Source organism: Elaeis guineensis, chromosome 1 (assembly GCF_000442705.2).
Source record: "Elaeis guineensis isolate ETL-2024a chromosome 1, EG11, whole genome shotgun sequence".
In the NCBI taxonomy this organism is placed as follows: domain Eukaryota; kingdom Viridiplantae; phylum Streptophyta; class Magnoliopsida; order Arecales; family Arecaceae; genus Elaeis; species Elaeis guineensis.
The window spans coordinates 172,825,394-172,969,572 of record NC_025993.2 but is presented as its reverse complement, the minus strand read 5'-3'; the positions used below and the strand labels follow the sequence as shown (position 1 = coordinate 172,969,572).

At 36.5% G+C, this 144,179-nt stretch overlaps 6 protein-coding genes and 1 non-coding gene across 11 annotated transcripts; 3 read left to right on the top strand and 4 right to left on the bottom strand.

Annotated features, from left to right (window-relative positions):
• Nucleotides 1-5,314: 5,314 nt before the first annotated feature.
• Nucleotides 5,315-6,177, bottom strand: LOC114913431 (uncharacterized). The gene has a single exon (XM_029262133.2). It carries the CDS (start codon nucleotides 6,038-6,040, stop codon nucleotides 5,603-5,605), a length of 438 nt encoding a protein of 145 aa, XP_029117966.1. The 5' UTR covers nucleotides 6,041-6,177; the 3' UTR covers nucleotides 5,315-5,602.
• Nucleotides 6,178-16,588: 10,411 nt separating this feature from the next.
• Nucleotides 16,589-23,391, top strand: LOC105039619 (4-coumarate-CoA ligase 1). The gene is made up of 5 exons (XM_010915829.4): nucleotides 16,589-18,122; nucleotides 19,532-19,730; nucleotides 21,127-21,340; nucleotides 21,450-21,552; nucleotides 22,994-23,391. Exons 1-5 carry the CDS (start codon nucleotides 17,139-17,141, stop codon nucleotides 23,114-23,116), a joined length of 1,623 nt encoding a protein of 540 aa, XP_010914131.1. The 5' UTR covers nucleotides 16,589-17,138; the 3' UTR covers nucleotides 23,117-23,391.
• Nucleotides 23,392-42,863: 19,472 nt separating this feature from the next.
• LOC105039618 (uncharacterized) lies at nucleotides 42,864-43,478 on the top strand. The gene is made up of 2 exons (XM_073256025.1): nucleotides 42,864-43,234; nucleotides 43,412-43,478. Exons 1-2 carry the CDS (start codon nucleotides 42,864-42,866, stop codon nucleotides 43,476-43,478), a joined length of 438 nt encoding a protein of 145 aa, XP_073112126.1.
• A 29,149-nt stretch (nucleotides 43,479-72,627) lies between these two features.
• On the bottom strand, nucleotides 72,628-74,278 carry LOC140854851 (serine/threonine-protein phosphatase 7 long form homolog). Its single transcript, XM_073250895.1, has 3 exons — nucleotides 73,502-74,278; nucleotides 73,307-73,425; nucleotides 72,628-73,050 (listed from the first exon to the last, which is right to left on the bottom strand). Exons 1-3 carry the CDS (start codon nucleotides 74,036-74,038, stop codon nucleotides 72,939-72,941), a joined length of 768 nt encoding a protein of 255 aa, XP_073106996.1. The 5' UTR covers nucleotides 74,039-74,278; the 3' UTR covers nucleotides 72,628-72,938.
• A 2,446-nt stretch (nucleotides 74,279-76,724) lies between these two features.
• LOC105039617 (pentatricopeptide repeat-containing protein At5g10690) lies at nucleotides 76,725-92,617 on the bottom strand. Of its 2 annotated transcripts, XM_029262872.2 has the most exons (12): nucleotides 92,285-92,611; nucleotides 92,011-92,193; nucleotides 90,040-90,172; nucleotides 88,484-88,578; nucleotides 88,151-88,312; nucleotides 87,974-88,042; nucleotides 85,555-85,690; nucleotides 83,975-84,207; nucleotides 82,215-82,292; nucleotides 81,351-81,419; nucleotides 81,093-81,269; nucleotides 76,725-77,126 (listed from the first exon to the last, which is right to left on the bottom strand). In XM_029262872.2, exons 1-12 carry the CDS (start codon nucleotides 92,594-92,596, stop codon nucleotides 76,890-76,892), a joined length of 1,884 nt encoding a protein of 627 aa, XP_029118705.1. In that variant the 5' UTR covers nucleotides 92,597-92,611; the 3' UTR covers nucleotides 76,725-76,889. The 2 variants fall into 2 exon arrangements, with proteins under 2 accessions (XP_029118705.1, XP_029118706.1); XM_029262873.2 differs by lacking the exons at nucleotides 88,484-88,578; nucleotides 90,040-90,172 and having other exon boundaries at nucleotides 92,285-92,617.
• On the bottom strand, nucleotides 92,516-109,389 carry LOC140850792 (uncharacterized). Of its 4 annotated transcripts, none has more exons than XM_073248702.1 (10): nucleotides 109,253-109,389; nucleotides 108,852-109,126; nucleotides 98,090-98,242; nucleotides 97,558-97,992; nucleotides 97,405-97,481; nucleotides 96,419-97,154; nucleotides 96,007-96,230; nucleotides 93,999-94,093; nucleotides 93,749-93,884; nucleotides 92,516-92,641 (listed from the first exon to the last, which is right to left on the bottom strand). In XM_073248702.1, the coding sequence occupies exons 2-8, from the start codon at nucleotides 109,102-109,104 to the stop codon at nucleotides 94,082-94,084; spliced, it is 1,890 nt and encodes a 629-aa protein (XP_073104803.1). In that variant the 5' UTR covers nucleotides 109,105-109,126; nucleotides 109,253-109,389; the 3' UTR covers nucleotides 92,516-92,641; nucleotides 93,749-93,884; nucleotides 93,999-94,081. The 4 variants fall into 4 exon arrangements, with proteins under 4 accessions (XP_073104803.1, XP_073104805.1, XP_073104807.1 ...); XM_073248704.1 differs by having other exon boundaries at nucleotides 92,516-92,630; XM_073248706.1 differs by lacking the exon at nucleotides 93,749-93,884 and having other exon boundaries at nucleotides 92,618-92,641.
• Nucleotides 109,390-114,723: 5,334 nt separating this feature from the next.
• Nucleotides 114,724-114,796, top strand: TRNAR-UCU (transfer RNA arginine (anticodon UCU)). Its single transcript has one exon. It is a non-coding gene; the product is annotated as a tRNA-Arg (tRNA).
• Nucleotides 114,797-144,179: the final 29,383 nt, after the last annotated feature.

The following is a 144,179-nucleotide window of genomic DNA, read 5'->3' as shown; positions in this document are numbered from 1 at the left end:
TAAATCTTGTGTTAAAGAGGTCTGCTGGTTTTTTAAAAGAATGGAATGCTCTACTACTTGTCCCATTAGTAGTTCCAATCAAGAGTCCTTTAGATATCATCTATTTCTCTGTCCTTTTTTTCTTTTTTTTTTTCTTCTTCATCTTCCATTTTTTCTTTCATTTTTCCTCCTTTCTTTCCTTATCTTTCTCTTTCATTTTTCTTTTTATTTTTTTTCTTATCACTTCATTCTTTTGAATTTCTTTCCTTTCTCTTTTTCTTTCTCTTTCTTGCTTTTTTCTTTTCTTTCATTCTCTCTTTTTTCTTCTTTTTTTCTTTCCCTTTTTTCTTATTTTCTTTCACTTTCACTTTCACTTTTCATTCTTTTTCATCTTTTCTTTCTTTCTTTTTTTTTTTTTTGCTCTTCTTTTTTTTCTCTATATAGATGGGTTATGAAGTTCCGACCTTATCCCAATCCTATTTTCTCACAAAAATGGAACAGCTAGGACTTAAAGCCTTAAATATTGGTACTCACTTTAATAAAGAAAATCAGCAAGTAAATCAACAATGCCCCATAAATCAAGCAACTCATATGGAGAATGATCCCCAAGAACTATAATAAAGATAAGAATGCTTTTTTTTTTTGGTTCGTATTTGTGGCAAGAGGAGATATGTTGCACTTAAATGCTTCAATTATTTTAACCATGCCTTTCAATGTGGTGACATTCCACGTTGACTGCCCTTAATATCTTAGAGAATCGTTGCGAGTGGTTTCTGGTATGGGAGCTATAGTCAACATTATTGGAAACTTGGCCAAATTGACAAATCTTAGACCATGTTGTGACAATGATATAATCATGGGTGGAAATAGATAGAACCTTGATATTACTCATGTTGTTGAAATCCAGATCAGTTATGGTTACTTCTCATTCCCATTAAAATATGTTCTCCTTGTTCCAGGGATCAAAAAGGATCTTTTCTCTGTAAGTCATCTTACACATGATCTGCCATACACTGTTCAATTTGATAAAGTTGGATTTGTGATCCAGACCGATGCACAAAAAGGAATGGTAGCCACTTGCAGTCTTAAAGGTGGATTGTATGTACTTGCTGCAGGACATGCAGCTCTCTTTTGATCCTGGATTAGGATAAAATATAAAGATGGTTGGCTTCAACAATTGGGTCACCGGCCCACAGTTCAGAATTTTATATTTCATGTAAAAAAGATGTCTGGTATTTGTGAAAGTTGTCAAAAGGAAAAATCATTCAGACTTCCATTCTTGAGAATGGATGATGATTGTGATGAACAATTTTCCAGAAGTTAATATATATGGGCCCCATACTAGTTAAGTCCATTAAAAAAATTTGTTATTTGTTGATGACTGTGGAAAGTTCACTTGGTTTTATCCAATGAAGGCAAAAAAATAAAAATAAAAATAAAAATAAACTGATTTCCTATCCATTTTTACAAATTTATTGAATGCCAATTCAACGAAAATTAAAAATTTTCAATTAATTTGATGAAGGAAGTGAATATGGAGGAGATGATTTCTTACTTGTTTTGGAGAATCTTGGGATTCACCATTAACCAACATATGCTAATTAATCGTCAAAGCAAGATGTGAGCGTGAAAAAAATGTGAACCTATCAACTTTAATTTTGGATAGAGGTGAACAATTTTTTGAGTATAACTCATATCTTTGATTCATCCATATTTATAAATATTCCATTTTGGAAGGTTACATGGTGATAATGATCCTTCACATAGTTGCAATTCTTTCTTTCTTTTTTTTTTTTTTTTTCGAAGGACATCCTCTAATGAAGGAATCCTTTCCATTTACATGAATATCTATAAATCCATAACGTACTCTCCTCTTCCTTCACCTGGAAAAAGAGTAATTTCTGGAAAAAAATTCTTTACATCTTTACTTTCGTCCAAGATATTTCTGTTCATGTAGATGAAACTAATTTGAGAGCTTTCCATATCATGGAAGGTGCGCAAACTGTAGGCAGCGTCTGCATCATATATATAGTTTCACGCTGTGCGCAATATTGATTGATGTAATTGGTGTTCTGGTGAACTTTCTCCAAATGAAAAGAATCCAAAACTTTGAAATGTCGGTTGCATAAGCTAATGGAGGGGGAGGGGCAGCAGAACCAATGAAAGATTATCCAGTACATCAAACTCAGCAAATCTAGGCATCCTACTAGAAAATGGCTCAAAAGATTTCTGGATTTGCCTCATTTGAGCACCATGTCAAGATGCCAATGCAGCTGATAGCGAAGGGGCATTAAGCTAGCTATGTCTCTTAGAACTAGATGTGCAGGATAGTGTAAACGAAGGCTCACAGAGCTACAGAAAAAATCGAGCAGCCTACTATTTTATCACATGGGCTTGCATATGGCTGTCATGATTGGAATGCCACAACATCTTTTGTGGTGCGATGGTCCCAACCCAATCATTCGTCGAATAGAGGATAGAGGGTTGATTAAAGGAGAGAAAGAAACAAAACGCTGGAAGAAGGAAAGCTGCCAGCCAACACCTAGCAAAGGTGATATACAGCTGAGATATGGTAGATGAATATATAGATTGATGGATGATGGATATCTCTGAGCGATAGGGTGCCAGAATCACTGCTAAAGTGGGACAAAAAAGTCCTTGCTACTCTCTGTCAGAGGTAGAGGAGATTCTTCTGTCCCACAGAGAGAGAGAGAGAGAGAGATGATAATGATGGGAGCAATCCTCTTCCTCCTCCCAGCTAAATAATGCTTGTAAAGTAGTGGTACTTTCAGCAGCCAAATTATTTTTCTGAGCAATAGCTTTGCTGCTCCTCTGAGCAACATAATCACCCACTACCTGTAAGAGGACAAGGTGATCTAATTGAAACCAATGCTGTATACTCTTGGTGGCCTGAATTCTGATTCAAAGGTTTAGGAGAAGCTTTGAAGGAGGATCAACTATTCCAGCCCATATCCAGCTAGGTTAAGGGAGAGTTGGCCCCATCACTCTGGCTGAAAGCAACCAAAACATTGGAATATTAATCATTCAAATCTTTTGGCCTTTTTAGCCGTATCCCTTGTTCATGAGCCCTTCTCATCATTCCCACTCGATTCTCATTTATCACACTTTTCAAGATGTGCATGGATTGCCCGAAAAGTATCCAAAGTTGGTTGGCCCTTCAGCGAGGTTATTATGTCTCTCTAAATCATAAGAACATCATACCATGACCACACTTCCAGTTGCACCCCAGTTTCCACCCAAAGAATCACCCACCCAACTTGCATGCAAAGCTGAGAATTTCAGCAGGGTGGTCTGGGCGGGTCTAGGGTTTTTATTTGCACAGAACTGAATCCTCTTGGGTTGGGGTGAGCGCATTTGGAGTTCATTTTTCTTTCCGCCCGATAATGCCGTCAAGCTTGGCCATCCCAAAATAAATCTGAAGAGCAACCTAACTAGTAAATTGAATAGCTATGCATTAGGGTTTAGTGAGCCCTCTCTTTTTTTTCTCTCTCTTTCATGAGAAATTATATCCGGCACCGCATGCATTATGTGACTGTGCATGCAACGAATCACTAAGATGCATCATTGTAAGTTTCCTTAATCATGAGCTCGTCTTGGTGATTGGTCCATAGGAATGTGCCTAGCTGATTGGTGGCATGCATGATCATGCGTAGCATTTGATATAATTTTTCCTTTCTCACTATAATGAGATTGCTCAATATTAATGTTAATTTCATAGATCATCACTTATAGTCAAAAGGCTCAATCGGCACCCTCCTCTCAGGTGCATGCACCTAGGCGGAGTTGTCATGTTTGAAACATTGAAAGACATGATGAGTAGAAATATTAAAAAAAAAAAAAAACATTAATACAACCAAGTCCATTTGGCACTCCTAGGAGTCCTATTAATTTGTCATAAGGAGATGCATTGATTCTCAAATTGGATCCTGGCGTCCTTGTCTGTACTCATTGAGCAGGTTCAACCTACGATGGGCCCAACCTGGAGTCACGACTTAGCCCAACATGAGCACTATCCTATACATAGTGACATATATCAAAGATTTGGTCTCAAGCATATCTCATTAATAAATGACTGCCTGACTGGAGTGAAGCCTGATGGCGAACCTCAACTGACAATATTAATAATTTATAACTTATGCAGAGTCATACTACTTCGGCTTCGGATAGGAACCTAGGAGAGAATGAGGACAATAATTCCAATGCCTGATCGTTGGATAAGGCTTGCCGTTCATGTACTAAAATATTTGAATATATTGTAGATGGTCCCGAATATGGGCAGCTATGCCATCACTGTATGTCGGGCTCTCTCATGATGTCAATGAGCAGAAAATAAGCAGTGGTACCATGTATTTGGTTCGGGCTAGGATCCCACTCATGTCGGTATAAGCTCTAGGCTGACCTCAAAAATTCCCCATTGTGACCTTGTTATGCTAGCTTCTCACCGGCCTTGGAGAGTCATTGGAGGTCTTAGCAAGCATCAACTAATCCTTTTGGTGTCCGGAGTTATATGCCATCTTGGCTTCAATCTTGGCCTCCGATCACCATTTAGTGCAACAAATCATGGGCAACTAGAAGTCGCTCGAATAGGGTAAGATGGCGATGTATTGCATCCGCGTGTTCTAAAATCAAGACCTTATTCGCATAATGAATATAGAGTGGGTTGAAGGGGGTAGCTGGTTCTTGGCCACACCCCTTGCTTCTAGGTACAGTATATCTAAACCCTAATGTAGGAAATTACATACCATTAGCTGATATACATATGGAAGCATGGATGTATAATATTGAATATCATCTAGGTGGAGGTGTAAAGTTGGCTTGAGCCGTGAAAACTTATGTTAAAATGATTTAGGAGCCAACCCCACAATGTTTTATGCCACTATCTTCAGGTGTTGAAAAACTCATAGATTTTCCAATGCCAAGTTACTAGTGGTATAGTTTCCAATCCCAGCCATGGCGCATGTGAACTTAGAAAAGTAGGACAAAGGCGATGGTTAGGCAGATGGGCCATTGTTCATGTTGTTGCGAAGAATCTGGTGGATCATTCTCAGGGAGGAGGCGTGGGGCATTAGAAAGAAAGTAGAGATTTGGTGTCACCTTGAGGGAAGCCCACCAAAGCTGGATTTTGGCCCCATCTTGGGCCTGCCTAGCTGATTATGGGCAAAGCCTCAATCCATCCAGCTAGCCCAAATCTTGTCCTCGTCCCTCTTGCTCCCAGTGTAGAAATTAAACAGCATCAAATCCTATGAGAAGCATCTTACATGAGACACGATACTCCATTTGTTTTTATAACTATCATATTATATTGAGAAATGTACAAAAAAACTGTTCTTTCGTTCAAAAGAATACAGGACTAAACAGAACACCAGCATACAGTCATAACCAAATTAAATCCAAAAAAATCCAAATGAGGAGGGGTATGCCAAAAAGAAGCAAGTGGGGTAAGCCATTATAATTCATGCCCTCGCCACCACCACCATCCTCGTATTTGTAAAAGAGCCCAGGACAAGAAATGTTCACACAATCACACGGAAACCAAAAAAAAAAAGAATGGAAAGAATTCTGCCACATGAAATAACCATTCACATGTCGGTCACCGTTCCATTCAATCTGACCTCGTGCTCTCCAAGGTTTTCTCATTACAGTAACGCAGCTCGAGCGAGACCTGCCTCTCCATCTGGATGTGCCGATAGAAGTTAGCGATAAAAATCTCCGCCCTCTTATCGATATCGTCGCCTGCCGATGCGTCACTGGTAGTCCTCGAGATCTCTGACTCCAAGCTAGTAGTCCTTGATACCCCTGAGGTCGAGCTTGTTGTCCTTGAGAGACCAAACTGAGAGCCCACTTCGTAGTAGTCCTCGGCGGCCCCGGTGGTGCAGTCGAGAAGCCCTTGCTGGACCTTAGAGCCTGGCCGGCGAGGCCCGGGAGACAATCCCACGACAGAAGACAGGAACCATCTGTTGGTGTTCAAGGATAACAAGAACCTTACCTTCTGGATTATCCTTCTTAGGCGACCAAGGAATCGAGAGTTTTTAACAGCCATGATTGTTGAATGCCCGAGGACAAGTAGGAGAGAGCTTTTAATTGAGTGATATGAGAGGAAGTAGAAGGTAGGTTTGTGGATTTTATGAGAAAGAGAGGTGGAAAGGTCTAGTTGGTGCAAACGAGAAGTTACTCGGAATGGAGAACTTGCCAGGAGGCTAAGGAAAGAGACGTGGGGGACAGGAGTTCTACGTTACATGGGAGAGAAGAATTAAGGAAAGGTGGCTGGAGTCAAATATTGCAGTCTAGGAGCTGAGAACATCAGTTAGCCTTGAGAGCAAGTTGATTTGGAGCTGCATGTGTTAGTTTAGTTTCTTAGCCGTCTGATGGATGGGATACATGGAAGGACCACTGAAAGGATGGCTATAGGTTGGAATTGGCGGTGGTCAGCGTTTGAATGAACGTACTAACGCGCCTATTTGATGTTGGACTTGGTCTCCAAATCATGGCCCGGTTTCAGCTTGATTGACCGAGCCCAACCCAATGGCCCAGTCTGCTTTGTCAGTTTGGGAAGTAGATATGGGACACACGGAAACAAAACTGGGGTTGGAAGTTAAGGAAAAGAATTTGCACGCTGCAAAAATAGCAGGAGGAATTTTTATTAGTGTGAAAGGATATAATGTTTAGACAAAGCAACCGGAAACAAGTAAGAAATTTAATAGAAATATCCATGATATTACAGGGAAGTTGGCTGTCCGTGGTGATGAAATTTCGTTTATTTCCTCCAGTACTCTGAGTATGAGATCATGTCACCATATTTAGGTGCTTCGACATGTGTAATGTGATCCAGCCGCACCTTCCAGTATGGCTACCTTGTTACGACTTCATCCTAGATTTTTCTCTCCGATAAACGAATCAATCCTTTCTGCTTGAACTTCATCATGTACTATTTGCTGACAACCTAACACAAATTAGGTTCCTAACAGAACAAAATATATTATTTTTTTTAAAAAAAAAAGAAATATGTTTCCTCAACAAGTTTCCTAGTGCAACATGAGTAGCAAAAATGCATGCCAAGTCGCTCGCTCACTAGGCATGTGTTAGTCACGATTGTAAACATATTTTTATTAAATGTTAAATGTTAAAATTATGTTTAAAAATCTAGGCATTTACATGGATAGGTCCAAGAGTATATAAGGATCAAAAGATTTTTTTTTGTTTTAGTATAAACGGACGATCACATCATTCTAGTGCAGGCACAACTCAAGTAATCAGAATACAAAATATCTTTTAAGAGTTAAAGGTAGGTACCGTCTTAGTGTCAGGTCCAATCTCCAGTATGCTCAGTAACAAAGGAAGTAACTCAGTTCGCAGGACTATTAAGCTTTCTAAAAATGTGTCGAACAGTTGTCTCGGTTAATGACGAACGGACCTTCAAATATCGCAGAGAAAAAGATGAACATGCAGATGCTTTGCCTCATCCCGAATTCAGTCGATGATTATGGCAGAGTCATTCTAAATAAAAATCCTCTCAGCCTGTAACTCTTATCTCGTACAAATGATGCCCATCCAAATGGTACGAAGCTCTGTATTGAAGACAGTCGGCTCAAAAAGTTATAAGCCCCTCGCAGCCAATAGCCTAGCATCCGAACCGTAGATGACATAGTCTGAACCATCTTTGCCATGTTTAATATTGTCATCAAAGTTGATTTTGACAAACTCCAAAAGAGGAGGCTCCCAAAAAATGAACAAAATCCTTCGAATCACTGTAGGCGCAACAAGGAGTCCTAGGAACTCGGACCGATAAGACTCAAGCCAACAGTATTAAAGTGGCAGTACTCCGCAATTAAGCAATAAGCTCTCTCAAGCACCATCACGTAGGCACAATCTCAGCATCAAACACAAGGCTATTTCTGGATAATCAAATCTGATAGGCGACATATGTCATCCTACTGTCCTCGAGCAAACCCTTGACCATGCTTTGATGGAGCGTATTTAGAAAGGGAGCCAAGGGCAACTAATCACCCCCCACAACTGGTCAATGATCATTCTCTAAATCAAACTCCCCTTTGGATAGTGAAGGAATGCATGCTCCATCGACCCTTCCTCCAACTTATAGATTGGGTAAGCAGTTGGTACCTCCATACTTCTATCTTTGAGAAGTGTCCGAGTCAGAAGCCGATCCGAAGCAATATTTTAGAGAAAGAGCTTGATCCGAGGATGGCCACTACTCTCCATATTTAAGCCATGTCGATCCTCCTGTCTGGCACTGCTTTGCTCATATCTATGAGGTCTCTAACAGGAACCTTAGGATAGTAGGATCGCCTCCACACTCTCAAGTCTTGGCTTCAATGGATAGAAATTAGGATGGTAAAAATCTTGTCAGCTAACAGCCCACCAAACAAGCGGGTGACTTCCTAGGCCCTCCAATCCCTGCCAGCTGCGGTAATCAAATTACAAATCCATAGATGATCGTCTACCTTTGTGCTAATGTAGGTCGGCCAAGGACCAAAAGAATTCTTAACTTATCTAATATAAGCCTATGATTTTTCAATGATGAAATCTGGAATTAAGGATGATACATGGATTAGTAAGGTACTATGGAGGTTTTAGTAGGCAAGAATGATAGTTGAACTCTAATACCATATTAAGATCATATTTAAAAATCCTAGTGTTTGGATGGATGGGTTCAAGAATATATAAGTATAATAAAAAATCTTAACCTATTTTATCGATATTAATAAACTGATGTAACAAGTGACAACCGACGATTCAAGGATCTTCACGCCACCCTCCCTTGGAAAAATAAAAAAAAAGCATGAATAGTTATTAGGATGCTTCTCAAATCTTGATGCAATTTATGCAAGTTAGCAACACTTGGTGCTTCCTTTGTCTTAACCAACCATGGAGCAGTATATGCTTTACTCATATAGGTCTTCGCTTTATTTACATGATCGAAGAGCACCTACCTTTCTCTCTCTCTCTGTTTTTTTTTTTTTTTTTGATGGAAACTTATCCTCCTCTATCTTAGAGAGTAAATAAGCTCAAATTCAATTTAGATTTTGATAATCATGATTGTGCTAATTGAGCAAAATATTTATTAAATAAAAAGATGATATATATGTAAAGTCTATGTCAATCATGCCTATCCAAGCAATCCAAACTCTTTGTTAGAACACAATCCAAAATCCAATTAATACTGTACTAGCTTCCAATGAGAGTTGGTTTTTTGGTAAAGGTTGACTAGTCATTTGCTTTCGGTGGCTGAAAAAAATTTTTTTTTTGGATAAATTCTGATTTATCATATCAATCTAGTATAAGTATATCCATGGAAATTAAAGAGTACGATATGTGAAGAATCAGAAGGAATATTTGTCGTAGCAATCTATAATGTAATCCTGTATGATTGGCCATTATCGCTATCCAATCTGTAATACTATTAACTTCTCTATATACATATATTACCTCATACGAACATAAAGAAACTATCATTCTCTAGGAATCATGTATCAAGGGATGAGAATTAGTGTATGTAATTGACAAATTTGATAGACACCTAACCATTGTCAAGGAATCTCCATTTTTTTTAAACCGTAGTCAAAGAATCCCTCTTAAGAATACTATGAGAAGCCATTGCTTCATAGCATATGTCAGCCCTTCTCCAGCAATCAGGGGATGAGAATTAGTGTCTGTAGTTGATAAATTTGATAGCCACATGGTTATTATCAAGGAATCCCTCTTAAGACTAATATGAGAAGCCTTAAGCTGTTTTGCAATATATATATATGTGTCAGTCCTTCCTATGTAGCTCGTAATTTTGCTATTGGAACTGCAATAGCAAACAGTCTAACACCATCAGCTGCCACCAGTGCACCATTATCACTTCTAGTAGCAAAACTAGCTCCACCAAACTCTCTTCTACTTTGAACATTGCCTCCAAAGTTGATTTTGAAGACTTTTTACTTGTAGCGAAGATTTTTTTGCTTGGCTAGTTTGGTGGGGCTGGTAATCTTCATCCAACAACCATTGGACTGCCTTTGGAGCTGGTCAGAGTCCTGCAGATACCCTAGACTGTGGGTTGTCTAAGTTAGGATAAGGTGCAAGGCATCTCGGATGTGGGAGCCAGACACCACAAACCGAAACGCTTCCAGGAAGTCAAGGCCAGGCATACAATTGCACTAGTGTTTGGCCAGGGTCGCCACAATAGAAATTTTCCTGCAGTGGTCCTCTCCCTAAAACAACATGGGATTTTTTTTTTTTTTTTAAAGTATACCACGTAATTTTCTCTCTCTCTGGCCCATCTACAATTAAGGGATCCTTATCTCCCACCAACGTACCCAATAGGGCCATAACGTGTATGAATTGTGGGAATGTGCATCGATTAGGACAATTTAAACTGTAATTAGATTGTTTCTGAAGTTACACCAACCATTCTGGGCCATCCCTTGACTAGTTCAAATTGGACAAACAACTTTAAAGACCTTTCTGGGCCATCTCTTTAGCAGTTCTAATTTGGATTAACAACTTTAAAGACTTGAAGGTAAACTCCAGCCTTTGGTTGTACCAGATAGAATATTTATGCCACCTCCAATCTAACATACCTTTTTTTTTTACCTTTACTCAGAAAAATTAAGATTAGATACATCAACCTTCATTTTATCAAGTAAATAAAATAAGAAGAGAGGTTGGACCCATCAATTTACTATGTATGATTTTTTGCATAAGGAGAAACGTCATCCTCCATGTGTACCAAAAGGAACACGATCTTCAATTATGAGAGTCACGTCAAAGAAAAATAATACTTTTTGCATGATGAATGAATTGGACAATCATAGTTTAAAGGAGTCGAACCTACTTATACCTAACAGCTAGCTTCCTTTTTATTATTTTCGATAGCTTAATATCACATGATAGTTGTCTACACAGCTGATCCTCCATTGAAGCACTCCTAACTAAATTACGACGGTATCCAGCTCCAAGTGTGTGCACCGGAACTGGTCCAAGCCACTGAACCACACCAATAGGACAAGAGTGATAACAAATTGTGTCGAACCACTAAGCCTTGAACTATCAGAAGCCATCTCAAATTTGGTCCTTCAACACCACAAACGGCCCCGGCCCAACCGAACCCTCTAAACCAAGCTGTTTGAGATCCCGGGACAAGCTTTGTGTTTGGTGATCTACGAAATTAAATAGAGCCATTTTTTGGGGGTGGGGGGGAAATCTCGTGGACGCAAGAGAATTTGGAGTGTTTCTACATTCTCATTTTTGGTTTGTAGCCATGCATTGATTGCTTTGGAATATATCTTTCCGGGAAGAATGATTTATTTTTTTCGTGATATGCACCATTGGATCACGTAAGAATCACTGCGAGATCTGTACAGATAGACCAGAAAAGAATTGAAAATACGTTGAGATCTATATAAAATATGACCCAATGGTTAATATTGTGAAAAAGGTCAACCATTCTCCCACGAAGAAGATGAAATCCGAACTCTTAGCCAACACCAGCGTCCTACTCAAGCCAGCTGGTTTGAGCTGTTTTTTCCCTTGTACCGACGTGAATATATATAAGAAATCCAAATGCAATTGTGACAACGCCATGTCCCGAACGCGTGTTAGAACGTGGACCCCGGAAAAAAATAATTTATTTTGGTCTTGGTTGGTGGGATACTTTTTGGGTCGTCCATCCTTGTGTATTCCCATTGAGGCTTGGCAACCCTACCACCCCACGTCCGGTAAGCCGTCACAATCCGACAACCGAGACAAAACAAACAAAACAAAGTATTATGCATTGTGGGTTGGGTCAGGGCTCTTTTGCTGGTCTAATTATTTTTTATTAGATGGATCAGGTCTTCTGGATCAGTCCGATAGTCACCAGCGAGAGATGCGGGTTATCCGCAGTCCGTAGGCCTTGGCCTTTGGACCGGTCCTATTAGCGCATGTAATAATTTCCTCTTTCGCTGAGGTTCGGCCAGTTTCCACCACGCCATTAGTGCATGTATTTTATAAGTTCAAAAAAGCTGGGGAAGAGACTGATGTAGACATGGGATGGAAGTAGTGTGGTATTCATGTATGGTTCTAGGAATTGATCCCATGACTACATATTTGGACACATGGGCCCCAATTATGGTAGGATTATTTCATGCACGGCGTGCAACATGTGGTTGTGAGCGTCACCAATCAAGGCCGCATATTTCTGCTGATTTTATCGAACAAATATTTATCTCGATGAATCACTACAGAAGTAGACCACATGCCGTGTACAATATAACTTCTTCAACGTTAGTACTCTTCCCAGCACGCGTGAGGATTGGACGGGAATCTGGAAGACCAATTCGTGTGTTGGGCTTCGGTAGGTGGCTCTTGCGGAGGCCACTCTAGCCTCTACTGCCAAAACGAAATGCACCGCACGGTGGCTTTCCGCTGAATTCCAGTGATTTTTTTTTGTTTTTTATGAATAGCAATAATTTGAAGTCCAACATTGTGACACGTTTTTTTGAACGGAGGACATGACTAAGTTGCATTAAAAATGGGAATGCGGCCAAAGAACAATATGTTTATTAGGCCATGACTTTGGATTCACGACAGCCGGCGATCTGGTGGATGCATATGAAGAAATCCTGGAATTCATATTACAACGATGCCGTATTATTTTGAACTACCATCCCCTGTTCGCAACAGCTGCGATCATGGATGACACTCATGCACATTAAATCGGCGCGGCGAACCCGAGACATGTTTGGTTAACGGAAATTAAATTTTAAAATAAAAATATAAATTTGTTACTCCCATTTCAATTATTTCATCGTGAAAATTTTATTTTTATTTTTATTCTACTAAACAAATGAGAGTATCTCAATCTCCAAAATTCAATTCCAACTACCCTTTAATATTCAATTTTCTTTAATATTAATTTTTATTTTTATTATGAACCTATTATTGCACCTACCTGACTAAGTGATGTGGCGAGAGCGACTGGACCGAACCGTCTTGGCTCTTATTGAGCTGAAGTAGCCGGTTTATGATCGGAGCATTGTGGACTTACAAAAAAAATCCCAAAACATCAAAAAAGATGGTGGGGTTTTTTCGATGGAGGATCCTTCACTGATTAAATGAGTCCCAATCAGAAAAAGAGAATAATAGAGAAAGATGAAGTTAGAAAAGTAGCTAGAGTCCAGAATCGTCACCGTCTCCAGAGGGGGAGAGCGTGTCTCCTCCTTTTTTTCCTCCCTTTGTCCCTTTGGCTTTCTTTCTTTTTGTTCAAAGAGGTGTGTCGGATGGTTGGCATCAGTCGAAGTTGAAGCAGCGACTATCAGAGCTAGAATAGTGGGCGTCAAAGAAAGTTGTATAGCCTGTTGTCCAAATTCGATGAAGTAGTAGATATTGGCTGGCTATTGCAAAGTCTGTCACCTACGAGACTCATGTGTCGAAAGTTTCAAAGAGTGTCCGATATGACGAACGACTTGCAGAAAGCTGAAGTGGGAGAGAATGGGATCGATCAGGTATTATCGAACAATCCTAGGCAAGTTGTCGACCTGTCGCAAGTGGTTGGTTAGATGCCGACATCTATGGTGCTGTTTGGATCGTATGATGTGGCTCTGATCACATGTCTTGGTTGCCCATGTTATGATGCCCAGTATCTGCCACGTCCGTGGGAGTGGACGTATCATTAGATAGATGAATTATAGTCTAATAAAATCAAATAGCTATTTTGATTTCTATTCTAATTTATTTCAATTTTAATTCGATCATAAATCAAATGCATTTTTAATGTAGATGGAACACATCCTCCTGCTTGTAATATGTAACATATTAATATCTTGAATAAGTTAGGAATAATGCTTAAATAAGTAAATAATAGTTGGGCATGTTTGATTGTGGGGAGCATGAGCTTGAAATAGGAATGAGAATAACTTTCATGTCAACTATTTAATTGAAAAAAATCTTATTTCTATTCTAATTTTTAAGAAAATGAGAATACCTTAATCTTTCAAAACACAGTCACTATTTTTGTCTAGTATTTAAATTTAATTTTAATTTTAATTTTAATTTCACTTATGAATCAAACACACCAAGAGATATGGTCATTTTATTCTCATTTCAATATATTCTAATTTTGATTTTAATTTGAATTCTGATTGCAAATCCAACCCTTTTGGTATTTAAATCTTATTCTAATTCCAAATTCAATCGTGAACAAAATGCATAGGAAAATATGATAATTTCAATTTTCATTTTGATTTCGATCGTGAACCAAATACCTCCTTACTTCATCTTCATCCTTATCTTATACCATCAATCTAGCCTAAGATCACAGTTTTCGAACTAAACTTGGCAAGATCCCAAACTTGACCCCTTGATGAATGTGTAGTGAATGGGTCTTGAATCTTAGCCATCGAAAATTCTAGGCTAGGACTCGATTTGAGTCTTTGAAACTTGATCCAACATAGTCCATCATAAATATCTAGGTCATTTATATTATGATATCAAATTTATTTATATTTTCAATTTCTAAATTTTTGATGTACAACATTTTTCCATAACTTAATGAGATACAATGAATCAAGCCTATTAGGACATGTTTGAATGCTTATACGTGATTTTAAGCTAAGCAAATCTTTTTAATTTTTTATCAATTATTATTATATAGTAAATTGTCAAGCATTTGTTGGTTGTTGTTTAAATTTTTGGAACATATAATAGATATTTTAGGGATACTCTTTTTTAAGCATGTTATTTTTAGCTTGGTTAATTGTATAAAATATATAATTTGGTATTTCATAGAGTGTAAATATGGTGTTCTTGAATCCAACCTAGAGATTTAATGGGTTTTACAATTGTTTTATCATCAAAATGTGGATCTGATCTTATGCTTCAGTGGACTGGATATGGAACAATGTTTAGACCTGAAACTCCAATGGTTCTGGGTCTAGGTCTACTAAAACATATACTCAACCCAACAAGATAGCACACTAGCCTATAACTGTGAACAATGTAAAAATTGGATGTATTAACCCTCGTTTACCAATATTGCTCATGGAAGTCTGGCTGCTAATAATTGAAGGTCACAAAATGCCAGGCCATTATCTTTCGTGTATAAAGAAAATTTTTAGGATATGTTTGGTTTATGATCAGAATTAAAATTGATCAGAACGAAAATTAGAATAGCTATATCTTTTGATGCATTTGATTCACGATTATAATTAGAATGAGATTTTGATATTAGAAGAGAATAAGAATTGATTTATTAAGGATTGGGATATTTTTATGTTTTTTTGGATATTGAAATAGAAATGGATTTCCCCCAACTAAATGGTTAGAATAAAATTACGCATTCTCATTGTCATTCCAAAATCCAATACTTCCCAATCAAACATGCCGTTGGAGTTGGTCATGCAAAGTCTATTGCAGTAGAAAAATTCTACGATCATAAACTAGATAATAATTATGGAGAGACGAGAAAAAAATTACCCGCCCACGTTGTCACGAGAAGTCCCACAATGATTACACTTTTATTCCCTTCTCCAGAACACTAGTTTAATTAGATTGGCATGTGCTCGAACCTGGGTAGTAGCTTACGAGAGTTGACCAAATGCAAGCCCAACTTGAGCCACCAATTAATGATTTCCTAATTCCCATGGTGTGACCACGGAACAAAAATTAGTAAAGGTGATTTCTAAGGCTTTGTTGGGGTCCTATGGCTTCAACTAATCTTGGTAAAATTTTCTTTGTTCTATCCCTTTCTGCAATCTTTGAATCAGAACCAATGTATCAAACATTGTGCAATTCTGTTCCACGTTCGAAGTGCGAGCTCTATAACATACAAGTAGTTGTAAAATCTAAATAGTCTCGTGGGAGCTAGCGTGGTGCCCATTTCACTAATTTCCAATTAGAAATCCAGAAAGGAAAAAGGAAAAAAAAAAAAAAACACACCTAGAAGAGTACAAATCCAAATGGCAAATAAGTATTTCAAAGGGGAAGTGTAGTGTTATTATTTATATAATAACATATTTTAATTGAGAAAAGTGCCATCAGCCATAAAGTTTTTATAGAAAGAATAGAAAAGAGGATAGCCAGAGAGTAGGGTTGAACATCTTTCAGCTTTTTCTTTTTCCTTTTTTTCGGGTAACCAAGCCCTGAAAGGCAGATACGTGATGGCTTTAACCATAGGATTACCCAATTCCTAAAGACGAGATACATGCAACCTGCATATTTTCCTTTAATCTAGTAGTTGTCTCTATTTTCATACAAGAATTGGCTATTTCTAAAGGACGAATTAGCTAGTAGCTGTTTGGATCTCATCCACTCTCAAGTCTTGCTTTCTGTGAATTTTGGATCCTCTTCCATTCGCGTTTAAACCGGAAATGTTTTGATAAGTGGAGGTGAGCTGGACTGCATGTCCATCTCAGGTTCCACCACCAAATGGAAGAATCCGACTCCAAAACCTTATGAGAGAGAGAAAGAGGACAAAACAGAGAGAACCGACATGGAGGACAAAACCGGCCTACTCGGGGCATCTACATGCAGCTGTAGCTTAAACTGGGGGTGGCCCCCATCTCACTCGTTCTTTCCCTTATTTAATCCTTCTTCCGCGCTTTTCGGTCTACGTTTTTTCTCGTGGTTCTGGCAGCCAGCTTCTCACGGCCCTCCGACCGTCGGTAGGTGCGATGGCCCGGACAACTTTGTCCATCCGATCACGCCAGCCGCACGATCCAGACAACCAACTCAGTTAACGGCTCAGATCCCCCATCAATCACCAACCAAGACGCCGAGAACCCCACCAGGACTCCCTTAGTCTGACAGACCACCAACGGCTATGATCTCATTTCCGCGTAAAGATTTTATGCGTCGGAATGGAAGAAAGGACCACCACCTCCCTCCCCATTGTTTGCGGGTGCGGCAGGTGGTAGAGCCATCGTGGCCGCCGGTCGCGGGTCCACTCCAGTCCATGGTCAATCCATGCTACCAACCCTCTCCACACTTTATTTTATACCCATTCCTCTCCGCGTCCATTTAATAATCCCCATTTCATAACCCCACCACCTTCCCCTCCGCTTCCCCTCCCATCGCTATATTACCACCGCCCTCTTCTCACTGAAGTAGAGACAAGAGAATTGAACCAAATCTTTTCCTTTCTCTCTAAACGATTGATTGCGATGGGCCCCTATCCGCCTACGGAGGCGACCATCTTCCGGTCGAAGCTTCCCGACATCGAGATCCCCGACCACCTCCCCCTCCACGCCTACTGCTTCCAGCACCTCGCCGCCCACCGTGACCGCCCCTGCCTCATCGACTCCGCCAGCGGCAAGACTCTGACATACGCCGATGTCGACCTCCTCTCCCGCCGCGCCGCCGCAGGCCTCCACGGCCTCGGCCTCCGCCGCGGGGAAGTCCTCATGCTCCTCCTACCCAACTGCCAGGCTTTCGCCCTCGCCTTCCTCGCCGCCTCCCGCCTCGGCGCCATCGTCACCACCGCCAACCCCTTCCACACCAAGGCCGAGGTCGCCAAGCAGGCGGCCGCATCCGCCTCCCGCGTCGTCCTCACCGAGTCCTGCCACGTCCCCAAGGTCGTCGACCTCAATATTCCCATCATCTGCGTCGACGGCCCCCTCCCCGATGGCTGCATCCCCTTCTCCGACGTTCTCTCCGCCGACGAGGCGGGGGCGCCGGAGGTGGAGATCGACCCCGACGCCGTGGTGGCCCTCCCCTACTCCTCCGGCACCACCGGGCTCCCCAAAGGAGTCATGCTCACACACCGAGGTCTGGTGACCAGCGTGGCCCAGCAGGTGGACGGCGACAACCCCAATCTCTACTTCCATGAAGAAGACGTCGTTCTCTGCGTGCTGCCGCTCTTCCACATATACTCCTTGAACTCCATACTGCTGTGCGGGCTGAGGGCGGGGGCGGCGCTGCTGATAATGAGGAGGTTCGACGTGGCGGTGATGATGGAGCTGGTGGAGAGGTACAAGGTGACGATTGCGCCGTTCGTGCCACCGATAGTGGTGGAAATGGTGAAGAGCCCGGCGGTGGACCGCTACGATCTGTCCTCGATCCGGACGGTGATGTCCGGGGCGGCGCCCATGGGGAAGGAGCTGCAGGACAAGCTCATGGCCAAGATACCGAACGCCAAGCTCGGGCAGGTATGGAGCCTTGGTGTCGTTCTCCTTTAAATTTACAGTTGACGATTTAGTTTGACCATGGGTTAATTTCATCCTGCGTTTAATTAAACAATTAGTGGTTCCTAATTTTTAAAATATAATTGGTGCGGTGCTTCGTAGATCGATCGTGACTTAGATCGAATCGTTCCCTGTGAACTCAGACATTAAACCGGGGTCGACATTTTAAACCAATCAGTAATTTAATTATGTCTTACAAATCACGATATTGCTGATTATGTTAATATAAGTATGATTAAATCATGCCCACGATCTCGGATCCACTGGAGGACCACCCCCAGCTATTTTTGTCTAATTTAATCACGCAGTAATTTGGTGGGTCCCACCAATCAATAATCGGCCGTTCGGAGCATGGTGGAATCTAGCTGAACAGCACATCTTCCATCATGTCATGCTAGCGAGCAATACTAGTGGGACCATTAAAACATATAATTTTTAGTTGAACTATGCCCACCGCTGAGCTGGTGACAGGTCCAACCGTAAAGTAACATGTACAGACGCGCATCTATTGCGTGGCGTGCATGTTACTTTGAATTTGGACGGATCTATGAGCCCAACGATGGATCTGATCCAATCAATAACTATTTTAATAAAATAATAATAATAAAATAAAATTTGATAAAAAAATTATAAAGAAATAAAAATCCTAAGACATACCTACATTTTAAATTTCGAAAAATGTATTTTAGTGAAATAGTAATATTATTTTATTATAATTTGATTGTCCTGGTTCAAATACAGGCATAAATTTCAAATATAAAAATGATCTTTCACATGATAAGACTATGCACTGAGACAACATATATCCCCAAAAGTATCATCTCAAAAAAAAAAAAACACATAATTCAATCACACCTTTACCACTCATTCACATTGCTACGCATCCATTTTATCTTTACTAATTTCATTATATGCCAAGACGACGCATTCCCCACATCTGCATATACGTACATGAAAGGATATTTTGATGTCTTTTCTTGAGGGTAAGGACAGGTGGGGGTCCAGCAGTGTGTCAAATTTAAGAAGCATGTCTTGAAAGAGATTTTTTCTTTTTTCCTTTTCTTTTCACCGAAATGATGGGATTATGGCCACTTAGATCTATTAATTTTTAAATACTTGAACTAGGTCAAACATCGATATGGTAGATCTTTTATGAGTAAAATATTGTTCAAAACACTTGCTCTTTCAATTCCAAGCTCGAATGCTTATCAATCTCTATCGTCTCGTTGCTTTCATTTGTCCCTCTGGTCATCTACTTATTACGACAAATTTGTCTCGGAAAGCTACAGGACAGGGCAGACACTTAAAACATTCATTTAATGCGAAAATGGTTGGTAACTAAACATGGAGTATTTGACTAAAAAATCTCCCAGGGCTATGGAATGACCGAAGCTGGGCCAGTTCTCTCCATGTGTCTAGCATTCGCAAGGGAGCCGTTTGATGTGAAATCAGGATCATGTGGCACCGTTGTGAGGAACGCTGAGCTCAAGATAGTGGACCCTGAGACTGGACTATCACTGCCTCGGAACCAGCCTGGTGAGATCTGCATCAGGGGAAAGCAAATTATGAAAGGTAACTCTTGGATCCTTTGCCAATTTTTGGATTAGGCAAGGTTGTTTTTAGATTAATTTGTAGAAGCTTTGGGGTTAATTATAGGAATTAAAGGAAGTTGTTGACGAACGCCAGATTAATCGTAAAACATTTTAGGTAAATCTTTTCTTTTGTTTTCGAAAACCAAGGAATTTTGTTTTAGAAAAGTTTTTCTTTTCTTCAACGATGCCATGGTCCGACTACTTTAACTCGGAAGGTTGGTGCTTTCCATTATTAACTTTTGATGGATCACATCAATCTGTTGCCATGTGACATGCCAACGGTGCAAGAAAAAGTATTGATAAATAATAGAATTGGACAGACCTTGCGGCACTACAATAAAAACTAAATACAACTAAATGGTGCACTACGAACACTCCTCCAGCAAAGGGAATAGCCACAACATGAGCCGTAGCATAATATATACTGTACAGTTTTTTATGGTTGCCAATAAAAAATGGATAGTTATCAAATAAGATAATCCATAAATACATATTATTTCGTATATTATTTGATAGTCCTTTACTTTCTAGTAATCGCCATGGAGAGCTGCACAGCATTCTGCTGTGCCGCCCGCACGCTGTAAAGGATTCTACTTGACCATGAAGGTGTGTTTAGAAAATATATAATGCATACATGTCACCATTCCACATCTCAAAATATGGCACCGTAAGAAAAAAAAAAAAAAGTCAATTAGTGGGATATATAATGCATACACGTCACATTCTACATCTCAAAATGAGGAACTCCACAGAAAAAAGAAAAAAAGACAAAAAAAAAACCTCATTATTCAGAGATACCAGACAACGTTCTTGAGAAAAGAAAAAAGAGCCCCGGGATAATATTTTAAAACAATTTTTAAATATCGCTGGTTACAACAAGCTTGCTCTCCTGAATATTAGATTCTTATTTGCTTGGAAGTTTTCCCTATAAAATTTCTTGGAATGTACGTATGGGGTCACAAGCCCTGTATTATCTGCAGACTGGAACCTCTTTCTCAAAGATAGATATAGATATATGTATATATATTTTATCATCTATCATGACTTGCACGGTATCGTCTATACTTTCTTAAAACATGTCTTATGTTTGGTGTACTGAGGCAAAATGTGCGCAACGATGGATTTGTTTAGATCCCTCCGTCTTAATCTGCATCACTTTCGCTGGCCGCTTTGCGGCCTTACCATTATTATTTTTTTCTGTAAAAGATTCTCTGTTTTGATTGCAATTGTACAGCTTCTTCTAAAAGATCTCATTATCCTATTGTATCATTAATATCAACGAAGCTTGATGGGCTTGACTGCGGGCTTAGGGGGAAAAAAAGAAAAAAAGGGAAGAAGAGAGGTCATACTAACTCTATCTTATTGCAATTATTCAGGTTATCTGAATGATCCAGAGGCAACGGAACGGACCATAGACAGAGAATGTTGGCTCCATACTGGAGATATTGGCTACGTGGATGATGACGACGAGATCTTCATAGTGGATAGGCTGAAAGAGCTCATCAAATACAAAGGGTTCCAAGTGGCCCCTGCTGAGCTCGAAGCCATGCTCATCGCCCACCCCAACATAGCCGATGCTGCCGTTGTCTCGTAAGTGGTGCACCTTAATCATGGTCCAATTTTTCTCCTAGCGTCTCGTTATTTAACAGCAGCCATCGTTACTTATGTATAACTCCAATATCATTTTGATCATTTCCAGGATGAAGGATGATCTTTGTGGGGAGCTCCCGGTGGCATTTGTCGTGCGATCAAGTGGCTCAGAAATCACAGAAGACGAGATCAAACAATACATCTCGAAACAGGTGAGATGCTCTAACTAATTACACAATTTAAGAGCTCAGCTGTAAGGACATGATATAATCCAACGTAACGTAGCTAGCCAGTCCTATGAGCCGGGCCATGGGCCACGTTTATGCTGTTGGGTCAGCTCTTAGGCTGCATTTCGTTGTTGAATACGGAAAAAGAAAAATGGTCCGGGTACCATGGAAGGGATTGGCTTATTTCATAGGATAAGTGTCCTCTGGCATTTGATTGGAGAAATAAGTGGGAGGGGATAAGGAAAGGAAGTAGAGTTTAAACATACTTTGGAATTCTTGACGATTTTTTTTTTTTTTAAATCACAAAGGTAAAATTACCCTTCTATTTTTTGTGTACTTAAGAGTTAAGAGTAGATAGAAGAGAGAGAGAGAGAGAGAGAGATGATTTTTTGGTATCTGATGTGGAAGGGAATGAGCCTATTCCACCTCTCTCCACAAATAAGCTTATCCATCAAGTAAGAGGGATAAACCCTCATGCAGTATTAGGAGGGAATTATACTATTTCATTGGTCAAATAGATTATTTGGGGCTTGTTTGAATAATCCCATATAATCCAATAGGATTCGCAAGAACATAGGCAGGCAAGGCCTATTTCACACTGTTCAAAGGAATTTTTTTAGAGTAGGACGGCCCAAATCCTATAGGCAGAAAGAAAGACCTCACCAGGTCTTTTGTTTCCATCCTACAAGGATGGACTGTTAGAGGCCGGTAATATTAGAAATAATCTGTGCACATTATTGGATGGCCCAGGTCTGATTTCTGCAGGATTTTAGCCCAATCCTGCAGAAATATCCAAATAGGCCCTTAGCATGATAAAGGAATGAATAGGGAGTCCGCTTACTTACCCATCCAAAAGTGGCTTGGGCCGATTCTATCAAGAGCCTTGATAGAATACAGATTTAGTTTAGAATTAGTTAAGTTAGGAGCTTTTTAATAAAATTTGAGTAGGATCAAAATGATGCCAATATTTCCCTTCCGAAACCATATTTTATCCAGATTATTATGGATTATCTTAGATCATCTTATATGCACCAGGCCCATGCCAGCCCAAAAGATGCCCACAAAAGAGCATATTGTTTGGGAGAAATGCTTTGTGCACCGGAAGAAAAAGATTTTTTCCCGTGCAGGGCCAATCACCGCGGGCATTTCTCATTGTTTGGTACGTTAATGGGCCGATGTTCAGCTTTTACATCATTTGAATAGTCCGGCCTGATTAGTCGACCCAAGACAATAGAAATCGACCCAAGACGAGGCCTTATTGCAAAAGATACAATGGCTAGATGTATAGCAGCGAAAACTGTTCATCACTCGGTATGCAGTAATCTGGAGTAATATGTCGTCCAGATGCTCAATTTCCGCGTCAAGTGTGAAGCTGTTACTATTTTATAGCCTTTTAACGAAACGCTCGTCTTGTCGTCGGTCTCAGGTGGTGTTCTACAAGAGGATACACAGGGTATTCTTCGTCGAGGCCATTCCCAAGGCGGCATCTGGCAAGATATTGAGGAAGGACCTCCGAGCCAAGCTAGCAGCCGGGGATCCCCATCCATGATCCCTCTCCGTTCGTATACGTCTATATTACTTTAGCGGGCCCCACCGTGAATGTGCATCCATACATGTTATGACTTGCCTTTGCCTATGTGTTGTGCCACAGCTGTTTATACAACCATTTGTTTGTTGTGTCCGGCGTTCATAATTTGATGTAACAGTGCAATAATTTGTGAAACGGAGATTTTTTTTTTATTATTTTTTTATTTTTAGAGAAAGTGGATGAGACCATCCAAATTTTATTAAATATGAGAAATAAATATATTCCTATATTATTTATTTTTAGTGTAAAATATGAATTTGAGGTCAGAATACGGCGACGTATAGCATTATCTCACCAGCAAAACACTTCTATTTGATTATCTCGCATACGTACATAAGTTATATGTGATCATCCATCATATGATAGATATGATAGATGATATGCCGTGCATTTCATCATGTGATATACAACAGAGAATTCGTGTTCGATCTTATACGTATCTTTAATTGGATCCTGTTTCAGTGACATTGTCGTGTGCGAAACCCTGACGACAATTCGACACAGCAGACATGGCCCTGGTATCTATACCTGATTTGAAGGCTGACGCCTAGATACCTCTCAAACTCCAACAGCTGTTCATTTCCGTGGCTTCAAACGTGTCAGAGAAATTTTACCCGAAAAAAAGAAAAATAGTTTTTATTAAAAAAAAGAAAATGGTCAGAGAAAAAGATCCACGGTTTTGCGACATGTGATATCCTGACAGAGGATGAAGTCAGGAAGTGTCATTGTTTCTGGGTACGGTTGCCAAGATAAGCCTCGAGAGCTTCTGGCCGGCAAAGTAGCGGGCACATCCTTTTGTAATAGTGGTTGCCAGTGTTTCAGTTCGACCTCTGCTGGTCACCTGTCACCCATGTAGGGTTTGAGACCGACCTCGTAACGAGAAAATAGTGCGCGGGTCGGAATCACCAACTTAGCAATGGACAAATTCAACCACCGAAAAAAAAACAAAAAAGTATATTTATAAAAATATAAATAAAAAATAAAAAAATAATGTAATAGTGTCTCTTTGTCATTGGAGTGGTCCGTGATCGAGCTAATGAATTTAATCTAACTAATAATTTCATCCTGATAACCCCAATTATCCTTGCATCCGAAAGCTCTGATCAAAGTAGCTGGCTGCCCATCGGCGAGTTGTTTCTTTAGAAAAACATGGCGTTTATTGTGGGTAGAATTTTGGTGTCCTAACTAAAGGTACGGCTAGATTTCGATCACGATCGATCATGAGTTAATATTTCTACATCGATCATCAATTCATACATGAATTTTCAAATTCATCGTCACTGTTTCCATACATAAATCATCAATCCATGCTTAGACCTCCAATCCTCACATCAACGACCAACACCCATCTCGTGTATATCAAATTGCTGATTTATACATCGTTGTTAACTCTCATCAACAAAGCAACCTTCAGATATTGGATATCGATCCAGATGTCATGTGCTGACCTCTATGTTGGTCTGACTCATGCATCTGTTGCCGATCTCTATCTTCAATAGTACGCATAGCTAGTCACCGACTCACATTCCCTTAGATTCCTACTTTGATTACTATATTCGAAAAGATTGATAGAACAATTCCTTCAAATCACGCAATCACTGAGAGCAGCTAGCAGCAGATCGGATAAGATAAATACAACAGCCCAACTCTGAAAAATCAGATCGAAAATCACGAAGCGATACATTCAAAAGAGTTGGAGCAGCCTATAATTCTTTTCTCTCATGGCTCTCACTTCGATCTATAATTAGAGGTAATCAGAAAATCTCAAGGTATATAATTTTTCTCTCTCATACGCTCCTTCTCTTCTATTCTATTGATTCCTGATTTAAGCAGTGAAGGGTCCTGACGAAGTCAACTTCGATCAAAAAATTATTTTATAGGTCCGATCGTTATCACCCCGCTTGTCGTCGTCTCTCTCCAGCCAGTTCAATCTGGGTAAGAAATCTGCAGCAACAGTTTTATTTGATGATCTTAGCTACATTAGTTGTTATTGTTTACCTGTAAATTGAAACAAGAAAACCCAAGCTGGATGTATGATACACACTGTTGCAATACTGTTATCCTTCTCGTACAAGATATAGTGCTCTGATGCTCTCAAGATATAATTGATCTCCGATTCATCCTGGCACTTTTACAGCATAGCATGAGCATGCGAAGGCCTTCATCAACTTTTCCATCGTCCAAAATCAATAATTTAGAAGTGTATGAGGTATAAAAAAAATCGTAACAGTAGTAAAAAATAATCTGGCGAAGAATAGAAAGAAGGGGAGTAGTCGGTGGTTATTGCAGGAAGAGAGCTGGATGATCTGTAGTACTGAGATCATTTTGGAACAAATTGAAACCATTAAACGTGAAGGACGGAGTTCCACTGGTGCGTATCGAGTTTGGCCCACAGCAAGTACTCGTGCTCGTGACATAAAGTAGGCATGAAGCGCTCGCCAAGCTAAGCTGAGTGTTCATGCATCTTTCTATGGTCAGCAGCCTAGAAGTTTACATACCCAACCCAAGTCCGCTGGTTCAAGAAGTAAAGAATACAATTATACTTGTATTATTATTATTATTATTATTATTATTATTATTATTATTATTATTTTATTATTATTATTATTTATTATTATTATTATTATTATTTATTATTATTATTATTATTATTATTATTATTATTATTATTATTATTATTATATTATTATTATATTATTATTATATTATTATTATTATTATTATTATTATTATTATTATTATTATTATTATTATTATTATTATTATTATTATTATTATTATTATTATTATTATTATTATTATTATTATTATTATTATTATTATTATTATTATTATTATTATTATTATTATTATTATTATTATTATTATTATTATTATTATTATTTTATTATTATTATTATATTATTATTATTATTATTATTATATTATTATATTATTATTATATTATATTATTATTATTATTATTATTATTATTATTATTTTTATTATTATTATTATTATTATTATTATTATTATTATTATTATTATTATTATTATTATTATTATTATTATTATTATTATTATTATTATTTTATTTTATTATTATTATATTATTATTATATTATTATTATTATTATTATTATTATTATTATTATTATATTATTATTATATTATTTTATTATATTATTATTATTATTATTATTATATTTATTATTATTATTATTATTATTATTATTATTATTATTATTATTATTATTATTATTATTATATTATTATTATTATTATATTATTATTATTATTATTATTATTATATTATATTATTATTTATTATTATTATTATTATTATTATTATTATTATTATTATTATTATTATTATTATTATTATTATTATTATTATTATTTTATTATATTATTATATTATTATTATTATTATTATTATATTATTATTATTATTATTATTATTATTATTATTATATATTATTATTATTATTATTATTATTATTATTATTATTATTATTATTATTTATTATATTATTATATTATTATTATTATTATTATTATTATTATTATTATTATTATTATTATATTATTATTATTATTATTATTATTATATTATTATTATTATTATTATATTATTATTATTATTATTATTATTATTATTTATTATTATTATTATTATTATTATTATTATTATTATTATTATTATTATTATTATTATTATTATTATTATTATTATTATTATTATTATTATTATTATTATTATTATTATTATTATTATTATTATTATTATTATTATTATTATTATTATTATTATTATTATTATTATTATTATTATTATTATTATTATTTATTATTATTATTATTATTATTATTATTATTATTATTTATTATTATTATTATTATTATTATTATTATTATTATTATTATTTTTTTTTTTTTTTTTTTTATTATTATTATTATTATTATTATTATTATTATTATTATTATTATTATTATTATTATTATTATTATTATTTATTATTATTATTATTATTATTATTATTATTATTATTATTATTATTATTATTATTATTATTATTATTATTATTTATTATTATTATTATTATTATTATTATTATTATTATTATTATTATTATTATTATTATTATTATTATTATTATATCATGGGGCTAAAGCCTATTGAACTGGTTAAGCAGTAAATACTTGTTGGTCGAACTTTTCAAAAATCAGAAAAATGATTAAATAAATATATCTATCTAACTTCTCAATGAAAGTTCAGGCATTAAACTACACAAATATCATCTTGTCTAGAAAACTTATACTTTATGGTGGGCCAGATGTTACTTTGATATGAATCTTACTTGCTACTTCCTTAATTTATCCAATGATGTAGAAGCTGATGATTAGACAATACACGAGGTTCAATGGATATCACTAATTCTTGTGTCTGCCACACCAGTCTTTGATTGCCACATCCAACATGGATAGTTGATATTCATGTGTTATCGGAAGATAAATATATCTCGGAGAATAGCAGATAAAATATAATTGCTAGAGATCACTTGCTACTAATCACAATTCACAGCTTTGTTTATCTGGAGATTTAGAAGCCCATGATTGGTTGAGCAAACAGTAAAACTGCTCAAGATCACTTCCTACTAATCATTACTTAAATTATCTGAAGACGTAGAAGTTGATGATTAGTTGAATAATATATAGGGCTCAATAAAAATCACTAATGGATAAACATAGGATTTTGCCGCACTCCAAAACCTCTTCTGATTATTATTGATTTTTTTCTAACTATTTATTTTAAGATGGACGGCATTGAACTATTGATCAGCAATCAGTTTTAACTGATCATGTGCATGATTGGTGTGGTAAATAACTTAAAATTCAAATAAAATTCTGAAACCAAAAAACTGGTGGGATATTTTGGAAGTCATGTCCTTTCCTCCCATCACCTCCACCCCTTCATCCCTTCATTCTTCCTCTCTGCCTCCCCTCACCTTTCCTCCTCCTTCCTCCCCGATAGTGCACTATTCCTTTTTGTTAGTGGTTAGCGTATAGCCACAAATCCGAGCCATGGAGGTGGAAGAAGGGGACGGCATGTGGCTGCAAAGAAAAACAAGCAATGGAGGAGGAAGGAGGTGATGGATCCAAGTGGTGGAAGGAAAAGAGGGTGTGGAGGTAAGCAACGGGCCCAATCGATGGAGAGAGAGACGGAGGAGTAGAAGGAAAGGGGGTGACTACAGTGACGGGCTCAAGCGGTAGATAGATGGCCAGAGGAAGAAGAGGAGGGGGTGGCGTGCGGTAATGGGCTTGAGCGTCGGAAAGGTGGACGGAGAATGAGGATCAAAGGGGTGGCTACGGTCGAAGAGGAGGGCGGTGGAGATAGATAAAGAAGGAAGATGGAGGATGGCATGTGGCAGCAGAGAGGCGGACAGTGGCAAAGAAAAACTATGAAGAAGGAGGATTAAAAAATAATAAAATATTATTTTTTTAAAAAAATAATAAAATATAAAAATAGTAGAATAATATCTTAAATATTTTTTTATAATAAAATATTTATTAAAAGAGTATGCTAGAAATATATCTTAAAGAATGAGTATCCAAATGGTTGTATCAGATGGTCCATATACCCCATGAAATTGAAGGACTTCTTGTTCGATGAGTTTCTTATATTCATGAAACAAACTTATTTAGTAACTACATGATTCTTATTTTTATTAATTTTAGGTTAATATTTTTTAGTGATTGATGTGTTTCTATAACATTTACAGGATAGTTATAAATTTGCTCATGGCCTTACTAAAGTGTATTGAAAAAGATGTTCATAAAGATTACAGGAAAACGATTTAGTCAAAAACTAAACTATTTAAGAAAATGGGTAATATAGAATAATAATACAGAAGATTTGAGTGAAACAATTAGTAAAAGGCTCCGTTTTATAACTGCTGAGAAATGGGCTAGCTTCGTGGCAGAGTGGATAAAGGAAGAATGGCAAAAAAGGTTGAAGACTGCATCAAAGAATCTTCAACAATCTAACATGAGCATCCACACAGATGGGCAGCTATCATGTATGCTTGTGGTAGGCACATGGTATGTACTTTTATGCATTCTTAACAGAGTTCTTTCACCTTAATAAAGGAGAATTCTTTTAAGATACACAAGTGGAAGATATAGCTATTTTTTGTTGATAATTAGTTAGATTCTTCTGATTGTGGTTAAAGAACTTGAACCACTTTTTGATCATCAAATTTATATTTTTTATGATTTAACTTCAGCTATTTACTTTTGCTATCGCTTATACACTTATATTTGACTTGGTCGGTCAATATATGATGAAATCATGTCACAATTTTAATCAATTTTAACTCTTAGCTTGCTATTTGGCCATTTATATGTATGATCTGAAAAATAAAATATATTTATGTCATTTTTAGATTTTTTTTTTGCCCTTTTCAAATGGATTGCCTTTGTCACTAGGCAGTCCACTTAGGCACCTAGGCAGTTAGGGCCTTTGCTGACTAGAGACCGCCTAGTCACCTTGACAACCTTGACTTATTGTAGTTCTCCCTTGCCTCCAGGATATTTGACACCAAACAAAGCTCTTGTTTGCAAAGGCACACTCAAATTAGCAATGCTGTAAGAGTAGGAAAACATTTATTTTTATATATCAGTATCATTTTAAGCAATAGAAAACCTCATGACAATAAAGTATCTAGCTAATGATTTTAAAAAGAAAAGTTGCAGTGAAATTGTATGCAACTGTCATTTGGAATGATCAGTAAATAACAAATTGACATGACAAAATCTTTTACTCACTTATGTTTCCAAGTACTCCATTAAATTATCATCTCGCAGCAGGTCATCAATGTCAAAAATTGGACTGTTAATCCCAATGTAATCCGATGGCAGTCCATCAAAAGAATTGTCAACAAACTTATCAGGCTCACTGTAGAAGGGTTCATCTACAAATGTATGCATTCCTCCAGCAGCTGCATCTGAATTTTTGTTTGGTGCCGGACCATCGACGTTATTGTTAATAGGAACAGCATTACATGCCTCCATTAACTTCAACATGTACTTAAGTATCCCATCTCGTGCTCTGGACATCTTTTTCCCACGAGCCTGCTCAGAAGCCTGCTTGGGCATAGGCTTTTCAGAAGCCTGTTGGCAGCAAGCTTTTGCCGCTCCTTGATTCTCTTGAGCTTGGCTGTGTCCTTTCACATCCGCTTTGCCAAGTCACCTGGTTCAATTTCTTCATCACTAACATCTTTCTCTGTAAGATTTTCACATCTTACATCATCAACTTCGAAATCTGAACCATCATTCAACTCCTGTGCAAGCGCTGCAAGGTGATCCATCTTTGATTTTTCTGTACTTCAGTCAGAAAACTTTCACCTCAGCGATTATCCCAGATGGTTTCAAGTCCTACCCAAAGTTGCAGGATATAACAAAAAAACAAAGTTAGTTCACACAAACCTATCTGATCCAGTACACATATTACCTAAGTATCCAAGATCATCTATGTCTGAGCAAGTTATCATAATTATTTGAGATCGCTTAATCAACCTGCTTAGTGCCAAATCATAAACAATTCAGCTTCAACTTGATTGACAATAAGATCTACCATTCAATACACTTTTCTTCTAAACAACTATTGTACTATCCTATCTCATTAAATTTTATATTTCTCAATTTATTAGAGTTAGATTTCATTAGTTTCATGCTGATATCCTAATTTAAAGTAATTGTTGTTGCCTCTATGATATTTTTTTTAAAGTAATTATTGTTGCCTTTATGATACTTTTTTATAAGTATTGAGCATTAATTTACAGTTTTTAAATTATTACAAAAAATGATGCTTGACAGACCGATCTATCACAAAATGTTATTTGAACACACTCACAAGAGAAAAGATGGTACCTTTATATCTGAGAAAGCAAAGATAGTGAGTGTAAGTATTTTTCTTCTCTTGTTCTTTTTCATTTTGCATATTTACTGTCGTAAGGCATGTTGTCATGTTAGTTGTTTATATATTGATTTTTTTTTTTTGGTTTTACATTGCAGGAGAAATATTATACTATCATGCGACAGAAGTATGGTAAGGACCTATTTTTCCATCCTTCTTTAGATGAGGAGGCTTGATTGATTGCTATGGGACCACCCAAAAAAGATAGAATATTTGGGTTAGGTTATAGCTTAGTTGCTCCTCCATCTAAATCCAACAATATATCATCTCAAAATAACACCATTGGATGTGGTGCACACCACATTCGAACGATGAGGTGATGAGGGAGATGTATCTTATGTGAAAAAATATGGATAAGTTAAATTAGAATATTCAGACATAACAAAATTCAATAGGTCAGGTTCTTCTTGTACAACAGCAATCTAGATTGGATTCTTCATGACTTGTCTCAATTGATACATCCATAACCACCAACGACATCACGTGGATCGACAATTGAGCATTCTTCTAGATCTTCGGATATGACTCCGACTACAGCTCCATGACGTTGGTCATCTGCTTGGTAGACTGCTCTTCCTGGATGCACAGATGCCACCACACCCATACACTCCATCGACATTTTCTCAAACTCCAACTCGACTTCAAGTACTTGAAGAAATACAATATTTATATCTTTCTTTATTTTTTGGGCTATATCATACTTATACGTGGATGTATGATGTTTAAGACTCTACTTCGGAGCAGCATGTATTGGAGAAAGATAGAAGTAGACATAGCTGTGGTGGAAGGGATACACATCTAGGCACTTCATAGTTTGTTGTGTGCTTTATTATGTGCCACTTGTATTGTTTTATATATTTTATTATTTATGTATTTTATGTATTTTGAATATATATGATTGACATTATATGTATTCTATATGTATTTGTACATACTTATGGTATTATAAAAATTATAATTTATTGATTTTGGATAAAAAATCATAGATTCCATGATTGAGTGTATTTTGCTAAAATGGAGGAATTGATGTTGCTTGAGGTAAAAAATAGGAGATTGGATATTGCTCCAATGGATATTATGAGTTATGCAAGTATTAATTTTAGATATTAAAAAAAATAAAAAAAATAAAAATTTTAGTGACAAAATAGAGATGGACTGTTGACGGAATCTAATTTCAAAAATAAAATTAGCGACGGAATCGTGATAGATTAAAAACTAACAAAGATATCGGATAAATAGTGTAGTGATAGAATAATGACAGACTAGCAACAATATATATTTATATTTAACGGCATACTAGCAATAAATAAGTGACTAATGAGATACTATATTAATGACCACATACTGACAACATAGCAATGAAAAATATTTAGTTTTAATGATAGACTAGTCACAAAGTAGCGATGAACAGCACATTATATTAGCAACTGAATACTACCAGAATAGCGACAGCGATAAGTTTTTGTTATTATATTAAAGATCGCATAGCAATGGATTAATGATAGTTTTATTTTTTTAAATTTTTTTTAGTGATGAAATTGTGACATTAGAAATAAATTATTGTATCTTATTAGGATTGTGTCATGACTTTAGCGATGGTCGAAATGATATTGTTAATCCATCACTAAATAAATTTAGCGATGGATGAGCAACAACAAAGATATCCATCGCTAATTTAGCAATAAATTTTTTTACTACAGTCTTGATTCTATAACTTATCAGTCATTTAACAGTCCCTATCTAGTTTAACGATGGAATAAGAACGGAATAGAGATGAATCTTATCCATCGATAATTAATATTTTTTAATAATATTTTTTTAAATATATGTTTTATTATAAAAATAAAAATTAATTTTTTTTGTTGCCAGAAATATTAAAAAAATAATAAAAAAATAGATTTTAAAGTTTGTTTAAAAAAAATGACAGCGACGTCAAAAGCATTTTGCCCTCCTCGTCTGGAAAGGACGGTGGTCAGACGTCAGAATGGAGATATACATGCCTCGATTGTTGCGAGCTCCACTAGGTGTCAAATTGCATGAATGGGTGGGCCAAACTGTCCCCCACGTGCTGAAATAAGGTGGGGCCCTACGTGTGGTCCGGCCTCCAAGGTGGTCCACATTGGGCTCGCCGTTGGTGAAAAGCGGGGAACAAAAGAAAGCGACCACCCAATGGAATTGGCGGCCCCTCCACAGCCAAAGCTGCCGTGGTGCGGTCCCCACTCATAGCTTGGGGCTTGGCGCGAAAGAACGATCCATCATCATCTTCTTTGTGTGTGATAAGATCCAGTAGTTGATGTCGCGAAAGAAGACCAATCATTCCTTCGCGCGAAAGATACAACCCAAACCGGGGGCGCTCGGGGCGCCAAAACGAGTCACAGAACTGGTCCCGCCCTTCAAACTGCCAGCTCTTAGCTCCTCAATCAGTTCCGCATTGTCACAATTAACGATGTATGACGGTTTAAGGTACACTTGAATATTTCTATAAATTGTGACATTTTGTCTGTTTAAAAATTACAAAATATCATATTAAAATTTTGTAACACACTGTACCTAAAACTTTATAAAATGCATGGAATCAGGAAATTTGGAATTTTTATTTTCTCCTCATAAGAATAAAAGAAAGTTTTCATGAGCACGTTGCTTCAGTTTTCTTTTTCATTTATTTTGCATGAAAACCATACACCCTCGCAAAAAATCAGGACTTGTCATACTTCTTGATATACTTTTTGAAAAGTAAATATTGAACTGGTTTTAGCTTTTTTTTTTTTTGATAAAAGGACTGGATTTAGCTTGAGAGTTGACTTGATTCATGTGTTGCAAGATAAACTCCAACAGTTAACTCCATGTGTTTGGCTAGAGCCAAGCAAAGTGAGCCATACCAATTACATCCTTCAGACCCAACCCCACAAGTACTGGCCACCATTTTAGCGTCCATCTGCATAACTAGCTGGAAGTCCATGCTCAGTCACGAGCGAGCAAACTGTGAGGGTGCAGATTGGTTATTTGATTGCATTCTCTTAAGATGTGCGAGACGTTGACTTCTCAGCAACCCCCCAGCATAAAGATAATGTCGAAGAGGGAAGGATAAGGACGAGATTTGGAGACCATAATGCAAATTTCCAATCTGATAAAATTTAACTATTTATTCACCAGAGCTTTTGAGAATAAGGTCGGACTGAGGTTTATTATCTCGGATGTTACGAAGCAAAAGTATATTTTTGAGCCATCCTTTTATATTGCAATCTCCTTAACTTGCTCACCCATTGGTCCCCAAAATAAACATGCACCACAACTAATCAAACATGCTCTCTTTTTATACAGATAAAGGAAAAGTCATCAAGCAGTTAAGCATTTCTATAGCAAAATATAGAAAAACACCTTTGTACTTGTAGAAACAAAGTGGTTCAAATGTTCTAAGAGTTCTATTTTTCTTGATTTTTTATGCAAGATAAATGGTCTAAGAGTTTTTTCCCCTAACATTAAAGGTGGATTCTTTAGTCCATTACTTTCGGCGGATGCATAAAAAAGATAGCTTTATTTCAAACCACCATTAACACATGCAAGGGATAGACCGACCATGGTATGTTGTGAGAGATGCAAAACCATTTTTTTTGTGTGAGAGAGAGAGAGAGAGAGAGAGAGATTTTGTGCGGCGATATGTAAGTAGCTAATTTCTTCAAATAGCTATAATAAATATGATCTAGGCAGCTGGTTTTTGTAGAGTGAATCATGGCAGTTGGTTTTCTTCCCTCTTGGCTCATCAAAAAGATTGATTGCATATGTCGGTCTTTTTATGGAAAAGAAATAAAATTACCAATAGCTTATCTTGCAAAATCAGGTAGTCTAAAGTTTGTATTAGAAAAAATGAAGGTGGCTTGGGTGTCAAAGATCTAAAATCCTTCAATCAGGCCTTATTTGCAAAATGAGAGTAGAGGTCACTTAATCATAATCTTAGCTCCTAGAAGAAAATTAGTCAGTCTTCCTGTCTCAAAATAGTAAAACTTTATACAGTCTGGAAGCTTAAGCAATGAAGCTCTAGTATTTTGAAGGAGGTTATTAAAAGCCTCCCATCTTTCTAGAATCGAATTAGATTTATGGTTGTCAATCGACTAGATATACTATCTTGGAAGGACACCTGGATCCTTGATGCTCCTCTTTGTGAAGTCCTTCCAAACCTCTTTCATGCTTGCCATTTGAAATCTAGGTGTGGTAGCCAATATTTTCTCTTTCAGAACTATGTCCTAAAACTTTAGGCTCCACTCTAATTTTCTTAGGCTCCATAGGCTGAGTTATTCGTTCTTTTGAATAAATTTGGAAACTTACAGTCATGTTCCAAACCTGATAGAATATAGTGGCAACTCTCATCTTTAGGGGTCATTTCTACCGTATCTTTTTATTATTTTATAACTTCTAGAGGAATTAAATGGGAGGTAGCATGTTCTCTTTAAAAAATTAGCACCCCATCTAAAGCCAAATGCTATCTCTAGCTTGACTTGCCCAATAAGCCAAACATTATAGAGATTTTGGGAAAGAACATGGGTTTCTTCTTGGGTGGTTGTCCTTTCTGTGATCATTCGATTGAATCCATTTCTCATCTTTTTATCTCTTATCTCTTTGTTGCCTCTACTTGAGCCATAATCTATAATAAATTCTTGGTTATTCCTCCAAATGAAAGCTTTTGGGATTTCAGTATTAAATAGAGATGTTGCTCTTTTACCAAAAGTGTACTGCAAGCTGGCTTCATATTAATAGCAGCTATAATCTAGTGTTGTTAGAGGAAAAGGAATAACAGAATATTCCTTCATCAATTATCTAATCCTCATTCAGGAATCTTTAAAATACTTCTTCTTTTTAATGAACATGGTGCTTTACTTAGTTTTTGCTTGCTATGGGACAAACTTAAACCTCTTGTGGCCACTGTTGATGGCATGGTTACCACGATTCTTACTTTTGATGTGCCATCATGGTGAATTTTGGACTGTCTTATTTATTTTGTAGTTTTGTGCCATGTTAAAGGTTTTTTTTTTTTTTCTATTTATTCTCCTTGTGTTTTAACTTTTGTTTTAATGGCATTTGATCATTTCTCTATAAATTCTTCTTCGGTTATGTAGATAAAATTCATATGAGCAGTTATGTCAACCACTACTTTTCTTTTACTCCAAAAAAAAGAAAGTAAATGTTGTGGTCACAATGGTAGCTCTTGTTTGTGATAGGACACGGTCAATACGCGGCACCATATCCCTTAGGAGAGTCTAATTTCTTTCAAATAGCTATAATGCATGATTCGTTTGGGGCACCAACATTTGTTTATGAAGCGAATCTAAGGCTACGGATCTTGCCGTCAGCAATGACAACTCTTGTATATGATGGGTGAGATCTTGCCGTCAGCAATGACAACTCTTGTATATGATAGGTGAGACATACTTAACCATAAAAATAACTGCATGAGCAATACACCCCCCCAAGTGGCATCGTTTGATATGACTACAAGGCATCCACTTTGGTAGCTTAGAAAAGAGTGGATGCAATTAATATGCATAGTCAGCAGATGGAGAAAAGAGTGGATGTAATTAATATACATAGACAGCAGAAGGAGGCAAAAGAGATCGGTGGAGCCCTCGACCACTGCTAGGTGAGGAAATATTTGAATGTGATGCGCAAATAATATTGGAATCATCTTTAATCCTGGGTGTAGGAATGTCTTAGGTAGGGTAACCAAAAGCAGATCAGCATTATCCTACATGCATGGCTGCTGCAAGAGGAAACAAGATGCCCATCAGAAAGTTTGAATCCTCTACCGCCGTGGCTTTGGGAACACGAGTATGATCTAACTGTAGGTAGGATGTTTATTTGATGGGTCCTTGGTTTAATTCTGCTGTCATCGGATGCAATTGGAGGCAGGTGATTTTAACCGAATGACATTCCTTCAGTGCATCAAAAGCACATCAAAAGGAAAAATAAAAAAAAACCGATGTTACGGTATATTGTGACTACAATATGTTTCTCTGCAGCTGATGAGGGACTTGGTTTCAAATCCCATTCCCTCCATGAACGCACCACTCTTCTGGTGTGGTTCGGAAAGAATGCGATATATTCCAATCCGACCTATTTATATATATACAAAAGAGAGTATTATTTTCCTGCTAGCAGGAACTTTTCTTGTGCCAGAACAAGCCATGTATTTGCCGCAGAGACTTGATTGGCACCATTTTTCCGTAGCTTTTAGTGCTGAAATTAGGAAGAGTCCAAGAAACCCTCATTGTGATTCTCGATACTTGCATTCCATCAAGTTTCTGAAACAAGCCATACAGGAATTCCAAACTCTTTTTTTTTTTTTTTAAGGAGAATAGGGAGGAAGTGAATCACTTCCTCGAATGAATATATATATCTATATATATATATATATATATATATATATATATATATATATATATATATCAAATCAGAGAAAGTATGCACAAGATGAGGAAAGAAGTGAAAGCAATACACATTGGTGCTTCCCCAAGGAAAAATTTCAATCTTTGAGTCAATGGGAAAAGATAGCTCCAAATTTTCTGGGGTCCTTCAATCACCTTTGTTGATCCAAGGTGTTCCCGTAGTCAGCGGTAAGTAATGTTTTTTGAAGAACAAAATAAATGGAACTTCGTCTTCCAAGGAATATTCTTCCATTTCTTTTAATCGAAACATACCAAGCCCATCAAAAGTTGATCCCGTAAATTTCTATTAGATCCTGAAATTTTCTCCTCCACGAGGTCCACAGTGCATGCATATTTGTCAGCCAGCCTTGGATATTAAGGCAAGCTTTTAAGAGTGGCCTAAATTCTTTTAGCAAACGGGCATATGAGAAAGGGGCGCGACACTGATTCCACATTACAATCATATAGTGGGCACCCACCCCACATGTAGTCTATTCTTCAAGACTAGTGAAATAAAGACTTCGATTAGATGCTTTCCATACCATTTTGTAGTATGGGCGAAGAAGGCCACAATTATTAATGAATTTATAATAGAAATCCATAGTGAATGATCCATTGCTGGTGAACTTCCAAATAGGAATGTCAGTAATTCTTGATGGTTTAATAGGGAAAGGGGATCATTCAAACTCTTTAGCTGTTCCAGTTCATCTTGAGAAAGCGGACCATGCAATCTAACTTTCCAACAATGATTCCTCCCATTCAATATGGATGCCATAAAAATATTTTCTTTAATTGTAGAGGAGTATAACTCACTAAATAAAAGGGCAAGAGGGGCTGCACCGATCCGTGAAACCTTCCAAAATATAATATTTTGATTGATACCGAGTTTGAAGGCCGTATAGTTCCAAAATACATTGAGATCCTTGTTTCTATGTGCTTCCAAATGGATGAGAGAATTCCAACCTTCAACCGCAAAAAAGAAAGAGAAAATAAAAGCCATACTAATAGGAAATTCTCAGTATTTGTTTTGCTAAAATAAAACTCTACCATACATGGCGGTTAGATTCCACATGGGGCAAAGGCCAAGTAGTATGCTCGTCTTTTGTTGAGAGCTAGATCCCATACTAGTATCTTGAAAGGTGTGTAATTCTTTCCACAGTCCTATCTTTCGTCACAGGCAAGTTTATTAGAACGACCATGGCCTCGTATCAGTCAGTTTCATTTCCCCAAAACCAAACAAACCTTGAGACTATTAAAATGAGCACCAGCTGTGGTACCATTAGCCCCATTCGGCTTGCCCGACCACTTCAACTTCTTGATGGTACAAGGTTATTAATTCCTTATTGTCTTAACTTCACAAGTTCTTCAAACACTTGACTGCGTGCTGCTACCTGTGTCGGATGAGTTCTGTGCAACTGGATTCAAAGCTTAGAATAGCCACACACACACACACCCCACTGTTAAAATAAGGGAAGAAAGAGAAGATGAAATTTCTATAATCCTGATTTATATATGAATTACGTGACCACAGGGTGCATGCATGAGTCTAAGTATAATAGGTTTTGAGTAAGATAACAACTTTATAATAGACTTTGAGTTTGATAATAACTCTATTAAGATTACAAATCGGTTACATCAACACACACCATGAACACTGCCTTCTCCTTTGTGATGGGTTTAGCTCATCAGCCTTCATTCAACATTCGTATTAGACTTTCTACCAACAAAAAAAAAAAAAAATCATATTAGACATTGGCTTTGCTGCTGCACCTAATTGCACTTAATTAATTGTCTGGGTCGTGCGGCACTAACTTTTTTCTCTTGTTTAGCAACGATCAGACAAACAGCAAATAAACAAGTAAATAGGCCTCTTGCATAGACTTTCTTAGGTTGTCCTAATGTTTGCTGCTAGCCTATTATTTCATTTTGTAAGGATGAAATTATCTTGCATTGACACTCAACTTTCTAGGCCTATCTTGCTTGTACATTCTTTCCACTTTGTGGGGGATGGTACCTTCATGATACAACTTGCTTATTATTGTTAACAATAGCCTTGCATGTAATCAAGAAACAAACTTTCTCCTCTTTTAGCAATAATAGAAATAGCCACAATTGACCGTCATGGTTAAAAAAGATGTGAAGACCTTTTGAAAAATTAACATTAGGTCCCTTGGAATGTAATCTATTAGATCACATGAAGGTAGTATTTGATGATCCAAATAGGATTATCATAATGATTTAAAATTATCGATGATTCGAATTCAAGGATAATTTGATCATCAGTGATCTAAAATCACTATATTTGGTAGACCATGGTCTAGTGATAAAAGATCCATAGATATCCATGAGTAATTTATTTTAGTATTTCATAGGAATCTAATATCATCAATTATATAATACCAAAACTACCCATAATATATTCCATAAAATATATTTATTAGTCATATATAATATATTATAAATAAATTATTAATATATTCATTAAAATATTAATAGTTTATATATTTTATAAAAATATGTTTATCAGTCCTATAAATTATTAATCTTACAAAATATATTAATTATTATTATAAAATTAATATTTTTATTAAACATATATATAATATGTTATTTATTAATATGAATATTTATTTTGATTAAAAATAAAGTAAATAGAAGTAATATATTAAATATTTTTATTATATAAATATAAAAAACAATAAGATATGTTTATTCTAATTTAAAATTATCATTGAATCATAATATAACAATAATATAATTAATAATATATTATAATATAATATATATTATAAATATAATATATGATATTAAATATAGTATAATATCAGATATATAATATTGATATAATATATTAATGATAATTAATATATCAATTTTTTTCTCGAGAATGAAAGATATTTTTGTCTTTATATTTTAGTCAAAGATTACTGTCTGCGTTAAGATCACTATCATGTAGGATCATCATCGTGCAATCAAATACAATGATCTCATTATCTCTACCCACATCATCCTTAATCTTAAATGGATCATCTTATACCATCCACCACCTAAATATTTTGCTTTCACTTTTAATCCCCTCATCCCAAATTATTTTTCCTTGTGTTGTATGAGATGGTTAACATGTCCCCTTAATTTAAGATCAATGAGCTGCTAGTTTTATATAGAAAGTTTAGATATTCATGCATACTATTGCTGTTGGAGAGTCGATTTGGCTTAGGCTAATGAGCTGGAGTCGAGAGAGGGAAAGATAGTCGCAAGATGGCTGGTCAAGACCTCTGAATTGGATGCTGGCTCTGAATCCATAATCGATCCTTCGAACCAGATCTTATAACATCAAAAATAAAAAAGTCCTCGTGCTGGAGGGTTTCTCGATGCTAGACTCTCCAATACCTAAGTCAGTCTTCCATGGAAGCAAATAGAAGAAATCTGAGCTTTTCTAGAGGATTTTCTGACTGTATCGAGTATGAGATGGAACAAGTTTTATCGTGAAAGAGTAGAGTGGTAGGTTAGAGAGGAGTCCATGTGGAAGGTGGAGTTTAAAGGTGAAGTCAGAATTACTTAGAGTTTTACGGAGGAGCTAGATTTTAGTTTGTATAGGATCTATCTCAAAAAAAAGATAAGCGGACTATGGTGCACCTTCCGCAACCTTGTCCAGAGTTCTTCTTGACTGGAGGCTATATTGTGGTATAAGACAGAGGGCATCATTAGATGTCCCACATTGGTTGTGAGTCAAGATAGACTCTGACTTATATGAGATGAGACCTTTTCTCCTCCGTAAGATATTTTTTGAAGGACAAAATCGTGAGGTCTTGTGCCATAGCAGCCAAAGATAACAATAGATGCTATCTTACATGTACAAGAGTGGAGACTAACTTACCCAAGCCACGAGTCTTTAACTGCAACATATACAATTTGAGTTAACATGAGGATAGCTCCTCCACTAAAACATGTCCTACGTAATCAGAGTCAGTTTTCCAAGCCAAGCAAATGTTTTAGTAATATATCTCATGGTGGTCTTTGCATCGACCTCTAGTCACTCTCTTTTGTAGTCTTCTTGAACGCCAAACTATAAACATGATAACAATGCAAATAAAGTTTTAATTTCTGTGCCTTTGCTATGCTTGGCTCTAGCATCTTTTGGTCCATGCTTTTGAATGGCTTTGATGTCTGATCTTAACCCTTTCTACCTGATATACATCTAACACATGTTCTATGCTAGTGATCTGCATCAAAACATCATGAAAACCTATACTATTAATTTGATCTATTTTCCTTTCTCCAAACCAAAATTTATTCACATTTAAAGATCCTTCTAATGTGAGAAATAATCATGCCACATATCCAAGAGGTTGCGATGGCACTATAGCAAACATATGTGATTAACTGCTTTGAGTTTAAAAAAGTGTCGCACCTTCATTTTGGTAGTCATCCATAATGCTACCGTAGTTGCACCACACCTTGGTCCCCCCCTCCTATGTATTACATTTTTAAGTAACTATGATCTACCTTCTAGCTGGGGATGAAAATAGATCAGATAATATTTATCTAGATCTGACTAATATCCGTAGCTATATTCATATCTATAAAAAAAAAATAGATATAAGTATAAATAGATAATTATCTTATCTATATCTAAATATTTAATTTATTTATATTATTTATAAATTTTAAAAAAATATATATAACTATATTAAAATTCTATAGATTGATTTTTCATCTATAGACCGTATAATTTAATTATCTGACTAATATCAACATTTATATCCATACTTGTAGTATTCAATTTGTATCTATATCTCTTTCAAACAAATATAAAGATAAATTTTTGTATCTAATTAATATTTATATTGATATTTATATTCATCAAAATAAATATAAATATAGATAAAAATATACTGATTTCTGATCCGATTCCAGCGTACTGCATTCTGAAGCTCTTGCTCCCCTCCATGGCATCTTTTTGACCTGTAGAAGATAATGACCCATAGAAAGAAAAGAAAAGAAAAAAAAAAAAAAACAGCGAGGAGAGAAGCAGCGCGCCTGTTACTACCGCAATGATGAAGGCAATTTGCCCACGTAGGGACCGACCGACCGCGAATGCTGCCATAAATTGGAGCGACAACCCTTCGATCCTCCAACCACCGATATTTGCTCCAGACCCCGTCCTGGTCCCGTCTTCCCCCCCTATTGTGTCCCAGAGGAGCAGTAGACCGTTACCTCACATTCTAATTTTACATTGCATCAAAGTTAACCAACCACACCTTCTCTTGATATAATACCACACACTCACAATCCCATCTACTACATCTCTTCTGCTTCCTCCAAGTCCTTGGACATGGAACCGGAGAACCACGAGCTAAACCTTGACTTAGGCCTCCAGCCATCATCCCAGCTGGCCGCGCCGGCTGGGGTATTCCCGTGTAACTACTGCCAGAAAAAGTTCTATAGCTCGCAAGCTCTCGGGGGTCACCAGAATGCGCACAAGCTCGAGAGGAGCCTTGCCAAGAGGAGTCGGGAGCTGGCCACGGTCCTCCACCAGCATGCAAGCTCGACAGGAGCCGTGTCAGAGAGACAGAAGGAGGAGAGCAAGTATAATGTAGGGAAGTTTGTGAGCCCCGAGGAGACGAGGGTCTCGACATGGCCTGGGAGTTATAAGGTATCAGACGACAAAGGAGAGCTGGTTGATGAAATCGACCTGTCCCTAAGGTTATGACTTGTGCTTTCCTTTGCTTCTCCCTCTCTCTCTCTCTCTCTCTCTCTCTCTCTCGCCCCCCTTCTCTTTTTTTTATATTTCTTAATTCGAAGCGCACCATATTAACAAAGCTTCAGGACGTGTTTGCTTCAAGTTATTAAACGTTGTTTTCTTTTTCCCCATATCGCTAGTTCTTACTATCTACTAGATGAAATGGCCTGGGAGAATGAAAGAGAAGAGGAGACTCTACGATGGTGATTTGGAGCCTTTTCCATAAAAATGCACTGGATTGCACAAATTCCGAGTGTAACAAGGGTGTGGGTTAGCTCAAAGATATAGATCAAATGTTACAGGAGCTTCTAATGTTCTGCCCAAACAGAAGAAGATTCTCATTTTTCCCAGTGGGGATGTGATCGGATGTCCGAGGGCAGAACATTAGAAGTTCCTGTAGCATCCGATCTATATCTTTGCTTCTTTGATGCATGTCTTGATGCAGTTCCATCTTTTCTGCTCTCCCACAGCTTACACTGATGCCGCAAGTCTGCGATATTTCTATGAATTAAGGATTTGGAAGAGGGATTCCTGGTGGGAATCCAATTTACACAGGCAATGATTGGGTTCTCACTTCTAGTGGTGACATCCGGCTGTGAAAAGAGAAGGCAACGTAACGTTTAAGATTATATATATATTGGCCACCTTTCTATCATCATTGACCCCGAAGCCCAAATTAAATAAGTAGTTTTAGGGCCTTTCGGAAGTGAAAAGGATAAAATTTTAGGTATTAGGATTTTCTTCATCTTGAATGTCCAATGAAATGATATTTAGTTTTCTTATCTGGAAGGATTTGAATAAAGATTCTGTGATTTTAGGAGCTGGGAATTCGACGCTGCTGATATTTAATGATAGGGCAAGAAGGATTTATGTAATTATATTATATAGAGATGTGGAAGATGGAGCTCTAGGTCTAATATATATATATATATATATATATATATATAGAGAGAGAGAGAGAGAGAGAGAGAGATATGGAGCTCTAACAGTTAAAAACAGGTATGAAAGCAGATAACATTTTATATTATATATCTAGGAGCAAGAGAGAAGGTAAAAGAAAAGAAAGAAGGCAGAGTCAATGTGAAATAGTTCTAGTAGTCTTGAACATTGTTCTGGAAATACCACTACGCAATTCCACCTACCTTTCTACCACCCATCTCGCAAGTTTGCGAGTTCTCTAAGTCAGTTGTTTCAAAAAGAGTTGATGTAATTTTTCCTAGGCTGCTACTATACAGTCACTGCACCCTATCTAGACTAGAGACTAGGCTCTTCAAACCGAGTCACTACTCACAAAACTATGCAATTCCACCTACCTTTCTACCACCCATCTCGCAAGTTTGCGAGTTCTCTAAGTCAATTGTTTCCAAAGGAGTTGATGTAATTTTTCCTAGGCTGCCACTATACAGCCCTCTTGCTTAGAGGGAAAGAGGATATAACCTCCGAACTACAGCTTGGTGGTGTTCTAGTTGTCATTTTGAGTTTGGTCCTCATTTTTTTTATTTGCATTAGTTTGGTTATTGGTCTTCTCAATGTTAACCAAAAATTAAGAGCTAGAGCCTACACCTTGTAGGGGAGGAAGGTGTAGGCTAAAATTTCAATGTGGGAGCAAATTGTTTGAATAGATGTCTCTCAATTAAGAACTTTGATAACAATAATATTTCATAACAATTATATGCATATATATGTATATATGACAATTCAGTAGTTCCCCCTAGTTTATTTTCAGTTCGGTTTACTTTTCTTTCATGGTTTCAATTCATTTAAGTCTTCACTCTTCAGCAGTCAGCCCACAACCGATCTCAAATCCCAAATCCTTCAATCTTTATGGATTAATTGTGCTCTCGCCTCTTCTATTCTACCCATCCACTACTTCGATCATTCTTCGACTTCAAGGCTTCGCCCACTCTCCTCGTTGAAGAAGTTTAGATCCGCCACTCTGCCTTGCTTCCCTCTTACTCCAAGACTCCAACTCCTTTGCTCTAGTGAAATCTTCTCTATTTCTTTTAATTTGAAACCATAGTTTCTGGCTTTCTACTTGTAGATCACCATGGATCTATAGAACCATTGCCCCACACATTGATCTCTAGCTACTAGCCTTTTTCTCACGATCTCCTCCACCCCGAGCCCCTATATAAAGGCCCTTCTCCTCTGTTCGTCTCCTTGCATTCTCCTCATTATAGAGAGGAGTATCTGTGTGGATTTATCTTCTACTCTTCAAACATTGCTCTTTATTTCTTCTTCTTTTTCTTTTTAGTCTTCTCCTTCCCCTTTTCTTTGTCTAGCATGCATAAATTGAGTCAATCAGGCAATTATTTTGGGCGACTCATTGAGGGTTCATCTTCTCCTCTTCATTGGCATGCATGCATTTTTTTCTAGCAAAAGGCTAGGCGGCTCTAGAAGGTCTATTATTCCACAAATAACTAACTTGTAGCCATTGTTAGCTAGGCTGATCATTAGAGAAGGAGCAAAGAAGAGAAGGGACAATCTTTTCATCTCATCAAATCAAGAATCCCCTTTGAGCCTTTATAGCCTAGGTATCTGGCTGGTTTTTCTTTCTCATGGTTGGCTTGTGATCTTCTTCTACTTCTTGTTGGCATGTAATGGCTGTGAAGCTGTGTTGCTTTCTCTCTTTGTTCTTCTCATTCTTCCCATTGGATTTTGTTTTTCTTCTTGGTATTTTGTCTTATATGGGGAGGTGGTGAAGATTCTTGAATAATGATTCTTGGTATTTGGTCTACTATCATTTTTGTGAAGGAAATCATCTGCAACCGTTTTGATTTAGTTGAAAAGATTGGTCAATCTAAGCCTCCTATTTTTATTTCTCTTCTTTGCTTTTCTAGTTCCTTTTATTTCAAGATTTTTTTCTGGACCTTGTTAGATGGAAACTGGATAAGGTCTTCCTTCTCCCCCAATTAGGAGCTCCCTTTTAGCCCATATTCAAGGAAACAACATAAGGCAAGACTCTCATTTACCCTTCCCACTTAGTCTAATCCCATTTGATAGAAGCTCATTCACCTCAGTCCAGCCGATAAATCAAATTAAACCGATTGAATTTTTGGACCGGTTTGAATCAATTTTCTAAGATAGTCGGTCTAGTTTCGAACAATTTTAATTTTATAAAACTATTTAAATCGATTTGGTTTCAAAAATAATCTTAAATCAATTCAACCCGAACCGCATACACGCCTACCTCTATCAACAAAGTGTAATAGTTGCTCGGTGTACAACCATGACCATGTTATTTGTGCTGATAAATCTTATCCATCTAACCGATAAATCTATATATTGCATCTTTCCACAAACCATAGATATTTAGCCGACACAATTCATCTAAAACACAACGAGGCTTAAACTTAGGATCTCCTTTAAAGAGCAAGGTATTGGTCCCAAGCTAGTACCGAAGCATATTTGATTGGGTCAATAATGAGTGATGCAAGGAATATTTCTTGAGGTGGATAAGCTCAGCATCACTGACATTGGCACCTCGAACATAGACAACTTGAAAGCATGATCGCACCAGCCTGAGAGTACTGGTGGTAGTAATGTCAGTAACCATTATCATATGATTAAAGCATCATAACTATCGGAGGATGTGGCTAGCTGTTGCAGTCTACTTAAGCTATGAACTAGCCATTGCATACAGTTACTGTAAATACTGCTTGCCATGGAAATGGCTACCAACCTCTTTCTATAAATAGAGAAAGGCAGGAGACCTATAAGGAAGTCTCTAAAGTCCCTTATTCATCACTTTGATCTCTATTCATCGTTCTTATGTTCTCTTACTCACTCTTCTTTCTCTATTCTACTATTTTTGGATTTCGATTGATTTGAGCGTTAGAAGATCTCTTGTCAGAAAAACTCTGGCAAGAGGATTTCTTTTCAAGTTCAACAGTCAATCGAGGAGCTTCAGCTATCGTATCGACCGCAACTCATTTCAATCCTATCGATCTTAGCTCGAGGGTGTAAATGGATTGAATTGAATTGGATTATACCTGAATCCAACTCAAATTCGAAATATTTTGGACTTAGAAATTTGATTCTAAAATCGAACCAAATACTCTACTAGTCCAATCCAATCCTGTATGAAAAGTTTGGATTAGAATGGATTGGATTTTTGGATTTTTACATACATTAGACTATACTTTGGATCATAATTCCAAAGCAAATTATATGAATTCGAAACATAAACTACTGATAGGTACTCTACAAAATCGCCCTACATTTAACAATTAATATTATAATAGAATAGATAAGAAATAAAAAATATAAATTTCAATACCAAAGATCTCAACAAATTGTGCTACAATAGCATCATGTCAAAAATATAAGTTCTAGATTTTTAAGAAAAACTATATTATCAAAATATAATAAGTTTCATAATATTTAAAAGAAACTAAACTTGAAACACACACATATATATGTAAAATCTAAAAGTCCAAACTAGAAAAATGGATTGGATTTGGTTTGGACTCATAGTTTGAACTTTGGATTGGATTTGGATTTCATAACATTAAATCCAAATCTAAGTCCAACGTCCAAAATTTTTAAATTCAAAATCAAAATCCAAAAATCCGATCAAATCTTCTAGTTCAGTTTGAATTAATTTGGATTTTAGATTTTCTTTAATCCACTTACACCTCTAAGCCCGATCTTGAAATTTAGCAGCAACAACAAGAAAGTTGAGTATATATAGTGCAGATTAGTTTTAGTTTTTCCTTTCAAGTTTACCAATTGTATTGAGTCGATGTCATAGAAGAGGGATCTAAGTCAGAAGAGGCTTGGAGCTAGAAAATTCCAAATATCAAGGAGATTTTTATGACGTATAGTCTACGAATTTGATCTCTCCTTCAGAGTCGCAAGCTCAATTTTTTCCAACTCAAAGCTCAAGTCTTCAAATTTATCATGGGCGACATATCCATGGGGAAATCCAACATGAAAGGAGATTGTCCAAGCTTTGATAATCTAAATGTGTTGACAAACAGAAGTATAAACAGAAGAAGAATAGAAAAGAGGGTGAAGACGAAAATTTCAGAGGAAGAAGGATACATCTCTAGGACCAAATGGGCCCTTTTTATTAATTTTCATGGGCTCAATTTAGGAATTATACAAATATATTTTTCTCTAATTAGACGATTGTATTCCTAATCAGAGGGATTCAATTTAAGAATTATACAAATATATTTCCCTCTAATTAGACGATTGCATTCCTAATCAGAGGGATTCAATTTAGGAATTATACAAATATATTTTCCTCTAATTAGATGATTGCATTCCTAATCAGAGGGATTTACAGCTCATTTCAACACTCTCCCTCAAGATGGGTTATAGATATCATAAAGACCCATCTTGTCATGAATAAATGAAAAAGAAGGCACACTAAGACCTTTGGTCAAAATATCTGCTAGTTGACTAGCAGATCGCACATAAGGCATACAAATGATTCTGGCATCAAGCTGTTCCTTGATAAAATGTCGATCGATCTCGATGTGCTTCGTCCGATCATGCTGTACTGGATTATTAGCAATATTGATTGCTGCCTTATTGTCACAATATAACATAAGGGGCGATGACTGATAAAGGCCTAGATCCAATAACAAGATCCGCAACCATAAAATTTCGCACACGCCATGTGCCATAGCTCGATACTCTGCTTCAGCAGTAGATCGAGCAACTACATTCTGTTTCTTGCTTCGCCAAGTGACTAGATTACCTCCAACAAAAGTACAGTAACCTGAAGTAGAGCGACGGTCATCAAGTGATCCAGCCCAATCAGCATCTGTATAACACTCCACCCGTAGGTTGCCATGAATAGAATAAAGTAAACCACGACCAGGACAGCTTTTGAGGTAACGAAGTATCCGTGTCACAGCATCCATATGAACTGAACGTGGATCATGCATAAACTGACTTACCACACTAACGGCGAATGCAATATCAGGCCGTGTATGAGATAGATAAATCAAACGTCCTACCAATCGTTGATAACGTTCTCGATCAATAGGAACACCGGTATCAGCTACTAGTCGATGATTTTGTTCAATAGGAGTAGCAATAGGTCGACATCCCAACATACCAACTTCTGTAAGAAGATCTAGAATATATTTTTTTTGGGAGAGAAAATTTTTTTTTGAAGAACGAGCAACTTCTATCCCAAAAAATATCGAAGATATCCAAGATCCTTCACCTCAAATGCCTGTGCTAGCTGAGCCTTCAAATGAGTTATCTCCTCAGAATCATCTCCTGTGACCACAATATCATCAATATAGACAATCAAAATAGCAATCTTACCCTTGTTGTACCGAAAGAAGAGTGTGTGATCTGCATTGCTTTGTTTATACCCTATCTGAATAATTGCTTGTCGGAAGCGATCGAACCAAGCACGAGGTGACTGCTTTAAATCATAAAGAGATCGTCGTAACTGGCATACTTTGTCCACTGTTTGAGCAGTAGCAAATCCTGGAGGAACATCCATATATACTTCCTCCTGAAGTTCTCCATGAAGAAAAGCATTCTTTACATCGAGCTGGAACAGATCCCATCAGAAATTAGCAGCACATGATATAAGGGTTCTAACAGAGTTCATTTTTGCAACAGGTGCAAAAGTTTCATCATAGTCGATGCCATAAGTCTGTGTATATCCTTTTGCTACCAAGTGAGCTTTGTACCGTTCAACAGTACCCTCAGGTATCTGTTTAACTGTAAAAATCCATTTGCATCCCACAGTTTGTTTACCAACTGGCAAAGGTACAAGTTTCCATGTATTATTTTTTTCTAGTGCTTGCATTTCTTCAAGCATGGCGGCTTTCCACTTGGGATTTTTCTTAGCAACCTTTCAGTTCTCGGGTATGGAGACAGAGGACAAAGAAGCTATAAAACTCTGATAAGATGGAGAGAGAGACTCATAGGATACAAAGTTAGTAATGTCATATTTGTACCCTACTCCATCCTTAAGTCGAGTAGGAATACCAGCATGACGAGTAGGCTTCTGTAAAGCAATAGGAACATTTAGATCATCATTATCTAATGTAAACTGGATGGGAGGTACAGGAGAATTACCATTAGTCGTAGAAGATGAAACCGTTGGACAGGAGAGGAAGACCTGGAGACTGGAGAATGCGTAATAGACTCTGAGAGAGGAGATGAATCAGATAAAACAAGCTATGGGAGAGTCTCAGATGCAGTTTCAGATGCTTCTCCTTGGGTGTCAGATGCTTCTCCTTGAGTGTCAGATGCACCATTTGTACCAACATCCACAGTAACATCCACAGTAATAGGACTCCCTCCAGAAGACTCCCCCTCTCGACCAGTTTCAGAGATAACGGGAGAGGAAGAGGACACAGAAGATATATAGAATAGTTCAGACTCCCGAAATATTACATCAATGCTGATAAACATCTTTCGCTCAGTCGGACACCAACATTTGTATCCTTTTTGAGTAGCTGAATATCCTACAAAAATGCACTTGAGGGCACGAGCGTCAAGCTTGCCAACCGAAAGTCGATGATCCCGAACAAAACAAACACAACCAAATACCTTGGGGGGAATTATAAAAGAATTAGTTCCTTGCAGGCATTCAAGAGGAGTCTTGTAGTCCAAAGTTCGAAGTGGCATTCGGTTAATCAGATATGCTGCAGTTAATACTGCTTCTCCCCATAAGAATTTAGGAACATTCATAGAAAACATCAAACATCTTGTCACTTCAAGAAGGTGTCTATTCTTTCTTTCAGCAACTCCATTTTGAGCCGGTGTGTCAACACACGTCGTTTGATGTATAATTCTATTATTATGTATATACTCCTCAAATTCTTTATTAAGATATTCTGTCCCATTGTCAGAGCGAAAAATCTTAAGAGTTGCTCCATATTGAGTATCAATCATTTTATGAAAATCTCTAAATGACTGAAATACTTCATTCTTATTTTTCAATAGATAAACCCAAGTGCAACGACTAAAACAATCAATAAAAGTGACGAACCACCGATGACCAGAAATAGCGGTGGTCCCACAGGGTCCCCATACATCAGAATGAACTACCTCAAACATTGCTTTACTACGTCGGCCTGAGTTTGGATAAGTACTTCTAGTGTGTTTAGCTAGTTCACAGGCATCACATACAAGCTTCTCTTTATATGTTTCAAAAATAGATGGAAATATACGAGCTAAGAGAGTAAATGAAAGATAACCAAGCCTGCGGTGTTGGAGCAACAGATCCTCCTTTTGTGAAGATGAAATAGTCAAACTGGTTTCTGAGTAGCCTTCAGACACTCCTCCCTCCAAATAGTAGAGCCCATTACGCATTATGCCAGTCCCAAGTTTTCTCCCTGTCTTTGGTTCCTGAAAGACACAATGTGTTTTGAAAAAAGTTACGGCACAATCAAGATCATTTGTAATAGCACTAATGGATAGGAGATTTATAGAAAATCTTGGGACATGTAGAACAGATGATAAGGGTAATTCGGAAGTACATTTGATAGATCTTTTTTCAGAAATAGGGGTAAAGGAGCCATCAGCAAGACGAACTTTATCACGACCGGAACAGGGAATATAAGACACAAAATCTCTAAAAGATCCAGTCATATGATTGGATGCTCCAGAATCAACAACCCATGGAGAAAAATTACTACAGTTAAGAGCATGAATTTGATCACTGATACCTATTTGGGCAAAATTATCCTGAGAACTAGCTGGTTGATTTGAAGAATCTTCTGTGGAAGTACTGCTTTCAGAAATATTTACACCAGATTTGAATTTTTTCAAAAGTTGCATTTCTTCAACTGATAAATCTCCCATAGAAGAAAAATGAGCCTGATTATACTGACCTCGGCCTCTACCAAAACGACCACCTCCACGACCACGGCCTCTATTTGGACGACCATGTAGCTCATAGCAGTAAGCTTTGATGTGGCCCGGCTTATGACAGTGGTCACAAATTTTAACCCCACGAGGTCGAGGCTGAGTTTCTTAAGCAGAATTAGGAGTAGAGCTTCCAAGAGTATTAGGCTGTACCACAAGTGCAGATCGTATAGCTGTGTTCATAGAAGAAGACATAGTAGTTAATCGAGTTTCTTCACTAAGAACCAAAGAAATAGTTTCATCAAGAGTTGGCCACTTCTGTGTACTAAGAATAGAAGAGCGTCGATACTCAAACTCTGGGTTTAGTCCATCCAAAAAATCCACAAGTCGCTGTCTCTCTATCCATTTGCGAAACTCATCAACATCACCAGGATGAGTAGGGGTAAAGGGATTATAAAAATCAAAATCGTTCCACAACTTTTTTAATTCTCCAACATACTCTGTTACAGATCGGAAACCCTGATTAAGTCCTCGAAGCTCTCGTTGGATCTTATGGGCATGCATATTATTGCCTTTATAAGAATAAGTTGTGGCTACAGCCTGCCATAACTCATAAGCATTCGTTAGTGCCTTAACCGTATGAGCAACACTTGGTACCATAGAGGCAAGGAGCCATGCTACCACCCGAGAGTTATTAGAATTTCACTGTCTAACAGCTATCCCATCTCCTTCTAGCCTTTTTGCAGTACCACTTATAAACCCCTCAAGATTGTGAGAATCCAAAATTAGACGAACATGTCGCGTCCAACTTAAGTAGGTACCCGGCCCATCCAATTTGATCGGGTTAGTTTCTAGGGTGATCTTTGAAAACTCACTACCCGAGATACGAGATTCCATCATCCTAACCATTAACTTTTCTAAATCCTCCATGGTTAAAGGAGTTTTATCACCCATAAGAAAAAAAACTTAAATGATCAAGTAAACAAGAACAATCTTGAGGGAGAAAATTGAAGTTTTCTCACCAACGATCTGAGATAAACTCAGATGACGAAAAATATCGAATCTCTGCTTCCATGAAAGGTGCCTTGATAATATTCAGAAACTCCAAAACTGAACGCTCCATTGTTGTTCCAGAAAAAACAGCATCTACGATTGGAGACACATATGACAGCAGTAGAGGTTCTCCCTTTTTTTTTTTTAATTTAAAAAATACCTAATAAGGGATGAGAACCGTTTTCAACCCCGTAGTTCTTGAGTGGAAACGGTGGTGGCGTCGATGGCAGCGGCGGTAGCAGCGACAGCGGTGGCGATTGCAGTGGCGATGGCAGAAGCAGCGACAGCAGTGGCGGCGGCGACGATGGCTGCGGCAGCGGAGGCGGCGATCATAGTGGAGAAGGCTCAGGCAGCGGCGGCGGCGACGATGGCCGCGGCAGTGGAGGCGGCGATCATAGCAGAGGCGGTGATGAAGATGAAGGGATGCGAGAGAGAGAGAGTGAGAGATTTAACGGAAACGGAGAATGGCTTTCAAGGTTTGCAGGGATCCACAGAGAGAGCAGCGGCGATGGTTTGAAGGGAGAACAGATCCCACTCTGTTTGAGAGGAGAGATTTGAGTTATAGACGATCGGCGGTTGAAGAGGCAGAACAGAGCACTCTGTTCCCTAAATAGGCTCTGATACCATGTTGACAAACAGAAGTATAAACAGAAGAAGAATAGAAAAGAGGGTGAAGACGAAAATTTCAGAGGAAGAAGGATACATCTCTATGACCAAATGGGCCCTTTTTATTAATTTTCATGGGCTCAATTTAGGAATTATATAAATATATTTTCCTCTAATTAGACGATTGTATTCCTAATCAGAGGGATTCAATTTAAGAATTATACAAATATATTTTTCTCTAATTAGACGATTGCATTCCTAATCAGAGGGATTCAATTTAGGAATTATACAAATATATTTTTCTCTAATTAGATGATTGCATTCCTAATCAGAGGGATTTACAGCTCATTTCAACAAAATGACTATCTTCCTATCTAATAATCTCTAATATGATCAATCTTGTAGATGCATGTGGTAATGACTTCTATGGTTTCATCCAATCAAGATTTGACGGCATAAATAGCTTTGCTAGCTCCGGTGGAGAATGCCATGAAAGGGTTTTTGATACCTACGGTCCATAGGAGGAAGTGGGGATAGGCGAGGCAAAAACGGGATAGACATGATCCGATCTCTCTCCGAGAAGGACTTGATGGTTCCATGACTCTCATTACTGGAGAAAATTCATGTCAGCTGGAGGGGTCTAATCCTGTAAGCAAGCTAATAGAAGACCCAACAAGATTAGCATCCTAGTTGTGTGTCCTATCTGCATTGCCTAACGTGAATTTGGGAGCAACTCGATCGAGTCGTCTCATTAGAAATAGAAATGGCCCTACTCTTGACGTGACCCTAAAGCAAGGAAAGTCTTCTGAACTTTTCGATGGCCTCGTGTTATACACGAGTATTGATACGACACGTACTCCTGTTTCGATTTCTATTCAGATCCTCGTGCCAATGATGGAGTGGAAGAGCTATCTCATATATGGTGAGGGATCGCGTTGCATCATGGGTCATCACGAGATACTGGGGAGACGTGATAGTACTTCAAGAACAATCTGAATCGCAGAGGATTTCGTCTGTTGGTGGTTGGGGGAGTGGAGGCTCTAAATTCTTGCCAAACATCACAACAACCCAAAAAAAAAAAAGAAAGAAGAAGAAGAAGAAGAAAGAAAGAAAAAATGGAGCTCAGGGAGATATCCCCTGTTACCTGATATAATCTCATTCCATCGGAATGGTGTAATAAACTTATACTGTGGAATAGAGTTGTCTCAATTACCATTCTGCACTTATCCACTCCATACACCCCAAAAATAAGAAGATAATTTGATCCTTATGATAAAATTCAAATTATCATGAAATTTAATACGCTTTAAATAAAGCCCCCATCTTTTCCCCAAGCACGCCTATACCATGGAATATGCCTACTCCTCCAACAATGCAAGGAATATTCCTCCTCTCATTTAATCTCACAAACCTGTATGACATCCCTTTATCAGCTGAACTGAAATTATAACAATCTCACACATCCAATCTTGCTATGCCCTTATCACGGATTCGCTTGTCCTGAAAAAGAGGGCCCACCTATGGTCCAGATCCTACGAGACCCCAAAATCCCCAGTGATGGACTCATGTGGCTGATAAAACTATAGTCATATCGCAATATTATTTGTTAATTTACCTAGAAGGATAGATTAAAAATGGGGCACTCGTCAATAGGTTAGCGATGTGTTTAAAGCTCGTGTGGACTATAATAAATAGAAATTATAAGTTTTTTCATCAGAAAAATTAGAAATCAACATTCGATCAGTTTGCAACTTTATCCTAGCTCAGGTCGGATTTGGACGATTCCCTGAGCCTTTTGCGCCTGCATGCCATGCGATGGAGCATGTAGGGTTAATACTTGGGCTTCGGTTTGTCTTTAGCGTCACAATGTCTTCGTTGGATCCAGGGATGGGGTTGGCGGACATACTATGATTTTGTCCAAGCAAGCTTCTTCAAATATTAAATCGACCTCGCTCTTTTGGTGAAAAGGGATCCGAAGTACCAATTTCTATCGACAGTTGTGTTTGATTCACACTTTCCGTATCTTGGCCCAAGTACGTAACACTGTGTGGAGGCGTCTTCGGACACGTCCTTCCTTTGGATCCTGTCGGTTGAATGGATCAAGATGAAATATAAAGGGCCGCTTAAACCTGCGTACTTCGAAAATTGCTTGCGAGTTTAAAAAGCCCCAAACCTGTTTACCAAATAAAAAAAAGCCCCAAACCTAGCCCACGTGTCCAACAAAATGCCGTGACCCCTTATCATAGTTCTACTGCACACCAGTCAAATCATACTCAAACCTAAATAGACCGATCATAACCCACCCGGCTTTAATTGAACCTCAATATAATTCTCTCAGTCTCTTAGGCAGAACAACCTCAGCTGAGTAGGGCTAGAAACGGCCCTGGCACCCAAATCATCCAATCTCAAGTGAACATCAACATAATTCTCTTGGTCTCTTCCCATGTAGAAACTTGGTTGAGTAGGGTTTGAAAGGGGATAGGCTGGATTAGGCAACCAAGAGCCTGACTCGAAACTTTTTCACTTTTAGGATCAAGCTTGAGCTTTAAAAGATTATGCAAGGAGACTAGGTAGCACGATGGTGCAGGAGGAAATGGGAGGTGACTGTTAGCATTTCAATTGTGAGAGAGAGAGAGAGAGAGAAAGAGAGAGAGAGAGTAGATGAGGAAGGATAAGAGAAAAAGTGAGAAGGGGTTGGAATGGATGAAAGCATGAAGGAAGTTGTTGTGGACCATCACTTCAGTCTCGACCGACTTGATCCTCAGTCAATGCCAAGACCTAGATGAGCCCGACCCTTGGTGGAAGTCGAGGAGGTTAAAAGCTGAACTACGGCCAATCTAGAGAAGTTGAATATAATAGCCCAAATAAAGTAGGCTGACCCAATCTAATAAGGAGCCCATCTTCCTTACGGTCTTGGAAAAGCTAGACCTAAACCTCAAGCGCGGCCAAGGTAGATGAAGGTCAACTACAGCTGATCTGGGAGAGTTGATTCAGATAAGATGATGATCCTATATTAGGTAGGTCATCCCGATCTGATAAGAGGATCATTTTGAGAAGGTGATCCACCCATAATCGCAAAAATAACAGATAAGGATGCTGTAACCATCAAGATCGGATCGTGCCCATAAATGGCAACACCAATAGGCCCCGCATCGCAAATACGGAAATAATAACTTTCAGCCTAATTTCTCTCTCTTTTTTCTTCTTTTATTATATAAAGATCATCTCGATATTTATCGAGCAAGTTTTGTAGTCAGTTATGCCGATCTTTTGTCTGAATCAATGAAATATATCTCTTGTGCATCAAACTATCCTACTAACTTGAGAGATATGCCTCAAAATCTGGCTCCTCAGAATGGTTTGTTGGCTTAAGTGGTTCCTCAATAGATTTTAGCCAAAGCGGACTCTGAGTCAAGCATCCAATCCATGGAAATTATGGCATCACTTTATGTAGATCGTGTTTGTAAAACCGACTTAATCTTTCTTTGGTTGGATAGGATAGGCCAAGGTATTCAAGCACTTTTCTCTTCGAGGCAGTCTCTTGAAGGTGGCATGCAAGTCCTTTAGCTCGACTCATCCTTGATTTACTTTGAACACTTTTAGGGCATCCTTGTGCGATTATTTTCCTTAGTTTACCAAGGACCCTGGTTCACTTCATTTAGATCTTGGGTCAAGTTGGTGTCACCAATGCACCAAGTTTTCGAGGGTCCCCTTACGGGGCTCCCTTTCACCACACTATCAAGTTTTGTAAATCAGCTCATCTTAGGATGAGGTGTTACTTTGGATCAGGTCAGCTTTGTTGATATTTTGAGCTTGCGAGGATTCTCTTATAAAGTTATACCTCACTTTTCGAATGGCTAAGATTTTTAGCTCAGTTTATTTTATGGACAAGAGGCCATCTGAGAGTCTTCTTATGGGGGTTATCTCTCACTTCTTGGTCATCCGAGATCTTCGGTTCGAATTATTGAAGATGAAGATTTGGAGCTTCCGACAATTCTTTTATTGGATTATCCCTCGCTTTTCGAATGGTTAAGATTTTTAACTTAGCTCGTCTTATATATGAGGAGCTATCCGATGATCCTCTTATAGGGACTATCCCTCACTTCTTGATCTTTTGAGATCTTTGGCTCAAAGTATCATGAATAAAATTTTGGAGCTTCTGATGGTCCTCTTATGGGGTTACTTTTCACTTCTCGAACGGCTAAGATTTTCAATTTAACTCGTCTTATGAATGAGGGGCTATCTAAGGATCCTCTTATGGAGTTATCCCTCACTTTTTGGTCATTCAAGATCTTCGACCTAGATCGTCGTGATTGAGGTTTGGTCCATGAATTTATTCTACAAAGCTCAATAAAAGAAATTTACTTTTTATTGAAGGAAATGGCCATTATATTACTGATAACACATGCATAGGTTCTCTGAATTCTATGGTCGAGATAATGAGATTCCATCGAGCTACTTCAACTGATAAGATTCGGGTCTGATAACCCCATCCGTCTAATATGTCCTTCTCAATTTCGATGAGTTTTTCTTAGTCATCTGATTGAGATACTTCAACTCTTCTCAACACCAGATCGTGGACCTCGAATGTTTTTCCTTTAACTCGAGCATTATGGAATTGGGCTACTTTGCATTGATAGGCCGCCATCCTTATCCAAGCTTACTCTTGGATCTCTTCGAGTAAATCCAAGTTTGTCCAAAGCTGCTTTGAATTACTTTGCTCATCAAAGATTTCTATCTGAGGTGATGGGATACTGATTTTGAGAGGAATCACAACTTCCATCCCGAAGGTGAGGTTAAATGGAGTTTGACCAATAAGAATTCGTTGGATAATCTGATGGGTCCACAGCATGTGATGAAGCTCGTCTACCTAAGATCCTCTAGCCCAATCCAACCTTGCCTTCAGATCTGATAAAAAAGTTCAATTAGTTACCTCGACCTCCTCATTAGCTTGAGCATGACCTATCGAGGTGAGATGATGGATAATGTTCAGCTCTCGACAAAATTTGGTGAGCCAAGCATTACTGAATCATCGACCGTTGTCTATGATCAGTACTCAAGGAAGGTTGAACCAGCATATAATGGACTTCCAAATGAAGTCCCTTACTCTGACTTCAGTAATGTGGGCTAATGGTTCAGTTTCAACCCATTTGGTGAAGTAGTCGATGGCAGCCAGCAAAAATTTTCGCTGACTTGATACTAGTGGAAAATGATTAAGGATGTCCATTTCCTACTAACAAAGAATCAAGGGGCATTGATATTGGTCAGTGGCGTAGCAGGTCAGCATTGTATACTGGCAATGCTGTTGACATCGGTCATATTTTCTTACTAGTTCGACAATATCCTATTGTAAGGTCGGTCAACAATATCCTTGCTGAAGTGTCTTGTAAGCCAAGGATCTGCCTCCCAAATATTTTTATGTATCCCTTCATGCACTTTCCATAATACGTAGTTGGCCTCAGACTAATACAGGCACTTGAGAAGAGGCACGAAAAATGACCTCTTATACAACTTGTCCTTATAGAGGACATAATGTGGTGCCTGATGCCTTATCTTCTGAGCTTTCTTGAGGTTAGTCAGGAGTATTTGATCTCTGAGGTAGCGGATTAGGGGGTCAATCCAGCTTGGTTCGACGTTAGCTTGCAGCTTCAAAGTGGGTTCCATGGTGCTAGGCTTCTCCAAAACTTTAAAGAAAGACTCCTTATGTAGATCAGCCAATGCTGAAGTTGTGAGTTTGGAAAGCAAGTTGGTCTAAGAGTTTTCAAATCTCGAAACCTATTGAATGTTGAAGCCATCAAATGCCAAAGATGAATCCTTCACTTTCTATACGTACTTCATCATATTCTTTTCTCAAGCTTCATATTCACCTCAGAGCTAACCAACGATAAGCTGTGAATCATTGCAGACCTTTAAGTGTCGAGCTCCATCTCTTTCGCTATTTTGAGCCCAATGGCCAAAGCTTCATATTTTGTCTCATTATTTATGGTCGGAAACTTGAAGTGCAAGGCGTATTTGGTGAGATCTCCCTTTGGACTAATGAAGATCAATTCTGCTCCTAATCCAGTCAAGCTCGATGACCCATCCACATGCATGGTCCAAAGCTTTTTAGATTCTTCCTTCTTCAGATCGGCTTCCACCAATTCTTTCTTGAGAACAATAACTCCAGGATGAAGTCTGCGAGCACCTGTGCCTTGATAGAAGGTCGGGATTGAAACTTCACATTGAATTTTAAGAGCTCAATCACCCACTTGGCTATTTGATCCGAAGTGTCTGGTCGGTGAAGTATGGTCTTCAGAGGCTGATCGGTGAGAAGCACCATAGTGTGGGCTTGAAAATAGGGGTGGAGCCTCCTTGCTGAGCATGAAGATCAATTTTTTGAGTCCTAAATACCTTGTCTTCACATTGCAAAGGATCTTAATGATGCAGTAGATCGACTTTTGGATCCTTCCCTCCTTGTGAACGAGGATCAAGCTTATTGCTATAAGTGAGACTGCTAGATAGAGGTACAACTCCTCATCTGGCTCAAGCTTGCTAAGAAGTGGGGGTGAGCTGAGGTAACTCTTCAGCTTGTTGAATGCTTTTTGGCGCTCCTTGATCCACCAAAAGCCTTTAGGTTATTTGAGGGTCTTGAAGAAAGGGAGATACCGTTCGATCAATCGGAAGACAAATTGATTAAAGACAGCTACCTTACCAGTGAGGCATTGGACCTCCTTTATCGATTTTGATGGGTTCATCTCTTGTACAGCTCAAATCTTCTTGGAGTTAGCCTTGATGCCTTATCGTGAGATCAAAAATCTGAAGAATTTCTCTTAGGTGATTCTGAAAGCACACTTGATTGGATTCAATTTTATTCAAAAATTTTGAAGGGTGGCAAAGGTCTCCTTAGCATCGCTGATGTGATCGCTCTTTTGGCTCTTAACCAGCATATCATCCACTTATACTTTCATATTTCTGTCAATCTGATCTTTGAATATCTTGTTCACCAATCATTGGTAGGTCACACCTGCATTCTTTAGATTGAAGAGAATGATCCTGTAACAAACAGATATCAGTCAGTGGTAAAAGCAATCTTCTGTTTGTCCTCAGGTGTCATTTGGATTTAATTATAGCTGAAGAAGGTGTCCATGAATGTTAGAAGCTTGTGGCCTGATATGGCATCTACCAACTGATCGATCCAAGGTAATAGGTAGCTATCCTTTGGACATACTTTGTTTAGGTCGGTGAAGTCTACGTAGATTCACTACTTTTCGATCACCTTCAAAAGAACCATATTCGTAAGCCAATTCGGATAAGCCACTTCCCTAATAAACCCGATATTGATAAGCTTGTTCACTTCTTTGGCGATTGCTTTCTGCTGCTTTGGGGCAAAACGCTTCTTCTATTAGATGGTCAGTATCCTAGATCTACATTCAATCGATGCTCCATCATTTTGAGATCTATCCCGGGCATATCGTCAATCGATCAAGCAAAAATATTGTTGTTTTTCTGGAAAAAGGTAACAAGATAATGTTTGGTTACCTCATCTTGGTGCGATCTGATCTGAACTGTTCACCTCTTGTTTTCATGCTCAACGAAAAAGTCCTCTGGTAGCCTTGCTCCTTGGAGAGCTATCATGTAACATTGTCATACTAAGACTTGATCTCCTCGGGTCTCACCAGCCCCATGCTTTGTTGGAAATCTCACCAACACATGGTATGTTGAAACCACAACTTGGAGTGCATTTAATCCTAGCCACTCGAGGATAGCATTGTATGCTGATGAGACCTTGATGACTAGAAAGTCAAGTTGCACCATAGACTATCAGGGTGCCCGACTTGATAACTTGCCATGATCGACAGAGTGATGACCCTTTCGACGGGCATGACGTCCTTGGAAAACCCGATGAGTGAAAAGTCAAGCCTTTCCAATCAATCCGAGGTTTGACCCATCTTAGAGAATGCATCATAAAACACAATGTACATCATAATTTATAATATTGAGGGCTATAACTATCATATCATTATGTAGAGATTGAACTCGTTGAGCATCTTCCTCAAAGAATGTGATAACTTCTCCATTCTCTGTCTCTTGGCCAAGCTGTCGAGTTTCCCATTATGCCGTCAAACTACCCTCTAGTGATGGTGTTTATCACCTTGATGGTAGGTCAGTTTTTCATAGATTTTTCTTGTCGAGATGGTTCAGGTAGACAAGGTGATTCAGGTGGAGCTTCATGCTACTCCCTCTGATGCCTCAGAAATTTGTCTAGTTGCCCCAATCGAATGAACTCCTCTATGCCATCTTGCAGCTGAATATATTTCTTGGTATCATGGCCATGGTTGCAATGGAATAGAGAGTATTTATTTGTGTCATATTGGATTGACGGGACCTATATCCTCCCTGCTCTTGGCAATTGCTCCTTTGTCTTCATTAGTATCTGCACCCTAGGGGCATTCAAAAGGGCATAACTAGTGAATCTTCTTGGTGGCGACATATGTCACCAATCTCTAAGAGGAGTCCTCTATCATCGGCTCCGATGTGGGGTTCTGAAATGTCAGTTCCGAGGTGGAGTCCTAATCATCATAGACCCCACTGGTGATCTTCTTGCCTTAGTGAGCTCCTCCTGTCTTCATCCTCCTCTCTTTTTTTCTTGGCTCTTGTCTCGATCAGGGTACCATGTAGCTCATAGGCTTCCTCAGTATTGACATATTTTTTTTTATTTAAGCTAGCATTTCGGCAAAGTCCTTTGCATACCTTTTTTTTCTAGCGAGAAGAGGAATTAACACTTCTGGAGCCCGCCTTTTAGGGCAGACGTTGTAACTGATTGATTAAAATCGCCCACCTCAAGCATGGCTGCATTAAGATGGCTCACATAAGCTTGGAGGGACTCCCCTTCCCTCTGCTTGATATTTACTAGGGAGCCCAATCTTTGGCACTATCTTTTGCTGCTGATGAGGTACACTATGAATTATCAACTAAGTTGCTCAAAGGAATGGATGGAGTTCAGCTTTAAGCTAGAGTATCAGTACTGAGCTACCTTTTACAAGGTAGAAGAAAAATCTCAGCATGCAGAAAAATCAAAGCCTCGAAACTTTCTAGATAGTCTATACGATTGGTCAAGCCATCATAGGTCTCTAACTGTAGCATCTTGAAATGGTTTGGGATTGGCTTATGCACAATCTTCATGTTAATGGGTGGGTCAACATTGAAGCCAAACTCACCATCTTGAGCTGGAGCTTAATTGTGCAGCACCTCGATTCGTTGGCTCATCTCTTGAAGCTTCCGAATCCACGTCACCATCCCGAGCAGTGTAGCCTTCTAAGTGCCGAGGTAGAGATTGGCTCAGGGTGGAGTCCTCAGATTGTGGAGTAAAAGATTGCCTCCAACTCTGTCTCTCCTGCTCATAACTGCATGGGAGAGATCAAGGTGGTGCTGGCCAAAGTGCCTTTCGAGATACTGTGTTAGCCTGCTGTATTGCTTGAATTGCCATAGCAAGCATCTGCACATACTGAATGAGTGGATTAAACTGATTGGAGGCCACCCCCACAGTCAGTTGGGAGGGTGGAGGCGATGCTTTCGATTATTGAACCGATGCCTCGATGTTGGTAGGGACCTCGATGGTTAGACACTGCATCTTGACTGGCCTTGAGATGGTGGCATTAGAATGACGTGATGAGGTTCTTTTGCATGGTGTCATGCTGATAGAATGTTTGCTCCTTCCCCTAAATAGGCTTGGGCAACCCTTAGTACAAATCCGTTGCCGTTGGTCTTTTGATTGAGGTTGATTTGGTTGGAGAAAAGATGCGACTGGGACTGGGCAGTGATGGCTTGACCTATAAAACAAATCCATAGTTGGAATTGGCTTAGACGAGGATCCTCCGATGCTCAAATCAGAAAACTAAGAAATAGGAGGGAAGGAGCAAGTAGAGAGAGGTAAGAGTATATCCAAGGGTTTTCTTTGACCCTCTAATTTTTGTTAGATAGAGATAGAGGTGTATAAGGAGGAAAGAAAATTAGATTATTACTCTTATCTCATCGGATGAAATATGTCGGTTATTTTTTACCTTATCCAGCAGTGACAAGCTGTTATCGTGAATTTCAGGATTTTTTCAATCACGCATAGTTTGGGCAATAAATCAAATATAATTCTTTTTTAGAATGCCGGTTAGCTCGATTATAAAAGTACCTCAGTCGGTCAGGACAAGGGGTTAGACTTGTCCAAGGTATCTAGTATATCGACTCATCCGAAGTAATATTTTCTTTCCCATACCATTTCTTATTTCAGAAATTGATTAAGGGTGTGTCAACTCAAGAAGGGAAAGCGGCCCAGTGGTCAAAAGAGATAGATTATAAATCTATAAAAGATTTTTTACGTAGTTCCAAATCCTATCTCTCATGCTGGTTATAGACTTAAGGACTTGTTTGGTTGACGGGAAGTGGAGGGAGAAAGAGATAATTTCTGAAAAATAGAGGGAGGCCTTTTGTTTGATTAAAATTTTAAAGGAGAGGAGTGCAAAAAGCTCTTCCTGTGAGAAGTCTCTTCTCACATTTTATGAGAAGTAGAAACACATGAGAAATGTGGATTTTGACACTTCTCATGGAATGGAAAGTGATGGTACTTTTTTCTTTTCTAAAATATCCTTTTAAGATTTACAACTAAACTTTTATAAAATATCAATAGATGGTTAGGAAAAAGTACTGAATGGTGATATAATATTTATTAATATTATTCTAATATTTATATAAATATAATATTAATATTAATATTATAATATTTATTATATTTTAATATTTTTATTAATATAATATTTTTATTAATATTAATATATTAATATTTATATTAATATAATATTAATATATATTTATATTATATTAATATAATAAATTATTATGATCTAATATTATATTATAATATATTAATATTATATTTATATTAATATAAATATAATATTTATATTTATATGAAGTTTTAGTAGCAAAAAGATATGCTTTTATATCTACCAAGAGTATAATAGGATCTTATATAGTTTTTTCAGAAAAATAGATATTCAACCAAATATAAGCTAAACTACAATAAATCATTTCTCATGATCAATCAAACATGTCAAAATTTTATTTTTAATAAATAACTTTTCAAAAAATTAATTTTTGAAAAGAAAAATTCTTTCCGCAAATCAAACAAATCCTAAGAGAAGAGAGACCGAAGGAGGAGGTGTCACCGTAGGAGGAGAAATTATTACATGCACTAGGTGCAAGTGAACCTGGGTAAATCTCGAAGCATATTCACGGTGGAAAGCGTGCAACCAGGAATCGGTGAAATGCAAACAGTAGCATGGCATGCTATCCACCATGGGATTTGCACGGTCCAATTGCACCTGGTGCATGCAATACGGAGACCCATAGGAGGCCCAAACGAGCAAAGCCTTTCCTTATTTATTTATTTATTAGCTAGATCACTTATCTGAATTTTTATCTGAATTTTTATCATTCGACTGAGAAATTTTTTGTGCACCGCACGCACCACCTGCGGTGATTGATTCACATGCAGGGCTGGGTGCGACACATGAAAAATAATTTTTTTTTTTCACCAACTTTGTATGAAAATCAATCACCGCAGGCGATGCATGCGGTTCTGCACCACCTGCGATGCACAAAGAATTTTTTTATTGGTCTTGGATTTCGGGCCGAGCCAATTTCTAGCTCTATAACTGTGCGCGCACTGCCACAGGTGCACAAAGAATTTCTACATTAGTCTTGGATTTCAAGGGCCGAGCCAATTTCTAGCTCTACAACTGAGACAGCCCTAATCATGCTCGAGACTTTAAGGCCGTAAATCCACAAACTACAAACTACAGAATAGGGTTGAGCCCTTTTTTTTTTTTTTTCTTATTGCATCCATTTACCTTCGCCCGACATGATATGCAAATTAGCCGCCTGACACAGTCCCCCCGGAATTGGACTTACCCCATGCCCAATATTAATAGCTACAGGTTGGGACATCGGGCCCAAATTAGAAACTAACTCGAAAGAACTTCATCTGACGTGCAACAATTATATCGATCCAAATATTACTATAACAAACCTGAGCCCACCGTTCAATGAACCTTTTCTCTCGATGATCTCTAGTCCAGCCACCCACCCACCAGGTTTTATGTTCGGCCTCCAATTGAACTAATCTTAGTCACTAGAGGGTACAGGAAATCCCTCTAACCACCATCATCTGTAAGCCTAAAAGAGCCAAAATTCGGCTCTATTGAGGCAGTATTTGATGACCCAACTGAGATTATCACGGTAATCTAAGATCACTGATGATCGAAATCTTGGAATGATCTAATCTCTAGTGATCTAAGATCACTATATTTCATTGGCCATAGTACAGTAATTAAAGATCCCCATGTATGCACCAGTAATTTATTTGGTATGCTATGATAATCCAAGATCACTGGCCATATAATACCAAAAATACCTTTGATAGATCTCAAAAAATGATAGAGAAGAGACGGAAGGAGAGAAAAGCTTCAGATTATCGTAATTGAATTGAGAAAATAAAATTACCGTTCAAGCCACCCTCTCGACAAAGTTTTGGGAGTTGGGATTGAGGATTAAAATTTTAAAAAAATATCTAATAAATTTTTTCTTTTCACCCTAGTGCACTAAATTTCTTTCTCTTCTATGGAGATGATGCCCCAACTATCACCCTAGTGCATATAAAGAATATCACGTACTCGCATAAAAAAATATCACAATAAAAAAATATACATTTTCTCTTTCAGAAGGTCTTTGGATTATAAGGATATTTTGATTAACGTATTTTAATATAAGATCATCGGATGAAGTGATGTTGGATATTCATTCTAAAAAATGGATTTTCTATCACCACGTTGTGGTGATTTGAAGAGTAAAGGTGATTTGAAATTACTGTATATACACCCCCTAAATGTTTGAAGCTATGCGCTCACCACACTCATGTTTTTGCCACCAATACCCCTCCCTTCTCATCAAGGGGGTGTTCGATTTGCGATGGGAAATGGAAATTGGAGTCAAAATGACTATACCCCCCAAAATGTTTGATTTGTAAATGGGATCAGAATATGAACCTAGATAAAGATTTGAATCGTCATGGGAGAGTTGAGATTAAAATTTTGAACCCATTGTTTAGTAGATAAATATCATGAAAAAATTAGTCAACTTTTTCATAGACTAACTTATCTATATTCTCACATTTCTCTAAATAGATAAGTTATTTTTTCATGAACAGCATTTATCCATGAAATAGGAGAAATATCCTATACATCTAAGAGGTAAGTTATTTTCTCATCAATTGAAAAAATATTTTTTTTATTTCATTCTTAATATACCCCTAACCCGATAATAATAATATAATAATATATAATATTTTTTATATATAATATAATATAATTATTAGATAATAATATTTTATTATTTTAATATAATATATTATTATAATATAATATTATAGTATAATATTTTATTTTACTATTATAATATAACATTAATATATTATATTATTATTATAAAATATAATATAATGTAATAACATATTATTTAAATATATATTAATATTATATACTATATTATAACATATTTTTATTTTAGTAAATATATTTTTATATTATAATATTTATACTATAATAAAATATAATAGCAAATTATATTATATATATAACATATATTATCTACATTCATGGACATATATTATATAAAATTATATATTATAACATATAAAATATAATATATTATAATATAATATATTATACTATATTATTATATATAAAGATTTTGCTATAATGCTCTTTTATAATATTTTATTATTAATTTTTTCTTTCTTTCCTCTTACTCTCCCTTGCGGCTCTTCGATCTCCCTCCATCGTGGCTTCTCCATGACTCCTTTGCCCTCGATCCTCTCTCAATCGGCACACCCACGATCCCTCTGGTGCCCATTACTCCTTTGCCCTTGGTCCCACCCCCATCTCCTGGTACCCACGCCTCTTCTGCCTTTGATGACCCACAAAGAAGATTTTTTGAAAAAATTTGAAATTTAATTTAATTACGAAACTTACCAATAATTTTAATATTGAAATAATCTTAATCTTTAAAATATTTACTGTACCAATAATGTACGTCAATACTTCAATCAGTTAAAATCTGAATGGTTCATGTTTAATCCGATGGTTAGAAATAGATAAACAGTAAAAAAACTAAAAATATCTTTTAAAATACCATAATAAAATTTTTATATATAATAATATTTATATAATAAAAATATTATAAAAAAATAAATAGATCTTAATTATTTATCTAAAAATTAGTAATATAGAAAAACATGAATAATGAATTTTCTAATCATTTTTCAATGCATAAAATAATAGAGATAAATTATTTTCTTATTTAAATACCATTTGAAAATTATTTATCCAAAAAAATATAAATTTTAAAAATAAGTTTTCTACCTTCAAAAGATTTCGGCTATTTCATCCCGGAATTAGACCATCTCAATTCCATCCCAAAATTGAAATTAGAAAAGAACTGTCATAGTCACCCATTAGCATTCCTAGCCCCAGTTCCCCCCAACAAAACAATCCCTAAATTCCATTGCTGCAACCCAAATAAATCCCCCATCAATACCCACCACCCCTGGTTACCGCCATCATCTACTTGTTCTCTGCCCTAAGCTTTTGACGTCAGCGTTGACATCAATTTCATGCGAGCGGATATGCCAAGGAGCTCTTTTCCAAAATAATACAAAAAAAAATTTTAAATATCAAAATAATTCAAAACCAAATTTTTTTATCAAAGTAATATAAAAAAAAAAAAACATCATTTTGAATGACGTTTTTTTTCCCTCCACGTCATCCTATTTTCCACGATGGCATCGTCCCAAAAAAAAAAGAAACGCCAATTGAAATGGCGTCTTTAAAAATGCCATTTTGAATGGCGTTTTAAAAAAAAACGCCATTTAAAATGGCGTTTTCAATTTTTCCCACCAAAAAAAAAGAAAAAAATCGAGAATTAATAGAAATTTTTTTTTTAAAATTTGAAATTAATAAATAAATTAAAATTTTAATTTTGATTGAAATTTAGAATATAAATATTTGAATTTGTAATTCAAAAAAAAATAAATTTAGATATTTTTTTTCAAATTGTTTTTAAAAAATGTGAAAAAAAATCTTAAGAAATTTAAAAATAAAAAATATCATAGAAAATAAAAAAAAGAAAGAAATATGAAAGAAATAAAAATTTGAAATTTAATTGAAAAACATCATTTCAAATGCTTGTCAAAAAAATTAAAAAAAGAATTTAAAAAATAAAATGTAGCATTAAAAAATAAAAATTTTTAAAAAATAAAAAAAATAAGAATTATAAATTAAAATTTAAAAAAAAATAAAATTTTAAAGATTAATTGAAATAAAAATATTTTTTCAAATTATTTTCTCAAATTAAAATTAATTTATTTAAAAAAGAATCAAAAAAAAATTTAAAAATAGCCTAAAAAAATTTCATAAAAACATAAAGAAATGAAAAAAATAGAAATTATAATTGTAATTGAAGAAAAAAGTTTATAATTTTTAAATTTAAAAAATAAGAATTATAATTATAATTAAAATTAAAAAAAATATTTTAAATTACTAAATTGTTGCTCCTTGGATTGATTTTGATGATTACAAAGCATTTGAAAGGGTACTAATGATTTTCGCTTGAAAAAGACTTATTGCTTTTCAGGGACAAAATCGTAATTTTATCGAATCCTGATTTGAAAGTATCAAATGATAGAACAAAAGATTTATGATCTATTGGTAAAAATTTTATTATTTTTGGACTTATATTTTAAAAGATATGCATGTTTGAAAAATATGAGTCGACCCATGAGTCGACTCATGGCACATGAGTCGACCCCCAAGGCATGAGTCGACCCATGAGTCGACCTCTACGGATTTTGAGCCAATTTTACAGAACCTTGCTTCCCTTTTGGTTTTCTGGTGTTTTTCCACAGAGGTCGACCCATGAGTCGACCCCCAGGCATGAGTCGACCCATGAGTCGACCCCTGTGACGGGATTGTTCCGCAACGACGAGTTTTTAACCCATTTTAAGTGCTTTTAATGCTCATTTAATGTGGTCTAACGGCTCTATTTTAGTCCAGAGTATTTTTCACTATTTCTTGAAGCTATAAAAGGGACAAAAAGGTGGGAATCATCAAGAAGAATCAACAAGAGAGATTTTGAAAAAGAAATTTCAAGCAAACTTTTCAGCCCTAGCAAAAGCTCACTCAAAGCATTCAAGAAGCCTTTAATCCAAGCTCACCAACTCCTCAAGTGCACATTCAAGTCTCCAACCACCTTGAGAAAATCAAAAAGGGTCTTCTTCTTCTTGAGTAAAGTGTATTTAAAGTCTCATACGCTCATTAAAGGAGCTTTCTCTGTACTTTTTGTGCTATTCATTGTTATACTCTGTTTGAGTTAGTGTTTTTGCTTTGGAAGTGTTCCAAAACAAGAAAAGGTTGATCCGAACCTTGAATCGAAGTGTATTGGGTTGGCTTGTACCCGAAAAATAAGTGGACTAGCTTGGGATAGCTAGAGTCGAAGTTTCCGACATTTGTATTCTGGTTGAATACAAGATTAGTGGATTGAAATTCCCAAGTAGGAGCTTGGGGAGTGGATGTAGGTGCAAGGTTGACACCGAACCACTATAAATCCTTTTGTTTGTGTTGTGCCTAATTGCTCTTCTTTGACTCTCCATTATTCTCTTACATTCTTGCATTTAGCTATTAGTCTTGAATTAACTTTACTCTCCCAAGTTATTTAGCTATTGTCAAATATTTTTTCATAAGACATAAGTTAAGCATAAAATTTTTAGAAACCCAATTCACCCCCCCTCTCTTGGGTTGCATAGCTGGGCAACATAAATTAATTTAAATATAATTTTTTTAAAAAATATTTTAAATAAAGGAACAAAATACGTAATATAATGTCAAAAAGATAAAAATGGAAGAAAACTAAAATTAAAATATAAAAATATAAAAATTATAAATTAAATTAAAAGAAATATATCATAAAATAATAAAATTAAATTAATTATAATTTCTTTTTTAGGGTATTTTATAAATGTGACTTAAAAAAATTTAATTTGAATTAAATTTTGATCAAAAAATAAATACATTAAAAAGTTAAAAAATGAGGAAAAATATGGAAAAAAATTTGTAAATTGAACTTTAAAAAAAATAATTTTTTTTTTAAATTATTGTAAAAAAATTATCTGAAGAAAAGAAAAAAATATTGTAAAAAAATAAAAAATACCCTAAAAAAGAAAGAATTTCATAAAAATAGAAAGAAATGAAAGAAATTAAAAAATAATATAATTGTAAATTTGAATAAAAAAATTAAATATTTAATATGAAGTAATAGAATGTCAAAAAGATAAAAATGGAAGAAAACTAAAATTATAATTTTAAATTATAAAAATTATAAATTAAATTAAAAAATATATCATAAAAGAAGTAAATAAAAGAGAAAAAATGGTAATAAAATAGAAATTATAATTATAAATAAAAAAAATTAACTTTAATTTAAATTAAAAATTATCATTCAAATTACTATCCTCATTAAAAAATTTAATAAATCGGAAAAAAATCAGAAAAAAATAATTATCATTCAAATTACTATCCTCATTAAATTAAAATTTTTAAAAAAAATATAAAAAAATAAATTTAAAAAATAAAATTTATCAGAAAGAAAGCCAAGGGATCGACTCACAGAGTGTGGCAGTCAAAAATTTTGCGTGCCGTTAAGCCCTTTTAGCCATGAGTCGATTCATGGGGTCGACTCAAAAATATAAACCTGTTTTTCTTACAAAATACGCTTCCAAAAATGTTGAAATTACCTCCAATAGATAACACATCTTTTGTTCTTGCTTTTGAGACTTCCGAATCAGATCTGATAAATGCTTTGTAACCATTAAAATCAATTCAAAGAGCAACATTCGATATATTATTATTTACGTTATAATTTTTATAATCCTTTCGGCATAACTTTTTCTCTCCTAATATTCTGAGACACGTTTGAGTATGTGTATCCATATGCACAAATCATAATATCCGATTATTTGAAATTAAATAATATAAAATGAAATCAATATTTAATATTATTAAATAAAATAAAAATGTCAAACGTACAAAAGAATAGTACAATAAAAATGTAAAAAATACTAAATACAAATATAACAAAGACTAAGTCCCACAAGGACGTCGCGGCGCCCGTGGTCGCTTGGACCTTCTCAAGAAGGTCCTCGCCGGCTGCTCCTGCTGTGATGGCTCCTCCCCTATATCAGTAAAGGAGATCTGCTGATCATGCTGCTCAGGAATAACTGATGCTGTCGGATCATCTACGGACTGAGAGACCCGTTCAACTCTCTCATCTGGATACACGGATGGACCTGAAAAGAAAGTATCATACTCATGTGGCCAACTGGTACCCGGTGATATCATCTGGGGGATGTAGGAAGAAGAAGACGCTGCCATCTGTGGATGAAAAGGCGGTGGCATATGTGCAGTATCGAATGATGACATATGCGGAATATGCGGTGATGGCATATGTGAAACATATGGTGACGGCGTATAACTCATATCTGGCGCCCGAACTGCTCCATACCAAGACGCACAGATATATGGATCAACACCAATCGCCATCAATGTTTCGGAACTTGTTCTCTCTATCTCTCGCAATATCTGAATCCGCTCGTCCTCATCAGTCGTAGATAAAGCACGACGAGCGTCCAACACGAGATCCGACATAGAATCAGTCTATAAAATAAAAATAGAACAGTTAGTATAAAACAGTCAGTATAGTGTAAAATATAAAACAAAAATATAACACAAATAACATGAAGTAATTTTCATAATCTTACCAAAAGACGCACAGTAGAACTCTCGCCCTCGTATCCAAAAACTGCATACTGAGATTGTCCAATGACTCGCACAGTAATGCTAAAAAATCAAGCCATGTAGTCATCAGTATATGAACGGTCTCTCAAAATAGGATCACCATGAACAATGTGATCTCGACGTGCATCCCAAATATCGATATACTGTGCATGTCTGATACGCCAGTCAATACGAGCTCTCCCTCATCGATCAATACGATGAAGTCCCTGGCTGGTATCAAACTGCTCTGGGATGCCCTGAGTCTGACCAAACTGCCGCAGGACACGATCGGGAAGATGTCACTCTACCACATCAAAACAAATAAGTGGCACCCTAGCAGTCCATATGTCGTGTCCAACTGTACACATCTGCGGCAGTATAGCCAATATCCCATCTGTATATGGCTCCCACAAAAACTGATATAGTTAAAATAAAAAAAATTAGTAAGCTAAAATTTTAATAGATTATGAATACTGTAAAATGATATTTGTAAAAAATTCAAAATTTATCCGTCTAGATGTATCAATTAATGTATCCAATTGGCACCTATAAACCCGTGCCACTCTTGTCGATACGTGATGAACGTTGAATGCAACGTTCCATCTGTTTCACAATATACTAATATTAAATAAATTTGAAATAATAAATTTCAAAAAAAAAATATTTCGATACCTGTATCCCAATGGTCCGTCTAGTCTGAATGGAACATCAGGATCCTGCTGCTCTGATGGCATCTCGAGCAACTGTCGTCGTAATGGACTGATAGTCGGCATACGCTCCCATACCCAAATCTGTAAATTTTGAAAATTAAATAAATGATATATCCAATGTAAAATATATCCAATGTAAAATTTTTAATTCACATACCTGTAATAATACAAGATAACCGCCAATCTCGCTCTGATCAGCATAAGAACCCCGACACATAGCTCGGTATAGGCAAGCTAGTACTGCACTGCCCCAACTGAGTCGACGAGTGAAGTCTAGATCCTCTAATAATGACAAAAACATCAACTTCATCTTATTCGATGAAGTATCAGGTAACAGGACACCACCTAACAACCGCAGCACCTGACCCCTAACATACTGTTGCACCATCTCCTCTGGTGCATCATCTGCAATATGAAAATGTCGATAACGATCATCCAAACACTCAATCCTGAGTCGTGAATGATCGAAAAAATGTGCGTCAGGCTCAAACCCTAACAATCGCAAGCACAAAGCCTGCCACTCTGGAATGGTAAGTGTGGGATCAACTCCGGTAACTGGATCTCCATCAACTGGTAGTCCAGTAAGGATGCTGACATCCTGTAAAGTGATGGTCGCCTCACCAAATGGAAGATGAAATGTGTGTGTCTCTGGACGCCATCTCTCAAGCAAAGCAGTAATAAGACCAACGTCCATCTGTATACGACCAATCCGATATACTCCATAAAATCCTACATATCGTAAATAATCTAACACTCTATGTGGGATGTCCTCTGTCCTCCAAAAATCAGCATCGGATCATCATAGACGAAGGTGTCTGGGCTCCTGCAATAAAATATAATAATTAGATAACGTATATAATAATTAGATAACGAAGGTGTCTGGGCCCGCCGCCGGCCGTCTGTGGCAGGCGGCCAAGGGAGAGAGAGAGGAAGAGAGAGAGGAGGGGGCCGGGACCCACCGCCGGGATGCGGGGCCTGATGCCGGGGCGCGCGGCCCGCTGCCGGCCGTCTGTGGCCGGCGGCCAAGGAGAAGGGAGAGAGAGAGGAAGAGAGAGAGAGAGGAAGAGAGAGAGGAGGGGGCCGGGGCCCACCGTCGGGATGCGGGGCCCGCCGCCGGTCGTCTGTGGCCGGCGGCCAAGGAGAAGAGAGAGAGAGGAAGAGAGAGAGGAGGGGGCCGCGGCCCACCGCCGGGATGCGGGGCCCGCCGCCGAGGCCCGCGGCTCGCCGCCGGCCGTCTGTGGCCGGCGGCCAAGGAGAAGGGAGAGAGAGAGGAAGAGAGAGAGAGCGGAAGAGGGAGAGGATGGGGCCGGGCGCGCGGCCCGCCGCCGGCCGTCTGTGGCCGGCGGCCAAGGAAAAGGGAGAGAGAGAGGAAGAGAGAGAGAGGAAGAGGGAAAGGAGGGGGCCGCGGCCCGCCGCCGGGGCGCGCGGCCCGCCGTCGGGACGCACGGCCCGCCACCGGGATGAGAGAAATAGAAAAAGAGAGAGAGGGGAAGAGGGAGAGAGAAAGAAGAAGAGGGAGAGAGAGGCGGGAAAAGCTCACCGCCGCCGAGAGCTCGCCGCCGTGCCGCCGAAGAGATGCTGGAGAAGATCGAGAAGGGACAAGGGAGAAGGGAGAAGGAGAAGAGGGAGCAGGAAGAAGGAGGGAAAAAGGGGTTTGGGGAGGGAAAAACGCCATTCTCTTTGACGTTTTCTCTTTTTTTTTTAAATTTTTTTAAATTTTTTTAATTTCTTTAATTATCTATTTGTAATCTTTTAATAAATAAATTTAATTAAATAATGAAAATAATAATTTAAATGATAATTTTTAATTTAAATTAAAATTAAATTTCTTTCAAATTTATAATTATAATTTCTATTTTATTACTATTTTTTATTTATTTCTTTTATGATATTTTTTTTAAATTTATTTTAAAATTTTTATCATTTAAAATTATAATTTCAGTTTTCTTCCATTTTTATCTTTTTAGCATTCTACTACGTATTCTTTTCCTTTACTTAAAATATTTTTTAAACAATTATGTTTAAATTAATTTAATTATTTAAAATGATATTTTTTATTTCAATTATAATTATCAATTTTATTTTTTAAAATTAAAAATTAAAAATTTTATTTTTCAATTAGAATTACAATTTCTATTTTTTTCAAATCTATTTTTTTCCTTTCTTTCTTTTTTAGGGTATTTTTTATTTTTTTACAATATTTTTTTCTTTTCTTCAGATAATTTAAAAAAAAATTATTTCTTTTAAAGTTCAATTTACAAAATTTTTTTTTCACATTTTTTCTCATTTTTTAACTTTTTAATGTATTTATTTTTTGATCAAAATTTAATTCAAATTAAATTTTTTTAAGTTACATTTATAAAACACCCTAAAAAAGAAATTGTAATTAATTTCATTTAATTTTATTCTTTTATGATATATTTTTTTAATTTAATTTATAATTTTTATAATTTTAAATTTTAATTTTAGTTTTCTTCCATTTTTATCTTTTTGACATTCTATTACGTATTTTTTTTTATTTAAAATATTTTTTAAAAAATTATATTTAAATTAATTTAATAATTTAAAATATTTTTTTAATTTCAATTACAATTTTAATTCTTATTTCTTAAAATTAAAAATTATAAACTTTGTTCTTTTAAAAATTTCAATTACAATTTTAAAAATTTTTATTTTTTAATGCTACATTTTATTTTTAAAATTTTTTTTTAATTTTTTTGACAAACATTTGAAATGATATTTTTCAATTAAATTTCAAATTTTTATTTCTTTCATATTTCTTTCTCTTTTTTTTATTTTTTATGATATTTTTAATTTTTAAATTTCTTAATATTTTTTTTCACATTTTTTAAAAAAAATTTGAAAAAAAATATCTAAATTTATTTTTTTTTGAATTACAAATTCAAATTTTTATATTCTAAATTTCAATCAAAATTAAAATTTTAATTTATTTATTAATTTTAAATTTTAAAAAAAAATTCTATTAATTTTTGATTTTTTTTTTAATGAAAAAAATTGAAAACGCCATTTTGAATGACGTTTTTAAAAATGCCATTCAAAATGACATTTTTAAAGACGCCATTTCAATTGATGTTTTTTTTTTTTTTTTTTGGACGATACGATCGTGAAAAATAGGATGACGTGGAGGGGGAAAAAAATGCCATTCAAAATGACATTTTTTCCTTTTACATTAATTTGGTAAAAATATTTAGTTTTGAATTATTTTGATATTTAATTTTTTTTTTTGTATTATTCTGGAAAAGACCTCCAACTTTTAATGTTTGCACCGATAATGCAAAAATAGTGGAAAACCTGTTACCCCAAAATTCTAAAATTGGTTTAGTTGTATGATCAGGATACCTCTCGGGTCATTACAATCATCAGTAGAACTCTGCGTACATTCTCCCATAACTCCAAACACCGTATGCTATTCATCTCGCGTTTTTATACATGCCAAAATATAGAAACTCCTGAACACATCTGAAAGAACTCAAGGTCAACATACTTGGAATTACATATTAAGGCCTATGTGCTCCAAAAATATTCTACATGGAAAAGGTTCCTGATGCAACCATTGCCATATTGAATAATTTTTCAAGCGTAAAAACTCCTACAGGCCTTGAACTTGAGCTGTAGCTGGTTTCATATACATTGCTATTTCTTACAACTACTACCATTTTGTACTTTTTATCTAGGAGTAGTTCGATGACCCGGCCAATGGATGTGGAGGTGGTCACGCAAGGTGGAGGTCCCCTCATCATTGTCCAAAGAGGTGCATCCAACTGTTAAAATGTCTCAAAATTTTCAACACTCGCAAAAAACTATAGGAATCAGCAGCAATTTATAACAAAACTCAGCAAAACTGATTTCATATCAATTGGAATAGCTTCAAATATGACGATCGGGTAGATTAGTCATAACATTACAATATCAAGAAAAATAGCAGTTCCTAATGTAATCTTAATTATGGTAGCACGCATTCCAGATTCATGGCAAGCTGGTTGGACGTCTTCAAAATGTTGTGAAAATTGCATGACAGATATTCTTTGAAATTAAAACATTGAGTCTGTAAATTGAAGGAACACAAGGCCAAAATAATTTAACCGAACCATGTTTTAATCATTTTAAATATTGTGCAACTAAAAAATAATAAATGATATCATTCCGTGGGGTATCTGGTGCACGAGTTTCTTATCTAAACTCTGAAATTAACTCAAGGATACAACACATGACATTTCACAAAAATTATTGAATCAAGTTGTAAGAATAATAAAAGTTCACTTCCAACATCATTATGGTGAATCAAATGCATTGTTCGGAGGCAACTCTCCATCAATTTCCAAAGAATGTGACAGAAGCATTTGATAAGTATCTAAAGAGTCTGATGCATATCCAACTTATGGATTCATGTCTGACATTGGTTCTTTAGGGTGGGTGCAAGTGCTCAGGTAATACAAATTAAGACCAAAGATTTTTCCACAGGTTGCCATGTGGTGACCCACTTTATGCACCTAACAAATCTGTAACCATGTTAGATTAGCAGCAGCAATAAACACGCGTCTGCCATGATATCTTGCATACTACAAGGTCTTGACCATGCCTGCTTGGAACATAGATATGGCTTGGTACAAAGTCAAAAGGTCCGTTCTGTTTCATTGACACAACTGTCAAACATCTGTTCTTTGCCAGCCAGTGCCCGGAACACCTTGTGCCTGTGGCACTCAAACCCGTGTCTCTAACATATTGCAAAATCATGAACACGACTTCGAGAACATAATTGCTTTCCTACAACAAGAAAATGAGCTAGTTCCCTTATAAATGTGTGAAGACCAATATCAACGCTAGGGTGTTGTACTAAACTTTCAATTTTATTGCATCCTAAAAACAACTTTAAATTTCATTGATGGCATAAAGTTCTATTGTTCTATGTCCAACTTGTTTGAAGTTGTTTAAAACTTGATCAAGTTGTGCTTGTGCTATAAATTTTCCTGTTGGGTATAAAATAACCCCAGCCAAAGTTCGTAAGAGGCCAACCCTCCCAGGACTCTTCCGGCTTCCGACCTTGTGCGGCGTCCATCCGGACTCCCCCAGCAGTCGACCTTCCACAGTGTCTTTCAGATTTCTCCAACGGACGAACTCCTATCGTACCCTCCGGACTTCTCCGATAATGAGCTCCTTCAGTCGTCTACCGGACTGCTCCAAATGCTTTCTGAGCTTCATTATCAGTCGATTTTCTACAGCGATCGACTACTCTCCGAATCTCTTCCAGACTTCCTCCTGTCACGATCGACTTCACTCCGAGCTTCTTCCGGACTTCGTCAATGTCCGAGTTTCTCCAGCAGCAGGACTTCTACGGTAACCAGACTCCATCCAAGTTTCTACGGTTGCCGATCGCCTTCCGAATTTCATCCGAGCTCCTACAAGAGCCGGACTCCGTCCGAACTTCTACAACGGATAGATTCCAGACGAACTTCTACAGCGGACGGACTCCAGTAGCCGGATTTCTACTCCGAACTTCTATTGCAAGCAGACTTCATCCGAGCTTCTACAATAAGCGGTCTCCATCCGAGCTTCCACGGCAACCAGTCTCCATCCGAGTTTCTACGGTAAGCGGCATCCTTCCGGACTCCTACAAGAACCGGACTCCGTCCGAACCTCTACAACAGAATTTGGCCGACTATCTCCGGTGTCTTCCGTACCTCTCCAAGCCGTCCACCTTCAACAGTGCCAATCGAACTTCCACAATGCCTTCCGAATTCCGCTGTCAAGTCGACCTTTTGCTGGATTCCTCACGCAACTAGACCTCTCCAATGGATAGCCCTCAGATAAGCTTCTACATCAGACAAATTTCAGATGGACTTCTCCAGCAATCGGACTCCTGTCGGACTTCTCCAACAGGCAGTTCCCGTCCGAGCTTCTACAGCAGATGACTTCCGTCTGCAGCATCAACAGCACCCAACCACAGTTAACCCGTCAACAACCTCAGAAACATCCGAGCTTCTCTTAGATTGTTGAGACAGAAAGCTATTCCGCTCCACCAGACGTCCCAGCCGAGCTTCAGCCGTCCGGCCCGAACCTCCTAGCAAGTCGCGACAACGGACACCATTCCACTTTCTGTAACAAACTCCACGTGGCCCTATCACTCTCTGGCAAGTCGCGACAATGTACACCACTACTCTCCGTAACAAACTCCACGTGGCCCTGAACGGCCCACTACCAGGCAGTTACGGACGTCGCTGTCAATCGATTACGCTCTCCCGTCTATAAAAGAGACCCCCCAGATACGTTCTCCTCTAAGCTCAAAACTCTATCTCGAAACTCTGCTAAGATCCCATTCGAGTGCTTCATTTCTGTTGAAGCAGAGTACTGACTTGAGCGTCGGAGGGTCTTGCTGGAGCACCCCCAACTCCGATTTAGACTTCCCTTGCAGGTCCCGGCAGCGGCCGCGATCCCTTCGACTCCAGCTCCTCCGGCATCGACGGAATTCTGTACCAACATTTCCTATATAAGAGAAAATAAGAAGGAAAAGTATTTATGCAATTTCTAATTGTCGGCATGGTTAGCAATGAAAATATTATCATTTCACCAAGAAAATCATACAATAAACACTTTCCAATATTGGATGATTTCAATATGAAGTACCTAATCATTGACAGCCGTACCACCCCTAACCACCTGGTTTGGGGTTCTACCGAACCAAACAAATAAGGAGCTGGGATTGTTTTTGCACTGTCAGCTCAGCAAACAGGCTGAGCCCATTTAAAAAGTCCCCTAGGTCATGATTGTCGGCCTCCCTTCCCACCCCCAACATCCTCCGAAATCCTTCGAAACTCCCTCCTTTCGCAAATCCCCCTCCTCTGTCCTCTCTCTCTCTCTCTCTTCCCCTCTCTCCCTCCCTTTCGATAAGATATCCAGGGTTTTTGTACCAATAATCTAAGGTTTCTGCCCCCTTTTTCTTCCTAAAACCCAAGTTGAGAACATGAAGTCAAGGACCAAGGAGAGAAGCTAATTGCGGGAGTACAAGGAAAGACGGAGGAGGAAGCAAGGAGGCAGGACAGAAGCCTCAAGATTAGGGAATGCCCACAACATAGCTTGAAATGTGGAGAAGCAAAAGACATGATGTGTCGAGGGAGGAAGCGATGCCAATCACTAGGCATGTGAGGAAGAGAGGCCATGGATAGGTTCATGCTGCGGCCTTCGAAACCCTCACCTCTCTCTCTCCTCCACTCACCGGTATTGACACCCTCCTTCCGGCCTTTCTCCCGCTCCCCATCCTTCCCCGACTGTGACTACCGGATGTGGGAGACCGACTAGTGCTGGTAGGCCAATGGACTCATGCCGTCAGACATCTCTCCAGCCTCTCAATTGATCAATCCATGACTCCAAGTGAGTCCTCCCCTTGCTCTCCTTCCTCGTTGGTTCTCTCCCTCTCCCTCCCCATGGTTCTGGTACATCACACTTCAGTATGGTATAGACCAGTACCATACTGCACTAATCGCCAGCCAACATGCCTATCGGATACCAGTTTTACCATCCTTGTGCTCAGCCATCAATTAAGAGGTATTTTCCACCCTCAAATAATGCCTTGACTAGTAAGAAGGATAAGCAAAGAAATTAGAGAAGATAAAGATTTGCCAGATGCAAATTAGTGAAGTTCACAGATACATGACACAGAAAATGATACGTGAACCTAAATTACCATGATGATGTGTAACAGTAGGCTCTGAAACTAGAATGGGGATACATACCTTTTTACAATCATCACGGTGAACAATTCCAACACAGCTTCCCCAATCATCTATAGCAGGAATAGCAGAATCCTTTAAGAAACGCATAATAACTTTGTCCAAATTCAAGCTAGCAGGTAACGGATCAGTTTCTTCAAATGCTATCATATATTTCTCAATAGGATCATTCAGTGAAACCTGAAGTACAGATCATAAAATTACAAGCTAAATCTGCAGCAATGGAAAGAATGTAATGCCGTTTATGTAGAAGAGTAAAACCTGTGGAAGGACATAAGGGCTGAGCGTAGAATTAGCAAACCCTGACAAAGCTTCTACACGAATAGCAACCTGCAACAACATCAGATATTTCCTAATGTACGAAAGTGCTCACATGAATGAGTGCAGGTAAGCTGGGTTCCCATGACCAAAGCTCTACATATTTATACACATGGCAGTGCTCACCCAGAACATTTCTTCCTGCTACATATTTAGCTTTCCCTCAATTGCCGAGTCCTTGGTTGCAAGATTAGTCCACAGGGGTTGTGAGCAATTATGTTTGACAAGAAATAGACGCCATCATCTGTTGTCTAGGGACTCTTTGGCTATAATTTAAAAGAAATGATCTAATGCAAATGCTTGTTTGGTTCATTTTCATAAAATTTATTTTGGAAAGCCTGATAGCTCATAAACCTAAAAATGAGTTTTATGAAAAAAAAGGTCTCCCCTGTTTTTCATTAAATCTGCATTACATAAAACCATTATTAATACAAGCTGTTATTATCTTACAGATAATCATCTAGTCCATCTAGAGATGAAATTTTAAGATGGCATACAAACTTTTGGGTCCACATAATAGTGAGCCATAGCTAAGAGAGTTATCTGCAACTAACAAACCTAAGATGAATAGGTTGGGCTCCGACCAATCTTTCCCTCAGAAAATATAAATTATAAAAACACAATAACCATTCTTATGATATGCCATTTCATATAATTGATGGGTCAAAGGGAAATATACATGTTAAAGTATAGACCTGATTATTCCTTTATACATAGTTAAAATATAGTTGCTGGGTCATAGGAACTTCAATAACTACCTTCCTCATTTCTCAAAAGCTTGATGAAAACGATGAATTAGATGCATACCATGCCTCCTCTAGTTGTCCAAGAGAACCCTTCCCTTTTGGTAACAATTCTATGTAGGATTCTTCTAGCAACATCAAGCTGTAGAAAAACTTATCTTGTAAGTAACCTCTAAGAGAAAGAAAAGGGAAAAATGACGGAATAAGATATTCCAAACAATTTCCTTTTTTGGCACAAAGTATGTACAAAGACTAATAGCCTCTAGAGAATGGAGTAATGATATAGGATACACAAGCATCACATGTAGGAAATAGGTTAAACATATAAAACACAATAGTTGACTTAAATAAAAAAGTAGCAAAAGCAATGTTGGATTTTTTTCCCCTAATTGACAAAATGAAGATCTTAGCAGTCCAGATATTTTTTGTATTATGGTGGAAAATTTATCCTTCAAAGCAAAAGGTAATTGGAATATGACAGAAGGAAAATAGAAATCATTAAGAAGATAAATTCACAAGGGAAATCCAAAAACATAAATGAACAAACAGAAAGATCAGTGAGGAAAAGAAATACACAATACAAGGAGGTTACACCATGTATTAGTAGCTCCAGGAGTGCACCTCAACACTATATGGCAGAACTTTTGGTCCAAAATATGGACAACAGCAAGTCTGTTTCATGCAAAGGACACAAAGATGGCCAAGAAAAGTAGTGTAAATGAGTGCACATAGAATATCCTAAGTTGAGAAGGTATGCATGTGAACTCAAGAACTATTGTGTATGACTAAAAGTGTTGATGTTGGTCATAGATACCCAAGTCCAACCAGAGCAAGTCCCTATGTAGACACTGTATCATGCACATAATTTACTTGTTTTGGCATAACCATTGAACCAACATGTTCCCTATGTATATATACAACTCAAACCAAGGAATATATGATTGATGCCTGCACATACAAACACACGAACATATGTATAGGCATAAACACACGCACAAAAAGGGAAAGATAGGAAGAAACAAAGGTGGAACCATATTTGATGCAGGAATAACATTGATTGCATTTTTGGATTTAAGGCTAAGGTTAATGTACATGGAAAATGGTTTGACCAAGGTGATTCAATGGATCCATAAGGCTGACGTTACATTTTTCCATTTTTGGTTTTTTCTGATAGACCCAATATTCTGTTAGAAGATCAAAGGAACAGGCAAGAGAGCCACTGGTAAAGTGGCAATACAGTCATCGCATTGACACATTGAACATTTGCCATATAGATTTTCATCAAAAAGTTGTTAACAGAGAGTCTAGAAAGCAGCAGGACTTAACTATGGAGTCTTTACCATAGAGGAAAGTGGTTTAATTCTTTTTGCTTTTTTCCTTTTTTTTCATTTTCCAAATAGAGGACAAGTTTTACACTTATGGCTAACTTGATCCACACATAATTTTATTTCTAAGAGCCTAAAACTGCATTGCTCCTAAATATGTAACATACCAAAGCAAATCTAGAAGTTTCTAGAGACCTCCTTAATAGTTCAATCAGCTGTATCAGTAGCAAGAACCAAATTGTGTGCTATTAACAATATAGCATAGCAGAATCTGTTTAATAATGTGCATATTATCTTTTATAGTTTCTGAAAATTATGCTTTTTCAAAATGTTTTCCTGACAAGACAAACTACCACATTCCTCATCCAAAAAACCACTAATCATCAAGCTTGCCAATTAAATCTGAAGAGTAGTTTATGTAGGTAAGACACATCTTCAACTACCAAGAACATTAAATGAAAATACATAATTTTGGTATCGAATTGAGTGAAGCTGCTACCTGGTCATCATTTATTGCTGCCTCCATAAGAAGCTCATCAGCTTCTATTTGCACTGAAGGAGAAATTGATCCAACAGAATCTGACCACATGCGGATATGTAGCCTTTTGACCATGTCAAAATCTCCTCTCATCGCAAACACCCGCATCATTGAAAGATATAGATGAGGCTTAGGTCTCAAATTATTTTTTTTGCCATTCTGCTTTATCATCTCTCCAAATATACAAAGGGCATCTACATGAAAAAGAAAGAGAAGCACCACTCACCAAATTGAACATTATAATATCTAAAAAAATTTGACACTTCACCAAAGAAAAAGAGGGGAGAAATGGAGGAGGAGGGGGTGGGGGGAAGGCCATTTTTCAATCAAATGGTTATAGGATTACTCTCAAGTCTTAACTGTCTTAAGCATTAAGAATGAACGCATGTCATTACAGGCTTTTGCTTTCAGAACATGGTTCCAAAACACTCAAATGGTTAATAAGATCTCTCAATTTTAAAAGCAATTATGTATAGAATTTAAAAAGTTACATAGTTTCTATAAGAAACAGTTATAAGTTTATAAAATGTCAAATTAATGAAGGGAGAAATAAGAGAAGAACTATACAACATATTTTATGTTATGCGCATTGCATTGTATTAGATTTAATCTAACATATCTAACTATGCACTTTGTTTCTATTCCAGTGCTAAATCAACAACAAAAGAATCAAACAAATTAAACAGCAATTTAGATGTTTGAGAGAATATTTGTACAGCTAAGCATATTATGGCTTCCAAATGTTTAAATCCCAATATTTCATTTAAGTATCTTCTTTCTATGCTATGATTTCGTGGATCCTGCCCCAGATATGGATACACATCCATTTCTTTTCCCCAAAATTCGATCTTAGATTCACCAGATTTTTGTCGAGGTTCAATACACTTTTTCTTTTGCTTTCCTTCCTATCATCCTCACATTCATGCCTACACAGCCAAGTTCTGCTTTGCTGTTTGAGTGGCTATTGTTGACAAATTTGGTTTAGGAAATGATTAAGTTGCAGTGACATGTTAATATTTCATGTCAGTCATTCCTGAGATAAATGATCACTTTTTTATCTGTTGGCCTCTATAAGCCAATATTTCCTTTTGTCGATGAATTCATCTCATGAATAGTCATCAGTCAATGGAACTGTAAAAGTTGAAGTAATATTTGAAGATCTTTCCAACTCTTGTATTCATATTTATAGGAATAGATTCATTTCTCTGCATAAACAAGTAATGTATATTGTAACCAAATTGACAGTCTTACTCTTCTATATAAACTCTAACAATTTCAGAGTCCATTCATAATCACAGACAAGTGGCTACATGTAAGAGATACTGCATCACTTTTGTCAAGAGAATGGTTTAAAAGTAAAAAATTCATGAAAATATATCTTACACAATTAACTAATAATATCTTGGACCATCAATAATTCATGTAGTGCTTAAGAAGCTTAACAAGCTGAACTTATGTATGCAATGTCAAGTTAAAAACTTGATCAAATATCATTATAAAAGAGAGGCCAGCACAAACAGTTCAGATGTTACACATATTACCCTTGGTCGACCCACAAGCCAGCAATGCATCAACCATTGCAGTATATGCAATTCTATCAATAACAAGATCAGGCAATGATTTCATCTCCACCACAATCTTCAGAACTGAAACGAGGTCTTTGTTGCTTCCTAAACCCTACAACACATCCATAACCTATCACTGGAGCAACTAGAACATGAAGAAGATGCTATTGCTACAAATAGTTGTTGTTATTTAAATAAAGTAAAAAAGCAGCAGAGGATAAAGTCATAAAGAAAAAAAATGGCACGATGTCATGTTATGCCAATTATGATGATGAACCTAATTTACGTAATTTAGGCCCCAGTCTATGACCTAACAATCAATGTAACAGTCCTATAATTAGGGGTGTAAACAAGCTTGACATAAGCAAGCCATGCTCAGCTCACACTCGGCTCGGAATTCAACCACACTAACTCGAGCTTGTGTCAAGCTGGAAGGGCCCAAACTCAAGCTCACCTTCTTTAATTCCAAGCCAGCTCAAACTTGGTTCATTTCGCTCGAAAGCCCATTATTCCTTCAGATGAAGGGGGAACAAATCACTAGAAAACCCTAGATTATGAGCCACTACAGGAGGGGGAGGATGAAAGGGTGGGGGGGGGGGGAGAGAGAGAGAGAGAGAGGGATCCTGAATAAAAAGAGCACTTCTGTCCTCAACAAAAAATTACTACCATTGGAGTCACCACCAGCCATGACTCTCGATAAACACCACCATCAAACTTAACCCTTCACCATTTCCATCAACGAAGGCAGAGGAAGGTGGGGAAAGGAACAAGTAAACTAAAATTGAAGGATTTGAGAGATTGAGGCCATGGAGTAGTTGCGTGCGAGGCCTTTAGGATTACAAGAGGAGAATATGAAAATGTTGGGAATTGGGGAGATTTGAAGAAATGGAAAAGGTCATGGAAATGATTGATCATGCCATCTCAAATGGAAAGAGGAAAAATGAGACTGGTCCATCATAAGCCCCAATCAATTTAAGCCCTTGGATTGAGATCCAAGGATCATAATGGTGAGTCTTAATAGCTGATCTTTGAGTCCAGTAAATTACACTCCAACTGTTTATATTTATTTGTTTATATAAAAATATTTTAATCCTTATAAAAAATTAAAAATTTGCTTACATTGTAATAATTTAATAAATAGTATTTTATTAATTTAGGTTTCGAGCTATATTGACCCAAACACGACTCAGCTAGACTTAACTTGTGTTCAGATTGTTTACATCTTGAGCTCAAACATTCAGCTCATATACCACTCATTTACTAGTCAAGTGAGTGAAAATCAAGCTGAATATCAAGCTTAACATGAGCTGCTCATGAACAACTTATTCATTTAGACACTAAGCAAAAGGGAAACCTTGTCATATGTTAAGCACGATACATGGTTACCTTATATCTTGAATAAATGAGATTGATGGAATCCATGTTTGAATCGCTGCATGGTTCTCTCATGATCCATTTCCATATTTCACTCTTAATTCTCCTCCCTCCTCCTCTTCACCCTTGTTTTTTTTTTTTTTTTTTCAATTTTCATTTCTTTCTTGTCACAGCTACATTGTACTAAAAGATTATAATTTATTAACAGTTTGTCTCATGAAGCTCTTAAATAAAAAAACCTGAGAAAGACAGCAGGACAAGGATGGACACTAAATATTTTCGGTTCATAATCAACTACGACCAGGATGTATATTTTTGAGCCACCGGAACTGAGATTGTAATTATTTGACAATCATGTTTCATCAGGAAAGCAACAATAAGCATAGAATGTTTTAATCAATTAAGTTTACTTTTCCTTCCTACGAAACTAGTCATTTACACATTCACCTGTCAAATATTCATAAGCAGAGCCCAAGAGCAGCTGGCAGCCTGGTACCCTTAAAGTCAGTAGAATCCTCAAGGTTTGCTCACTTGACGATTCTGCATAATTTTACCATGTTTTCACATGCCATTCTCAACCCTAATGCTTGAATGTAATAAAAATTATGCAGGCCAACCAGTAATGCAAATGTCTAAGACTCTAAATCCTTATTATTGGGAGGGATTTTAGACATCTAGAGTTTAAGGTTTAGACATGGAGATCCTTCACTCTGCACTATTGAAAAACAAACATGAAGGATAGTCGGTTAACTAATAAACTCCATGCAAGGGTTTCTTTTTTTCTCTTCCGAAAGTTGTTGAAACACAAGCTATATGATGATAAGACTGTCTTAAGATGTATGTCAATAGACTTTATACGCAACAAACAGTATGTTTGTGTGTGTAAAAGAATGTTATACATGCAAAAGATTCCAAATAAACAAGGATAATAAATATGGTTATTTGGTTACTATTATTCATGCAGTATTTAAAAAATAACCAAAGGAATATGCAAACTGCACTAAATTAATGCTTTTCATACCTTGAGTAAAGTAGTGTAAGTGACAGTATCTGGAAGGAGTCCATAGCAGCTAGCCTTCTCAGCTTCTTCCTGCAATAAGGATTGACAAGTTATTCATGTAAACTGTATGTATTTTTGGGACATTGGAAAACTGATTTGAACAGCTTTAAACTGGCCTCTTTTATACTTTCTTAAGACCTTCATTTCTGCAAGCAACTGAATTGCAATATCTGCTCTTCCATGTCTTATGCATGCAAAAATCAATGTATTGTAAGTCAGCTTATCAGGCTTCAGCCCTTGGCGCAACATTTCATCTCGAATGGTTAAAGCACCAAGAGGGAAGTCAGTTTTTGTATACCCCTGAAAGGGAGATCAGAATGTGTCATCAATTATCAAATACATATGATTGCACAGTAGAAGTATAAAAGCATATCCAAATAAAAGATCAAAAAGCACATAATACTACTTTCACTCTGGATATCTAAGTTCAAGGATATTGGCAATACATCAATATCAACATAACAAGTCAACCTTCATCAGTAAGTTGTACAGTAAAACAGAGTGACCATCTTCATGAAGCACGCGACGAAAACGTGCAACAAGACCATTGGCACGCCGCATATCTCCTGTACTTAAGCAAATTAGAAACCCATTTATACAGCATGGAAGCAAACATATCAGCAGAGACTAAGTTACTGATGGAATTGCAATGTTCAAAAAGACAACATTTTTATGTTCATGCTCAAAGATGAAAACGGAAAGCATTATTATAACTAAACAAGTTATTTCCATATTTAAGTTCTTTTGTTAAGCACGTATTGCAAATGCTGTGTGCTCACTTCTAGATAGGAAACAAGCACCCATGTTTATACATATGAAAAATATATGCTGCTAGTAAATGCACTTATTTTTCTAATGTCAACATTATTAAATCTTTCTTTAAGTTTTTTTGGCCATATCCTCACATCAAATTTGCTACATATTTACTTTATACCAGGTTTTTGACTTCAAATTGGGATCTACATGCACCCAAAGTCGCAAAAGATCATAATTATCTTCTTGGATTGAAGGCTGAATCACAACTCTATCCAGTCAAAAGATTTTAGTGTGTCTCCAAACCATATAACTTAAATTTATCTCTTTAAAAGCATAAGATAAATATGGAAACATTGACTAGCGGTATGATTGATATTTCAATGCACCATTTGCTTAATTTGCTTAAGAGCACTCTTTTCCCTTCTGCCTACTATTTGTTTTCTGGCTCATTATATATGGTTCCCCAGCTTTTACCAATTAACCAAATCAAACAAAACCGTAGGCATGCACCTCCATTCAATCAACCTGCTTGAAGGATCCCCATGAATTCTAGATAAAAGAATGTGCTGTAATGTGCAGTGAATTTGTTTGCATGCGAAAGTCAAAGTGTTTTAGGGTGAGAGCACCCATTAGACCAACAGCACGGATCTTGGAGTTTACATCTGTGTTTATATACATCAAAGAAAGCAAAACTATAATCCGATTCACCTTTGCAGTTTGGTTCTCATGTTGGCATATCAAACAGAGAATATTCTCACATGACATCATCATAAAGTTTTAGTATAGTTATCATCCTTAATAGCAGACAAATGCATGTGAGTATTGAAAATTAGTTTTCATTATCCCCTAAACCCCCCACGCCCCAAAACCAAAAAAAAAAAGCTCCCTTCCCACAAACCTATATAAACACGGTGTCTTTATATCACATGGGGTGTAAAGATAGTACTTTACACAAACCACCAAATTTAATGTTTGTTGTTGAAAAATGGAAATTTGAACTGTTGAATGTGATCTAAGTCCTCAAATGTCTATCTATGAAAGATCTGAACTTACAACTTCGAGCATGCCAAAACAGCACTCTAACCATCCTCTTTCATCACCACTGTCAATTCAACATTTATATACATACATATATACACAAAATGAAATTGTTATATTGCCTCATTGGGGAACTCCATGTTGTTACAAAATTAAAATGTAAAAGCACTTCTTTTTAGCAAAGAGATCCTGAATATCATGGTAGTAAACAATGATCATGTCCTATAACCAACCTGCCTCAAGCAGTGCATTCAACAGACCAAAAATGAGTTTTGGCGACAATTTTGGGCTCCCCTTAGCAGAGCCTTGCTCTAAACATTCAAGTATTTGAAATGCTTCATCAACTCTTCGTGCCTCCCCCAAACCCTTCAAAGATCAATAAACACTTCATAACAGTAATGTGAAAAACTTCCAAGCCATGCTAATGACAACCACCAATGTCAATGATCATCAGTAATAACAGAATCGTAAGAGAACTCTGAAGTATATATAATAAATTTATGCACAAGAAATTATGCATTTCATATTGTGGGAGGCATGAACATGGACATGATTGAGAACGGAACAGAATATAGGAAAAATGGTCCATTCCAAAAGGATCTTAATCATTACTTGTGGATATCAAATCTTGGCCAAAAAGAGAATAAGCTGAACATATCACATTCATCTGTTCAATTAATCATATAATAAAGAAGTCAAAAAGACTCATGATCCCAAATAAGTAGATAAAGCTTCAACCTATTTTTGCTAGATTAACCACTTGTAGATTGCTTTTAGGGTACCACTGAACATAACTACCATCTCCCCTAAGGGCCAGCAGATTGGAAATCCATCTCTTTAGAACTCTTTCAATTTGTTCCTTGCAAATCCATCTTATTATTAGAACTGTGATCGTCAACGCACCCAAAATTTTCGCTCACCAACATAGCAGGATGTTTAAGGCTTTTACAAAACTATAAATATATAGAAAACCAGAAACTATTTGCAAGAGACCTCAAAATCAAGCACAATTACAAGAATGGGATTATCAAAGAAACACTTTCAAGGAAAAATCATAAAGTAAATATGAGGATCAGTGCGGACATGTATTTAGTCCCACATCAGTTATTCGCTGAGAAGATCTTGGATACTTATATAGAGCCAAAGAATCCAAATAATATCTTCCGACTAGTCTTTTTGGATAAGATCCTGGATTATTACAAATGGCATCAGAGCTAACTCATCCATAACCTATATAGGTTGGGGGATACTGATTGCAACACGGATTCATTAGGACTGACCACAAGCCTATCATGATTAAGATTTTAAATCTCGTAGGATGGAACTTTCTCAATTTTTTTATGGAACGGGACACGCCACCATCCCGTCCCCCATTCTGAAACTTAGGACTGAGGATGTTCCAAGATATCTCGATCGGGATGCTAGTGGGATGGTTCTATCCCCAAATATGAGATGATATCCCATCCCGATATCCCGTAGAATGTCTTGTCGGGACTTGAATTCTTGATCATAATGTTTATGAATGGATGCATGAATTTAGACCCTTAGTCTGGCAGGGATGCCAAGGATTAAATGAGAGGAGTATGTAAGGACCCGTATGCACGTGTATTTAATCCCATATTGATCATTCACTGACAAGATCTTAGATAGTTATACAAGGCCAAGGAACCCAAATAATACCTCCTGGCTAATCTTTTTAGATGAGATCTTGGGTTGTTATGGTAAATAACAATAGAAACTAAAGACCTGAACATATGTCTTTAATTACTTAATGATATAACCACCTGTCATGGAAGGTGAAATAAGAATATAATTTTTTCAAGAATTGAGCACCCGCAGAGGAATGAAGCATGATCACAGAAATAACACAAACAATCATGACAGATACCAAAAACCAATAATCCCATGGAAGACCCAAAAAAAGTTTCTTAAAAAAAATGAAATCGAGTCAATTTGTAACAGGACAAATACGTATGCCTACAAGAATCTCATCAAAGTGACTTCCAAATTATTTGAGAAGTTAGGGATTTTTTTCGTCTCCGCTCAAACTCAGTTTTTTTTCTTTTTCTTGGTTCAATATCAACTTCCGAATCATAAAACCTAAATATAACAATCTATCACAACCATAAAATTTCTCATATAAGTCAATCTAGTAATCAAAGAACTTAGAAAAGGAATAAAGAAACCTGCAATTCTTGACTTACCTTCAACAAGATACCGTAGGAGACGCTGTCAACACCGCAGCTTTCCGGCTTGGCCATCTCCTCAAAGATCCGTTGAGCCGAATCAACGTCCCCACAATGAACGCACGCTTCCAGGACCGCATTCATCACGATGGTGTTCAGCTTCCTGTAACGCTTCCTCGCGACCTCCACTTCCTCAAAGATCTACACCAAAACCCTCGGCACTCAACACCCCGCAACCAAGAATCAAGAAAACCCAAGAAACCAACGATTTCTCATCAAGAAAACACCAAACCTGATGCAGCTGCCTCCTTCTCGTGAGCTTGACGATCCGCGACGTCAACCGTCGGAGACTGGGAGCGGAGGAGGTTCTCACGAGGCGGCGACAGGGAGAAGGTGTGGGGGGAGACGAGGAGCGGGGGGAAGAAGGGATTCGGAACGGGAGATTTCGAGGGAAGAGGGCTTCTTGGAGAGGGGAATATCGCAGGCGAAACGCTAGTTGCGGCATTGCCGATGGCTTTCCGATCGCGGCTTCCAAAGCCCTTCCAAAGCCCAGCGGCCGAGAAGAAAAAGAGTGCGCGCAGCAACGGATAAATAGAGGTGCCATGATGAGGGGCAACGGAATGCGAAGAATATAACAGCTGGCGACAAACTATTGCTTCACTTTTAGTGTATTTATCAACAAGGTAAGTCACAATAAATCTAAACATATCTTAAGAAACGAGTAAATATTCATTGCAACGGTGATACCACGTCAAACGTGTAGCAAATATTTACCCCTGTTTTGGACCCAAACATCTTATCCATCAGTTTCTTTTCTTCTTTTTTTTCTTTTCTTTTCTTTTCTTTTCTTTTCTTTTCTTTTTTTTTTTTTTTTTTTTTTAATATGATGGGCATTCACCGTCATTCAGGTTTAAATTCAAGACCTATAATTGGCAGGATGGTACCAACCAGCCGAGATCCCAGCTGTTTGGTTTATTCATGAGAAATCTCAAGAGGTGGTGCAAGCTGCAAATAGAGAGGGACAGCTTTGCATTCTTCTAGTCTCGAGTTTCAAGGCATATAGAAAGGTAACTTTCCTTTCTTAAAAATCTTGTCATCCGTTCTCGCTTTCCTTGCAACCTCCCGCTAGCTTGGAAGATAACACATGAATAAACTGGTTGGCCATCCGAAAGGGCTCTCAACATACCATGAATTATGTGCAAGATGTCGATAGCAAGACTATCCTCCCACTCTCACGCTACAATGGATGACCGAGAAAAGGAAAGGTCATAAGACCTATTCAAACAAACAAGATAGGCTTCAGTTCACCACCAACAAATGCTGTCTTAGAACTGGCATAATGTCATGTGGTCTAATCTTGCAGCATCCAAAGGTTTATCCATCAAAATCTGGAAATAGTGTAAGATCCATATGTATTTGACCTATGGATATATAGTTTCACGGGCAATTTGCCACATAATAGTCTAAAAATTCATTCCAGGTGTAGCTTGATCCACAATCAACTTAGTCAATTTACTAGAGATGAAATTGTTAGCCACTTCTCTGCTTTTGATGAGTATGTTATCTGCTAACAAATAAGTTGGATCATGGGTCTAACTTACCTGATTTTCAGCATTCCCATAAATTAAAGACATATATAAAGAAGAAATTAAAAATGCAAGTTTCAGTATTTTACATTATAGTTTTAGGGATCTGAACCTAATGAACAGCAAATTAAAATGGATTGAGTTTCAAAATTAAACAGAGGGGCAGCTACCAGATTGGAAGCAATGGGGTGACTCTCTCTCAAAAGAATAAAAAATGGGAAACTGAAATATTGAGGACCTCTGCCATCCACTAGATGTGCATGACGTCCAATCAATTCACTAATCGGCAAACTTTCTGAGCTATACCTGCAAGGTGAATATGTGCAAGGGATGATCACAAGCCCTAGGAAACAGATTTTCCAAATCCGAGGTGAAAATATAAGAGAATGACTTTGTTATAAAAGCTAGAATGTTACTTACAAAGGCAATCAGAAATATGTCTTGTTCTAAGCTGACGTGAAAAGTGAGACCAGAAACGTCCAGCAACTGCCCCGAGAACCTTGCTACTGCTGAAACTGAAACATATGCAAAGCGGCAAAGCTTGTAAAAAATACTGAGATACAAAATTTATAACAAAACTCAGGCAAAACCTTTCAGAACAGCAAGAAAAAGTGAAAGCATAATTAACAGACTCTCCCCAAATATTATGCCTTGTACTTCACTGACAATTGGCCTTTATCCATTCTAAATTTCATTTGCCAACAAATAAGTTGAGGATTCTATAGCAAGATGAAAAGCCGATGACCAACTCTATTACAATGCAGTTAAAGCTTTGATCCAGTGCTAAAGATTCAATGGGCAGTAGTTGCATTCTGTTGCGATTGGATTTTCTATTATCCAGTAGCCTTGTGACCTCTTGACTTGATTACTATTGTAAAACCAAATTAGATGGTCCATCTCTTCTGTGAGTAGCAATCTGGTCTAGCTATCTACAGTTCACACTCTCCAAAGACATTATATCACGACAATCAAAGTAAGATCAACCTTCATATATCCTACAATTCTTCTATATGGAAGGGATATATGGTAGTTTATTAAGCTTAGGGTTAAGGTTTTCTGAACCTGTTGACCAAGAACCCTTGCAACCTCAAATACTCCAATAACGAGTAATATGGTTCTCAACCAATGTGATTTAAGCATGATCACATGCAGAAAGAGTAAGAACCGTCAAATCTATCAGTCCAGCAAATGCAAATATTTTGTTGATAGATGTGGTTATCAAAATAATGTCACAAAAAATAATCATCTAGATGAAAAAGAAATTTTTATATAAGAAAAGTTGTGAAGAGAAAATAAACAGATGAGTTCTCTTAACATTTGGTTCCAAACAAAAATAAACAAAGAAAAAGTAATGCATGCATTTGATATATCTACTTGTTCCTGGGGCTTACAGGATTTTTACTTAAATCATTAAAGCAACTATCATGCACTACAATTATTGTTCAGTAGTACCATGAAGTTATCATATACTTAGTAATTAGAGACATGCTTGTCTTGATATTTTTCCAAATTCAAGTCATCGCATGGCTCAACTTTAAGCCCAACAGCAACCACAAGCCCCATCACTGACGAAGTTGGCCTTAAGGAGCAAGCATATGCAAGTTATTATATGCCTAAGATGATTTTAAGTATTAGAAACAGATAAATGACACAAACAAGTCCTTTATTTTTCACTAAAAAAGCAAGTATTGTGGCCAAAATTTGGGACACGCAATAATTATGGACAATTAAGTGCAGATGATTAATGTAACATATATTTGAACTATTTATAGTCAAATAGTAGCTAAGAACAAGATGTCATTCAAAAATTTAATTACGATTATTCTAGATCCATTGTCATGAAGTGATCATCTATGATATTTTCAAGCACAAAAATGATGAATGGAGGAGTCTAAAGTGAGAACACTAGAAGTGTAGTTGATTGAAGAAAATTCAAATGCTTTGAGAATAATGTAAACAAAAAACTACTAGGATAAATCAATAATTCTCTGAAAAACTAAATCTGTTGTGAGAGTTTACCAGAATATAGAAAATTAAATATAAATTAACATGCCAACAATATCAGAAAACAAAAAAATTCACGAATTTCTATGGATAGTTTAAAATTAAAATACTCAGAATTTGTGAACATAAGCAGGCGATCTAGACAGGATAATGATATATACACACATTTTACAATAAAAAAATACTTAAAAAACTATTCTTAACCAGATCCTGGAGCATATACTGATATTACATGAGATTCAATTAATATTAATGGAACTGTTGAATCAAATAGCTCTAACCATTAGATTTCATTTAAAGATAAAAGCAACAATAAAAATCACTATGCCTCAAATATAGACTTTTCAGTAAAGTTGATTAGTCCATGGAGAAAATTAGAAAATGGAAACTGCTTAAAATAAAACAAGCCTTAGAGCTTATGCACCTGCTTGAAGAATGTATCAAGATCATCCATAGAGTCACACTTGTCAATGTCAAATGCTGTTTCCGATGGTGAATGCTCTGAAGGATGTTTTGTCAAGTCTGAATTACTTATTTCTTTGAATATTTCTCCATCAGGACAACTCTGCAAATCCATTGAGTCTCCACTTCCTTGCATTCCCACATCTGCTCCAGTGTGGTCAACAAACTTATTCTGCTCATATTGCACTGTATGCAACAAGAGTTTATAGTTAAACAGAGGATAACTGTAAGTATAACAAGTTTTCGATATACATGCAATTTTACAGACACATATGTGTAGAATTAAATGGACAGTTCAGATCAGTTGCAGTTGAAAAGATCTTTGCAAAATTGTAATTCAAAAATAAGAGCTGAATTCCTCCTACGTTGCTTACTTGGAGATCTTGCATTCAACTCAGCTAAGGTGCTGTCTTCCAAGACATCATGCTGAAAGTTGGTATCGTCAAAGAACAACCCAGGTTGGAAACCTGAGCTTGGTCCAGGATGTCCACTGTTTGCACAAGGATGATAAGAAGAATTCTGCACAGAGCCATCAACTTGATCTGTTGAAGTAAGACCCTGACAGCTCAAGCTGTTGAATCCTGACAGGGCATTTGATGTCCCCATCATGAAAGGATTTGACAAATGCCCAGGTTGGGGACCTGAATTTGGTCCAGGATTTCCAGTGCTTGAACAAGGATTATGAGAAGAATTCTGCATATGGCCGTCAACTTGATTTGGTCTTGCAGTGAGATAGTGATAGGCTGAGCCCTGGAATCCTGATTCAGTATTTGATGTTCCTACCACATAAGGATTCAATGCATATCCAAACTGTTGCAGTTTTAATTGACCTGCTTGGGGATTTGCCATAAATTGTTGGTGTACATTATCTTGATTGTTCATCAAATGAGGTAACCATGCTGGTGTAATTTGAGAAAGGTTATAATGAGAATTTTGAGAATGACAAACTGGATTAAGACCTCCAGGAGTATTGACATTTGAAAGGAGATGTTGATTAAAGGGAAGGAGAAATAAGCTTGGATAGCTTCCACCACATCCATTTGGACCAACACCACCATAATATTGTAGATTCATTCCCATACGATTCTTCTTAATAGCCAGTCTATACTTCTGTATTACAAGTAAAAGGAAAAATAAGCTGCTTTTGTTTATAAAACACCATTCTTTTGAAAAAAAAAAAAATGGCGCATGAGATTAATGATTTATATTAATGAAATAACCTCAAATAATTCACAAACATACAACATTAGATTCAAAATTGTGGTTGTAGATTTGTGCATTTAATTATGTGGAAAGATATATAGAAGATCTTATATACATTACTGACAAAGGCTTGGAAATACCAAAAATATGAACTTACCTGCAAATGACTTGCAATAGTCTCACGAGTAAGTCCTGGGACATTCATTAAATCTTGTATTTTTTTAGGCACTGCTCCTGCAAGATAAAATAATACTCAAGGTTCTATCATAAATAACTCTGTGAATATTACATTGTATTCAGTTTTACTTACTATCTATGCCTAAATGATGAACAGCTTTCAGGAATAGAGCGTGCATCTCTGGTGACCATACAAACCTAGGCTTTTTCTGTGTTGATGAGCCATCACTAGAACTCTCTCTTTCTTTGCCTTTTCTCATAACCTTTGTAGTATGATCATCTTCTAATTCTTTTTCATGATCGGCTTCTAATTCCCTATCATGATTATCTTCTAATTCTATTTCATGATTATCATCTAATTCTTCTTCATGATCATCTTCTAATTCCTCTTCATGATTATTCCTGTCACCAGGATTGTTAGCCTCCTTTGTACCATGTAATGATTTCTTAACCACGTGCTTCCAGATGAGCCTAAGTTCCTCAAGCCTCACAGGTTTCACCAAATAGTCAACAGCCCCATACGCAATACCTTTCATCACTGTATTTACTTCGCCATCCGCAGACAACACTGAATAAATATTGCTTTGGTTAAGAATCATGTAGAGATTATAGGTAAATGTGACAAAGGTAATAAACATTTTTACTCATAGTAGTTGCCTACTTACTAATAACAGGTACATCCATCTCAAGTCCAATGGCTTCTAACAGCTCAAATCCATCCATCTCAGGCATCCGAACATCACTAATCACAAGATCATAATTGTCTCTGTTCTCTCTTAATAGCTTTAGAGCTGTAACCGCATCCAGGGTTGCAGTAACTGCATACCACACATAATTAGCAAACTGAAACATGTTAAGAGTAAGCATTTTTCAAATAAGAGGAGTAAGTATTTTTCATATAAGAAATTCTTTTAGGTGATATGATGAAGTCCTTGTTAATCTGCATTCTTAATCTACATTATGTGTCGTTCAAATTTTAAGAATGCTAGAGAGGTCAAATTCATGACCAAAGGAGCAAAAGTCAGCATCTAACAAATCTTTACTTCTTGGTGAAAATGAGAAAATATAGGAACTGTTAATGTTTATAAAAAATTAATAAATTCATGGGTTCAATATAAAGCATCTAACTCTTAAAACTAGCATAGGTAATCCAAGTAGGACTTGTTCAAAAAATATATCACTATGACTTGCTATGATCCAGTATTTTAATATCAGATTTAATAACATTTTTTAGCATCATGCTGGTAAAACCAGCCAGAACATAAGGATAAAGTAGAGGCTCAAAATCAGCTTCAAAACAAGTATTTACATGCAAAAAACTGGCATATGTTCATCAAGTTATGCATATTAAAGGAACCTTCTTTTTCTGCCATAAAATTTTATCTTAAAGCATATCCACCACTCACAAACTATTATGTACATCATTAAATAAAGAAAGGGAAAAAAAGAACCCACGATTCTAAGGTCAATCAAAAAGGGAAAAAAAACTAACTAGGAACAATGACAGCCTTCAGATCTAGTTTATAAAAGCTAAAAGCAAATCTCTTATCTCAGATCTAGCTAAAAACTGCTAAGCATCAGTGTCTTTCATCATGATCAAAATCAAAGTCTTTTATCATTAATATGGCATCTATTTAGCTAAACACAAAGAAGAGAATACTGATCAATTTTAACAAATTATCAATATGACAATATACCTCTAAGCAAGGTTCGTTGTCTTGGTACCAAAACCCCAAACAGGTACCATCCTATTACAGTGTCAATATACAGTATGGTATAAGACAAAGACGCATCTGAGCATCATATAGTACACCCGACATGGTATGGTACCAATTGGTATGACAAACCTTTCCTCTAAGAATTAGTGCTAGCTACCTAATTATTTGAGTAGACCTACTCTATGAGTTATAATGTAAGCTCATGAAACTGTGGAGCAATTCTCCCAAATTTCCCAAGACTAAGAGAGAGCCATAGATGGAAGATGTAATTTAGGAAACCACAACCTCTGAAGCAAAAATTATAAGCCAAGAGTCATTTCACTCACCAATTTCAGAGAGCTCGATGTCAATATTTCTCGAAGCAAGATAAGTGTTCAGAATATTTTAGAAACGAGATGATTCTAGTTCTTAGAAGACCTATATGCCAATGAGAGGTATCTTAATTACATAATTTTCTTCCAAGCTTTTGCACATGGTCAATGAGAGGTATCTCAACTACATAATTTAGGCTTTATGCCCGCTCTAAATAAAACCTTGGTCGGGCTAGGGCCTGGAACTCCATGCGGCCACATCTAAGTTCTTTCTTCCTTCCCCTCACCTGGGTCAAGCATGATTGAGCTTCAAGCTAGACTTAGGTTCAAGCATTGGTTGGGTTTGGCCGAATTTTAAACAAAAAATTTGAGCATAGGCCTGATGAAAAGTCCAAATTTTTTTTGGTTCAAGTCTAGGTAGCAGGAAAACCTGACCTAGCCCAACCTAGTTCCTGCTCTACTTTTAACTAAGGTTTTAAATACCAGTACCAAACCTCATGTCATTTTCCCATTAAAATGGCATAACATCATCAAGGTACCAAGACTGATAGTACGTACCAAAATTGAAAGCATAAAAAAGAATGACAAAATGTTGGTACACACCGATATAGTTGGTATGATACTATTACTACACACCTCTATGGCACCATCAAGAAATAGGAAAACTCAACCTAGCCTGGCCTAGTTCCAACCCTAACCCTGCTTTTAACCAAGGTTTTAAATACCAATACCAAACCCCATAGCCTTTTTTTCATCAAAATCAAATGGCATTAATAAGGTACCAGTACCCATGTACCAAACTTGAAAATATAAAGAGGAATAAGAAACTGTCATTACACACCAATATGATTGGAATTGATGGTACCATCAGTTAGCATCGCTATGGACCATGCAAATGGTTCAGACATCCTAGCAACCATGCCGGTGTTAGTTTCGCATCAAAATGATACCATATTGATGGTGTCATCCTGTTCCAACAGTTTTTGAATCCATGCTTTTAACTACGTACTTTCTAGTTTAACCAATCGAAGCAGGATTTGTTTAATAATAACATATACAGCAACAAGAACCAGGAATAAATTAATTCAATGAGGATTCTCTTTTTTTGATCTTACAACATAGATGGTAATGCTTAATAATAAATTAGTACTTTAACAAAACATTAAAAAGTGTTTCCTTAAAAAAAATAAAAACCAAGATTGTGGAGCAAGACTTTCTAACTCTTGGATGGGGTAAAGCATCGGTGTAAGCTTTAGCTTCTTTTTGGGAAAGAAATATTTCAATTAACAAGAAATATTATAGGAAAGAAATTGAGGATATGAATGTTGTTTGACTATAGAGACTACTGCATCGATATTCACCAAGCAGAAACATCTACAGATCGTAATGCAAAATACATATTTTAAAAAAAATTGTGGTTCAATAATAGCATGTTTTAATATTAGTAGCTAGATCCACCAGATAGTGGTGTTAGATAAGATCTTGAACCATACTCCCAATCCTGCTCCATGGCCATTATCTTCTCTATTTTTCATCTTTGGATAATGTAAAATCTTTTGTTCCCTTGTTCTAGGAGTGTAAATGAGCCAAGCTCTCATGAGTCACATTGTGCTAAAGCTCAGCTCATACTATAAGTGAATTGGGCTTCAGTTTGGCTCAACCACTTTTGAGTAAAAATCAGGCTATCCATGGTTGGTTCATTCTAGGGATTTGTAAGAATTTGATATCCTCCAACACTTCCATCTATATACTCTTAGCTAATATATGCTAGATCTCAATTTAATGGCTTATATGTTTATTGACAAGTAAAAGTTGCGACTCTTAGATAAAGATGCAACAACTGAGATACAATTTTCTTTGCATGAAATATGTTAACATTTGATCAATAGATATAAAGATATACTTGATTAATAAATGGTAGATTAAATGTTATAATACATATGTATTATAATATATACATAAATATAAAGAAAAGGGATTGTTTCATTGAGTTAAACATGACCAAGCTGAGCAAATCTCAATCTTGGCTTCCTTAGTAATCAAGGAAGCCCTTATTAAGCTACAGTTCAAGCTAAATGTGAGCTAATCACAAACTGCTTGCTGGTTTGATGAGCCTACTTTGGTCCTCTCTAGTTTTCCCTCTGTTTCCATGCATGGGCTAATGTTTGAAGGCTATAACAGATATGCCATACTTAAACTGTAAAAAAAACATATTATCTGGTTAAATAAAAAAAAAGCATTAAATTTTGCGGAGACCCATACAAAAAAAATGCATTTATGTGACATCGTAAATTATCCAAAATGCTCAGGAAGGAATTTTTGAAGTACCATGACATAATTGCCCTCCTGCTATTGATTCAAGGCATTGTCTTACCTTTCTTAACTAAGATCACTCCAATAACTATACCACCTTTAACACGGTTGTGAGTCCTTAAATTCTATGATGTTCCAAGTGGAGGCCTCTTAGGACATGGCTTTGCCCTTGCATTATATTGTAGACAAGATCAAACGGGCTTTGCAGCATGTTCTTCAACTTGCACTATCCTACGGAGGCGAGTGCAGTCATGTAGTCTAAACAGCAAGTGCAGATTGCAGTACATCATGGGAGTATAATGTCTTCATAACGAATTCTACAACCATGAAATGATAAAATTTGTACTTTATTGCTCCTTTTAGAAAATCCAACAATGGACGAAATGACAAGGTTTTGCAAATCACTTATGAAACACATGTTGGAGCATGTGGTGGACATATTAGGGGGCAAGCTTGACTTATAAAAGCACTTCATTCAACATATGATGTCTGCTTGCATGTTATCATGGTCATGGTTTGCTGTACTGCCCCATACCACTCAGTATGGGGGTGTACCGTACCATACTGATACAATGTATCATTCCCTATTGACGCTATCGTACCGTACTGAACCGTGTATTGAAACTATACTAGGATTTTACTGGTACGGGGTCCAATACCGCGATGGCAAACTTGACCCCAGTGCCTATTCCAAGCAATTATTATGTTTGTGGCCATGGCTTGCCCTTTAGATGCTTCATAAACAACCATATCTTAAGGTGAATAGGTAAATTCACTATGAATAGTTATAGAAGGGTCCCATGGAGGAGTCATTTCATGAATCTTAGTTGAGCACTGAATATCTTTGGCAAGCTCAATGGTCTTAGTTTTTCTGACTTTTTGTTATGAAAATAACTCTAAAAGCAACTATTAATGCAAAAGATAGGGCAAAATATAGCAAGAAAAAAAAGAACAATGAGAAACACTATAGAGAAAATATTAAAATATTGTGTTTTGTTTTGGAATGCAACCACAATCTTGAGACACAAAAAGATCCATAATAATAATTAAAAAAAAAAAACTTCACTTCAAAACATTGTACAATCTACAATTCCTTGGAGTAAATCAACCAACACCATTAAAGAAGAATCACCTTACACCTCAGCAAAGATTACAAGAAAGAACATATCACTGAAGAAAATCACCAGCAGAAAAGGAAAAAAACAAGAACTCTTCCCTCTTTGATATGGCATTTTTCTTCACACAGCCTCATTTCTAAGCCCTCCCTTCATCTCATGCACTTCTTGCCTCCAAGCTTTTCCAATAAATGTTCTAGAGAGAACCACAACAATAAGATCCTCCATGAGAGCCTATGGTCATAAGATGTTAAAATGCAAGAGAACAGAGTCCGATCTAGACAACGGTTACAAGAAAGCCAGAGCCAAAGCAAACAACCTCCCTTTTCTTCACAATTCACAAACATTCCATGTTTTGAATTAGAAAGTATGGTTCTTCTGGCCATGGATCAAAGTACTAGTGAGTAGCAGTTATACCACAGTGTACCAATAATGTACTAGTACCAAAATGTCCATTGCATACCATGCCAACATATGGTACAACATCTCAATTTTACTACACCGGCATTGACAGGCATCTTGTGCGTAGGTATAATACTCTACTACTCCAGTCTATGATTTGTCGTAGTACCATCTAATTCGGGGATATACCATACCGTACTAGAAGAAAATCGGTACGAAGCCCCATTTCGAGTCAGTACGAAGCCCAGTACCACCCCGTATCGAGGTGTACCACCTTATATTAAGGTGCGTACTGATCCGTACTAAAGCGTACCAACCTGAACCAAGATATATTTAGATAAAAATTGAGAAAAATGATTTGAAAGCTATTTCAGCATAGAATGCATACCGTACCATACTGACTTTACTGTACCGAACCGATAGGACACCAATATAGTACCTAGTATCCAGATAGCGGATCTTGCTCTGGTCTATATTATACTAGTACTGGCACTATAAATCTTATTTTTAACTCTCTTTCCTTTGATAAGCATGTCCCACTTCCTTATCATATTCCCCACTTAACCTTTTTCACAGGGACAAAAATGAAATTTGGTATACTCCAAAACCTTTAAATGAGGGAGTAGGGCAAAACTAGTAGAATGACAAACCAAGTTACATCCTTTAATTGCATTGATATGTAGTTTGTGGCATGCCTTAAATGTTATTTGTGCCTTAAATGATACTTTTTAGGTGGCTTACATATAACACTTCAATGGCAAAAAGTGTTAGTTTATGCCTATCTTTAATTCAAATGAAAATTTAATCATAAATTGCCTTCCTAGCATGGTGTAAAATTAGGTTGTTTTACCTCTGACTATTGTTATTACTTGTTATTGTCGGTTCAAGTATAATAGGAAACTTTTCTAGTTTTGATGATGAGTGACTATTTGGATGCACTCATTGTTTTGGTATTGAGAGCTAACATGCCATGACGAGCGATGGCCTCCAGCAAGACCTTAATAATAAGATAAGGAATTAAAAGGCATTATGGAATTATCAGATTGATCTGAGCTATTGTGGTGACCACCTAAGAAGAAAAATATCGCATTAACCACGAGAGCATATTTCCTCTTGATAGCAACAAAAGTAATAATTTCCCCACTAAACATCAGCACACCAATGCACAATTATAGAGGGTGGGCCTTGGGCAATAGTAAGGTTGCCTCCTGGTGACTTGGGTGTCATGGGTTCGAACCACAAAAAAGGCCTCTTTGCATGCGGGGATATGGTTGCGTACTGCTGACCCTTCCCGGACCCCACAGTAGTGGGAGCCTCATGCACCAGAATACCTTTTTTTACATTATTGCACAATCATGTATTCATGAAAAAATAAAGCTAAATTTAGATTCTTTAAGATGGTTCGAGCATTTATGCTATCCTTAGACTATTGATGGATTTGCTAACTTGCTTCTATTACAATGGATAAGAACGCAAGCATGGCAACTTTGAGGTCTTCTTAGAGAAGGGAGTGGAGCATCGGACTTTGGGGTCCTCAATGTGAATAAAAAACTCAAAGCTCTTGTCCCTCGTAGAGAACCTAAGCACTCTATCTCCCTTCTTATAGAATGATAACCAAGTGGCTTAAGGATGCATCATGCATCAAGAATCTTTCTAGCAAAGTCCTATAGATTCATAAACCTCTATCATTTGTCCTTTCTCTTTGGTGCTTTGGAGTATGAAATCTCTTAAGAAAGTAAAGATCTTTATGCAGTTGGCTTTAAAGAATAAAGCTCGCATCAAGCACATCCTTAGAAAGAAGGTTATCTTTTGTTTGTAGTTCTCAATACTTCCAACGCCCTAAAAAAATTGTTAGCCACCTTTCAGATTGTCCTTCTTTAAGGTGAATTGGCTTTCCATTAAAGGTTGTTTCAAAAATAAAGATCACCTTAGAAGTCTTTTTTTAATAGAAAAGTAGCCAAAGGGATGAGAAATTGTGAGATAGGATGGTTGTTGTGATATGCTGCTCGATTTTGAATGAAAGGAATAAAGCATTCTTTCCCCACAAAAAATGTACCCTCAGACAAGATCTACTTTCTCCCATAACTCCTTTCCTAAATTAGAGTAATTTAGACAACGGATGGACCAGGGTTCACCGAATCAATACCGCGAGTCATATTAGTGAGCATCTGGTACAGTATGGTATTGATAGGTAACATACTAAACCACGGCATACCAAAACCAGGGGAGGTAGAGAGGGGAAGAGGAAGGAGATGGAGGGATAGAGAGGGGGAGGCAGGAGAGGAGAGAGGGGAAGTGGGAGCTTGAGAGCTTCAGACCATCAATAGGGAGCTTTGAGAGCCACAGGTCCAGTGACGAGGACCAAGAAAGAGGGAGACAGAGACTCACTTGGCTGGGATGTTGTTGTTGTACATCATCATCATCAAGGGCGATCAAGAGCTTCAGCATTACAAATCCTAAAAGGGACTGAGGGTTTCAAAAAGGGCCATCGAGGGCTTTCATAAATCTCATTTTAATTGGCTGAACCGTGTTGGTAACCAACTAGTTTGGTTCAAGATGCTCCAAACCAATCGGTTCATATGGACCTTCACTAATAAAAAGCTAAGTCTTGAAGATTGCAAGCTTCTGTTCAGAGAGTCAAAAGAGTGTATCCTCTCTCTTTGTCTCCTCCTAGCACTTCCTTATTTTCCTTTTCATGTTAACCTTGTGTTTGCTCGTCTTTGAAATAGATTCGAATGGGTTTTCCCTTCCCTTTCATCCAAATAAGGGGAAAAATAATACAAAAAATATCCACTTGCCTTATCAAGCAAGAACTAAACCTTCTGCAGAATCTTAAACTTGTGGTGACAATTATGTTGCATTTGTAATTCAAACTTTGCTGTTAGTCTAAATAAATATGAAACTACAATTCTAAACTATCTTCCTTATAAGGGCTCCACAAGTTACAACTCAGTACTTTTGATCAAGGTTTTAAGTCCCAATAGGATGGAAGGCATTCTAGCTATCCCGTCTCGTTCCTATGAGCAAAAAAAAGAATCGGGATGGGGGTGAGACTCCGAAACCCATCCATGTAAAGAAAGAAGAAAGAGAAAATAAAGAAAGGAAGGAAAGATGAAGAAAAGAAAAAGTGAAAGGAAGGATGAAGAAAAGGAAAAGTGAAAGGAAAAAAGAAAAAAAAGAGAAAAGAAAGAAAGAAAGGGAGAAGAAAAAGAAAGAAAGGAAAAAAGAAAAGAGAAAGAAGAAGGAAAAGGAAAAAGAAAAAGAAAGAACGGAAGGTAGAAGAAAAAGAAAGGAAAGAAAATAGAAAAAGAAAGAAAAAAGAAAAGAAGAAGGGGAGGGAGATAAAGGATATCTATCAAGATGCATGATTGGGATCACTGCTGGGACAGGGCAAGATAGTGGTGCATTCCATTCCATGAAGAAACCCCGACATCTCGTCCCATGAGATTTAAAACATTGCTTCTAATCTAATTTAATAATATCAAATCAATTATGAGATTTAAAATATTACTTTTAATCTAATTTAATAATATCAAATCAATTTTGATAATGGATCCTTCCATTGTGAAGTTGGACAATAATTCAAGGTTGTGACAATGGCAACTTTCGTGACTACAATCAAGATTATGACAGTGGCAACTTTCATGCCTGGGTAGTCCCATCGAGACCCTTGGGCTATCCAACAACCTACGGACCTAGAACTTTCGGGGCGTTCAGTTGGCGAAGCCACCCAAGTGCTCGTATTGACACCTCGGCAGCACCAAGCTGCTTATAGGCCACCTTAGTCTCAGGCAGGCACCTTGTTCATTGTTTTGTTGAAGGTAATAAATTCTTTTAACTGATTCTCTCTTTAAGAATAAAGTATTGACTTCAGGAGAAAAAGAATTTGGGTCCATTTATAACACATTCCCTTACTGCTTCAATGTTTGATGTTTCTAAGAAGCTTTATATACTTTAAACCACTTAATAGAAAAATTATAAGCAAAACTAAAGTAACTAAATCAAGATTTCATTGTCACATAATTTAAATAATTTATAACCTTATTGTCTACAAATATAATTTTCTTTTCTTGCTTTTTATGAACTATATATGAATTATCAAAAATATAATTTTCTTAATTTATACTTTTTTTTTTAACTTAGTTGCATGCTTAGGCATATAGGCATTCCACCTAGACCTTTAAAGAGGTAAAAACCAAGGACCACCGAGTCAATTTCACATCTTTGCTACTGCTATATGTTTATCCATCATTCAGATATTCATCAAGCTAAATAAACTAAACCCAAGTAAAGAACTCCATAATGATGTCTTTGTTCATGCAAAATTAAAACTACGACTAGAAGCTTCAAGATGGTTAAAGGCTTGCACTCTTATCTCACTAGTGATGGAACCACATTGATGAGGCATTCAAGACGGATATATCCAGTTGCCTTATGCGGCAGGTACATAACCTTCCATGAAACCTTAAACCTATTGTATCAGTTGTCTTGAACTGCTACATCACATTGTTGCTAGTTTTCCTCATTCACTAGAAGCAATTTATGTAAATAGGTTAACATAATTATATTTAATATGACTATAAACTATGTTCCAAACAAGAGGTTCTCAATGTAAAAATCACAATGTTTTCGGTCCAATTTTATTAACGTTCCTTATATTGCAAACTTAGATAATCTCTTAGTTGTTCTAACATTCTATGATGGATGTTTCATATTACCACCAAGAAAAAAAATATGATTTCACAAACAGAAAGTTGCTATCCTTCTAATTCTTAAAGTAAACAAAATAACCCGGTTTCTATTTTTGCAAAAAATCTAAATGCATAATCATGTTCTTGTTCGTGACTAATTCAAGCTCAAACTAGAAGCCTCGAGGTGTTTAAAGGGTTTATGTTATTTTTGCATCATTAATGGAATGATCGGTCCTAACTGCATTTTGCCATATCAAATTTTTGCTTATTGCTTCATTTCTGTTATCCAGTCATGCAAATAAAGCAACACAATTATACATTCATTATTACATAAAAAAGTTAATCATCACTTATCTTCCATCAAGGTGGTTCACAAATCACGATATTTCCAATGCAGTTTAATGATATCCAACCAATTTTACCAGCGTGTCCTTCCGTTACAAACTGAGACAGCTTTTATGAGTTGTTTCCTCATTTTACAACGAACACTTTTAATTGCCAAAGAGAAAAATAATGATTCCAACCGACTGAAACTTATCATCTTTCTTTCTATATATCTTTCACATCACCAGAAGCAACAATTCTTCTGACAATAATCTAGCATAATCTAAGAAGATTGACAAAGAATTCATCAACAAACAAATCGAGTAGAAAGCAAGAACTTCAGACAAGAGCTAGGACAGAAGATTACAAAACCTATACAAACAATTAAAAAAAAAAAAAAAAGCCACTTCCCAGACCACAAAACCCTTCAACATCAACAAAAGAAATCGAACCGAAACATCAAGAAGCAGAAACCACGAACCGAACGAAGCAACCAAGATATCAAAACCAAAAGAAGCATCAGCTCAGCAGAAGTCCCCAAGAAGCAACATACCTAGATAGCCGCATCTCAAGAGGAGAAACTCCACCGCCCTGAGAGATATGACATCATCGTCCACGATCAGAACCCGCATTCCAAACGGAAACTGGGACTGGCCTCCGTTGGAAGAGTCAGCAACCATGGATCGTAACCAAGAATCGGATTGGGAGCGGAGAAATCCACGATCCGATGGAGACCCTGACGGTCGGGATTTCTTGGGTCGACGAGAGGAAGAGGGGAGGCTCTTTCGCTTTCCGTGGTTCTCCATTTGTAGACGGGGAGTCCGCGCACTGGAATGGAAGGCGGAAGCGACCAAGAGGAGTTCCCGTCAAAAAAAAAAAAAAAAAACAGGGTGAGAGGGGGAAGAGAACCGTGTATACAAAAGGGGTGATTGGGACGAGATTTGAAGGGACTACCGCGATGGACGACTGGGATTGGAGGTGCGCGAACCGAGCGAGCCGTTGTCGAGGACCCTGCGGGGGGATGGCCTGGTAGACACACGCGACAGCTTTGCCAAACAACAGCCGCGTTCGATTCCCTCTTCCAATTTAAGGTGAACGAGGGGCGGGGAGTGTATTCGTAGAAGGCGTGAGAGGATCCGCAGGGATATCTGGCATGCAGTAATGCCAAGGTAGGGACTTCGTTCAAAACTTTCTCACAAGCCGAGGACTTTAATGACATATTTCTTTTGAACGTCACAAATTCTAGGCTTTCCTTGTATAACCTGTGGTTATGATTGCGTGCAGAGAATCAAGCGAGCTTTTCTTTAACAAAAATTTATTGAAGAAATCCAGCGAGATTTTTTCACTTGCCAAGTGGCATCTTGCATGAGCCATTCGAAGAATAAAAAAATAAATTCCACGTAAGGATGGAGTGGTGTTCTTCAACATTCACTTAAAATAGTCATTTAAAACTATCAAAAAAAAAAAATCATTTAAAACTATCAAAACATTCATTCAAAACTATCACCAAAAAAACATTTATTTAAAACGGTAGGAAATGGAACATGAAAAATTCTTTGGCACCTATTAAGTGCAGTCCAATTGTATTTAAGCTTATTAATGTAGTTTAGCAATCCACTGTTGCACTAGCTTCCACATATGGCACCAAGACTTTTGGGTACATTTATCCTTACTCCATGTGGCATGAACTTTCATATCCACAAATATGGAGAGCGTCCATGGATAATCTGAAGCGTATTTAGTGATGATGTAATGCTAAGGGCTTTATTCAAAACTTTGCTATGGACGAGGGGCTGATTTGAAAAATATCTTTGGGATGCCAAAAAATATAGCATGAAATGCAATGTAAGTTATTTCCAACGTTATTGGTTGTCACCCCATTTACTGCTCAATTGGTATGTCCTATATGGCAATAGCTGGCATTGATGCAGCAAAAGAGAGGATGTGGGAGTCACGAGGGGAAGGACTGCCGATCACCATCCATTAAAGGCCATATTAACACCTAATTGAAAGCGAATGAAGGGAGTAGCGCTGATCTTTACCATTTACCTTTTGAGGTTGGAGGCTGCAATTATTTGTAGCAACATGCAAGTTAGATTTTGGTTATACAATAATAAGATAAATTACTGAGCTGATATACCGTACCAAAAATATTAATAGGACGATATATGCGGAGAAAGAACAGTAGATTGGTGCATGTATCTGGTTGATCCATAAGGGAAGTGTATTATATATTGAAGTATATAATTACTTTTTCTTTTTTCTTTTGGTACAACGTATATGTATTACTTTACTTGCCTAACTTTGTAGATAGAAAGGACAATTAAGAGTAGGATAAGAAATGGAGTCTATCCATAATGATTTTCATGGATGGATAGATCATGATCATTTGAGTTGTAATTAGTACTATAGGAGAAATAAATGTTATTATAAAGGAATCATTAATTTCACATTTAAGTTCTATAGTTTTCTATCTTGTTCTTTTTACCCTCAAATATAGAAGTATGCAACAAAAAAAAGAAAAAAAGAAAAAAGCTAAACCACAAACCCAACCCCAAATGAATCTCTTTGGGATTTTTTTTTAAAAAAATTATTTTTGGTTTCGATTTAAAAAATTCTTGAACTGAAAAAATTCAATTCAATTTCACTTTGAGATTAGATGACTGATTTGACCTGTATATATATATATATATATATATATATATATATATCAAACTAACTCAATCTAATCCAATTCAATTCATATGTATCTATATATAATTCTATTTTTTATTTTTTTTAATATTTGTATATATAGAATAGATTTTTTATGTTAAGACTTAATCCAGTCCATATAGTCTAGTCGATCAACCTTATATTTTTTATGTTTAGATTTAGCCCAATCCATTGAATATCAAACCAATAAACAGAATGAAACTAAACTAAATTTTTCAGATTGGTCTAAAATGATTTTTATAGATGATCTACTCGATTTCGGTTTTGAGTTTAGAAAATTAATTTAAATTGGTTCGATTTTGAATTAATTAGATCCAATCCAAGTTTTTCACATCCCTACTCAAAGATAGAGACTACTTTCCATTGAAAATAGCCATAACTTTCAACTTGCAACATCAAATAAATCCTCAGGATAATGCTCACTTTGAACTGTGGTCTGGGATCATCATCTCCTGCTAAAATGGGCAATCTTTCTCTAATATGCCAGTTACTGATACTGAAGATATTTTGATAATTCAACTACATTAGTATATCAATATTAAGATAGAATAATAGAAGTTACTTCAAATATATAAATGAAAGTCTCAAAAGATCCAGAGGCCCCCTTGCCAAATCTCTTAAACAAGCTATACACGAGAAGTTCACATGCAACTTTAAATCAATAAGCTAGCTTGGACTCAATTAACAAACACTCTAAAATTTAGTGGGCTTGGCTAACTCAAGCTTGACTAATTAACACCCTAATCAATGGTAGGTAATAAATGGTTGTACATTAGCTAATACAACAGGAATAATTGATGGTAATAAGACATGGTACTATCATGTGAGTAATTGATTTTTTTGTTTTTTTGGCATTTTTGACACGCGGACCCTCCTTTAATCTTTGTGTAATGATGCGGGGTTGTGGACCAGCTTCTTAATTTTCGGTACCTCCGCTATCTCTCGTCATATCAGACTGTATGCATTTAGAAGGACTGAGAATTTAAAAAAAAAAAATTATAGTCAGTGGATCGTGCGTTAGAACGTTGGCCGATATGGATGTTTTGTAAAGCCTGGTCCACATGGGGACCCGTCATTAAATACCCCCAGAGAGGGGGAAAGAGAGAGAGGAAAGAGATATCTCGGTCCCAATGATACACCACCCAAAGCATGAGTATAGAAAAGCTTGTTACCGAGTAGAAGATCATGACCATTGGCCCAAGTACTTGTTGGTAGGAAGTAAATGTACATGTTCACGAAGATGCTCGTTTAGAGATGGCAATGAATCGTATATGAAACGAATCAATCGATATCCATATCTATCCCATAAATAAAAATTTTATACCCATCTCCATCCCATAGCCATCTCAGGTTGGATCAAATTGGGCTCCAAAGATGGATCAGATTGAATCGGATCAGCTATATCTGAATCGATCTCTCCTTCTCCATTTTTCATTTTCACCATCGCCCCATCACCACCTACAGTCCTATCCAGCCATCTCCAAACTTTACAAAATAGCATGGTTCCATCAAGATTAAGCTCTCAAAACCTCAAGGGACCAACTTACGCTGCCACAACTCACATAAATCCTATATGCTCTAGAAAAAACCCCAATCAGAACCTAAAAAACCCCCTTCGATCTCTCTCAAGTGCTCTCCCTCCCCATAGACCTCCAAAAAAGAGAATGAAATGAAAACAAAAATAAGCAAAAAAAGAAAAAAAAATCAATCTATGCCGAAAAAGGTCTTACCTTTTTTTTTCAATCTTTTTTTTGTTTTGGTTGATTTTTTCCTATATTTTTTGCCAATGCTTTCTCTGTTTTTTCGGTCCTCAGGAGTCTCAATCGGATGGGAGGCTTGGAGCAGTCAAAAATGGAAACTTAGATGATGGCTAGAATTTTGTCAGAATCTGATTGAGGAGAGTGGAGATCCATCAGCTATTGAATCATCGTAGTGCTGCTTGAGTGTTCGGGCGGTCAAGTCACTAAGTGGGGGTGGGAGGGGCGTGTTTTGATGTAAACAAGAGAGAAGGGGTGGGGGGCAGTAGGGACCTATCGGTCGCTTGGGTGTCGGGGTGCACGGGTTATCAGGTGAGGATAGGGGTGGATGGGTGGATTTTAATGCAAATGAGAGAGAGAAAAAGAGAGAGATAAAGAGAGAGAGAGGGGTGGGGGAGAGTGGGGATCCGTCGGCCGTCAGGCTATTATAGGCCGCTTGGGTGTCGAGGTAGCTAGCTCGCTAGGTGGGTTGGAGGGTGGGTTTTAATGTAAACGAGAGAAGGGGATGGGTCAGGGGCAAATTTTGATATAAAGAACAGAGAAATTGATTTAAATTTATTTAAGTAAAAAATATTGTCAGGGCGGGCTTGGGATGGGGTATACCATTATCCAGATCCTACTCAAATCTGCTTCAGATATTTTTTTAAAATCTATATCCATCCCATCTCTTAATCGGATCAGATAAAATCTGTCCTATTCGGATCGGATAGTCATCAAATCAAAAAAAATTGCCCCCTCTTTGTACACAAAAGTTTAAACTAAAAGGTCGATTTATTCAAATAAACAAGGGTAGTGACAGATAACAATCATCATTTTTTATTCTTGCAAGGCAAAAAAATATTATCAATTCTTTATATCACGTTTTAACAGGATAATGGATATAAGTATTATAAAGGCCGCTCTTTTGGACATGGATAAACAATCAAAGGGGACTGTTGCAGTCGATCTCCGGCGAGATGGTCGACGGTGAGCTAAGTTATAGGACTTGAATACTGGACGACAAAGAACCTGCAAAATGAAGGCCTTTTGCCGGAAGTTGTTCGGTGAGAAATCCTCTGATGTTTAAGTCAGTCGGAGAAAAAGAACAGTAGAAAGCTAAAAGCGAGAGCCAAATGCTTCTGATTAGTAAAACTTACCAGATCCCCCTTTGCCTACCATTATTTATAGGGTGGAGAATACCACTGTAATATAACTCTAGTCCATGAATATTCAGGACATGGGAGTTATAGCATTTACTGAATGGTTATCTCACTAACCACCATCAAGGTCGAATAATGGATAGTTCGTGGGCGACTATTGCATCCTAGGATCGCGTGTAGTTAATGCTCATGTTGGATAACTATCATTTAATCCTCAAATTTATGGAATTAAGATAGTCAGTAGAACACCGAGGAAGTCGTCAGTCAGGTGTCGACTACATATCAAACATCGCAAGTTAGACATTGATTGTCTGTCGAACCAAATTGGTCAAATACCGACTAGATCATATTTCATCATATAAGTCAGCTCGATCCGTAGCATAATACACTTAGTCGGTGTGGAGATGAAGAAAAGAGATAGTCGTCGTGTACTTGATCGGTAGGAAGAAGAGGATGAGGGATAGTCGACTAAACGATAAGGATCTATCCCAATAAGGACTAAAAAGTAATGGATAGCGTTCTTTAAGCAAAAAAATTAAAGAATATTTATCAAAAAAAAAAAAAATGGAGAATGATCGTACATGCGAATAATGGATATTAGGTCTGCGTCTTAGAGTGGTCCAAATAGGAGGCAAGAGGATGGAGGTGGGAAGATCTCAAACGTTCCAGGCAGGATGAGAAGGGAGTGGCCCAGATGTATGCTTTAGAGAGAAGTTTCCGGATCGAGAAGAAGAAAAGGGTTGACCTGAGGTAAGAAGCGGCAAGGACAATAAATTAAATAGTACACTTTAATTTGTCTTCTTTTAGTTGTCACGCGCCCGTGGCCTAATGGATAAGGCGTCTGACTTCTAATCAGGCGATTGTGGGTTCGAGTCCCACCGGGCGTGATTTTTTTAATAACTCTATTTTCTATTCCCAATTCACATGATTTTTTTAATAACTCTATTTTCTATTCCCAATTCACAGATTTTTTTTACCTTATGGCCCACCCTAAGATTCATCTTTCCTTTCACTCTCTATTTTGCTTCCTAAGATTCATCTTTCCTTCACTCTCTATTTTGCTTTTAAAAAAAAATGCTTTTGCGTCATATCAATCCAAAGAGATGCTATGGGTCCAAGTCGGGATTTTAATAAATCCAGACATGGAGGTTCATCTTTCCTTCACTCTCTATTTTGCTTTTAAAAAAAAATGCTTTTGCGTCAGATGCTATGGGCTCAGGTCGGGATTTTAATAAATCCAGACATGGACACGTTGGCGTTTTGAGTCTAAATTTTGTCAGATACTGGGCCCTTTTTAAGATTCGATCAAGCCCAAGATAAGTACTAAAAATATTCGGGTCTTTGGATCAGGTTTGAATATATTAAAACTTATATTATTCACTTTTCTGGACTTAAAGAAAATTCTGAATTCATACTTTTCTTTTGTTTTTTTCAAAAGAAAACTTTGCATGCATACCGTGTCTCTGTTCTGTTAAAAAAAAAAAAAAGTCATCACATTTTTTTTTTGTCTTTTTTAAAGTGAATTTCTAATGCATACGCTTTCACTCAACGATAGGGTTGATCTTTGATTCATTCTTCTTTTTTCTTAAAAAATGCTTTCACATCGTATCAATATAAGGGGATGCTATTGGCTTGGGTCGGATTTTAAGTCCAGACATAGACTCGTAACGGTTGTGAGTCTAAATTTTGTTACATAACTGCCCATTTATGGATCGAGTAAAAATATACCCAGTCTTCATGTTCATACATGTTAAAACCCATATAATTCCTTTTCTCTGAATCTTTTTTCCTTCAAGAATTTTTTTTTTGATAATATCCTTAAAGAAAATTGTGAATTCACACTTTTTTACCTTTTCTCAAAAGAAATTGTGAGTGCATATTATGTTGCCCGACCTGGGGTTTAGTCTTTTCTTCTCTCTGTCAAAAAAAAAAGAAAAAAAAAAAAAAAGAAACACTGAAGGCTCTCACCTCATATCAATCTGAGTGGATGCTACTGGCTTAGATCTGAATTTCAATAAATCAAAGCAAACTTATTGAAGATTTGAGCCTAACTTTTTTTTGTATACTAGTCCGTCCAAGGATCAAGTCAGGTTTGAGTCACGTAGCCTGTGATCATAGGAAAATTATACTCTATACTAGATGCACCACATCAACAGCGCACCACGCCGATCAGAGTTTTCGTTCTTGTGAATGCCTACCTTTTCTCAAAAGAAACTGTGAGTGCATGTTATGTTGCCTGACCTAAAGGTTAGTCTTTTCTTGTCTCTATCAAAAGAGAAAAAAAGGACTCTCACCTCATATCAATCTAAGTGGATGCTACTGGCTTAGATCTGAATTTCAATAAATCCAAGCAAACTTGTTGAAGATTTAAGTCTAATATCTTTGTATACTAGCTCATCCAAGGATCAAGTCAAGTTTGAGTCGCATAGTCCGTGATCATAGAGAAATTATACTCTATAATATGGATACCACATCAATAGTGCACCATGCCGATTTCAGAGTTTTCGTTCTTGTCAACACCATTCATCATACAACTCATCACGAATTGTTGCCCACCTCACCTTGTCTCCAATAGTTCCTATGGTCCACTATGGATATTGTATACTTTGTGTAGAGTATAATTTCTTGGGATCATATTCAAATATGTCAAAGCTCATATCATATCTTTTGTGCATTGTGTTCAGAATTGGTGTAAATTGAGTTAGGGTACTTATCATATACTAAAAACATATATTGAACAATTAATTAAGCTAAAATCATCCATGAGTTGAGAAATTTATCAACAAAATATTCAATTAAATATGCTAAAAATTAAAACATAAACAATAATTTCTTGATAGTTAACCATATTCTAACACTAAAAGTTGAAGTGATGCATTTAATTTAAACAAGTACAATTAGCAAGCACATTCTAACATGTTATTATTTTTATTTTTATTCTTCACCCTATTAAATTATAAAAAAGTTTATATATAATTACTTTAAATTATAAAAAATTTTAGTGACATCCCCTCAACTAAAGACACCCCCTCAATTTTAGAAATTTTCAAACCAACCATCTAAATTTTCAAATTATTCCAAAGTGATCCTTGAGCTCCCCACTAACCCACAACGTTAGCTTGCTATCATAAATAAACAAAATACCGTTGCTCTCATCAGACATCTACAAATGTCTTTTGATCGTTCAGATGAATAGAGGAGTTCGGAGTGCTTTGATGCATTAAATGATCCTTAACTATTGGAATATACTGGAAGTGCTTTGAGATCCATGCAAATGAATGAATGATATTTAGAGTGATTTGAGTTCTCTGAGATGGGTCATCCTTAAATGTTGGCCATATGCTAGGAATGCTTTAAGAACTATGCAAAACGATGAATGAACAAGTTTGGAGTGCTCTGAGATATGTGCAGTGGATGATCCTTAACTATGGGCCATATACTAAAGGTGCTATAAGATCTATCAAGTGGATGAATGGAGCAATTTAGAATGCTTTAAGATTTGTGTAGTGGATAATGAAGAGGTTCGGAGTGCTTTGAGTTCTGTGTCATGGGTGATCCTAACTATAGGCTATATACTAAGAATGCTTGGAGATCTATGCAAGTAGATGAATGAAGGGGTTCGAAGTACTTTGAGATATATGCCATGGGTGATTCTTAACTATGGGCCACATACTAAGGTACTTTTAGATCTATGTAGGTGGATGAATGAAGTGGTTTGGACTGCATTGAGTTCTATACAAGTAAGTGAATAGAGGGGCTAGAGTACTTTGAGATCTATATAGCAAGTGATCCTTAACTTTAGGTCATAAATTAAGAATGCTTTGAGATTAGATGAATGAATGAAGCAATTCAAACTGCTTTGAGATTTGTATGGTGGGTGATCCTCAACTATGAGCAACACACTAAAGGTGCTTTGAGATCTATGCAGGTAAATGAATGAAGTTCAAACTATTTTGAAATTTATGCAGTAATAATTCTTACTATAGGTCATATACTAAGGATTTTTTGAGATCTATGTAGATGGATAAATGAAGGGGTTCGGAGTGCTTTGAGTTCTATGCAATGGGTAACTATAAGCCATATGATAAGGATGGTTTGAGATCTATTTTGTACGAAAGATCCTTTGAAACATTGCCCATTCAATACCTATCAATTATATTTTTGTCCTACAACTATTTTGTGCTATCATGTGATGGTCACGGGCCACCACTTTATTAATGGAAATAAATGAAAAGGCTACTGCAGAATGATCTAGAAACTTGAAAGGTCCCTTTGAAACTTTTTAAAGGGGTGTCTCTAGGACATGTTCAGAGAGAGTGTCACTATTTTTTTCTTTAGATTATAAATGGTACTTAAATAAAATTAATAATACATATATATATATACACACACACACAAATCAAGTAATTAATTGGAATTGTACTGGTCAAATTTGGAAACCTCAAGTCTAGACCTAATAATTTTCAATGCTCTGACTTTAGACTCATACCGAACCCATTCATTGATGGATTGGTGCTAAGTTTGGATTAGGATTGGCTTGAGTCTAGGTTGAGTACCAAGTGTTGTAGGTTGGATTGATATGTTTGGCATTGCTATAGGTAGTACAAATTTTATCTATAATGAGCTATTGAATCTTTCTCTAGTGGAGTTTTTAAGAAGAAGCTATTTGTTGTTTGATAGCTACACTTTTAAAGTATAATGGAACTTTATCATTTATTTGGCAACTATACCAAGAAAACACTCTTAGTTTCACGAAATAACAATTAAAGACACTGCATATGCTTTAACTAGTCAATCTATACTATCAAAAACTCTTAATTTATAAATAATTTTTTATATATTTTAATCTTAATAATAAAATAAATAATAAATTTTTATATTTATTATAATTAGATGTAATATTTTTATACTAATATTATATTATAATATTATTGTTAGATGTATGTCCTAAAAGTCAATCTGGCTGACACATTATAATATTTTTAGGGTACAATTTTGTACTTAATATTTTGATTTGATCAATAAAAGGACAAGTTTCATTTTCATTCAAGAGTAATGTCCTTAAATCATCTACGAAATTAATACTTCGATATATATTCTCAAGATGTTGAGAATTAGAGGCATGTATAATTAATTTCTAAATACTCTCGATCATAGTATCATCATGAGGACGGTGATCAATCCGGATAGACCGACGTACAGATCGCTTTCTTCAGGATAGATAAATTTCTGGTCTACAGTATAGACATACTGAATGATGAGTGTGGATAGTTGTTAGAGAATAACTAATACTGAGCGTGACCATACGAGAGATCACTTAAATTTCTAATCAATCATCAGTGATTTTATCTTGATGCTGTGTTGTATGAGTGGTCCTTTGATCTGCGATGGTATGACTGCTCGTAGTGAGACTGCTAAAATTTGACTGACACATAAATATGATCTCATTGAGATCTTATAGTGGATGTTGGTGATAGTTGATCCATTGTAGAAGTAGGATGCACATCTAGATGAAATCTATCGATCTTGATAGAAAAGAGTAGTCCTATAAGATATGAGAGACTAAGTCTGAGAGTCTGTGGCCACAGTAATATGATTGATGAAATTTTTTTTTTATGAGGATCATAATTGGATTTGAACTAATCAAATCTATCATATGATTGATGATGAGGTTTGACGATTTATCTATGATTTGCTATCTAGTCGAAACTCACGATAGAGCGACTGAATTATATGTTAACTACATCTTGAGATTTTTTTTTGATTCTACTAGGTTACCACTACATACTGTTAGATATCACTAGTAGATTGTGAGAACTCACTAGAGTTGCTCAGGTTCGACAATCCTTGATGAGTTAGAATGAAATTGTTACGATCAATTAAAAAAAATTTCAATGATACTTTGATAGAAATCATTGTATATCTCACTACCAAATAGAATTAAACCTATGAGATCATATAACAAAGGGATTAGATCTGAAATAAGCAATTGAGCTTATGAAGTCTCAATTGGATTTAGAGAAATCCTATTGGATTCAGGATAACCTTGCTAGCATATGGTTGGATCCAATTTTTTCTTTGCATTTGAATTACTTATTTAATAAGATTAATTCAAATTTAATTATCTACTTATAACCTTAATAAATTAGATTCATTGGACTCTAATTGTTCAATGCCTAGGATTTTGAATCATATAGATTAAGGGATCAAATCCTTAATCAATTTTTTTGATTTATTTAAATGGGGCATCATTTGATTTGATCAAGTTGGGCATGCCCACTTAAAAGAAATTGTGTGGGACCATATTGGGACATCCCATAAGTGCCATGTGGTATATGCAAAAGTGGGTGCAAATGCTCTAATAGTTGGTGCCTAATGGATCTTCTAAAAGAGATCAAATAATTAAGAGAATAAGGATTCCTAATGCAAGTAGAACTTGTATTAAGAGACTATTTGATTTTGAATAGGATTCAAATCTTTTATCTATTTAAAGGAGCCTTCCCTAAGGTTCTTTAGATCTAATTTTCAGTAGCCCACACCTCCCATAAGAGCTCCCCACACCCCCTTTCTCTTCTCCCCTAAGGTTCCAACACCCAAAGGTGTTGGGCATCCAACATCTCCACACCCAAAAGGAGCTTGGGTGTCCTCTTGCTTACTGTTTTTCAGGCCTTGATTGCTTTATAATCAAGAAAAGAAGAGCAAAAAAAAAAGAAAAAAAAAATCAAAGAAAGGATCAAAGAGTTGATTGCAATGCAGACTTCGTTCAGATTCGTAGGGAGATTATTCTTAGAGAAGAAAGATCAATATCAAAGAGGGCTATTCCAGACTAATTCTGAGTGGATACCTGTAGAGATCGGATACTTGCACGACTAAGGAAGAACTTACTCTCTTTCAAATTCAGATTTGAAGAAAGAAATTATGAAATAGATATGTGATTTGATCACATATTCAATTTTAGCATAAAATTTAGTATGTGTTCAATTTCAGTATATGAAGTAGATCTTTGTGTTTTATGTTTTATACATGCATGATTAAGATTAAAATATATTTTAATCTTCTATTCTACTATGTTGTTTAGAAATTTTTTTTTAAAACATACATACATATCCCGACATAAAATTTTAATAGTGGTATCAGAGCCATGGATTTCATATACATGAAATTGACATACATATTTTGAAAAGAGTTTCAAAATCTAATTTTTCTTGATACATGAGATGTATAGATGATTACTTTGAATCTAAAATTTATTTTAGATTTAATTTTCAGTTCATATATTTGATATATGAAGACATGCATAAATCTGAAATTTATTCTAGATCGATTTCTAGTTCATGTATATATGATATGTAGATGTATGTACAAATCTAAAAATTAATTTGATATGATTTATGATTTATATATGAGATATATGATTACATATTAAGGTCTAAAAATAATTTTTAATATGATTCATAATTTGTATATAAAATATATGATATCATGTTATGAATTGAATTTTGTTTAGATCTAAATTTTACATATATATGTATATATGTGTGTGTGTGTGTGAGATATATGTTTGTATGTTAAATTTAAAAATTAATTTTATGATTTAAAACTTACCTTTCATACAAAAAAATTAGATCTGAAATTTAGTTTTAAAATCTAAAATTTATATTTATGCATGAGGATTTTGGTCATAAAAAAATCAAAAATTAGATCATGTAATTAGATTGCATCTAAGATTTTTGATTTGAACATAATGAGTCTAATTTGATTGAGTAATTGATCAATTTAAATCAAGTGTTGATTAGGATTAGATCAATTAAGTTATAAGATCATGCAATTATTGTTGATCAAATCGATTAGATCCCATATGTAGAATCACTTAACCTAAGAATCTAATTCGGCTCGATGACTTGAGCCTAATTCACTTAAGCTAACCTATTTGGATCAATTGACCTATTAGTGTCTAAGATAAATAATTGAAAGGTGGTTATCGCTAATCTGATGAATTTATTGATGTCTAAGGAAAGCAATAGGGGGACCTTCATCGATCTCCATTTATCTGATCAATTTAAAAGATTGAGTCTTGAATAAGATTACTTGACGGTTTGGTTTAGCCCTTACCAATTAGATCGATCATATGATGACTGATTAGATGAGATCTAAATCTAAATCTCTCTATAAATATTAAGTCTATAGGTCTTCTATCATTGTAGATGTACGAACGTGCTACTGATGTTGATTGTTCTCAACTGGTCACAATGGTTCAGTTACACTAGAAACACGCAACCACTCTATTAACAAAAAGTTGCACCAGGATAAGGATGGGGTTGGACCCAATAACTATTAGGTGAGGATCCTAATAATGGCCTTACATCTGTTTGTGAATGGTAGGTCGAGCTTAACTAAGAAATATAGTTAATAACTATTAGGTGAGCCCACATAACTTAGAGACCAAGTCGCTGCAACATGCTTAGAGAAATATCTGGGCAAAGAGTTATCCACACATCGATGTGCATATTATTAATAACTGTTAGGTAAGATATATGGCATCGGTGGGACCGTAGCACCTACTAGAAATTCAGTTGTTGCGTTATGATTTCTGTTTTCCATCCGGGAGAGTGGAGAGATCCAAAAAATTAATGAAAGTTATCGTTTGCTTTTTAAAATTTTTAGAAAAAATATAAATTTAAAATAAAAAAGTCTAATTTGAATCTTTACCCTCGTAGTTAAATAATGTCAGCTTCAAACCCTCTAGCCCGCATCCTCGAATCCAATCGTTTGATCGAAACAAACTATAAAGGCTGGCTAAGAAATCTCAGGATCGTCCCGACTTCTAAAAAACTAAGTCATGTACTCGATCAGAAACCCCTAGTATTACCAAACCATCCTACTATTGAGCAAAGAATAACTTATTAAAAGTGGATGGATGAAGACAGTCGGGTTAAGTGCTACACACTGGCATCCATATCAAAGAAGTTGCAAAGCCAGTATGAGCATATACCCACTGTCAGAGCTATGAACACTCACCTACAAGAGTTATATGATGAGCAAAGCCGTACAGTGCGCTTCGAAGTGTCTAAGAGACTCTTCAATTTGAAGATGCATGAAGGACAGTCTGTCCATGAGCACTGTATGATAGTGATCAAGGATATCAAGGAGTTTGAAAAGCTCAGACATAATATGCAAAAAAAATTACAGATGAATTTGATCCTTCAATATCTTACAAGTTTATATAGTTAATTTATTATAAATTTTTATATGAATAAATTTGATTGTACTATATCCGAATTGATCAACATGTTGGTCACTACTGAAGAAATCTTGAAGAATTCAAGGGGTACTATTCTCGCTGTGGAGCATATTTCTTCAAAGAGAAAGTTTTGTTGGAAGAAAAAAATTAAATCCATAAAAAAACAGAAAGAGAGCAAGCCAAAGAAGGACGTTCTAAAGAAGACTGAAGCAAAGAAAAAATATTTTCACTATGATGCTGAAGGCCACTAGCGGAGGAACTGTCCACTCTACTTGAAGAGCCTAAAGATCAAAAAGGATGATAAATCTTCAGAAGACATGCTCGTAATTGAATCTAACCTTATGATTTTTTCTATTTCTAGGTGGGTATTGGACTCTACTTCGAGTGCTCATATATGTACTTCAATATAAGGTCTAATAAAATTTAAGAGGTTGAGAGAAGGTGACATAATCCTTCGAGTCGGTAATAGAGCAAAAGTTGCTGCAGAAGCCATTGGTACTTATCCTCTTTGATTATCATCATGATTTAGATTAGATTTGAAAGACTGTTATTTTATTTCATAGTTAGTTGAAATTTGATTTTCATATCTGTGCTAGCACAGGATGATTTTAATTTTAATTTCAATAAAAACTTTTATTTTATTTATTCATGAAATAAATTAGTTGCATGTGGTCTTTTAATTGACAGTCTTTATCACTTGCATGTTGATGCGAATGTGAATTTAAATGAGCAAATAGTAAGTGCCGTAAGTCAAAAGAGATCCAGAGATAAAATTAATCAAAAATACTGAAAAGAGATGAGATCCTTAGCTCTTTTGATTCAGAGTTATATCCAGCTTGTGAATCTTATCTTCAAAAAAAAAATGATCAAGCTACCCTTTGTGGGACATGGAGAAAGGATCACTGAGTTACTTGCTCTGGTACACACCGACGTGTGTGGGCCATTTGATGTGCAGGCCATGGATGGTTATAGTTACTTCATTATCTTTACCGATGATCTGTCATAGTACGAAAATATGTATCTAATGAAACATAAATTTGAAGCCTTCAAAAAGTTTAAAGAATTTAAAAATAAAATAAAAAAATAAACAAACAAATCCATTAAGATTTTTTGATCTGATCGAGGAGGTGAATATCTTAATCGAAAATTTTTAAGATATCTTAAGGATAATGGCATAGTCTCTTAGTGAATTCTTTCTGGAACACCTCAGCTCAATGGGGTATTCGAAAGTAGGAATAGGATCCTATTAGATATGGTCAGGTCTATGATGAGCTTCACTAATTTATCCTTATATCTTTGGGGATGTCTTATTAACTGCAATTCATTTATTGAATAGAGTTTCATTAAAATCTGTTCCTACCATACTATATGAGATATGACACGATAAGAAGTCGAGTCTAGGTTATCTTAAGATTTGGAGATGTCCAATCTATGTCAAGATACAGATGGTCAATAAATTAGAGGATAGATCTGTAATAGCTTGTTTTATAGAGTATCCAAAAGAATCAATGGGATACTACTTCTACTTTCCATAAGATCATAATCTGATTGTGAGTCGGAACGTCATATTTCTAGAAAAACAGTTTATCCAGGATGATGGCAGTGGAAGGTTAGTTGAGCTTAAAGAGAAGATTTCTGAAGAGCAAAGAGCTATAAATCTTTAAGAATCTATTATTCATGAGCCAGTAGTTGATATTCCTCCACCATCTCATAGATCTAATAGGGTATCCCGACCTCTTGAAAGGTACATGGATATGCTTACGGAGGAAGTAAAGAAAATATTCTTTATGAGAGATAAGGGTCATAGTGATGATCCTAATACTTTTGACGAGGTGATGTCTGACATCAATTTCGAAAAATGGTTAGATGCAATGAAGTCAGAGATTGACTCGATGCACTCGAACCAAGTATGGATCTTAGTAGATCTATCCGAGGGTATAGTACCCATTAGGTGTAAATAAATCTATAAAAAAAAATATCGATGGTAAGGTAGAGACCTATAAAGCTAGACTATGGCAAAAGATTATAGTCAACGTGAGGGCATTGACTATCAGAAAATTTTTTTATCCATAGCCATGCTGAAATCCATCTGCACTCTACTTACTGTTGCAGCTTATCATGATTATGAAATCTGACAGATGGATGTAAAAACTACTTTCCTGAATGGATATCTTGAGAAAGATATCTATATGGAGCAGCCTTTGGATTTCATATCTAGTGATGGTGATCACAAAGTCTGCAAGCTGCAAAGGTCCATCTATATATTAAAGCAAGCTTTTCGAAGTTAAAATTTTTATTTTGATGATGCGATCAAATCGTTTGATTTCATCAAGAATGAAGAGAAATCTTGTGTGTACAAGAGAATCAGGGGGAGTGCAATAACATTCTTCATATTGTACGTGGATGATATTCTCCTCATTGAGAATGATATTCTCATGCTGACCTCGATCAAAAGATAACTGTCCAAAAAATTCTCCATGAAAGACTGATGTGTCTTAAATTTACCGTAAGCGTATGTGTGTAATGTAGCACGTTCGACGAGTATGGATCGATCCCACGAGGAATTGAGTTTTAAACTGTATTTAAATACTTGCTCAGGCAAGCTTTAAAGGAAAAGAAGAGAGATTGATTGTTGAATTACGAACGATCAAAACAGTAAACTAATCAATTATATATGTAAATTATCTCAAAGATCTAGGACTTTTAAATCTACTAGATCAATGAATTAGAGAGCCTTCGTATGATTTCTCTTATAATGTCCCTTGATTAAGGTGCAAAACATAAACAAGCATGAACCATGAAGAGATTTAACTCAACTATGATCCATCAAGTATTTTATTTTTATCCTAATTAAGAGACTCTTCCTTTCTTCTCTTCTCTTGTGTTGTCCAAGTATAGGCTATGGAGGAATTTTGACCCAACTATAATCCATCAAGATTTTCATAAGAAAAGAGAAGAAATAGTTTAAAAAATTGTGAGCCTTCTACCAATCATCCACTCTTGCACCGAATCAAGTATGGACTATGAAGGGATTCTGACCCAACGATAGCCCATCAAGTCTCTTGACGAGAGAGATGAAGGAAGAAAGACTCTAAAAATTAAAAGCTTGAAAAGAGAGATTCAATGTAGCAGGCTTCTATTCATGATCTAGCTTCATCGCAAATCTCAGAGGGATTGCTTAGCCAGATATAGTTGATTTGAAGCTAAAAAAATAAAATAAAGACTAATTCTACTTGCTGGAATTGAACTTGCAAAAATTAAAAATTACGAAATTAAAAGATGCAAAAATTTAAACTATCCTATTGCAGAAATTAAAATTACAGAAATTAAATAGAAAGAGAATAACTAATTTATTGTTGAATAAAAATTATGATACAAAAATTTTTAATTTCTAAGCCATTAACAAAGCTTGGAGTTTGAACAAAAAATAAAATAAATTTTTTACAGAATCAAACTTCTTTCCCTCTCTTGGCTTGGGACCAACCTCTTCCTGGCTGACTCTCTTTCGTTGACTGACTCTCCTTCTCGTGTGTTGGAAGGATGGAAGAAAGTAAAAACAAAGTGGCTAAAAAATTTTAAAAATAGGTATGTCTGTCTATCACACAGATCTCCAACAAAAATTATGAAGTGAAGAGAGAGCTTTCAATAAGGAGGTGTAGAAGCCTTCTTATAAATGTTAGGGAGAAGAGGATTTCATATTTTTTTGATATGAAACTAAAAAATAGATGATTAATTTTTTTTTTAATTTTAATACCCAACATCTTAGCCATGAATCTATTTTCGCGTTCCAAGCTTTTCACTACATCAATCCATGCACGTCCTCATCTTTATCGCATCTGGTCCCTCTGCGCATGAACCCGTGTCAATTGCACACGCTAAGAAGCCCGTGAACATCCCTGCCTTATCCACTTCGGCTCGCTCACAGGCCCCTGTTTATTTTTGTTAGCAAAACCTCCATGCCATGGGAATTTAAATACCAAAGCCACACCCATTCCATCCTCTTTAAATATTTAAAAGCACATGGCCTTACTTCCATTTCTCCCCGGGCCACGTGAAATATTACTGTAGTATTTCACGTAGCTGACCAACCTTTTTATAGACCAAATGGTCCACGATGGACCATCAACTTACAGATCGGACCGGATTAACTTTCAACTTCAAATTTAAATTCATTTTAATTCCATCTTTTGTTCCGTTTGATCCCTTTAAACCTGCAGATCGAACTTTTCATATTGGTGCAGCTCTTTTTTTTAAAATATATAAAAAAATATTAAGTTTAAAAAAATAAAAATAATTTGATCCATAAATTAATATTTCTATTGATAAATTTATATACTTATCACACCCCTAACTTATTTATTGCCAGTCCCTTAGCAATACAATATATATATATATTAAGATTTTTAATAATATTTTATTAATATCACCCTTTACAAAATAGTTTTAGGATTGAAAGTCAAAGAAGCAAGTATCACTAATTAAATATTGAGCTTTAGAAATAAATTTCATAGCTAATACAATTAGAAACTTCTTTAAAATACATCTAAAGATCTACAATATTTGTGTTTATGATGACCGACTTAGCATTTGAGTGTTGGCTTATAAAAGACAAATATATCTTCTTTTATCATCTTAATTTAGTTAATTTTTATACATCCCCGAATAAAGTTCATGAACTTAAGGTAGCTTTCACACTGCCTTATTTTTCTCTTCTTCTTTTTTTTTTTAGTGTTGAGCATCCTGATCTTCCTTTCACCATTTGACGTGAACTTTCACACTTGATTTAGGTACAGAAATTCGGTTACTAAGCTTAGGACAATCCACATATATTCTATATTTTACACTTTTATTTTAGATAGATAGCTCTTTCCTCAAATTAAAATTTTTAATTGAAATGTATATCAATCATCAATTTTAAGTGATAATTGAGTCCTTAGTTGGCCTCTCAATCAGCACCTATTTTGTCTTGTCAGTGTGTATGTGCAATTAAAAATGCTAATAGCCTTCAGGTAATCTAAGTAAGTTTTTAAAAGTCTGTTCACTAATTTACTTCTTAACTCACTACAGTCATTAGCAAATACTTTTTAATTCTTATTATTCTTTTCCTAGTCTTTTTTGCTTTAAATTCTGTCGATTCAAATTTTTTTTAAAAAATAATTTTTTTTAAAAATATATTTTATTCAATTATTTATTTATTTATTTTATCCTCCAACTTAAAGAAAATGTAATGCGAAGAAAAAGAAAGATGTCACCTAATGAATATGTGTTCTTTGTTGAAGGTGATCTAGTGTGATGTCGGCATAAGGATCTGAAGTCCGAAGACGGATATCTCTATTTATTCAATAGAAAAGATATTAGTTTAAAGAAATTAGGTTATCTTCCAAAAGTGCTAAGTTTAATGTCTTCAGCCAACAAAATATTTCAAGCAATTTAGTCGTGATAAGTTGGCTCATAGAGAACCATGGCTTGGTCATTAGATTCTTTGGGTAGTTCCAAGAACGATTTTAATCTTTGACCATTAACTTTAAACACAGCAAGATTACTTGGATTTTTAATTTTTACAGCTTCATGTAGGAAGACTTCTTTAACTAAGAATGGTCCTGTCCATCTAGACCTAAGCTTTTTAAAAAATAGGTGTAATCTAGAATTATATAAAAGAACTTTTTATCCAGGAGTAAAAGATTTTCTCATAATTGCCTGATCATGGATTACTTTGGTTCATTCTTTGTACACCCTAGAATTCTCATAAGCCTCATTTCTTAGTTCTTCTAATTCATTAATTTGAAGCTTCTTATAATTTTTGGCTACGTTCAAGTCCATATTTAAATTTTTAATGGCCCACATGGCTTTATGCTCCAGCTCAACAAGCAAGTAACAAGATTTTTCAAATACAATCCTATAGGAAGATATTCCTAGGTTGGTCTTGAAAGCGGTTCGGTATGCCCATAGTGCATCAACAAATTTTAAAGACGAATCTTTTCTATTAGCATTAACAGTTTTCTCCGAGATTTATTTGATCTATTTGTTAGACACTTCTACTTATCTACTAGTCTGAGGGTGATAAGGTGCGGTCAACTTGTGGATGGTATTATATTTTTTCATTAATGTGGCAAAGGGTCGGTTGTAAAAGTGTGTTCTCCAATCACTAATGATTACTCTAGGAGTGTCGAAATGGGAGAGAATATTTTTTTTTAGAAATTTTATGACCACTTTGCTATCAGTAGATCTACAGAGAATAGCTTCTACCTACTTTGAGACATAGTCGATAGCTACTAAAATATATTTATTTTCAAATAAGTTTGAAAATAGATCCATGAAATCGATCCTCCATACGTCAAAAATTTCAACCATCAAGATTGGGTTGAGAGGCATCATGTTTCTCTTGGTAATTCGTCCTATTTGTTGGCATCGAGCATAACTTCTACAGTATTCATATGCATCCTTAAATAAATTGGGTCAACAAAATCCACATTGGAGGACTTTGGTAGCTATTTTTTTGGACGCAAAGTGACCACCACATGCTTGGTCATGACAGAAAAATAAAATGCTTCTAACCTCATTATCCAGGACACACCTTCTAATGATTTGATCAGGACACTACTTCAAAAGATATGGATCATCTCAAATGAAATACTTCACTTGGATAAAGAATTTATGTCGGTCTTGAGTGGTCCAGTGAAAAGAAACTTTACCAATGGCTAAATAGTTGACAATATCGGCATACCATGGTTCAGTGGACACAGACATGAGCTGCTCATCAGGAAAAAGTTTATTGATGGGTGGTTCACTAGATGATGCGACTATAATTCGGGATAAGTGATCAGCTACTGCATTCTCTGTTCCTTTTTTATCCTTGATTTTTATATCAAATTTTTCAAGGAGTAAAATCCATCGTATCAATCGCACCTTAGCGTCTTTCTTTGCTAAGAGATGTCTAATGGCTAAGTGGTCAGTATAGACAATGGTGTGTGACCCAATCAAATAGGACCTAAATTTTTCTACGGCAAAGACAACGGTAAGGAACTCCTTTTCGATGGTAGTATAATTAAGCTACGCATCATTTAAGGTTTTGTTTGCATAGTAAATAACTCTAGGTAGCTTATTAATTCTTTGACCTAAAACTGCACCCACAGCATGATCGGACGCATCACACATAAGTTCAAAAGGTTCAGACCAGATAAGAGGGTGAATGATGGGAGCTGAAATGAGTGTTTTTTTAAAAAATTCAAAAGACTCTAGACACTCAGGAGTGAATTCAAACTTTATTTCTTTTGCTAACAAATTTATTAATGGGTGAGCTATTTTACTGAAATTGGCAATGAATCTTCTATAGAATCTAGCGTGTCCTAAAAATGAATGAATTTCTTTGACAGTCTTGGGTGGTGGAAGACTTGCAATCAAATCTACTTTGGCTTTGTCCACTTCAATTCTTTTTTTCAAAACTACATAGCCAAGAACTATCCCTTCTCTAACCATGAATTGGCATTTTTTTCAGTTAAGAACTAAGTGCTTCTCCTTACATCTTTCTAAGACTAATCTCAGATGATCTAAGCATTCGGAGAAGGTAGGATCAAAGACAGAAAAATCATCCATAAAAATTTTCAGAAATCATTCAACCATATCTGAAAAAATACTGATCATACATCTTTGGAAGGTTGCTGGTGCATTACATAATCTAAAGGGCATACGTCTATAAGCGAAGGTTCCAAATGGATAAGTGAATGTAGTCTTTTTCTGATCTTTGGGGGCTATAGGGATTTGATTATAGTCGGAGTATCCATCAAGAAAATAGTAAAACTCTTGTCCGACTAATTTTTCTAACATTTGATCAATAAATGATAATGAAAAGTGATCTTTTTTTGTCGCAGTATTCAATTTTCTATAGTTTATACAGACCCTCCATCCCATTTGGGTCCTAGTTGGGATAAGTTCATTTACTTCATTCTGGACCACTATTACCTTAGACTTTTTAGGTACCACTTGTACAGAGCTTACCCATGAGCTATCAGAGATGGGATAGATGATTTCATTATCAAATAACTTTAGAATTTTTTTTTGACTACATCCTTCATAGCTGGGTTAAGTCTTCTCTGAGCATCTCTAGTTGGTTTGGCCTCTTTCTTTAGGTGTATCCTATATTGAACTATGGAAGGGCTTATTCCCTTAATATCAACTATGGTCTAGCCTATTGCTTCATGATTTTTTTTTAGAATTGCTAACAACTCCTCCTCTTGTTTAAGATTTAGGTCAGATGCGATAATTACAGGTAAAGTTTTTTCTGGACCTAAATATGCATACTTAAGATGCTCGAGGAGGGATTTCAATTCTAATTTGGGTGCCTCCTCTATTGATGGTTTGGATGATGGTTTAACCATTTTCATGATTGGTTCAATGGGAGGCTCTTGTCTCTGACTATTCCTATTATCTATAAGAATTTTTTTGATTTCTTCAGATTCATTGATTGGCCAGAAACTAGACTCGAAATTGACTTCTTCATCGCTAATGTCAATGGGTTCATAAATTTTCTCTTGAATTATATTTACATCAGCATGCTGGATGGATTCCTGTTCAAAATTGAATATATTCAGTTCAATAGTCATATTTCCAAAAGATAGCTTCATAAGTCCATTTTGACAGTTGATTTCAATATTCGCAGTAGCTAAGAATGATCTTCCTAAAATGACAGAGATATGATCTTTGGGATTTGCAACTGATTCGATCTCTAAAATGATAAAGTCTATAGGAAAGATAAAATTACAAATCTTGATTAAAACATCCTCTACCATTCTTTTAGGGATCCTCAAAGATCTATCTGCTAATTGTAATGTGATCATTGTCAGTAGAAGTTCTCATAATCCTAGTTGCTTATAAACTGAAAATAGAAGAATATTTACACTAGCTCCTAAATCTAGCAAGGCCTTCTCAATATGGGTCTCTTCAATATCACATGAAATTATTGAAGATCTTGGATCCTTATATTTTATTGACACATGATTAGATAAGTATGAGCTCACACTTGCTGCTAAAAATGCTCTCTTGGATATATTGGTGGTTCTTTTCTTGATACAAAGGTCTTTTAAAAATTTAGCATAGGTCAGAATTTGTTTAATCATGTCTAAAAGAGGAATATTTACTTGGACTTGCTTAAACACCTCTAAAATTTTATCCAAATATTTTGATTTTTTATTGGACCTTAGTCGATTTGGAAAAGGAGCTCTAGGGATTGTGGGTTTTGGGCTTGATGTACTATCAATTTCAGGACTATCAATTTCAGGAGCTTGAGTTTGTAAGATAGGTTATTCATAAAGTGACTCAACAAATGAGTTCTCTTTATCATCAGAGGTACCTACCTTATTGTCCACTTATTTTTTAGATCTTAAGGTGTGAATATCATTCACATGATTAACTTGGTTTCCTTGTTGGGGTCGTGGACCATTTTGGTTTCTTGGATTAGGTTCAGGTTGGCTAGGTAGCTTACTTCGTTCTTGCTAACTCATAGCAGAGGCTAGCTGACCCACTTGTATTTTCAAACAGACAATGGCTTGGGTGTTAGTGTTTATGAGTTGATCCGTGATTTGCATGAAATTGCTCAGTATGGCATTGGTGTCAGCACTAAATTTGGCCAGGACTTCTAAGCTTTTCTCTAGATAACTAAATTTTTTTTCATTATTATTAAAGCCGGTGGGTTGTTCATCGCAGGGTTAGGCCTTGGATTTTGTTAATTGAAACTAGGACCACCTATATTTTGATTTTGTGACCATGAAAAGTTTGGATGATTCCTCCATCCTGGGTTATATGTGGATGCATAGGGATTATTCACTGATCTCTGATATGTGGTGTTTATCTGAGCACATCCATTCTCTATTGGGTTCATCAGGAAGGGGCATTCTTTAAGGACATGGTTGATTGCACTACATGCATTGCATATGGATGCAGAAACTTGGTTCACACTGACGGATCTCTGTAGTTCTAAGACCTCTAACCTACGTGTTAACATTGCAATTTTAACCTCTGCAGCTAGAAAAATTTGAATTTGGTGCATTCCTCCTCTTAACGGTGTTGGTTTCTCAGGTTTCCTAGTTGTTTCTCATTGTAAATTTTTCTCAACTAGGTCTTCTAGAAATTACCAGGCTTCAGTGGGTTCTTTGTATATGAATTGACCCTGGCACATGAACTCTAGCATGGTTCTAGAATTTGAATCTAGTCTTTCATAAATTATCTGGTATAGCTTTCAGATTTTTATTCCATGGTGTAGGCATTGGGTCAAGAGGTTCTTAAAGCGATCGAAGTATTTTTAGAATGATTCTCTAGCTAGTTGATAAAATTGGTTTATCTCATTTATAATCCTAGCTATTTTGTGATGGAGAAAGAACTTCTTTAGGAACACTCTTACAAAATCCTCCCAGATTGTGATAGATTGGTTTGGAAGACTATAGAGCCACTTTTTAATATTATCCTTAAGGGCAAAATTGATCAGACTTAGCTTAACCTCGTCCTCTGACAGTTGTTGTAGCTTCATGGTTGCACAAACCTCTTCAAACTCTCTAATGAATATGTATGCATCCTCTATTCCCGTAAATTTTGGAAGCATGTTGATAATTTGAGGTTTAATTTCAAAGTTGTTTGTAGTGAGTTGGGGCAACCTGATGTAAGAAGGTTGGGTGGAACCAATCGGATAACATAAATCCTTAAGGGTTTGGGGTTGATTGGGTTCTCCCATTATAAAAGTTGTTAGGTTTGAAACAGGAATCCAATTAATTCTAACTAATCGATCTGATATCTTTTTCCACGAAGCAAGTGAAGAAAGTACTTTTTCTTTTATTTTTTTATTTTAATTTTTTTTCAATCAAATTTTCAATCAAAAGAAGAGAAAATAAAAAAGAGGAGTCCTGACTAAAGTTTTTCTAATTCTAGATAGCTCCTAACTGCCAAATTTATCTTCGAGCACTTCAAGTTCGAAATCGGCTAACTGAATCATCAGATAAGTGTAAGATTGGTGGAAAGTTCTCTGTGCTTTCGCAACGGATCTAATTAGATAACCATCTTTCTTCAAAACGTAGTTTTTGAACCACTTTCCTAGACACTGATAAGCTAATCTACTTGAATCCGATCTAATTCTTGGGTTTTCTTGTCCTAATAAGCTCGAATGTCCCCAAGACTGGCGTTTAATTAATTTTATTTAAGGATTAGGTTATGTAGATGCAAGAAGGTGATTTGTGGGCTAAGAAAGAGTGATCAAATCTCCATCTTATCTGATTAATGGGTGATGCCCTTAAAGAAAATATAATGCAAAGAAAGTAAGATGACCAAATAAAGTGAAAGATTTTTAAAGTTTAGTTATTTTTTTATATTAATTAAATCTTATGCAATTAGTATTTTTTTATGTTAATCTAATTACAAAAATTAAAGTAAATATTGAGTTTTGGATTAGTGAGTTATGAAAAAAATAAAAAAATTAAATTAAAAAAATTAAATTAGCTAATAATAAAAGAAAACTTATGTAATCTAAATAAAATATGAGAATTCTAATCTATAGTAAAAATAAGAAATTAACTAAGCAAATAAAGTAGCAATTAAAAGAAAAATCTAAGAATTAAAGGTAATATTTTTTTTTATGTAAATCAAAATCTATCTTAGGACAATCATACAACGTAACTTCCTGTTACGCCAGGGCAATCTTATGTCAGGGTAGATTTTGATTTGATTAAAATAACTAAAAGAAGATAGAAAAGAATTACTAAAACTAAAATTAAAAGAATGAAGAACAAAAATCTAAAATATAATTTAAATACGTCAAATTCTCCGGCTGACTGCGCTAAAAACTTGATATGTCTTAAATTTACCGCAAGCACACAGTGTGCAATATAGCACGTTCGACGAGTATGGGTCGATCCCATGAGAAATTGGATTTTAAACTGTATTTACATGCTTGTTCAGGCGAGCTTTAAAGAAAAAGAAGAGAGATTGATTATTGAATTACGAACGATCAAAACAGTAAACTAATCAATTACATACGTAAATTATCTCAAAGATCTAGAACTTTTGAATCCACTAGATCAATGAATTAGAGAGCCTTCATATGATTTCTCTTATAATGTCCCTTGATTAAGGTGTAAAACATAAATAAGTATGGATCATGAAGAGATTTAACTCAACTATGACCTATCAAGCATTTTGTTTTTATCCTAATTAAGAGACTCTTCCTTTTTTCTCTTCTCTTGTGTTGTCCAAGTATAGGCTATGAAAGGATTCTGATCCAACTATGACCCATCAAGATTTTCATAAGAAAAGAGAAGAAATAGTTTAGAAAATTATGAGTCTTTACTAATCATCCACTCTTGCATCGAATCAAGTATGGACTATGATGGGATACTGACCCAACGATAGCCCATCAAGTCTCTTGGTGAGAGAGATGAAGGCAGAAGGACTCTAAAAATTAAAAGCTTGAAAAGAGAGATTCAATGGAGCAGGTTTCTATTCATGATCTAGCTTTATCGCAAACCCCAGAGGGATTGCTTAGCCAGACATAGTTGATTTGAAGTCAAAAAAATAAAATAAAGACTAATTCTATTTGCTGGAATTGAACTTGCGAAAATTAAAAATTACGAAATTAAAAGATGCAAAAATTTAAACTATCCTATTACAGAAATTAAATAGAAAGTGAACAACTAATTTATTGCTAAATAAAAATTATGATACAAAAATTTTCAACTCCTAAGCCATTAACAAGACTTGAAGTTTGAACAGAAAATAAAATAAAATTTCTTACAGAATCAGACTTTTCTTCCTCTTTTGGCTTGGGACCAATCTTTCCCTGGCTGACTTTTCTTCTCGTGTGTTAGAAGGATGGAAGAAAGTGAGAACGAGATGGCTAAAAAATTTTAAAGATGGGTATGTCTGCCTGTCATACAGATTTCCTACAAAAATTATGGAGTGGAGAGAGAGCTTTCAATAAGAAGGTATAGAAGTCTTCTTATAGATGTTAGGGAGAAGAAGATTTTATATTTTTTTGATGTGGGACTAAAAAGTAGATGATTAAATTTTTTTTTTAAATTTTAATGCCCAACATCTTAGCCATGGATCTATTTTCGCGTTCCAAGCTTTTCACCGCATCAATCCATGCGCATCCTCATCTTTATCGCATCTGCTCCCTCCACGCATGAACCCGTGTCAATTGCACATGCTAAGAAGCCCGTGAACATCTCTGCCTTATCCACTTCGGCTCGCTCACAGGCCCTGTTTGTTTTTGTTAGAAAAACCTCCATGCCATGGGAATTTAAATACCAAAGCCACACCCATTCCATCCTCTTTAAATATTTAAAAGCACATGGCCTTACTTCCATTTCTCCCTGAGCCACGTGAAATATTACTGTAGCATTTCACGTGGCTCACCAACCTTTTTATGAACCAAATGGTCCATGATGGACCATCAACTTGCAGATGGGACCGAATTGACTTTTGGCTTCGAATTTAAATCCATCTTAACTCTACTTTTTGTTCCGTTTGATCTCTTTAAGCCTGCAAATCGGACTCTTCATATTGATGTAGCTCTTTTCTGCAAAATATATGAAGAAGAATCAATTTTAAAAAAATAAAAATAATTTGATCCATAAATTAATATTTTTATTGACAAATTTATACACTTATTAAAAATCTAAGAGAAGCATCCTATATTCTTGGAATAAAAGTCTATAGGGATAGATCTAAGAAGATGCTAGGTCTATCACAAAAATTGTACATAAAGAAAGTGCTGAAAAAATTCAACATGGAAAACTCTAAAAGAGAACTTTACCTCTTAGGCATGGTAATAGTTTTTTCAAGATGATGTGTCTGACTATATCTGAAGAAATTCTGTGCATGAGTAGGATTCTTTATGTCTCAATCATAGAGAGCCTTATATATACCATGCTGTATACTCGATCTGATATTGTCCTTGCTGTGAGTGTCACAAGCAGGTATCAGTCGAATCCAAATGAGGAGCACTGGATAGCTGTGAAGAACATCCTTAAGTACTTGACAAGAACTAAAGATTTGTTCTTGATCTTTGAAGGAGATTCTGATTTACAAATTGAGGGGTATATTGATTCAGACTTCAAATCTGATCATGATCATAGAAAGTCTACATCAGGATATGTGTTCACATGCAATGGTGGCACAGTCAACTAAAGGAGTTTCAAGCAACCCATCATAACGGATTCGATCATAGAAGCTGAATATGTCGCTACTTCGAATATTGCAAAACAAAGATTCTGATTCAAAAAGTTCATCGCGGAGCTTGAGGTTATGACATCAGATGTCATACCATTTTATTGTGACAATATTAATAGAGTCATAGCACTTGCTAAGGAGCCGAGGTCTCATCAGAAATCAAAGCACATCGAGTGGTAGTTTCATATCATATATGACTCTTCAAAAAGAAATATATTAAAATACGAAGAGTAGACTCCGCGAATAATGTGGTAGATCCGTTGATAAAGGAATTGAGCCAGCCAAAGATAGAAGTCTACCTTGAGAAGATGGGACTTAGATTAATGACCAATTGACTTTAGTCCAAGTGAAAGATTGTTAGATGTATATCCTAGAAGCTAATCTAACTGACACATTGTAATACTTCTGGGATATAATTTTATACTTAATATATTGATTTGATCAATAAAAAGATAAGTTTCATTTTCATTCAAGAGTAACGTGTCATTGAATCGTCTATGGAATTAATACTTCGATACATATTCTCAAAGTGTTGAGAATTAGAGGCATGTATAATTAATTCCTAAATACTCTCGATCATAATATCATCATGAAGATAGTGATCGATCTGGATAGACCAGCGCACAGATCGCTTCTTTCAGAATAAATGAGTCTCTAATCTATAGTGTAAAGACACTGAGCGATGAGTGTGAATAGTTGTTAGAGAACAACTAGTACTGAGCGTAATCATACGAGAGATCACTTGAATTTCTAATTAATCATCAGTGATTGTCTTGATGCCGTAGTTGTGTGAGTGATTTTTTGATCTGTGATGGTATGACTGCTCGCAGTGAGGCTGCTAGAGTTTGACTGATACATAAACATGACCTTATTAAGATCTTGTAGTGAATGTTGGCGACAGTTGGTCCACTGTAAGAGTAGGATATATATCTAGATGGAATCTATCGATCTTGATAAAGAAGAGTAATCTTATTAGATTTAAGAGGCTAAGTCTGAGAGTCTGTGGCCACAGCAGTATGATTGATAGAAAAAAAATTTTATAAGGATCACAATTGGACTTGAGCTGATCGAATCTATCATATAACTGATGATGAGGTTTGACGATTTATCTATGACCTATCATCTAGTCGAAACTCATGATAGAGGGACTAAATCACATGTTAACTACACGTTAAGATTTTTTTGGATTCTACTGGGTTGCCACTACATACTGTTAGGTATCACTGGTGGATTACGAGAGCTCATTAGGATTGTTCAAGATCGACAATCTTTGATGAGTTAGAATGAAATTATTTCGATCCATTAAAAAAAATTTCAATGATGTTTTGATAGAGATCATTTTATATCTCACTACTAGATAGAATTGAATCTATGGGTTCGTACAATAAAAGAATTAGATTTGGAATAAGCAATTGGACTTATAAAGTTTCAATTGGGTTTAGAGAAATCTTATTGGGTTCAGGATAACCTTGCTAGCATATGGTTGGACCCAATTTTCTCTTCGCACTTGAATTATTTATTTGATAAGATTAATTCAAGTTTAATTATCTGCTTATAACCTTAATGAATTAGATTCATTGGGCTCTAATTGTTGGGTATCTAGGGTTTTAGATTATATGGATTAAGGGATCAAATCCTTAATCAATTTTCTTGATTATTTGGATGGAGCGCCACTTGATTTGATCAAGTTGGATATGCCCACTTAAAAGAGGGTATGCGGGACCAGATTAGGGTGTCCCGTAAGTGCCATATGGCGTGTGTAAAAGTGGGTGTAAAGGCTCCAATAGTTGGCACCTAATGGATCTCCTAAAAGGGGTCAAATAACTAAAAGAATAAGAATTTCTAATGCAAGTAGGACTTATATTAAGGGGCTATTTGGTTTTGAATAAGATTCAAATCCTTTGCCTATTTAAAGGGTTATTTCCTAAGACTTTTTAGATCTGATTTTCAGCAGCCCACGCCTCCCATAAGAGCTCCCCATGCCTCCTTTCTCTTCTCCCTCTCTTCTCCCCTAAGGTTCCAATGCCCAAAGGTGTTGGGCATCCAACATCTCCATGCCCAAAAGGAGCTTGGGCATCCCCTTGGTTGCTGGTTTTCAGGTCTTGATTGCTTCATAATCAAAGGAAGAAGAGTAAGAGAAAAAGAGAAGAAAATATCAAAGAAAGGATCAAAGAGTTGATCGTGATCCAGGCTTCGTTCAGATTCACAGGGAGATTGTTCTAAGAGAAGAAAGATCAATATCAAAGAGGACTGTTCCAGACTGATTCTGAGTGGATACCCATAGAGATCAGGCACTTACGCGGTTAAGAAAGAACCTACTCTTTTTTAAATCTAAATTTGAAGAAAAAATTATGAAACAGATATGTGATTCAATCACATATTCAATTTCAGCATAAAATTCAGCATGTGTTCAATTTCAGCATATGAAATAGATCATTGTATTATATATTTTATGTATGCATGGTTAAGATTAAAGGATATTTTTATCTTCTATTCTGTAGTATTGTTTAGAAAAAAAAATTGAAATATACATGAATACCTCGACATGAAATTTCAACAATTATTATAGTATAGATTTATTATTATTATTAAGTTACAAAATTATCATGATTTTATATTATTATATAAATATAATAATTTTTATTAATAATTATGATAATAAAAAATATTTTAAACTTGTTTAAAAAAATTAATTGCTAGAACTCAAAGTCCGATATCTTGAATGACTTTTGCCCAAAAAATAGCTTCGAGACATATCTCAAGTAAAGCTTTTACTCACAAACTCTAAATTATAGCTTTCCTAGTAGACCTTTTAATATTTTTGGAGGAGCTTAAAAGTTGTTCCAAACTTTTTGCAAAATACCTCAAAATAACTCTAAAGGTCTTACTCTCCAAGGGGCACTTTTTAGCCCTCCAAAGCAAAATCAAATAGGATCTAAATAGTTGCACCATTTACCCAATGGTCTAACTAGCTCTTCAAATGTGCTCTTTAATGTTTATAAAAGCTAACATGGAGAAAGCTTACAACAAAGTGTATGGGAGATATCTTGAAGCTATCTTAAAACATTACAGTTTCCATGTGCATTATATTAGACAGATCTTGTGCTGCATTCAAAGCACCACTTTTTTTGTCATTATCGATGGAGCTCCATCAAGTTAGTTTTCTTCCTCTATGGGAGGATATCTGCTATCTCCATTCCTTTTTGTTCTTTGTTTTGACATGCTATCTAGATCCTTGAATGAGCTGGTTTATGCTGGATCTCTTTGCAGTTACCAACCAAGACGGCAAAATGGTCCTAGTATTTTGTTAGGATTTGATACCTCGAAATTCGATCTACATTGAGCCCACAACGGGATTCACGATGAAAAATGAAGTCCAACAAGATAAAGATAATCTCAAACAGAGCTCGGACGGAGGAGATACGCGTGTTTGAAGTCGGTACAAAATCCAAGACGGCGGAGGACCACTGGCGACGGGCCAGCGGAGCGACAGCGGTGCGCGGCCCAGGCGCAGCCAGCATGCAAGTTGGGTATGCACAGGATGCGGCCCAGCAGGCAGGCCCGGGCGCACGGGCGCATTGGCCGAACCAGGCCCGGGCATGCGAGGCGCAGCCCAGGCCTAGGCGCGTGCGCGGGGGTGCGGCCCAAGCCCAGTGCCCCACTATGAGGCCTGATTTCTCGATCCACCATGGATCGGGCAGTGCACAGCAGGCTCCATGGACCGGGTGGGCATTTTCCACACATTTCTCATGCGTAGTTCTCAGTCTCGATCCAATGGTTTGGGAGGTTTCTAGGCTTTGTTTGAGCTTGATTATGATTCCTAATCTTAATCTATGTCTTATTTAAGGCCTTTAAAAAGCCTAATCAGTGGAACAGGGGACGTGTGGTGGCTTGGTTTTCACGGGAGAGAACCCACGTGATGGACCTGTGGGTGCGGATGGCTTCGCACGAACCAGAGAAGAACCCATAAGGAAGAAAGAGAGACGTGTGATGCTATGAGAGAAGGAGCAGGACTTCTGGACAGTGGACAGCAGTCACTTTAAGAGTTCAGGGTATCTTCCTAGAGAGAGCTTTTATGAGAGAGAACCTCCTGTGAGGGAGAAATTGGGTGTACGAGGGTTGAGGGTGGATCTCCTCTTATAATATTTTTTTCTCATAGTAAAGTTTGCATGCCCCATGGAGGCGAGCTCTTTTTTTGGCTGATTCACATATTTTGATTATTTTCTGTTTTGTTTCTTCTTTCTTCCTCCTGCATCGCATGGTACTGAAAAAATCTTAGGAGGTGGTATCCTGGCCAGACAATCATCCAACAAGTGGTATCAGAGTGAGGTGGTACAAAGATGCAGATTGCAGCAGTGGTGAGCAAGACTGAAGATGGAGAAGACAGGATCAATCAAGATGGAGATCAACAAGTTTGATGGAAAGAGCAATTTCTCCTTATGGCAAGCAAGGGTGAAGGACATGCTCATCCAACAAGAGTTAATCGATACTCCCTTGTGCAAGGAGAAGCTGACCACCATGAAGGTGCGGGATTGGAAACGGCTACAGATACAGACGGTGAGTACCATCTGCATGTACCATCTGCATGTACCACCAGAGAAAAACCCATAAGGAAGAAAGAGAGACGTGTGATGCTATGAGAGGAGCAGGACTTCTAGACAGCGGACAGCAGTCACTTTAAGAGTTCAGGGTATCTTCCTGGAGAGAGCTTTTATGAGAGAGAACTTCCTGTGAGGGAGAAATTGGGTGTACGAGGGTTGAGGGTGGATCTCCTCTTATAATATTTTTTTCTCATAGTAAAGTTTGCATGCCCCATGGAGGCGAGCCATTTTTTTGGCTGATTCACGTATTTTGATTGTTTTCTGTTTTGTTTCTTCTTTCTTCCTCCTGCATTGCATGGTACTGAAAAATCTTAGGAGGTGGTATCCTGGTCAGACAATCATCCAACAAGTGGTATCAGAGTGAGGTGGTACAAAGATGCAGATTGCAGCAGTGGTGAGCAAGACTGAAGATGGAGAAGACAGGATCAATCAAGATGGAGATCAACAAGTTTGATGGAAAGAGTAATTTCTCCTTGTGGCAAGCAAGAGTGAAGGACATGCTCATCCAACAAGAGTTAATCGATACTCTCTTGTGCAAGGAGAAGCTGACCACCATGAAGGTGCGGGATTGGAAATGGCTACAGATACAGACGGTGAATACCATCTGCATGTACCTAGTGGATGAGGTGGTGATTCATGTACTTAGCGAGACTTTCTCGATGGTGCTGTGATCGAAGCTCGAGGAGTTATACATGGCGAAGTCTCTCACCAACACTCTTTTTCTCTGGAGATAGTTCTACCAGTTGTGGATGGCTGAGAGACAGAGCGTGCATGAGCATCTCAACCACTTTCAAAAGATCTTCATCGACCTCCTCAGCATTGGTGAGAATGTTGAGGAGAAGACCAGGGCACTGATTTTGCTAGCATCGCTTCTCCCTTCGTACGAGTCTTTGGTGACTGCTCTTCTAGTGGAGAAGAGCACCATCAAGATAGACGAGATCATCACAGCGATACTCCAAACAGAGGTTCTCAGGAGGGAGAATCTGGCTTCTAGCTCAGGTGATAATAGCTCAACTTTGGTAGTTTTTAGAGGAGCAGAAGATGGTAGACGAAACGACAGGAGATCGTGATGAGTATGGTCCAAGTTCAAGAGGGACTTGAGCAAAATCAGATGTTACCAGTATGAGGAGTTAGGGCATCTAGCCAAAGATTGCCCTCAACTCAAAATTGGACGATGGCTACTGTGGCGACGACCAGCAGTGATTCAGAAGGAGATGTCCTGGAGATATTTGATGAGGTATCTACTTCTTTCTAGCAGTGGATATTAGATTCTGCATGTACCCATCATGTATATTGTAGAGAGAAGCAATTTGACTCTCTAAAGAATAGTGAGGGCATTGTTAATCTGTCAGATGGATCATGCTGTACGATTAGAGGCATCGGAATGGTCAGCTGGAGGACACATGATGGTGCAGTGAGGATATTAGGGGAGGTTCGATGCATATCTGATTTCAGATGAAATCTTATCTCACTGAATAGATTGGATTCGAGAGGCTATAGGACGATAGCTAGTGGAGAAATTCTAAAGGTGTTACACGGCGATAGGATTGTTCAGGAGGAAAAGAAGGGGAGGAGAGGACATTATTACCTGACGAAGAGCCCAATGCGAGGTGGAGCTTCAGGAGCCAGGTGGAGCCCAAAGTGAGGTGGAGCTCTAGGCAGAGGTGGATCGGACATGAGACAGGAGACTTGGAAGGATGAGAGGCGACGTCGCAAGGTGAGATTTCTATTGCCACAGGATGATGCTCTGAGCAGATCTTAGGTCAAGAGGAGAACATCATACGATAGAGATGGGATCGAGCAGCCTGGCTCGACTCCCATGTTTGTCCATCCATGATCAGCAGACGATTGCCCCAGGGTATGGGGGCGAGGAGATTCAGAAGCTGTCGGAGTTAGAAGGAGACCGAATATCGAGTCGAGGTGGAGATTGTTAGAATTTGATATCTCGAGACTCGATCCACATTGAGCCCACAACGAGGTTCGCGATAAAAAATAGAGTCCAATGAGATCAAGATCATCTCAAACAGAGCTCAGACGAAGGAGATATGCATGTTTGAAGTCTGCACGAAATCCAAGGTGGCAGAGGACCATCGGTGGAGCGGCAGCGGTGCGTCCGCATGCGGGCTGGGTGCACGCAGGGAGCGGCCTAGCTGGCAAGCCTGACCCAGGCCCGGGCGCATGGGCTGGCCCAGGCCCAGGCACGCGGGGCGCGGCCCAGGC

Coding starts and splice junctions, on each gene's coding strand:
- LOC114913431 (XM_029262133.2), bottom strand. CDS start 6,040: ATGGCTGTTAAAAACTCTCGATTCCTTGGTCGCCTAAGAAGGATAATC.
- LOC105039619 (XM_010915829.4), top strand. CDS start 17,139: ATGGGCCCCTATCCGCCTACGGAGGCGACCATCTTCCGGTCGAAGCTT. Junction 18,123..19,531: donor CGAACGCCAAGCTCGGGCAG/GTATGGAGCCTT, acceptor AAAATCTCCCAG/GGCTATGGAATGACCGAAGC. Junction 21,341..21,449: donor GCCGATGCTGCCGTTGTCTC/GTAAGTGGTGCA, acceptor GATCATTTCCAG/GATGAAGGATGATCTTTGTG.
- LOC105039618 (XM_073256025.1), top strand. CDS start 42,864: ATGGAACCGGAGAACCACGAGCTAAACCTTGACTTAGGCCTCCAGCCA. Junction 43,235..43,411: donor GAAATCGACCTGTCCCTAAG/GTTATGACTTGT, acceptor CCATATCGCTAG/TTCTTACTATCTACTAGATG.
- LOC140854851 (XM_073250895.1), bottom strand. CDS start 74,038: ATGGACGTTGGTCTTATTACTGCTTTGCTTGAGAGATGGCGTCCAGAG. Junction 73,426..73,501: donor GTTATCTTGTATTATTACAG/GTATGTGAATTA, acceptor CAAAATTTACAG/ATTTGGGTATGGGAGCGTAT. Junction 73,051..73,306: donor GACGGACCATTGGGATACAG/GTATCGAAATAT, acceptor TAACTATATCAG/TTTTTGTGGGAGCCATATAC.
- LOC105039617 (XM_029262872.2), bottom strand. CDS start 92,596: ATGGCACCTCTATTTATCCGTTGCTGCGCGCACTCTTTTTCTTCTCGG. Junction 90,173..92,010: donor CCTACGGTATCTTGTTGAAG/GTAAGTCAAGAA, acceptor TGATCTTTGAAG/GGTTTGGGGGAGGCACGAAG. Junction 77,127..81,092: donor ACCGTGATGATTGTAAAAAG/GTATGTATCCCC, acceptor ACATTTTAACAG/TTGGATGCACCTCTTTGGAC.
- LOC140850792 (XM_073248702.1), bottom strand. CDS start 109,104: ATGGAGAACCACGGAAAGCGAAAGAGCCTCCCCTCTTCCTCTCGTCGA. Junction 97,155..97,404: donor CTATTGCAAGTCATTTGCAG/GTAAGTTCATAT, acceptor CTTGTAATACAG/AAGTATAGACTGGCTATTAA. Junction 96,231..96,418: donor GTTGAATGCAAGATCTCCAA/GTAAGCAACGTA, acceptor TGTTGCATACAG/TGCAATATGAGCAGAATAAG.